This window comes from Mercenaria mercenaria, chromosome 10 (genome assembly GCF_021730395.1).
Source record: "Mercenaria mercenaria strain notata chromosome 10, MADL_Memer_1, whole genome shotgun sequence".
In the NCBI taxonomy this organism is placed as follows: domain Eukaryota; kingdom Metazoa; phylum Mollusca; class Bivalvia; order Venerida; family Veneridae; genus Mercenaria; species Mercenaria mercenaria.
Genome location: NC_069370.1, coordinates 57,099,990 through 57,227,033, shown reverse-complemented (window position 1 = coordinate 57,227,033; position 127,044 = coordinate 57,099,990). Strand labels below are relative to the sequence as shown.

The following is a 127,044-nucleotide window of genomic DNA, read 5'->3' as shown; positions in this document are numbered from 1 at the left end:
AGCAGTCTTTGCAACGAACAGAAGAGCAAGATGCCAATTCGCAACATGTTTCAGAAATTCTATTTTTCAGATATTAAAGGATAAAATAATTCAATTTATCGCTTAATTTGCTCATAGATGTCATTATGCGACACTTTTTAATATAGACACCAATCTTTGAAACAGTCAGTGGAGCCAGTTGCCAGTTCGCGTGCAAATAACCAGCTTTCTACTGGCAGGCAGTTGGTTAATCGACATTTTTCGGATAATCAACTTTTCAGTCGAAATGACAAAATCATTCAACTTAACGCTTGAAGCGTTATGTTATTTTTTTTTAAATCATCGACTACAACCAACTGCATACCAGTAGGCAGTCGGTTATTCGCAGGCGAATCGGCAACTGGCTCTCCTGAATGCTTCGAAGACTGATCTATGTATTGAAAGTGTTGAAGTTGATATCTAAGAACAAACTAAGCATTAAACTGAATGACTTTATCCTTTTCTGTCTGAAAAAAGATTTTCTTAAACATGTTGCGAATTGGCAACAGGATGGTTGAATGCATTTAAAGAGTTTAATGTTAATATTCATGAACAAATCAAGGTATAAATTGAATGATCATTTTCGATTGAAAAATTAATTTTCTTAAAAGTTTCGTATAACCAACTGCCTACCAAAAAAAAAAGTAAACATTTGTATATGAATTACAAGTAATCGGATTCCATTTTATAAATTGCAACACGTATTATGTAGATTAATAATGAACAAATCTTAAAGAAATAAACATACATGGTACATTAGTAAATGGACATGGGCTGCACTATTTAAAATGTAGTAGGTATCATTACTTTAGCCCATATGTTTCAATGTAAGTGGTATCAATTATAGCTATTTCAGTCTTAAAGTCTGTATGCAAATATTTTGGTATTCGTGTATTATATGGTTACTTTTGTGATACTTGAAACGTTACCATTGTGACATGCCATGTTTATACCAAACAAAGTATACTTTTACAAAACTTATATGAAACAAAATGCTGAAGTCAGTTACAAACTAGCAAACCGCCATTTCTTCAAAATTGTCCATATTTCCTAAATTAATTGTATTTTTACAAGCGTCATCGATTTTTATTTTTGGTGCCTTAAAGGTTTTTTTAATGTAATGAGACCATTCTGGGTCCGTTTCACGAAGCCTACTATATGACAAAGTTCAAAGTTTGAACTTACTGGTGTAAACTGTGCAAAAAGCTGTTTCTCGAAACCTATTTTAACTAGGTTCAATTTTAAACAAGTTCTTACTTTAGGGTGAAGTCCGACAATGACTTAGGATAAAACTAACTGTGACGCCCCTATGTTTGAACTTGCTATAGAGAAGTTGCGATTTCATAATATTTTGTACCCTTATTATTACGAAAGTCCGTTTGTATGATTTATAACCTGATTTGACAATTGAGCCGCACCATGAGAAAACCAACATAGTGCATTTGCGACCAGCATGGATCCAGACCAGTGCTGTTCGCTTTCAAACCCTATTGCAATTAGAGAAACCGTTTAGCGGACAGTATGGATCCTGACCAGACTGCGCGGATGCGCAGGCTAGTCTGGATCCATGCCGGTCGCAAGTTCACTATGTTGGTTTTCTCATAAAATCATAAAAAGTAATACCAGGAACGTAGGCGAAATACTTGAACGTAGGTCGTTTTGGCTGTTCTATTTACATACCGGAACAGTTATTTTGAATTTCTGATACTCCAGAAAGCAAACCATTTATTTTTTTAGCAAGCTACCGTAAAAATGTAAATATAAGTTAGAACTGAATGCAAGTCATCTAAGAATCACTGGCGCAATCCATGGATTTGCAAGAGCTCGCAGTGTTGTTTATAATCTTATAAAAATCATAATACGTACAGTTTATGATACAAAAATAGCATTGAACTCTTAAACATTAAACCATTACGAAGGACATGCCAAAGTTAGGTTTGTGAGACAGATTGGGTTATAACTTATGACACTCCTAAGTTATCGTAGGAGTGAACTTAAAGGCCTAGATTTTGGCAGTGGGCCAAGGGATTTCTGTCTTCACCAGCACAGTTGGGGGCTAATGACCACCACAGTATGGTTCCAATAAACAAGGGTCATTGTTTATTGGAGAGTCAGTCTACCTTACAAGTGTATCAATTAGTGAGAAAGGGAAACAATATAATTTATTTCAAATTAATGAATAATTGATAACATTTAAAGTTATACCAGTTTCTTTTTGGCATTTATATGTAAAGAAAAATATTGTTGATCAAACACAATAATAAAATTTAAAAAAAATCATAATAATGAAATAATGAGAGACTTACTTAAAGAAATATGCAAGTTTTTATTTTTTTCAAATTCTGTCTGGAAAATTGTGATATTTCAGAAAAATGTGACTTTCACTCATTTAAAGCTGGCAGAATACTGTAAATAACATTTGTCTAAAATTGAAAACAGTATGTGCATTTCAAAGTTACAAAGCAAAGCATGAAAAAAGTCCCTTTTGGCAACATACTGAAAATGAAAGTCGAGTATAGATGGAACACAATAATTTTATATTATATTTTTTGTCAGCACAAAGAACTCATGAAGTTTTCACTTCACTTGTGTTTTATCATCATTATTATTTTCAATATTATTTCTGTATCTTTTATGATCCTAAATGTAATATAATAATGATAATAATAATGATAATAATAATCATGATTATATTTATAATATATATTATTATTATTATAACATTAAAGTAATAGTTATTATCATCTTTATAATATCAAAATAATAATAATTATTATTATCATTCCACATTCACTGAAGAAAATTTTTTTTTTCAACTCCACTGCACACATCTTCATAGTCTAGTTGGGGTCCCTGCTGTGCTAATTGCCCTCTAATCAGTTACTGTTACATAATCGCTGATAAGCAGCAGATAAGATGGGAGTTGTATATTGGATTGGGGGGGGGGGGGGGGGGGGGGAACACTTATATAGTAGTGAATCTAGGCCTTTAAGACATAACTTATGAATTTCGTTTTCTTAAATATTTTGAACACATATTTTATAAAAATGAGTACTTGCTTAGCCCAACCAGTTCCTCGCATAATTGGCGTTTGTTTCTAAAATCTTAGTACACACATGCATGCAATTTATCCGTTTCATGCAATCATATGCACCCCTTGTTTCTGAGCTATATAGTTAAGCAGGTATTGTCATACTATCTAAAGGCTTTATTCTAGATTGAATATCAAATAGTTCACTTTTCAAACAGAAACAAATGGTTATGAAATGCTGTCAATGCTTGATCAAATAATGCCTTCATTTCTACTTTTAAGTTATTTCTATTTTTAAGTTATCAGTATGTTATATGAAAATTATATATTTACAGTCATTTACCTTATTGTGGATATTTGTTTTACGCTTTGTAATTAGGCACGCCTTATCTAGCCCTATTTATATGAATACGTTGAGATACAATCAACTTGCGCCTATCGGCTATTTATGACCAGATGATTTTACACGAGTTATTGGTTGCTATGCTAACCCGCGGATGTTTTGATTTTAACGCGCATGCGCTCTTTACGTGTGGCAAAAGAACTCTCAACGATAAGAAAACCTACATAAAATTATCATTTTATTACGAATTGTTTTGCCATTATTAAGATAATTTCAGTAAAGTAATTTATTATACAGTATACTTTGATTAAAGACATGCATGGTAATTAATCATATCTTACATGAAAAGCCTGCTTTATTCTTCTTTTCGTCAGAAAAGAACAAGCATTTCCAATCTATTCCACACATCATACAAATATAAAACTTGTTCCTTACATTTAAAAAAAACTTTTTTTTCAGTTACATCTATTTTCCCCACAACTTCAAATAGTTTTTATATATTTCTTTTTCTCCGTCTTGAATGACATCTACATATTTTGGGGTCGCGGCTCCATGAAACTGAAGTTGCTATTTTAAGTGATATACCGGAAATCATTGCGTAACTATTATGTAAATGACATGATAAAACATAGGTCACATGGGTAATCAAGACCGTAACTTAATTTCTAAAGTGTTTCCTAATTAGAGTGGATCATAAAGTTATTGAAGCAAATAAAATGGCTTTGATGTGATATACATTGTACATAAATACCTTGGGTCATTAATACCATTAAAAGAACGCACTCGGGATTAATATATCACGTGGCGGAGCTGTTTTGTGAATCAAAAAATAAACAGTTCACGTGATATCTAGTATTTTAAAATCTATAAGAATATTCGTTGGAACTTTAATGGACATTTCCTTTTAAAACGACGAAAGTGCATTTACAAAAAATCGAAATTCGTAAGATATGAATCAAATCAAGGACTGTTGCTACACACCGAAGGAAAATGCCTGACATAAATCTCTATTTTTTGTTTCTTATGTATACATGCTGGATCATTTTCATATCGAAAATGTATTGCAACAATTTTAAGATGATTATTATTATTATTATTGAATACTGAATGAATTGATCCCCATATGAGTATAATTGGATACAAAATCAAAGTCTGACCTTTGTTAATTGAACATTTTATTTTCAACTTCGACTTTTAATTATATTTTAAGTATCATGTAAACTAATTGCAACATGTAGTAAGTTATGTGAGATCACGTTAGGAAAGAAACAAAGTCTTTGTTATTACCTAATTAATTCATGGAAAATATTATACTTTATTTTTCTTAACCTAAATTTGTCGAGATCAAAATTGTTGAATAAATAGTCTATTAATCTAAAATCATCAATGATAATGCGCATAAGTTAAAGCTGTGGGTTTGCTAAGATCTACATACATTTTCCTTTGTCTTTCGGTGGATATTTACTATAAAACAAACTCTTTATTGATCAAATAGATTAAAATACATTCTTGCATAAAAACTACTTTTTTCACTGGATCCGCCCATGTATAAACGGGAGAAAAATCGTGTGCAAACAAGGCAATTCACGTGCTGTTAATACATGATTTTTATTTTTGAAATGCTTTGCCAGGGGCGTATGTATGTATTTCTGCGCAGACTGATATTTGGCATCTGCATCTTGTTTCTTCCATAATAACCTTTTCTTGTAGCATTGTAGATACAATGTAATCCATAGTATGTTTAGCTGTATCAGTTTCCAACCCCAAACGTACTGCCTCCATCAATGTACGCACTAGCTTCTCTTAGAGTTTACTCCCTTTACAAAGCGTCTGTTCAGTTATTGTAAATAACTGTGAATAAATAAGTATCGCGTATAACTTGTGCTATCGTCCGTTTTTAGGTATTATATTAATGATTTTTGTTAGTATCAGTCGGTTTGTTTTTACCTGATTGTTTGTAGAATTCATATAATAAACCTCGAAAGCTAGTCACTAGCTTCGTACTCATCCGTACTCTGTTTGTTCGTACTCAAAATAATTCGAATGTAAAGTTGTTATTCTTAAAATAATTGTGTTCCTGTTTATCAAATTTTTTAGTTATATGCAAAATTATGTGTAATGTAACGTTTGTAATAACTAAAAAATAAAAATAAGATGCTCAAAAACCTTCAAATCACCCTTTTAGTAGTGTTGTTGTTATGTGTGCCCCGGTTATGGATATTTAAAACATGTTTACGGTTTCCAAGAACAAGAATGGTAAATAAAAAATGTACCGGAATCGTCAAGTCATCACATATGAAAACAATGCATTTAGTCGTCGTGTAATGTTTTTTTATGCAAGAATAGCGACAATACACGTTTGTTTTGTGTATTAACGCCTGCAGAAGCCCTTGGGATATGTTTGTGACCTCGACCTTCGGTCTCGAGTGTATATCAAAATCCCCTTGATCAAAATCCCCTTCACTGAAAAATGACTGGGTGTTACAAAATCCCCTTAACACATTTGCAGGGGGTATCATAATCCCCTCTGTAATTAACATTATAGATATATAGATATCAGTGCTCCAAATTATATTATGTTTGCTAAAGGCTTTGTATTTATGTGCTTTATGCTATCAACTTTTAAGTTGTATATTGTTGTATTTGAACTTGATGAAAGAAGTAAAAATCACAGAGGGGATTATGATACCCCCTGCAAAAGTACGAAGGGGATTTTGTAATACCCTGTCATTTTTCAGTGGAGGGGATTTTGATCAAGGGGATTTTGATTGTCTCCCTCGGTCTCGGTCACAAACAATCCCGCGGGCTTCTGCAGACGTTAATACACAAAAAAACGTGTATTATCCCTACATTTACGGCACTTTTACACTTTTACATAGAACTAACTTAAAGGAAGTTTCGTTTACCAATTATTAAAATTAAAAGTATTAAAAATTACAAAAATAGAGTACTATTATGAAAATAGCAAACTGTTAGGAAAAAATAAATAACCATTTATTGAATATTTCTGCCATGCGCATCTTTAAAGCAAATAAATATTCTCGATTAACTAAATAAAATATTTAACAGATATTGAAGTAATATCAAAAAATATGAAATGTTATTAGTTGACGGCAACTAAATAAATATTCTCGATTAACTAAATTAAGTATTTAACAGATATTGAAGTAATATCAAAAAATATGAAATGTTATTAGTTGACGGCACTTTTACACTTTTACATAGAACTAACTTAAAGGAAGTTTCGTTTACCAATTATTAAAATTAAAAGTATTAAAAATTACAAAAATAGAGTACTATTATGAAAATAGCAAACTGTTAGGAAAAAATAAATAACCATTTATTGAATATTTCCTTTTCCGTCTTCCAGTCTTTCTTCCCCAAGGATACTGGTTTGAATTTTACTTTTCGAGTTTAAAAGCTGCACTCAAGATCACATCTAATTCAGTCGATCAGATAATTATTAAACGGTTATACGAGTATGTGATATCGGCCAGCCTTGGGATACTCGTTTAAGGCCTAGATTCACTACTATATAAGTGTCCCCCTCCCAAATCCAATATACAACTCCCATCTTATCTGCTGCTTATCAGCGATTATGTAACAGTAACTGATTAGAGGGCAATTAGCACAGCAGGGACCCCAACTAGACCATGAAGATGTGTGCAGTGGAGTTGAAAGAAATTAATTTTTCTTCAGTGAATGTAGAATGATATTATATAATAACTATTACTTTAATGTTATAATAGATAATAATAATAATAATAAAATAATCATAATTATTATTATTATTATTATTATATACAGGATGATAAAATATACAGTAATAATATTGAAAATAATAATGATAATAAAACACAAGTATAGTGAAAACTTCATGAGTTCTTTGTGCTGACAAACAATATTTTTACAATTGGAAATTGATTTTCTTGTATTCATGTAATCAACATTATTTAAATATAAAATTATTGTGTTCCATCTATACTCAATTTTCATTTTCAGTACGTTGCCAAAAGAGACTTTTTTATGCTTTGCTTTGTAACTTTGAAATGCACATTCTGTTTTAGACAAATGTTATTTACAGTATTCTGTAAGCTTTAGATGAGTGAAAGTCACATTTTTCTGAAATATCACAATTCTCCAGACAGAATTTGAAAAAATAAAAACTTGCATATTTTCTTTAAGCAAGTTTCTCATTATTTCATTATTGTGGAAATAAGTTTCTGATTTTTTTATTATTGTGTTTGATCATCAAATGTTTTTCTTCACATAGAAATGCAAAAAAAAAAAAAAAAAAAAAAAAAAAAAAAAAAAAAAGAAAAAAACAAGTATAACTTTAAAAGTTATCAATTATTCATTAATTTAAAATAAATTACATTGTTTCCACTTCTCACTAATTGATACACTTGTAAGGTAGACTGACTCTCCAATAAACAATGACCCTTGTTTATTGGAACCATACTGTGATGGTCATTAGCCCCCAACAGTGCAGGTGAAGACAGAAATCCCTTGGCCCACTGCCAAAATCTAGGCCTTTAATGAGCCAGTGCGCGATGATGATATCTCAAGTGAAATGCAAACACTACGGCTTTGTGGGACGTAAATTAAACGACTGTAAATTCTTTGATTCTGGTACAATAAATGTTGCAGTGCGTCAAGATTAACATCGAGGAGAGTTATATATGATTCCACTTTATAAGCACCTTTTGAAGCGAAGATATCTATGTTTTAGTAAATGAAACTTCTATATATTTCGCAGTTGGAGATATTGCAAATTAATATAACTTTAGCAAAATGGAAGGGTATTTTATGCACATTGCCAATCATCTTGAGAGAATCCGTCGGACCGACAGTAATGCACGAAGGCCTAACAATTTCACCGGGAAAATAATTCAAGAATTAAAATCATGGGAATTATGGCGAGCTGTGCTAGCAGAATTTGTTGCTACATTTATGTTTGTGTTTATTGGGACAATGTCAGCCGTCGGTATTGTGCCAGTGGTGGACGACTGGGCTAAAATTGTCAGGGTGAGTTAATTAAAAATATCTTATATCCATCTTTCAGTGAAATATTTTATCATTTGAAAATTACTTCCATGTAGATTATCCTCATCAAATGTATTTATCTTAAGTAATATTCCGACGAATACAGCAGTGCGGTGTGAAGTCAGACATTTTAAATGAATGATGGCGTGCAATGTTACTATAAAAAGTAACAGTGTTTATAATCGATAAAAAAGCGTATTTGCTGTAAACACCGACGATAGCAATAGTGTTCATGTTGATGGACTTTTCACGTAATTTAAGGAAACTCTTTTCATGAAAGCCTGAGAAAAAGGAACAGTATTTCATTGTCTTTTTTCTTTCATACGACATAACCCATTCAAAAGATGCCTTACAAAGTTAGTTTCCTATTCTGAAATTAACCTGTCATTCAAACAAAGTTTTTATTGGCTGTCCAGCGCTTGTCGGCTTCATAGCAAAAACGAGCTTAATACGGCTGCGCCAACAAAAAGTTCGGTATCTCTATCTCCCAATAGAATATTAGCGATATGCTATATATTTCGTTTACACCTCACTTAAAATGTTATATATGTCTCTTACGCTAATGTTATTTCTTAACGCATAAAATAGTAGAATTATAGATAAACTTGCAGATGAGAACAGATTATATACGAATAAAATATATATGGAAACAAACGGACACAAAATAGACATTAATGGCACATTCCACGTACAGAGTGACCACCAGAAATACTTCTGATGAAAGTAATTTGCATTTGTAAACAATATTGTTATTGTAAATTTATGACAACACTTTGTGATTATCCCATAGAATTACAAATATAACGCGATTTAAAGTATATTGGCACAGAATAATGGAAGTTTTGCTCAATTTAACATAGACTCATAAAACCCTGTCTCTATTTTTTTTTCAATTAAATCGTATGAAAACGGAAAAAAAGAAAAGAAATCATTCCATTAACAAACTTCGTTAGTATCTCCTTAACGAACTTACAATATTTGAATATTTACGAATTAAGGCATTTAGAAAGGTTTATTCAACTAAATAGGACGTTTGGGAATGCTACTTAATTTTTCCTTATGCGATTTCGGCATTTCCCGACGAGTATGGGAGTCCGTGTGTTTGTGGCAGCCGGCGAATGCCGAAGTAAGATACGAAGATTACAAAATCGCACGGGAATTGCCGAGCGTCCTTACGGGTCAACTGCCTTAAATTTAAATAAGTCGGAAGTTTTTGATAGCGATAACAGGTTTCAGGACGCAAAATTATTTTTCTTTACCAATCTTAAGAACTCAAAGCATGTAATAGGATTGTACAGTTCGCAAAAATTCTCGACTAGGTTTAGTTTATCGAACTGGAAAATCGAAGGGTTTTTGGGCCATATAATTTCGAAACCTTGCAATATTGATTCCATTTGCCGTTAGTGAAAAATATGTTGTATTTCAGATCGAAAATTCTTAGGTGTATAATAAATATTTAATACCAAAGTCTACTGAACCATTATTATAGTCATCATCTGTAAAAAAATTATTCGACAATAAGAATACACCACTATCAAGACAACTTAAAGACACTGTTTGTCCCACTACTCTATACTAAACTTACTCTGCATTATTTTGAAAAGACAAAAACGTTCACCAACAGCGCGTGCTCACGAGAATCTTGTTTATAAATGTTTTCCCCTGTTTGTGCATGTCCGAAATCGGCAAAAAAACAAAGGCTTTATGCAAGAATGAGTTTTTAAAAAGAGAAAATAGCGACATTTTATAAGAAAAAAAAATATTTTTTCATTTTCATGTATTCCCCTTCCACTGCCGTTTATGCCAATTACGATGGGATCTGACTGTATTGGTCATTACTCTATAATACATGTATACAATATGATAGTCTCATGTAGCCAATCTGCGGTGATGATACGTCAAGTGCAGTGTAAACACTCTAACTATGTCAGTTGTAAAATATAAGATTGTAAATTCTTTGAGTCTGGTACTATAAATGTAACAGGGAGTCCACATTGCGGCGTGTATATTATTTCAATTCGTGAGAAACTAGTTTTATTTTAGAATAAGACCCTTTAGATAGAGATATTCCAACAGTACACCAGAAAATGGAAGGATACTTTTTGCACGTTGCCAACCATCTTGAGAGAATTCGTCGGACTGACGGTAACTTTCTAAGGCCTAATAATTTCACGGTGAAAATAATTTAAGAATTAAAATTTGTCGCTACATTTATGTTTGTGTTTATTGGAACAATGTCAGCCGTCGGTATTGTTCCAGTGGCGGACGACTGGGCCAAAAGTGTCAGAGTGAGTTCATTTTTTGTTGCATACACGTAATTTTGCGGTTTTTTTTTCTTTTCCAGTGTGAGGCCGTTCTTACCCCATAAAATGTATAATTCATGGCAAAATTTAAAAAACGCATTTTGAAAAAAAATGCCCCTGTGACAATGAGCCAAGGTTAAAGTCAGCATTTAGACATATACATTCATGGCTTCCAGGTCCGCATTTTATTTATTTTTTTTTTTAAAGAAAAAATATTTCCTCATCAACGATTGGTCGTCTTTTTGGCAAGTGTATAATCTTCAAAGCACAGTTGCAAACCGTTTACGCACAACAAGCAAGCAACGGCGTTATAAGCGGTTGTTTTCTCTCTATCCTAATAGATCTCGCACATTTTTGGCATCAAAGTCTTCCTCCTAAAAATAAACAAGCAAACCGTGCCAGCTAAAAATAACGTCACAAACGGTCAGAACATGCTAGTTCAATCCTACTTAGTTACTTTGATGCCAAAAATGTGATAGAAAGAAAACCACCGCTTTGTACGCCAGCAACGTACATGTCAGAATGCTGATTTTCGCTTTGCTAATGGCTTATTGTCAAAGAGGCCAAAAAAAATAAAATGAGTTTTTGGCTTTTGTTTTCTCAAAAAAAACTCCCCCAAAAAAACATTATTGTAATACATTTAAGAAGTGTATATGACTCATGGACCCATACTGTACCTTAGGTACGTTACTTCCACCCATGGATATTACTTTCGAAATAATGTATAGACAGAAAAACTGTGTTTTAACGTTATTAATGCACGAAAAGAGGTTAAACATCCGCGGAATACTTTCATGAGAGCGTAGCCCGAGTGAATTATTCTGGCGACGTATAACCGATTTTGAGTGTATTGATTTAAGTAAAACACGATTTTACTGTACCCTTAATCTAAAACAGTAGATACAATATAGTAGCGTTCTTTTTTGGTCGCAACAAAACCATTGACATCAGCGTACGTTAAAGTGACGTCATTTTAGCGTAAGCGTGTTTTAACAGAAACAAGCATAATTATTAGAAATGTTGATACTGCATTGTGCAAAATGTTTCTTTTTAATAATACCGTAATATTGCCCCCGTATTCTAGAAGCTATTTGCAATTACTAAGTGACATCGTGTTGTGTTTATTTCAAAACATAAGTTACACCTCTAGGCCTATTCCCACAATTTTTTGCTAACCAGGTCTATGATATAAAATATCAGAAATAACATCTACAGTAAATATTTAGTCTCAAACATGAAATTATATCAATGATCATATTCAAAAGCATTTTGATACTGATATATCCCAAACAGTATCAATTTCTTCTACACTTCACTTAAAAATAATGCATTATGGAACTTTATCTGTACATTTCGCCAAGACGAGATTATAAGAATGATTCTTTCACTGGTTGTAGGTGCAGATGGGAACTTCCGGTCTCGAGGGAAACTGTTTAGACGGTAACGAGGCTCCTGCCGAGTTACCGCGTAAATAGTTACCCGAGAACCAGATAATCCCATCTGCACCTACAGCCAGTGATTTAATCTTTTTCTTGCATACCATATTCAACAAATGATTTTCTTATAGCACTTTCTTCTTATAGTAGCGTATTAACAAAGCGCGGGAACTTTACGTCCGTAAACAGGAAGTACGCCATGACGTTACAAAGGTGAAAATAACGTAATAGTTCCGGTTTTGTTTAATCATCTGCAGTGAAACGTTATGTTATTTCCATAAAATTGCGTTTTCTGAACAGAGAAATATGTTATAAGGAACAAAGAGAAACTATCAAGGTATTTGATTTTTATCTCGTTTTACGTAAAACATTATTATTATTACAAACATCTTCTGCACATATGTAGTTCGTTACACGTCATTTACAGCACGAGAGTCATCTTACACTGTGTTCCTTTGTTTGTTCGTATTGTCCTCTTGTGTAGGCTTTGTGTGTGTGCGACTGTATGTGTGTGTGTTCCTTTGTTTGTTCGTTTTGTCTTCGTGTGTTGGCTTTGTGTGTGTGCATGTGTATGTGTTTGTGGTGTGCACGTCTGCGTGCTGTAGGTTTCGTTTTGGGGAGGCTGCGATTTTGGTACGAGGCATTCCCTGTTTGATACTTTGTCTTTGTTTTTACACCCCAGGGTGTAAGATGGAGTTTTCCAGCACCGGCGAAATCACCAGAAATCCCAGTCTGGTATGCAAGAAAACTTTTTTTGTGATCAAAACTAAGTAAACTTTCATTTACTTGAGTTTGTGTGTGAGTCGTGTGGATAATACTTAACATCATCAAACAGACAAGAACAAGATAGTGAAAAAGTAAAAATTTTTTTTCCTTTTTTTTTTTGGGGGGAAAGGTATGAGGGGAGATGTAAATCCTATATAAAACCCCACTTGCACATCGTCTTTTTCTGAAAAAATTCTTGTAACGTTTAAATATTTTTTGAGTATTATGTAACACAAACCTTTAGACCACCCTGTGCATATTTTAACAGAGTCAGTGGCCATAACTCTTGTGTAGCAAAATGAAATCCCTAAGAAAACCCAAGGTGTACAACTCCACATGTTTCATAACAGCCTTTTAATGTTTCATGACCCTAGCTCAGATTCCTTCTGAAATAAATGCAACACAAACTTTTAGGCCCAGGCCCTTTATACGTATTTTAAACTAAGACAAGATCATAACCCTGCACATCCTGAGTGAAATCCCAAACAAAATCTCACGTTACAACTACACAGCTAAGAAACAATCCTTGGTATGTATGACCCAGTTCGGACTGCTGGAAGGACGGACGGACAGACATCCAGAAGGGAACAAGTGAAAGACGAATGGGGCAAAAACTGACACTATTTAATAACACATTCCACTTACTGAGCGCACGCCACAAATTTCTTCACGCGGTTGATGGTATTATAAAGTGTCACCAATATTTATGATCAAAGTCATTTGCGTTTGTATTGTAGATTTTTTGCAATACTTGAGTTGCGTACTCAGATTTTAACCTAACTACTAATTTATAAAGATAAGTTCCAACATGTCACGTAAATGATAGAAGTCCAAAGTAGATTGATCTTATTCTCTAAATATTCGTGAAGTACGGGTATAAGACTGCATACGGCATGAAATGTGACGGCTTTCATGTTTATACATCCTCGGTGACAATTTGCAAGTTGAAACGAAAATAGGGGTTTAATATTTGTATACAGCAATTAGGCGTCGTTATAGGGTAGAAGCCAACTAACTATTTACTGGCATTTCTCAAGGAACTAATCAACCCCTATTTTTTTTTCTTCTTTTTCCGTCAATTTGTGATAAGACTTTCTGAAAAGTAGGTGAAGCAAAAGGGTAAAAGTGACGATATATTCTAGCATAAAACTGCCGTTTTGCCATTCTCAGGGGATGTTTTATCAGGACAGTAAACGTGTATTAACAGTGAGATTTTCGCGCTACACTGACATTCCCGCGCATTTCACGAACAGTCAATGACGTATTCATTTTGTAGCTTTTTACACGTTTTGTGTTAGGGTACATAAATGATTTTTTGATCAATGGAAAGGTTATAAAACAAGCAATTTATTGATTACTTTTAATTGTTATTTCGAAATAAAATGGATTAATTATGAACGCTTAACTTACACTGTTTTTCTAAAGGTTGTGAAAATCACTACGCCGCTTTTAAAATTATATGTCATTTAAAACGGTTATTCATTGAAAAAAGATATTTGGATACAAAAATATGAAGATTGTTAGTATTTCAAATCTTTTTGAATTTTGAAAATCCATAAATGAGCAAAAAAGTTATTAAAAATTAAAAATTCTGATTCAATACGCAAACGGTGTTAAAATCATTTGTTTTGCCAACCACCAGATAAACAGATGTTAATGCGTGACGTCACGGCGATCTCTCCTATTAGCCCTCGGGATACCGGGCTTAGGCACCAACCGGTCCTTCGGGATTCTTCAGGAGTTATAACATGAAAAAACATGCGTCAGCACAATGTAAGAATATGTTAATCAGATTTGAAGTGGTAATTCTTCATAGGAAACAATAGAGGTTTAGAGTTATTTACCTTAATCCATAACATAATGTATAGTAGTCGCAACTTGACCGCGATGGTTGACCTTAGGCTGATTATTCATATCGATTATTTCATTGTAGAAATATGGGGTACTTAGAGTAGCCGTCAATTTTAAATTTATGAATGCAAAGAGCCGAAGCGTTTTACGTACACTTCTTTTCAATAATAGGTTGTATCTAATTACATATTATAATACAAAGGCCAACCATCGGGGTCAAGTTGCGTCCACTATAGTATTGTGCATTTTAATCGACCTGGCGGGGCGGGGTTTCGCGACGGTCCACTGCATTATTGTGACGGATATGAAGTATATTCGGCAACCTTATTTCTTTTTCAGTGGCCATCTACCTTACATTGTAACCAATGTAGCGTTGAATTTTAGTCATTGATTAAACAATTATATTGATCTAACGGTTTTGCTCGTTGATATTACCATTATTTGCATAAGCCAGAGATTACAGTCCGTGTATGATAACTTCGGAGTGACGTTTCGGACGAGTCCAATTCAGGAGGGTAATCGATAATTATCACTATCTAAGTGCACACTTTTATATTATACTACTACCTGGAACACTTACTTTGAAGTAGAAGATTAGTACCGGTCGTAGAGCGTTAGCCTTACATGTGCGATTCTTTTATATTTCCATTGTCGCGTTGGTTCGAATCCCACCGTGATTTATACTTTTTTTAAATCTTTGCTTTTTATCTATGTTTTAATTACATTTTTTTCAAAGACAATTGAAAATATTCAAAATGCAGTAAAACAGCACTATGGTATACAATAACGAACTGAAATATGGAAAAATGATGATGCTTGAAATAACCTTCAGAATAGTTTGTAGTATGTATTAAGCATCATTCTTATACTGAACAGTGTTTCTCTTTGTAAAAAAGACGTGGACGCCTCGGACATGTTGACTACACTGATACTGGCAATATACCAGTGATGAATTTAACCTGCACGAATTTTCCGAGTGTTTTCGTGACTATGCATTCATAATACGATGTGTTTACACAGAGCTGATGCCTGGTCCCCTTTAAACAGAAATTAATTCAATAATATTTCTATCTAAATTTATTCCAGGAAAAATGAATGATTATGGTGGTTACCTTGAAAAAGAAACAAACAAACAAACAAAAATCACTTTCCTCGATTCAAACCTACGGCCCGCAAAATTCGATTTTTCAAACACCAATGCTTAACCACTGAGCTATCGGGACTGACAGACGTGTTGCAATAAAATATACCCAATATTATTGTTTATGTAAGCTGCTTTACCTATTTTGTTGGTTTTATAAGTCCAGAAAACATAAACAAATGTGACGTCACTCCGAAGTTATCATACACTGACTGTAACTCCGCCCCGACTTACAATAGTTGTAGTAGTATTGATAGTACTTATAATAGTTGTGTCGGTAATGTGTACTTAGAGTGTACGAGGTTTACTCGAATAGAGACGGACAAAACTGTTTACAAGTGTTTTAATTAGAAAAATAAAAGCGTTTTTATGATAGTAACATTGGTTTTTATAAAAGTAGTAAAGGTAAGAAATGTAATAAAATTCTTCATGAAACAGAATAGTATTATAATTTGCCCCAAATTTATGAAACAGCGTTTCGCTTTCTAACAATTGAAAGTTGAGCTTTTTGAACTGTAAAAAGTCTCGCTTTGCTGTTCGTTAGAGGAAATAAATGCGCATTATCCTCACGACAACTAGCAGTGGCTCGGGTGGAGTTCTGTTACACAAACACATGATTTCAAACAATAAGAAATAATAACACCACTTAGGCCAAGTACAGGCTAACCTGTTACAGCCATCACACTGTCCTTCTAAGGAAAATCGTTTAATTGTCAGTATTCAATTAGTGCGTGTTGGCGGCAATTCTATCTGAAAATGTAAATGTAACTGTTTCACAGAATATTTTTTTTTTTGCGAACAAAAGGATTTTTGAGAAAACAAATCTTTGTCTTAAAACTAATTATTTGTCGCATTGTACGACATGCAGGATGAAAGTTGTCAGTATTCAAGGAAACATCGCATCAAGAAGCCTCTTGTAGTCTTGTTTTTCATTGTCTACGCTGATTGCATTCAGCTTATGAATTTGAAAAAAGCTGTCTGAAAGGTTAAAGCAACCATTCAATATATGACATATTATGATTTTGACCTTCATTTTGTTTTATAGGTACACAGAGACATTTTACATGTCAGAAATATATAAAAAATTATACTGTTTAATTCGTGGAGTTTTAGCGCTGAGTTTGTTTAACTCATTAAATTAACGAATATTCAGCTGACTTGCCAAGGGCTCCATTTCGTTACGGTCAGTCTTTGATATACTATTTTTACTGCTACTCCCATATAAGAACCATATTCATAATTTAAAAAGATGAAGAACAATCTTTTTATTTTCTTAAATATTTTAAGTTTATTTTAAATTTAATTGAACATTTGTTTTATATTTGGAATTTTTGTTCTGTTTAATTTTACAACTATAATGTGCTGTACTCATATGTCAAATCTCTCAAGGAAGTTTTCAACTACTTAATAATAATAATAATAATAACTTTATTTAAAGAGGATAACATATTTGGCTATAGCCAGTCTAACATATGGTCCTCTAACATAATAATGTAAAAAAATCATCCTAATATATACAGTGAATTGAAATAGCCTGGTGATTATTTTATGGCATGAGAAAACGCATATTTTCAAACTGAAATTTACTACAAGACTATGTAAACTGTTTTTACTCTATGATATATGTGGCATGTTTATGATTTATGTTACTGGAAATATAAACAGTAAATAGTTCGGTCTCAATGATTGAATCATATCTCTGATTCCTGATGTCATACCATAAAAATACAAATAAATTATAAATGCATTCTGACATCTACAATTTTATATCTCGCAACATAAAAGAGATAAACGTGTTTCTTTTTCTTCTTTTTTTACTTTTATACGAAACTTTTTATGTGTTACAGAATATTCTAACATGTCTCGATTTGAAGTCAAGCTCTGTATAATTAAGAAATAATCAAGGCCTTCGAGTGGTTTATCGTCCGATTTACCACGGTTCAGAGTTCAGATGCGTAGGAATTGAACCACGAGGGTGTTAGCCCAAGTGGTAAAATACTGAAGCACCTGAACGATGAACCGTGGTAAATTAGACGATAAATCACAAGAAGGCCTTGATAGTTTTCATTCTGACATGCTCATTGAAATATTTTAATAAATATTATGCTGGACTTCATTTACTCGAGGAGTAATGTGTCGGACGTCATGCGACAATTTGACGTCATAATTGACGTTATAATGATCTCTTACCGGTCCGCGCGTCAACCGTTGTTTATCGCAGAATATACAGAGCTTGATTTCCTTCTTTGTTTAACTGGAAATCAAACCGAGTCATGTTAGAATCTACGATACACAACGGTTGACGCGCGAACCCGTAAGAGAGCATTAAGACGTCAATTATGATGTCAAATTGGCGCATGACGTCCGGTTCATTACTACTCGAATAAATGGAGCCCAGAATAATTTTACTAAAATACTTTATTGACTGTAAGAATGAAAACAATCGTTCACATGCTTAGATATTAAACCACTCGGGCTAACGCCCTCGTGCTTGAATTCCTGCACATCTGAACTCTGAACCGTAATAAATTAGACGACAAAACACTCGAAGGCCTTGATTATTTGTTAAGTAAATTATTTAATAATGAACACCTCGCCAAGAATATATACTTATCTATGCGATAAGTGTGTCTTTATATATTCGAATTACAACATTTATTGGCACGTTTCTCTTATCTTATACGACCGTATTAATTTTGGGACGGAGTTTATGGTATCATAAATACGCAAATACCTCTTATCAAAACCGTTTGTGTTTATACTGTAGATTTATTGCAGCACTGAAATTAGAATTGCCTTGCCACCCATCGTAAATTCAGGTTTTATCATAACTGTTGCAATAAGTAGTAGTAGTAGTAGCAGTAGCAGCAACAGCAGCAGCAGCCATGTGGTGGCCGTAAAAATGTATTCCCAAACTTGGACTCAGTTTTGATATAATTTCTGATCCTTTTCGCTCATAGAGTCCATTTAATTTAGTATATGTGTATAACAGAATTCTGCATAATTCATATCTGATCGAAAACGTATATTTTAGAGATATTTGATATGCCATAAGTACAAAAATAAAAGTCTAGTTATCTCTTCATTTAACATGGATGTTTTATATAATCAGAAATACAGAAACATTATAAAGCCAGATAAAACAAAACAAATCCAACTCAAATCGTTTTCCATCAACTTTCAACATCCTTTGATACGTTTTACGGTGACCCATGCGCGTAGCTTGGCATACTCAGTTACTCGGCTGAGTAACATTTAAAATCCAAAAATAAAAAATAAACAAGAGGACCATGATGGTCCTGAATCGCTCACCTCTTCCCACATGACCCAGTTTTGAGTATGACGTCGTTTTTTCTATTATTTTACATAGTGACCTAGTTTTTGAGCTCATGTAACCCAGTTTTTAACTTGACCTAGATATTATCAAGATAAAAATTCTGACCAATTTTCATGAAGATCTATTGAAAAATATGGTCTCTAGAGAGGTCACAAGGTTTTTCTATTATTTGACCTATTGACCTAGTTTTCGAAGATACGTGACCCTGTTTTGAAATTTTCCTAGATATCACCAAGGTGAACATTCTCACTAATTTTCATGAAGATCTCATGAAAAATATGGCCTCTAGAAAGGTCACAAGGTTTTTCTATTTTTATACCTAATGGCCTAGTTTTTGATCGCACGTGATCCAGTTTCAAAAATGACCTAGATATCATCAAGTTGAACATTCAGATCAATTTTCATGAAGATCCATTAAAAAGTATGGCCTCTAGAGAGGTCAAAATATTTTTCTAATTTTAGACCTACTGACCTAGTTTTTAATTGCAGTTGACCCATTTCAAACTTGACCTAGATATCATCAAGATGAACATTCATACCAACTTTCATACAGATCCCATGAAAAGTATGGCCTCTAGAGAGGTCACAAGGTTTTTATATTATTTGACATATTGACCTAGTTTTTTAAGGCACGTAACCCAGTTTCAAACTTGATCTAGATATCACCAAGGTAAACATTCTGACCAACTTTCATAAAGATCCCTTGAAAAATATGGCCTCTAGAGAGGTCACAAGGTTTTTCTATTTTTAGACCTACTGACCTAGTTTTTGACCACATATAACCCTATTTCGAACTTCACCTAAATATCATCAAGATAAACATTCAGACCAACTTTCATACAGATCCCATGAAAATTATGGCCTTTAGAGAGGTCACAAGGTTTTTCTATTATTTGACCTACTGACCTAGTTTTTGATGGCACATGAACCACTTTCGAACTTGGTTTAGATATCATCAAGATGAACATTCAGACAAACTTTCATACAGATCCCATGAAAAATATGACCTCTAGAGAGATCACAAGGTTTTTCTATTATTCGACCTACTGACCTAGTTTTTGATGGCACATAACCCACTTTCGAACCTGACCTAGATTTTATCAAGGTAAACATTCTGACTAATTTTCATGAAGATCTCATGAAATATATGGCCTCTAGAAAGGTCACAAGGTTTTTCTATTTTTAGACCTACTGATCTAGTTTTTGACCGCACGTGACCCAGTTTCAAACTTGGTCTAGATATTATCAAGATAAATATTCAGACCAACTTTCATACAGATCCCATGAAAAATATGGCCTTTAGAGAGGTCACAAGGTTTTTCTATTATTTGACCTACTGACATAGTTTATGGTGGCACGTAACCCAGTTTCAAACTGACCTAGATATCATCAAGATGAACGTTTTGACCAATTTTCATGAAGATCTTGTGAAATATGTGGCCTCTAGAGAGGTCACAAGGTTTTTCTATTTTTAGACCTACTGACCTAGTTTTTGACGGCACGTGATCCAGTTTCAAACTTTACTTAGATATTATCAAAGTGAACATTCTGAACAATTTTCATGAAGATCTTATGAAATATGTGGCCTCTAGAGAGGTCACAAGTTTTTCTCTATTTTTAGACCTACTGACTTAGTTTTTGAGGGCACGTGACCAAGTTTCGAACTTGACCTAGTAATCATCAAGATGAACATTCTGACCAACTTTCATAAAGATCTCACAAAAAATATGACCTCTAGAGTGGTCACAAGCAAAAGTTTACGGACGCACGGACGGACGTTCTAACGAAACGGTATTTATGTGACACCCCCATTGTTCTCTCTATTGTTCTAACAGTCACATAAAAAGAAAAAAGTCACATAAACAGAACGGAATGAATGACATCAAAGAGAAAGCACCCTTATGCAGTCACTTAACCATCATTTCGCGGGCACGGACGCACGTACGCACGGACGACGGACGACGGACACCGCGCGATCACAAAAGCTCACCTTGTCACTTTGTGACAGGTGAGCTAAAAAGGCTAAAAACTTCATAGAAGCAATAAATCAAAGTACTGAGAGGACTGATGGGGGCAATGCTTTGCATTTTCAAGACTTGGTGTAACCCATTCATGTCAGGGAAGTACATGCAGGCATTATGTAATGCACTTGTGTGTGGCAAGAAATGGAGTGGTCACAATTTTTACAGTGCACAACAATAAAACTTATTAACTTTGTTGTCAATACACTTCTATATTTTGTTCTAAAGGTAAAGATAAAAAATCTAGTCTTGTTCAGTAGCAGTTGTTCATTGACAAACAAAAACCTTTCATTTCCAGGTTTGATAAAATGAAAACGATAAAGCTATAAAATGTATTTTAATTTCTTCAATACTTCTGTTTGCACTCTATGTCCTGACATCATGTGTTCTTGACAGTCTAACAAATGTGAAAGTTTAAAGGAACAGGGAACCCTTGAATTGACACTTAAAAAAAACTAGGCTATGTTTTCTAATGTGTACAATACTTATCAATTAAAAAAGTCAGTTTTTGTTACAAATAAGCATCATTTTAATAAGAAGTCGTCATAATTTAACACACAAACACATGTAAAAATATTTTTTATTTTATGCTTATTGGTGAAATACTGGAAAATAGCAGTGAGATATAAATCGATATCACTCACAGTGCCGAACTTTTTTTTTCCAGATAAATTATCTCCCTTGAAATATATATTCTTTAATTACCTCCCTTGCTGCCTTTAAAATTACTGGATTATACTAATACTCAAGCCATACACGAGTCATGAACTGCTAGACAATCCTATATAGAACAGGCTAGCTATATAATTAAATTTGCAAAAGAAATAATGTTACCTTTGTCAGCTTGGTTGCTAGGCCTTGCCATAATTTCATGTAGCTACAGATATATGTGTGTTTCCTCTACTTTTTCGGCGACGCCGTCTAAATTCGTTTTCGTTACCTATGCCACGTGACTTCAAACTGCAAATCAAACTGCTTGTTAACGCATTATAGATAATTTATCAAAATGGAAGATTTATGCAACACTCTGCCTGATTGGACGAGAGTGTCAATTTCTTTCACTCTGTTGATTGTGCTACGCTGAGTGAAATGTAGACAAAGCGTTTATCCTAAACGACGCTGTTCACAGTTTTAAAGCTAACTTTAGCTCAGCATATTTAGCAAGAATATTGATATATCTCAAAATGATAAGTAAGTTTAATAAATATGATAAAAACCTGTTCAAATATCAACATATATCAAATTAAAGAAAGAGCTTAATACGGTCTGCGTATCACATGAATAAGGGTGTGATAAGAGTCTTTTATGTAGAGAAGTGCTTTTTAAAAGATTTTCCTTGTTACAATTGTCGTCTGTATATGAAAAGGTTTCTTGCTTTTGTGACTTATTCAGATTGCATATTAGAATGAGTACTTGTTTGCTTTGACATATTTGTTATAAATTATTTAACTGATTTATTATATATGGATATTTTTCTTTAGTATGGTATGCAAATATTGAACTCAGTTGAAATCTGTTTCATTATATATATGCTATATAATGACTGAATCTCATTACACTGTAATGAAGATACCCTACATACAGTTTATCTATGTGATATGACTACTGTCAATTACAATTGTACGTTCTGCTTGACCTTCACTTTTTTATAGGTGTGACGTCATTGTCCAAAGATTCATGAATAGCGAATATGCATTTGTGAAAGCAGGGATCAGCTGGCCTATTTTAGAATTAAATAAAAATAATAAATAAAAAAATCCTTTAATTGATTTTTTCTCATGTATTCTAATCAAACTTGATTTGTAGCATCTTTATTAGGCCCGCAGCCAACTTTGTTCAGCTGTGACATTTGACCCTTTTTAGGGGCTGCTAGAGCTAAAACTAGAAATGCCTTTATACAGCGTCTCATGGACAGCTTGGTGGATCTTTGTCATACTTGGTCTGGAGCATCATTATAAGGTCCTCTTCCAAATTTATTTATATAGGAACTTGGGCCCTATTAAGGACCACTGTAGCTAAAAGTAGATATGTCTTTCTTCGCATTAACCACTAAAATTTCAATGGATTTTTATCAAACTCGATGTGTAACAATATCGTAAGGTCTTCTGCTATTTTGTTACCAATGGGGACAGGGACCAATTTAGCTAAAAATATATACACGTTTAATGACCTCTTCTCATGCACCGTTTCATGAATCTTCATCAAACTACTGCTGTAATTATTCGTCTAAGGATAAACGAAACAAAATTGCAACCCTACGAAACCTTTGCGAAAAATTAAAAGAGAACCATTTAAATTGTTAAAGTGCGGTGTTTAGTTTTGCAATTTGAAAAATGTTAGATGAAAGATGAATGTTAGATGAAAAAGTCATAAACTTCTTTCCTTATTACAATTCGCCGACCATCATTTTTAAGGATATTTCTTGTTTCCATTGGTTCACTATCGTGTGGTAGATTTTACTGGCGACAGCTCATTTAGTTGGTTGTTGTCTTAGTTGATTATCACAAGACATCAACTCAACCTTACGTAATATGCCAGCATTTACTTTCACACTCCAAGCCCAGCCAGTTGTGTTCCAACTTCCATGCATTTTGTTACGCTATGCATCTCCTAGATCAATATTTCCTAGCTATTTCTGTTGAATCCATGATGATATTTAATTCTGCAGCTTGATTTTCCGTGGACATACGCATATACCACAGTTGTTTAGATTTTTCGTGTTGTTTTTTTTTAATCTGACCTTCAGCGTGTGTTTTGGTAAACAAAGCAAGCTTCCGGTTATTCAACGAACTGACGGATTGACCCGAAAAGATTTAATTATGCTTCTACTTAACTACCGGCATTTGTCAATGTCTCTGTTAGCCGCTGACTGTGTATTTTTACACAAAATATTTAAATGCAGATTTTGTTTGTCGCCTTCTGTTTTTAAAAACAAAATGGCGTCGTGTTGATTTAATGAACCTAATCACCAATATTCGATATTAATGTGCCTAAGTGTCCATGGTAATTTAGCGGATGTATCATATGTAACACGGTAGCTTAAATAAATCCGAATTTCGTCATGAAATATTGGATTTATATGAACATTTATGCACGTAATAAACAGAAAATTCGTTGATCTTCACAAGCTAGCATAAAATAAAAAGAAAACTTGTTTGTTTGCAGTGAGATATCGAAATATATCATCACCGATAAGGGAGACAATTCTGATATTTTCACTCAGGCTCCGCCTTCGTGAAAATATTCAATTGTCTCCCTTATCGGTGATGATATATTTCGATATCTCACTGCAAACAAACAAATATCCTCTATATAGATGTACCTTTTTCCATTCCAACTATTGCTAAAATTCAGTAACTGTTTTCTTAAAAACATACATGACATATGATGATATTATTATTCATATTGTTTGCTATGTTTGTTGATCTAAATAACATTGTCTGTTTCAATTTTAGGTTATTTAATATACACCTGTGTTTCAAACTATCAATATCATAATACAAGAAATACATTAAACACTATGAAAACCGTGATTCGTCATATCAATGAACCTACCGAACTGGCGTATACAGTTAGGTTCGAGTAAATTAGGATACGAAACGCCCGTGGAAAAAGAACAAGATTTCTGGTGGTTCTGCCTTCGAATATCACCATCAGAAACCATTTGCACCCTCAGATAGATGAAATATATTAAACTGGTAATATAAATGTACATCTGCAGGGATAATTACCAAGAAAATGAGGTCAAAATATAACGGGCACCTGCGGCAAGTTATCATCGCGGAATAGCGGATTACCTCCCACAGCAAAAAATACTCGGTCTGAAAAATGATAAAATACGTATATGTACGCGCAATTATAACAGTATTTAGCGCACTCTTTACGTTAAACGATAATTTTCCTGCAGATAAATACCAGTTTGATCAGCGTATATGGCGTTTTTGATGTAAAAATCTGGGAATGAATTTTTTCTTCGGTCCTTTTTCAAGGATTTCCCGAACATTATATGTTAAACACGTCATATACATAATGTTCTGATCTTTAGACTTAAGAATCGGGCACATGTTCAGTTTGGGAAATGCCGTACTTTTCCGGAATAAGCTCGTTTCTATTGGCCCTATAGTGAGGTCGGATTTCTGGAAAAAGTAAAAAAGTATCTCCCCTGATTTGCGGTGGCGTGGTGGTTGCTACTGAAATTACTGCATGCCCGCAAGATTCTGATGCCATAACGTTTGACAACATCTCCATGGATACAAACTTTCCCTAGATGACATGTATATTCAGGATGCTCTCTCCAATTCACAGTGCATATCCATATCGACAGACTCTTCGCGAAATCTACTATATCGGCGGTTTCTTTGCGTCGGCACCGGCTATTCTTTGCTATAAACAGTGCCCAGGTTGGTATGGGAGGCGAAAAATCGAGCTGCCATCCGTGATCATAGGTATGCTGCTCAAAAATAAGTAGAGCACGGAACATTAGAATGTCTTTTCTATATTTTGTAGTGTTTACTTTTTAATTATCAGCGATTTTGCTCGCAACTCGATGTTGATGGTGTACTGACATGGAACACTAGCCCGACTTTTTCCACAGTCTTTAACTAGTCTTTGCTTTGAAATCATACATATCAAGCGCACTATTTGTATTCATTTATCAATATTCTTCCAAATAATAAAGACAAATAGGCCGAAATATAAATGGAATTTTTCAAAACCCCTTACTTTCGGTTTTGTCGGGGCACCGGCGGTCTCTCTGCATACCTGTTGTTTTGTTTTTTGTTTTTTTTTATGCACAAGCAGGCTCTCTGCATTACGCACAGAGAGGCTCTATGCTAATGACAATCTGGAAACATTATAGCCTAATTAATTTGGTGTGTATATCTGACTTTTTATAACTGCCAACCTGTTTATAACAAAGAATCGCCGGTGCCGACGCAAGAAACCGCCGATAAAGCATATTTCGCAAAGAGTCCACCGATATGGATATGCACCGTGCACTTGTGTATTAAATTTTAGTAACTATTTGAAATTCAATTCATTTTTATGCAACTTGTGTGGACAAGACATTTTGATTAACGATTTACAGCTGATTTCGAGATCAAAATATATAATTATACATAATATACAATCACGAATAAGGACGGTCCGACCAAGTACATAAATATGCCTTTAAGCTTTAAAATGTTCTTAATAGTTGGTGTAAAACAGAAGTAATCTGTTCATAGTTGATTTTACGAATTCAAACAATGAGAGAAAAAAAATCTACTGCCGATTATTAGATTAGATAATATGATAATTATAAAAGATCAAATTGTCAAATTAATTTCCCATCCCGAACCAAATAAGTCATAAATTCAAACTGACGAATAAGTAATGAATTGTTTCTACCTATTCTATTTCAAGTAAAACACTGTTTTTTATTTTATTTTTATTATTATTTTTTTTTATATAGTATTAATTTTTATAAATAACATATCTCTTGAAAATATTTTCTTAGACATGCGAAAAGTGTTTCATTTCAGCACTGTATTTTCTGAATTAATATTTTAGAAATAACACCTGCACGGAAAAGATAAAAAGATATTTTAACAGAATGCGAATCGGGATCTATAGGATGTTGCCGCATATTTATAGATTCGCCTACTGATAAACGGTACTGATCGCCGCAAACTGATAAAGTTTCTCCATAATACACATCCACAACGTTGTCGAGGCACGGCAATGAAAAGAATCAATAATCCGTCGGCTTATCAGTGGCGTTGCAAGTCCTTAGTAGTTGCTATTTTCACGCAGAATCAGGAACACATTTTTTTGAGCGTACTGAAACTAGTTATTGGATTTCAGAATAGGTCACATGATCAAAACAAGTGTCGGTTTCAGAATCGATCACGTGATCAAATCAAGCGTCCTTATTATTCTTACGCTTAAGTAGATCTATTATATTTTATATTTACAGTGCAGTTTAGTTTTCCTCAGATACTGTTGTTAATATAAAATGTGTAGATCTATTTAATCATATCTGGATCAAAAATATAATTGCAAAATGCAATATTAAAGTTATGTTTGGTAAATACTTTGGAACTTGTTTTCTTTGTGTTGTCAGGTTGGTCATAAGCTCGACAAGAAAATTGAAAGACGGTTTGTTAAATCTGGGGGCATTGCCCCCAAAAACTGATCAGGAGTGGGTATGGGGGTAGGAACAATGTCATAACATATGAGTATGCTGTTGTCTTGGTCCTTGACTTTGTTATGATTTTTGTGACGGCAGACTGCTGTTGCTCTTTTATCAAAATTTCAATCAAAATTTCTAAATGTTTATTTTTTTCTTGTTCCACTTGCACTTGTTATTGTAAACATATCTAAATCTAAGTACATTTAAAATTCTAAATACATAATGATTTCAGATGCATACATACTAATTGCTGCTATTGACCATAAGAACAATCTTCTTAAAGGCAATTGTCCATCACTAGTAAAAGTTGGAAGGAAAAACAACTGTGTCTGTAACAACTATAAATTCCCAAGCATTATTTCCTAATTCGCTACGCTCAAACAAAAATAAATTATCTATCCATTAATCAAAGATAATAAACGGGAGCAAAAAGAACAGATTCATAAATTAACATTTAGGCTTTGTTATCTGCATTGCCATAGTATAACACTCAACTTCAGTCATATAAACTATCAATTCATTAATTTCTACATGGAAAACATACGATTTCGGGTCATTATGCTGCGAAGCACCTACTCAATCCTACTTCACTCCGTTGTGGGAATGGGTAGTATAAAGAAACCAAGATTCAACACTAGTCACCTTCTTCTTATGCCCGGACACCCATTTCCCAAAATTTATTGCCGAAAAAATACATAAATCAAAATGATTTAACGCACGAAATAATTATACATCCTACACCACAATACCTTTGAAATACGGAAATTCCACGATTACTTTAAACCGATGATACACATATGTAATAAATCCTCATCAACCAGCAAATATTTTATTACTAATGTCGTCTACACATTTCCTTTATAACCGTTTCGTGAATTTAGATTTTATATTTCAGCCTAAACATCTGTCACAAGACTTTTGTCTCTGTATCATTATTTACTTGATTGTTTCCAAGAATGTAGAGATGCATTGCGCGGACATTGCAAGTTTCGAACAGCATTGTACATGGCAAGGAAGATTGTGATATTACAAACATGCAACAGATGGCAAACAATAACTTTTAGTAATTATCTTGGTCTAGAAATCAGTATAATGCTTACAACATTTTCCTTTGACTGCAATATTTAAAAGAGAATTTACCGTAATTTTACATGAAGAATGATATAAGAATCTGTTGAAATAGCTTCATCATTTTGTCGGTTTTAACTGGTCTGTGTGAAGTTAGCAGAATAGCAGAATGGCAGAATAGCAGAATAACTCCAGCAGAATAGCAGAACTGCAGAATAACTACAGCAGAATAACAGAATAGCAGAATAACTCCAACAAAATAGCAAAATAGCAGAACAGCAGAATAACTCCAGCAGAATAGCAAAATAACTCCAACAGAATGGCAGAATAGCAGAATAACCCCAGCAGAATAACAGAATACCAGAACAGCAGAATAAGCAGAATAACAGAATAGCAGATTAACTCCAGCAGAATAGCAGAATCTATCAGAACAGCAGAATAACTCCAGAAGAATAACAGAATAGTAGAGTAACAGAATAGTAGAAAGAAGAATAACTCCAGCAGAATAGCAGAATAACTCCAGCAGAATAGCAGAATAACTCCAGCAGAATGGCAGAATAGCAGAACAGCAGAATAACTCCAGCAGAATAGCAAAATAACTCCAACAGAATAGCAGAATAACCCCAGCAGAATAACAGAATACCAGAACAGCAGAATAACTACAGCAGAATAACAGAATAGCAGATTAACTCCAGCAGAATAGCAGAACATCAGAAACATTCCAGCAGAATAGCAGAATAACTCCAGAAGAATAGCAGAATCTATCAGAACAGCAGAATAACTTCAACAGAATAACAGAATAAAAGAATAACTCCAGCAGAATGGCAGAATAGCAGAATAACTCCAGCAGAATAGCAGAACAACTCCAGCAGAATGGCAGAATAGCAGAATAACTCCAGCAGAACAGCAGAATAACTCCAGCAGAATAGCAGAATAACTCTAGCAGAATAGCAGAATAACTCCAGCAGAATAGCAGAATAACTCTAGCAGAATAGCAGAATAACTCCAGCAGAATAGCAGAATAGCAGAACAACTCCAGCAGAATAGCAGAATAGCAGAACAACATTAAAAAGACAAAAATGCTAAATGATTTTTTTAACTCCAGCAGAATAACTCCAGCAGAATAGCAGAATAACTTTTTTTTTCATTTTACCTCGCATCTGTATGACAATTAAAATTAGCCTAAGACTATTTTTGCAGTAAACATGTTACCATTATATTTTGTTAGAAATACATTTTTGTCAGTTAAAACAACAACTTTAAACATTATACGTCTGGCATATTACCCGGACCCTGCCGGAGGAGGGGATTCCTCCTCCCACACTCTCCCCTTGAGTGACATCCAAATTGATTACGCAACGCCCTACCTATAACATAAGCTATTTTGAATCATATTTTAAAGGCAGGTATGAAATGTTCATTTTTTGTAAAACATTTCTGGAATCAGATTGTTAGTTTGCTTGTATGTTATTTCGTTCTGTAGCAAAAAACAAACAAACAAAAACTTTGTATAAGCATGTTACGAGTATACATGTACCTTGTATCATTTGACAAGATGCAGATACAAAATATTTTTTTACTTAAATTCGAAAGACAACATTAGCTATGTATTAACATTCATTGCAAAAAAGGAATAATTTTGCATGATGCTGTATGACACTAATAAGTTATTTTCTAATATACACAACTTGTTACCAAAACTTTAAAACGAGTGTGTAACAAACATGTCATTTAATACAAACATTTGATATCCAATCTTAGTTACTTGTTAACTTACGAACCATAAACACCAATAATAATCCAAACATTTACCGAGTTACGAAACCTCAGTCTTTTGTCAACACTTTTAAGAAATCAGCACTTGAAGGTTTCATTATGCATACACACACTATTACATTATTTGATAGGATAAAATTATGTTTTAAGTTTAAAGGTCATACATTAAAGTAGTTTTGCATGTTTAGTAAGTTTCATCAAAATGTGTCCACCCGCTTAGCTCAATAAGGAGAGCACATGTCTACGGATCGCGAGGTCTTCAGTTCGATCCTCGGGCGAGGCGTATGTTCTCTGTGACGATTTTATAAGAGACATTGTGTCTGAAATCATTTGTCCTCCACTTCTGTTTCATGTGGGGAAGTTGGCAATTACTTGCGGAGAATATGTTTGTAGAATCCAGGAACACTGGTTAAATTAACTGCCCGCCGTTCCATAACTGAATACTGAAATGGAGTTAAACCTCAAACAAGTTAGCAAAATGTACAGTGCAGAAAATGTTTCGTACCTGAAGGTTCATTAAAATTGTGATTTCCTCATAGATTTCCATTATTGTCTGGATTTTTCTGGCAAAAGCAGTCGAACACACGTTCTAAGGGTTTTGATTTACTTTGATTTTGATTTGTAAAATTTGAAAGATGAGGGTTTAAACAAATTTTACGCTGAAGAAAAAAATCGTTCAATCGAACAGAACTATCTTCAGTATAATGAAATCGCAGAAGGCCTGCGTATCAAGTGCCTGACTTTTTTATTGACAACACCTTCCCCGCAATTTAGAGAAAAACATGACAGAACTTGAATCTAACATAAACACTTAGAAGGTAAATGTAGGTTTTGTCTGTTATCAAAATGGAAGAAACCCACATATTTTGTGAGTTGTTGGAAACTACCCAGACACCTGCACAGAAAGCCGAGGCTATGGTCGCCCTTGCAACTACCATGTGTATAACTGGTGGCACATACAAAAACATGTAAGACATTTTAATGTGTGCATCTTTTCTGTTATGTCTGTATGTAATATTTTGCTGTCAGCTCCTTATACAGTCAAAGCTTTACTGTTGTCAAAATTCGTATTCTTAACAACCTTACTGAATCTTTACTAGTTTTTGAGTAATTTATGTTGTGAATAAAATTAAAATATTACGTACTTGCTTTTTTGGTTTGTTAACCAATTGTTTCTAAGGATAATGCAAATTCCTCACTATCAAAGAATTTGTCTGCAAACTGGGGTTTGAATACTGGTATTTGTAGCATATGTTCTCTCTTCTTGAAGCAAAATCAAATTCGAAATAAAATATCACCAATCAATTATACAGTTACCAATGCACGATACTGTTACAAAACATGAAAATGAATATTTGTCAGTAATAGCTTTAATCATGTAGCTTTGTACAGTTGCATATTAATTAAACTGTGTCCTAGTTTACAATGTACCTAGTAAGGTTTATAGATGCTAAATATTAGCAGTTACAAATGTAGGGGAGACTGGGGCACCTTGGGACAAAAATTATATCTTTTTTCATTTTTCTAAAACACCTTTAATTAACTCTCTGTGATAGTCATACTGTTTTAAAGTACAATTCTTTATGTACATGAGGTGTAGTTAATGGTCATGTTTTGTGCTATCGTTTCTGAGATATGCATCGTAGAAGACTAAAATGTCCTATTGTACCCCGAATTCGGGGCACCACGGGACACATCATGCCAACCATGGGACAATGACAGATATAAACAAATCTATAAACGTTATTTCATCTGAACTGCAATGATAACAATTGCTTAAACATCAACATCAAGAAAAAGACTAATCAAATGTCATTTAATCATAAGGCCGGTTCGTGAGCCGCGAGCTAGTTAAATGAATGGTTACCGACTTCTATCCGCCTTACGCCTGGCATAGCGGTAGGAGTTGGGAGGTAATTGATACGCACAATAAAGGTGTCTCATAAGCCAAATTGGCTGGTCCTTTTAATAGGGGTGACACTATAATAAACAAGACCTTTACCTTTTACAATGGCAGACATACCTTTAACTTGAAACAATCTTAAGGTATAGGTCCATGTTTCGGAGAAAACAGTTCGAACGTCATCAAATCATAGAAAGAAAGCATTGTTTTACATGAAAATTTAACAGCGTATAAAACATTTTTATTATTCTACAAAACCATTGTCAATTTACTGATATATTTATTGAATTCCGGAAAGGGACTGCATGAAGGGGCCACACTTCTGGACAGTTCAGCGCCTTTAAAACTCACCATTTTTTAAAAGCTGTTACATGTCTTCGTTTTGATGCATTTGCAACATCGTGTGAGTGTTTAAATTTTACATAACTAGATAAAACATCGTTTTTGACATTTGTTTACATTTATTTCTTTACAAATGGCATTCTTATTTCAAAGGGGGACAACTCATTTAGAATATTTTAAGTATCCAACTCTGTGGGACAGAACAGTAAAACATGTATTGTGTGTCAAGATGCTGTTCATTTACTAAAAAAAGTCTGTTGTTTTGTGATATACTGCTAAACCTTAACTGTTTCAAAAGGGTAAAATGATACACTCAATTTAAATATAAATAAATCTATGAACTTTAATTCATCTTTACTGCAATGACAATTCTAAAACATCAACATTAAGACATAAACAGATTAAATGTCATTAAATTACAATGACAGACCTACATTTACTTTTAACCTGAAACAACATTTATGCCTTAGGTGAAACAATACAACAGTACTAATGAACACACATATCTGTTTATTAACTTCTCATCTTAAAGTATAAACTGAGTTCTCATAACTGATTCATCCAGTAATAGCATGTCAACAATATTCATGCTTTTACTCAGAAATAGTGAGATATGTCGAGGTCAAACCTCAGCTGTTTTTCAGCTCTTGCAGTGCCTCCATTATTGCTTGGCTGGGGCAATTTCATAACAATGTCATCATATTCCACCTCATCAGTTTCCTTGTTGCCTGGTATAATGAACATTGGAGCCTTATTTTTCATGGGTTGACGTTTAAAAAAAAACTCAACTGATAAGTCAAGTTTTCTACATTTGTATGCATTAATTTACCAATGTAAGTTACAACTTGTGGTTTTCTTCCAGCTGTACTTAACACTGTCCCATGGTGCCCAATTGCATGTGTCCATCGTGCCTTAACCCCACGACCCTTACATTTTCAAATAAATATGTTTCACTGGGATTGAACATTTTGTGAAATTATCAATCAATGTGTGCTTTATAAATAGTGATATAGAAATGATTTCAGAGAGTTCACTGCAGAACTTTACGAGACAATATTTGTGATAAGTTTTTTTTCACTGTTTGGGATATATTATTTCTTAAACATACACTATAGGCTACTACTGATATTAAAAATTATGTAGGCTAAGTTAGAACGAATATGGATTCATATTCTCTAAATTACAATTATACGTTGTTTTTAGAGTCTTTTTTATTTATTTTTTTTTTTTTTTTGCTAGATTATCCACAAAACCGATTTAGATCTAGTTTAGTATTCAAATATTAGTAACAAAATATAGACAAAGAACCACTTGTAGACAATAACTCCAAATATTAGAATTATACGTTCCTTTATTTATTTCATATTCTATGCATATAGTTCTTTAGTGGTCAAGATTGTTGTATACTGAAGTACACGGTATTTATCTATTTACCCAACACTGCTTTATCTTGTACACTGATTAAATTCTGCATTACACTGATATCTCTGGCTGAGCTTACCTTCAAGAACTATTTGTGAAAGGTCCGCTCTGTTTTATTTATCATTCTGTTCCTCTTTGTAACATTGTTCGGACCCGACTCTAGAATAGATAAGTGGTAAATGAAACCGTAATTTAGATAAAAATAAAGGAAAACGAAATGGCTACACACTATATCTATACATATCTCTTCATTTCGTTGTATTAAACTGCAATTTATGACAAAAGAAGAATAAAATTTATGTTCTCCCATATATCAACTTTGAAAAGATCTTCATGGATCTACTATGTGGATGTAGAACAAGAAATAGGACGATTAGGCCTACTTAAGGCAGCAGACCAGAGAACATAACATCTTGACTATGTTTGCCCTGTAAACGTTATTTACACAATGCATTTATCTGTTACGAAATCAGTATTTAATTTATTGTCAATTCTGTTAATAAATTATGTACTTTGTTGCGTTTCTCAAGACCTTGTCTCGCCGCTGTCTGATACACAATACAATCTTGTGCGCACCAGCTCTCCTCATCCCCTTGGCACAATTTAATGAAACTTCACACAAGTGATCAGTAACAACAGTAGTTGTGCATGGTGCACGTTAGGTTCTTTCAGAAAAAAAATTGCAGAGTTACGGGACTTTGATTTTTGTTACTATACTATATACATACAGTCTGCATATGCAATCTTGTGCGCGCATAATCTCCTGAACCCATGCACACAATTTAATGAAACTTAACACAAGTGATCAGTAGTAACCCTAGTTGCGCATGGTGCATGTTAGGTTCTTTCAGAAAAAAAATTCTGCGCAGTTATGGGACTTTGTTTTTTGTTAATATACTATATACATACAGTCTGCATATGCAATCTTGTGCGCACCTAATCTCCCGAACCCTTGTACACAATTTAATGAAACTTCACACAAGTGATCAGTACCAACCCTACTTGTGCATAGTGCATGTTACGTTCTTTTAGATAAATATTCTGCAAAGTTATGGGACTTTGTTTTTTTGTTACTATACTATATACATAGAGTCTTTATACTTACAGTCCACATAATTATGCAGTCTTCTGTGCATCAAATTGCAATGTACTGTGTCAGTACATGCGGGGGGTACATTCATCACCTCCAGTGATAGCTCTAGTTTTATAAGTTTTATAACAGTCTTACACTTCACTTTAATAAAAGCATTGCCTGGCCATAATTTTAGGATTGACTGATTTATAGATACTACCAATTTTATACGAAAATAAAAAACAAAACAATAAATGAGAAACCAGAGAAAAACAAACTTTCACAAAGTATGTAATGCAAACTGAAAAAAAAAATGGTTATCGAACTTCCGACGAAAAGGTATAATACAAATACCGTAACCGCTCGGCCAACGAGGAATCACTGACTAAATCGTAAACTTAGTGTATTGACTTAATTTTATGTTATTGTTTTGTTTTACTTCTAAACGCCACGATACTATGCGCTACCTATAGTTCGGTTTTGCGGTGAGCGATGTTTGTGCACTTTGCTGTCTTCCCTAATCGGTAGACGAGTATATAAATTGACCCATCAAACTACATGCTCACTTTTGGTTTGCTGCCCACGTTATGATAGCGTCTAAAAATACTGTCGCGTCTCGTTCTATATTTATCAATGTTTACCAAATAAAGCGTTGTAACGGTTTATAAAATTCATGAGGAAAACTGCAAAAATTCGAATGTTCCCGTATTTCTGGAAACTATAAACTGGTCAACCATTATGTTTCATGTAAATATATGAGACAGTGGCGGCATTTTGCCTTTCGGTGATAAATTATGTCAAAAATTACAATTCACAATGCGTGGGTTAGTCGCTTTAATGATAAAAATTCAATTACAAAACAAAATTCGCAGTATATCTGCACGGAATTATTGTCATATGCCAAAAGAAACGTTTACATGCAGCTTCTAATGAGCCACGCTATGAGAAAACCAACATAATGCATTTGCGACCAGCATGGATCCAAACCAGACTGCGCAGTCTGGTTAGGACCCATGCTGTTCGCTAAAGGTTTCTCTAATTGCAATAGGCTTTGAAAGCGAACAGCATGAATCCTGAGCTGGATCCATGCTGGTCGCAAAAGCACTATGTTGGTGTTCTCATGGTGCGGCTCAAACAAATTTTGTTTAACTCTGCCTATGTTTCATAATTCAAGCTCTGTTTCGTTTTGCGCATTTGAAATAAACAATTTATTCATTATGTTATGTTGCAATGAATGTAATGTAAACATAATTGCGAGAACATTCTGTATATCTATCTAAAGTAAACTAATTTGTAAACATGATCTAATCAAAGAAAGCTTGGATGTGTTCAAGAGGCTTCAATATTCCATTCAGCAAGATCAGTTTTGATCAGTGGCGAAAGAAACCTAAAAACAGACGCGCGTAAACGAACATGACGTCAGGCGTGTTGTGACGTTAGAAAGACGCACACGACATAAAGTGCCATTTTATATTAATTCTAGCTGCGTAACATTATGAAATTTTCATTAAGGAAAATAATTTGAATCGAGAAGTATACTATAAAGAAATAAGTGCGACCACAATTTTCATTCTGTTTTAAGCAAATGATTTAAAATTTATACACACTGTACAATAGATCGGCAAAGCTATAGGCCTGTCATTAACAGAGAGTGATATGCAGTGAGTGCTATGGATTATATCTCACTGATGAAACACAGTATTTCATCAGTTAGCATAAAATAAATGTCTTTATCTTAAATTTTCATGTTGATATATCAGATACCTGGTTTGTAGAAAGAGGATATATAATTTTTTTATACAATTAGATATGCATAATTTAAAATGAACGAAAGTTAAAATACTTAGTTTACCTTTTAAACATTTCTAAAATTCCAGTTCATTACTAACTGCCGTTGACAAATCAGCTTAAAGATAAAAACTGTGAAAAGAATAAAAAGAACTTCCGAAATTTCAGAAATACTAGGGGCATGTTCTCATGTAAATCTACCGTACGTACTCCTTTACTAAAAATAAAGTTTGCAGACTGATGACGGTTATCCTAGGTGTACGTTCCCCTCCCTATGTAAAGGCATCATTATAGAATGGAACAACTTCGTATGGTTATATTCAATCTACGTCTTATGAAATTTAATGTCAGTAAACCGTCATATTCCGGTCATTTGATTTATCAAACATTTATTTAGGGTGAAGTTTAAATTAGTTTTACCCAATAATTCAAGATTCAGTGTTTTTAAATAAAGACCTAAAACATATTTTCTAAAATTAAATAAATAAACTTTCACACTGACTCGTGATATTTACAATAATGGGTATCTTATGGCTTATTGCTATCAAATTTCATATACATTTTGAAACTGTAATTATTTATCTGGTTCAATTATGGTAACTGAAGCTTTCAGATTTAGAAAGTAAAATTTAAACCAGCATCCATAGGAAAGGAAGGTTGGTTATTCTTTACAGCTACTATTTAATTACAAATCGTCAATTTGCCTTGTATTATGGTATTACGCATGTATCTTTAAACGAGAGTTCGACCTTATTCAAGTTAAGATTATCAGTTCTCAAAGGAGCATATAATGATTTATCAAGTACACAAACAAATAACAATATTGATATTAGTTCAATCTACTTTTTGCCTAAAAGTATTCCATTTAAACAGTGTAAGCTTGTCTGATTAAAAAAAAATCTACGATGTAAGGTCTCTTTGTTATCGCCTTGAATAAGATTTGTGCTTTTGTTAATGACAAGTATTAGCTAACACTGCATGAGATATATAGCTTTGAAACTATTGCTATTAAAATGTAAGTTGATCCAAATATTTTTAATGTGTTTGGGATTAACCCTTACCCTGCTAAATTTCTTTCAATTTTGACAGTACCTTTAACTGTTAAACGAGGTGCATTCCAAAAAAGATACTAGTACTGACTGAATGGGGTAGATCATGATCAGACTGCACGGATTTGCGGGCTGATCATGATCTGCACTGGTCGCACAAAGTCACCATGTCATAAGTGAAGCTCACTAAATGTTACACATACCTAATTTTATATTTCTTTACAATAGCATATAAGTAAATAAATGTTAAGTTTCAGCTCACCCTTACTGCTTAGGTTTTGTAACGGTATAGAGTAATTAGCTACATTCTCAGTAGTGAGAAATATTGTCGACAATTAAGACATTCATCCTTTGCAATGGTTGATATATAATATGAAATGTATATAGAGAATAAATCTCTACTTTAATAATTATTGTATAATTTAGACCAATGTTGGTGTAACATCCAAAAGTCTGTTGGGTATATATCAAATTAATTGGGTCCTGTTAAGTTCAGATAGGCGTTACAAGTAGAGTAAGTTGATGTACAATTAAATGACCACAGTTAGATAATAAGTACATGTGTACTAGTAGTTCATTTCTTCCCCAAAGACACTTGCAGATTAATTTAAAGTATAATGTATGTGGATCTTTTATATAATGTAAGAATGGGAACTATTCACGCGCTTTTTGATGAGTATGTTTTTTGTAGGTCATATTAAACCATAAAAAAATTTAAACATCTTATCTGAAATGGTTATCAATTTTGAAAGGATAACATTGAATACATATTTTACAGTGCCATCTAATCCGTAATATTTAATGTTTTTTTTTGTCCCTGTACTTTTTATATTATAAAGTCTCTCATATTTCTTTTAAAAAGGTTTTCATGAATATTTCATGAATATGGTTGTATTATGTTATGTCATAAAAATTGGGACTTAAAAATATTGTATTGTATTGCATTGTATTAATTGTAATAGTATAATTATAGTCAAAATATGTCATACCTGCTCCACTTGTATGTAATTCATTGTTTGTCATATATTATGTAAATGTTTTCAACCATGGACTTAAAGCCCACTGGAATATATTTGAATAAATTTGAAATTAAAGAAAAGCAGAAAGTAATAAAAAAAAAAGACGAGGGCAACTAGGGTGACGGATATAAGCTTACAAAAACGTATCTGGTTTCTCATTTTTTTAAACTTCTGCAGATTTTTTACATAATTACATTATGTGCAACATGACCCACTATAGTCAATTGTATCATAAAAGTAGGACTGTAAATTCTTCAATGTTGGTACTATATTAAAATGTGATTTCAAATTGAAGGAGATATAAAGCGAAAACAATTAATAAAGAATTAGAAACTTTAACTCTTAATTGTTTTTTTTTTTAAATATTATTGATAGTTGAGATTTAGATATATAACATAGAAAATGGAAGGATATTTTTTGCACATTGCTAACAATCTTGAGAGAATCCGTCGGGCCGACAATAATGCTAGAATACCCAACAATTTAAGAGAGAAAATTATTCAAGAATGTCCAATGTCGTTCTGCATTCCAATGTCCAATGTCGTTCTGCATTCCAATGTCCAATGTCGTTATGGTATCGAATGTCCAATGTCGTTTTGGTTTCGAATGTCCAATGTCGTTCTGGGTTCGAATGTCCAATGTCGTTCTGGGTTCGAATGTCCAATGTCGTTCTCGTTTCGAATGTCCAATGTCGTTCTGGGTTCGATTGTCCAATGTCGTTCTGAGTTCGAATGTCCAATGTCGTTCTGGTATCGAATGTCCAATGTCGTTCTGGGTTCGAATGTCCAATGTCGTTCTGGGTTCGAATGTCTAATGTCGTTATAGTATCTAATGTCCAATGTCGTTCTGGGTTCGAATGTCCAATGTCGTTCTGGGTTTGAATGTCCAATGTCGTTCTGCTTTCGAATGTCCAATGTCGTTCTGGGTTCGAATGTTCAATGTCGTTCTGGGTTCGAATGTCCAATGTCGTTCTGGTTTCGAATTTCCAATGTCGTTCTGGGTTCAAATGTCCAATGTCGTTTTGTTTTCGAATGTCCAATGTCGTTCTGGGTTCGAATGTTCAATGTCGTTCTGGGTTCGAATGTCCAATGTCGTTCTGGTTTCGAATTTCCAATGTCGTTCTGGGTTCAAATGTCCAATGTCGTTTTGTTTTCGAATGTCCAATGTCGTTCTAGGTTCGGATGTTCAATATCGTTCTGAAATAGAATTTCCAATGTCGTTCTGGTATCGAATGTCCAATGTCGTTTTGAATTCAAATGTCCAATGTCGTTCTGGGTTCAAATGTCCGATGTCGTTTTGTTTTCGAATGTCCAATTTCGTTCTAGGTTCGGATGTCCAAAGTCGTTCTGAAATCGAATGTCCAATGTCGTTCTGGTATCGAATGTCCAATTTCGTTTTGAATTCAAATGTCCACTTTCGTTCTGCATTCCAATATCCAATGTCGTTCTGCGTTCCAATGTCCAATGTCGTTCTGGTTTCGAATGTCCAATGTCATTCTGGGTTCGAATGTCCAATGTCGTTCTGCTTCCAATGTCCAATGTCGTTCTTGGTTCGAATGTCCAAAGTCGTTCTGAAATCGAATGTCCAATGTCGAATGTTTAACTTTTCGCCAACTTCACGCTTTAAATGTCCATTGTCGTTCTCTTATCCAATGTTCAATGTCAAATGTCGAACTTCTCGCCAACTTCACACACTCTAAAAGAATTCAGTCTAAAACAGGATACCAAAAAGTGAATTGTACGGAAGTATGGTGGGGACATATTATTTTTGTTAAAAACTGAAGGATTTTTATTTTCAAAAAAAAAAATATTTTTCTCTACTTTCTCTACTATCTAGCGGCCACGAGATAAACCGAAAGAAAATAGTTTTTAATAAATATTTTTGTAAAAATAATTTGCGACAATTTATGTCGTGACCACAATATGAACTGATGCAAACTGTTTCTACAAAATATTTGCTTTCAGGTTATCGCTTGGCCACGAGATAAAATGATAGAAATTATTTTTCAAAAATATTTTCTTTCATTTTATCTCGTAACCACGAGCTAAAGTGGAGAAAAATATTTTTGAAAATAAAAATCCTTCAGTTTTTATCGTGGTCAAAAATAAAAACATATTTGTAGAATTTTATTCACGCCGTGTAAAAGAACTGCAGTAATGTAGAAGTGTAGAATTTTAGCATGTTAGTAAAAACTTGCAGTAATTTGTAGTGTGATAGTATGTAGCAGTCGTAGCAAACTGCCAGGTTACGTTGGCGCGTAGTATAGCAGTGTAGGAAATGCATGTATACAAAAGTGTACGTAGTTTATCGTCGTAGACAGCAGTAACAGTGAGAAAGTGTAGTGTGAGAAGTGAAGAATGCAGTACAGTAAGTGTAAGTCGCGGTCAAAGTAAACTTTGTAGAAGTTAGTATTATGCAGCCGTCGTAGCAACTGCAGTAACTGTAGAAGTGTAGAAGTGTAGCAGTCGTAGCAACTGCAGTAACTGTAGAAGTGTAGTAATGTAGCAGTCGTAGCAACTGCAGTAACAGTAGAAGTGTAGTAGTTAGCAGTCGTAGAACTGCATAACAGTAGTAAGTAGTAGAGTAGCATCGTAGAACTGCAGCAACAGTAGTAAGTGTAGCAGTGAGCATGCAGGTCAGTAACTGTAGAGTGTAGAAGTGTAGCAGTCGTAGCAACTGCAGTAACTGTAGAAGTGTAGTATGTAGCAGTCGTAGCAACTGCGTAACCTAGAATGTATATGTAGCATGTCGTAGCAACTGCAGTAACAGTAGAAGTGTAGTAGTAGCAGCGTCGTAAGCAACTTCAGTAACAGAGAAGTGTAGTAGTGTAGCAGTCGTAGCAACTGCAACAACAGTAGTAATGTAGTAGAGTAGCCATCGTAACAACTGCAGTAACCGTAGTAGTATAGTAGTGTAGCAGTTGTAGCAACTGCAGTAACAATAGTAGTGTAGTAAACAGCCGTCGTAGCAACTTGAGTAACGGTAGAAGTGTAGTAGTGTAGCAGTCGTAGCAACTGCAGTAACTGTGTAGGTATGTGTAGCAGTGTACAACTCAGTAAAAGTAGCGAGGTAGTAGCAGCCGTCGTAGCAACTTCAGTAACAGTAGAGTGTAGTAGTGTGTAGACAGTCGTAACAATTCCAGTAACAGTAGAAGTGTAGTAGTGTAGCAGTGTAGCAACTGCAGTAACTGTTGTAGTGTAGTAGTATAGCAGTCGTAGCAACTTCAGTATCAGTAGAAGTGTAGTAGTGTAGCAGTCGTAGCAACTGCAGTAACTGTTGTAGTGTAGTAGTTAGCAGTCGTAGCAACTTCAGTAACAGTAGCGGGATAGAGGCAGCCGTCGGCAGTATAACATGTGTAGTGTATAGTGTAGCAGTCGTACAACTTCAGTAACAGTAGGAGGTAGAAGTGAAGCGTCGTAGCAACGCAGTAACTAGTAGTGTGTAGTGTTAGCAGTCGTAGACAACTTCAGTATCAGTAGAAGTGTAGTAGTGTAGCAGTCGTAGCAACTGCAGTACTGTTGTAGTGTAGTAGTATGTGTAGCATGTCGTGCAACTGCGTGGTAATGCAACAGTGTAGAATTGTACAGTCGTAGACAGCTCCGTAACAGTAGAAGAGTGTAGTAGGGTAGCAGTCGTAACAACTTCAGTAACAGTAGAAGTGTAGTAGTGTAGCAGTCGTAGCAACTGCAGTTGTATAGGTCAGACTCGGTAGCAAAGTAGATGGCAGTCGTAGCAAGCTAACGTAAGGGTAGCAGTCAGCGTCGTAGCAACTTCAGTAACAGTAGAAGTGTATAGTGTAGCAAGTCGTAGCAACTGCAGTAACTGTTGTAGTGTATAGTGTAGCAGTCGTAGCAACTTCAGTAACAGTAGCGGGATAGCAGTGCAGCCGTCGTAGCAACTTCAGTAACAGTAGCGGGATAGCAGTGCAGCCGTCGTAGCAACTTCAGTAACAGTAGAAGTGTAGTAGTGTAGAAGTCGTAGCAACTGCAGTAACTGTTGTAGTGTAATAGTGTAGCAGTCGTAGCAACTTCAGTAACAGTAGCGGGGTAGAAGTACAGCCGTCGTAGCAACGTCAGTAACAGTAGGAGTGTAGTAGTGTAGCAGTCGTAACAACTTCAGTAACAGTAGAAGTGTAGTAGTGTAGCAGTCGTAGCAACTGCAGTAACTGTTGTAGTGTAGTAGTGTAGCAGTCGTAGCAACTTCAGTAACAGTAGCGGGATAGTAGTGCAGCCGTCGTAGCAACTTCAGTAACAGTAAAAGTGTAGTAGTGTAGAAGTCGTAACATCTGAAGTAAATGTTGTAGTGTAGTAGTGTAACAGTCGTAGCAACTGCAGTAACAGTAGAAGTGTAGTAGTGCAGCAGTCGTAGCAACTTCAGTAACAGTAGAAGTGTAGTAGTGTAACAGTCGTAGCAACTTCAGTAACAGTAGAAGTGTAGTAGTGTAGCAGTCGTAGCAGCTGCAGTAACAGTAGTAGTGTATTAGTGCAACCGTCGTAGCAACTTCAGTAACAGTAGAAGTGTAGTAGTGTAGCAGTCGTAGCAACTGCTGTAACTGTTGTAGTGTAGTAGTATAGCAGTCGTAGCAACTTCAGTAACAGTAGAAGTGCAGTAGTGAAGAAGTCGTAACATCTAAAGTAAATGTTGTAGTGTAGTAGTGTAACAGTCGTAGCATCTGCAGTAACAGTAGAAGTGTAGTAGTGCAGCAGTCGTAGCAACTTCAGTAACAGTAGAAGTGTAGTAGTGTAACAGTCGTAGCAACTTCAGTAACAGTAGAAGTGTAGTAGTGTAACAGTCGTAGCAACTTCAGTAACAGTAGAAGTGTATTAGTGCAACCGTCGTAGCAACTTCAGTAACAGTAGAAGTGTAGTAGTGCAGCAGTCGTAGCAACTTCAGTAACAGTAGAAGTGTAGTAGTGTCGCAGTCGTAGCAACTGCTGTAACAGTAGTAGTGTATTAGTGCAACCGTCGTAGCAACTTCAGTAACAGTAGAAGTGTAGAAGTGTAGCAGTCGTAGCAATTGCAGTAACTGTTGTAGTGTAGTAGTGTAGCAGTCGTAGCAACTGCAGTAACAGTAGGAATGTAGTAGTGCAGCAGTCGCAGCAACTGCGGTAACAGTAGAAGTGTAGTAGTGTAGCAGTCGTAGGAACTGCAGTAACTGTTATAGTGTAGTAATGGAACAGTCGTAGCAATTGCAGTAACTGTAGAAGTGTAATAATGTAGCAGTCGTAGCAACTGCAGTAACAGTAGAAGTGTAGTAGTGTAGTAGTCGTAGCAACTGCAGTAACAGTAGGAATGTAGTAGTGCAGCCATCGTAGCAACTGCAGTAACAGTAGAAGTGTAGTAGTCGTAGTAACTGCAGTAACAGTAAGCATGTAGAAGTGCAGCCGTCGTAGCAACTGCAGTAACAGTAGAAGTGTAGAAGTGTAGTAGTGTAGTAGTGTAGCAGTCGTAGCAACTGCAGTAACAGTTGGAATGTAGTAGTGCAGGGTCGCAGCAAATGCAGTAACAGCAGAAGTGTTGTAGTGTAGCAGTCGTAGCAGTAACAGTAGGAATGTAGTAGTGCAGCGTCGCAGCAACTGCAGTTACAGTAGTAGTGTAGTAGTCGTAGCAACTGCAGTAACAGTAGAAGTGTAGTAGTGTAGTAGTCGTAGCAACTGCAGTAACAGTAGAAGTGTAGTAATGTAGCAGTCTTAGCAACTGCAGTTACAGTAGTAGTGTAGTAGTCGTAGCAACTTCAGTAACAGTAGAAGTGTAGTAGTGCAGCGTCGCAGCAACTGCAGTTACAGTAGTAGTGAAGTAGTCGTAGCAACTGCAATAACAGTAGAAGTGTAGTAGTGCAGCAGTCGCAGCAACTGCGGTAACAGTAGAAGTGTAGTAGTGTAGCAGTCGTAGCAACCGCAGTAACAGTTATCGTGTAGTAGTGGAGCAGTCGTAGCAACTGCCGTAACAGTAGAAGTGTAGTAGTGTAGCAGTCGTAGCAACTACAGTAACTGTAGAAGTATAGTAGTGTAGCAGTCGTAGCAACTGCAGTAACAGTAGAAGTGTAATAGTGTAACAGTCGTAGCAACTACAGTAGCAGTAGAAGTGTAGTAGTCGTAGCAGCTGCAATAACAGTAGGAATGTAGTAGTGCAGCCATCGTAGCAACTGTAGTAACAGTAGAACTGTAGTAGTGTAGCAGTCGGAGCAATTGCAGTAACTGTTGTAGTGTTGTAGTGTAGCAGTCGTAGCAGCTGCAGTAACTGTAGAAGTGTACTAGTGTAGCAATCGTAGCAACTGCAGTAACTGTTGAAGTGTAGTAGTGTAGCAGTCGTAGCAACTGCAGTAACTACAAAAGTGTAGTAGTCTAGCCGTCGCAGCAACTGCAGTAACAGTAGAAGTGTAGTGTAGCAGTCGTAGAAACTGCAGTAACTGTTGTAGTCTAGTAGTGTAGCAGTCGTAGCAACTGCAGTAACTGTAGAAGTGCAGTAGTGTAGCAGTCGTAGCAACTGCAGTAACTGTTGTAGTCTAGTAGTGTAGCAGTCGTAGCAACTGCAGTAACTGTTGTAGTCTAGTAGTGTAGCAGTCGTAGCAACTGCAGTAACTGTAGAAGTGCAGACGTGTAGCAATCGTAGCAACTGCAGTAACTGTTGTAGTGCAGTAGTGTATCAGTCGAAGCAACTGCAATAACTACGAAAGACCCGTGGTGACATTTCAACTTCATTATTTCACGATTTCTGCTTCATGATTTCACGATTTCCACTTCATGAATTCACGAATTCACGATTTCTGCTTCCTGATTTCACGATTTCCACTTCATGAATTCACGATTTCACGAATTCACGATTTCACGAAAAAAAACTTCACGATTTCTTGATTTCACGATTTCATGATTTCACGATTTCTTGATTTCACGATTTCCACTTCATGAATTTACGATTTCTGCTTCCTGAATTCACGATTTCCACTTCATGAATTCACGATTTCACGATTTCACGAAAAAAACTTCACGATTTCTTGATTTCTTGATTTCACGATTTCCACTTCATGAATTCACGATTTCACGATTTCTGCTTCCTGAATTCACGATTTCCACTTCATGAATTCACGATTTTCACTTCACGAATTCACGATTTCCACTTCATGAATTCACGATTTCTCGATTTCCACTTCACGAATTCACGATTTCACAATTTCCACTTCGTGAATTCACGATTTCACCATTGTGAAATACAGTCGTAGGAACTGCAGTAACAGTAGAAGTGTAGTAGTGTAGCAGTCGTAGCAACTTCAGTTACTGTAGTAGTGTAGTAGTTTAGCAGTCGTAGCAACTGCAGTAACTGTAGAAGTGCAGTAGTGTAGCAGTCGTAGCAACTGCAGTAACTGTTGTAGTGTAGTAGTGTAGCAGTCGTAGCAACTGCAGTTACTGTAGGAATGTAGTAGCGCAGGAGTCGTAGCAACTGCAGTAGCTGTAGAAGTACAGTAGTATATCAGTTGTAGCAACTGCAGTAACTGTTGTAGTGTAGTAGTGTAGCAGTCGTAGGAACTGCAGTAACTGTAGTACAATGTATTGTAGTAGTGTGGCAGTCGTAGCAACTGCAGTAATAGTAGAAGTGTAGTAGTGTAGCAGTCGTAGCAACTGCAGTTACTGTAGTAGTGTAGCAGTCGTAGGAACTGCAGTAACAGTAGTAGTGTAGTAGTGTAGCAGTCGTAGCAACTACAATAACAGTAGTGTGATGGAATATTGAGCGAAAGAATAATCTATAGTTGGATATATTGTGATGAACTTATTTTTATGGTCAATTCAATAGATAGATAATTTCATTACTCCATTCTATGCATTGTTGTAATTATAGGCTATGTTTTGGGCAATGTTTGATTTTCCTCGACAACCCGTATTTATTATGATATATTTGAATTTCATATTGTAATTCAAGTATACAATCAAATATTCTCAGATACTTGTGTTCAATATCTCTGTATAAGTTATCTGCCACATGCCAAAATCATGTTTACGATCATGCATCTTTACATGAGCCGCACCATGAGAAAACCAACATAGTGCGTTTGCGACCAGCATGGATCCAGACCAGCCTGTGCATCCGCGCAGTCTGGTCAGGATCCATGCTGTTCGCTAACGGTTTCTCGAGTTGCAATAGGCTTTGACAGCGAACAGCATGGATCCTGATCAGACTGCGCGGATATTGCAGTGAATTTAATGGAAATAATATTTATATCAATGACTTAAGCGCAAGTTTTGTAAACATGTACTAATGTTTACAAAACTAGGAGAACTTCTAGTCAGCAGGATTGTGAACGAAATACCAAAGTCTAGGGATTTAATTGTGTCACTTCAATCTGTTTGAAGCCGTTCATGCGTTCAAAGGAAACCCATTACTAACTGAAAACATTCATACACTACCTGTACGTACAGTCAATATTTCTGTTTTAAATGTAACTGTTTAAGATTTGCTTACAAAAATCGTTAACAAATCCTCTTTACCCCCGGTACAAGTTCTTGATCAGATTGATCAAACATCAGGTACATAGGATTAAAGTTCCTCTGATTAATTCTCTGTTCATTAGATACGATGGAAGTATTTAACTTCTAACTTAGGAAAACGGAAATATAGACTTTACCAACAGGTGTGCGCATCGTCACATCAACACAAGTATAGGTCGAAGAATTTTTGTCAGGCAAAAATATAACATGTCACAAATACACACATTTTCAGAATAATCTAAACATATATTTTGTCATTCAAACTGTTATGACGTGTGTTTGACAAATAGAATTATTGTTCTGTGGCCAAAAAATAAGAAATCCAAACATTCTGTATATGGGTGTCAAAATTCTACATGTACCCCGTACTTGTATGAACATTCAGTTTCTTATATTAACTTGAATGCATGTAACCATGCGAAGAAACAAAAACACCATTTTGTCTGCTTTGATATGTATCATACTATAGTAAACCTCACTTATAAGGAACTCGGATATAAGGAACACTCGATTATAAGGTACAATTTTCAATTCCCCAATCTAACTCCTTCTTTATTCAATGTAAAAATCCTCGGTTATAGGGAACTCGGTTATAAGGAACACTTTTTCCAGTCCCGACGTACGAAATTCAATGGAAAACCCCTCGGTTATAGCGAACAGACATAAAGAATAAAAATTATTGAAAACCGGAAATAAACCGGAGAATCGCTGATGACGTCAGAGTAATATCGGTACTTGCCTAACTAAACTAAAGGAACCAGCGTGGGAGCCATCTGGTCTAGCGTAATGGCTGCCAGGTGTTTGAACACTACTTTTTCACTTTGCATGGCAACAGAGGTCTAAATTGAAGCTAGTTTCTGTTTTTTTCATTGTGGATGTATTTTTGACATTTTGGTAGGAAAAATGGGAGAGCAGGTTGTATTTGGTGAAGTGAAGCTCAATTTTAGTATGAGTAGTACTTCCAGGTCACAGCAGTGTGATTTTGATGTCAGTTTACAGTAAGCAAATGTGACCAGAGAAATCTCTCTTAGAAGATACATGACCCCTACATTTCTCTTCATTTTATATCAGTTTTATCATAACTCTTTAAAATGAGGTAAGGATTTGTTCTCTGAAATGGGTCTAGCTATGTTTGGTAGCTCATTAAAAATGGTCAGTTTTATATAGAATAAATAGGGAAAACTGTTTAGCTAATTGTGACCTATAAGACAAGGCAGTCTGAATGACAGCTAAATCCCCCGCCACTGCTATGGATAGTGAAAGGTTAAAACCTTTGATTTTAGCTGTGACCTTGACCTTGAACTGACATGGCTGACTCATGAATTCTGCACAACGTCTTGATGAGGTGATTATTTGACCAAAGTTTCATGAAAATCCTTCAAGGGGTTTAGGAGATACAGAGCTGAAACCTTTGACCTTCAGTTGTGACCTTGACCTTGAGTTGACATGGCTGACTCATGAGTTCTTGATGAGGTGATCATTTGACCCAAGTTTGATGAAAATCCTTCAAGGGGTTAAGGAGATACAGAGTGGACACCAAATGGAAGGCTCAAACCTTCGACCCTTAGTTGTGACCTTGACCTTGAGCTGGCATGGTTGACTCATAATTTCTGCACATCGTTCTGATGAGGTAATCATTTGACCTAAGTTTTATAAAATTCCTTCAAGGGGTTTAGGAGATATAGAGCGGACACGAAATGGAAGGCTCAAACCTTTGACCTTCAGTTGTGACCTTGACCTTGAGCCGACATGGCTGACTCATGGGTTCTGCACATCGCCTTGATGAGGTGATCGTTTGACCCAAGTTTGATGAAAATCCTTCAAGGGGTTTAGGAGATATAGAGTGGACACAAAATGGCAGGCTCAAACCTTTGACCCTAAGTTGTGACCTTGACCTTGAGCCGGCATGACTAACTCATGGGTTCTGCACATCGTCTTGATGAGGTGATCATTTGACCCAAGTTTTATAAAATTCCTTCAAGGGGTTAAGAGATATAGAGCGGACACAAAATGGAAGGCTCAAACATTTGACCTTGAGTTGTGACCTTGACCTTGAGCCGGCATGGCTGACTTCTGGGTTCTGCACATCGTCTTGATGAGGTGATCATTTGACCCAAGTTTTATAAAATTCCTTCAAGGGGTTTAGGAGATATAGAGCGGACACGAAATGGAAGGCTCAAACCTTTGACCTTGAGTTGTGACCTTGACCTTGAGCCGGCATGGCTGACTCATGGGTTCTGCACATCGCCTTGATGAGGTGATCGTTTGACCCAAGTTTGATGAAAATCTTTCAAGGGGTTTAGGAGATATAGAGCGGACACAAAATGGCAGGCTCAAACCTTTGACCTTGAGTTGTGACCTTGACCTTGAACCGACAAGGCTGACTCATGGGTTCTGCACATCGTCTTGATGAGGTGATAATTTGACCCAAGTTTCATGAAAATCCTTCAAGGGGTTTAGGAGATATGGAACGGACACGATTTTGTTACGACGGAAAGATGGAAGGACGGAAGGAAGGACGGACGGACACAGACCATTCCTATAATCCCTCCCCCACGGCGGGGGATTAAAAATGTGGGCAAAAATTGAGATTTGTCCAGATATTGATATAAATGAACTAGTTTGGTCAGATTTTGGTAAAAATGAGCATTTCATTGAAATTTTGCTGCAAAAATTGATAAAACCCCCAAAAATCACATTTTCAATGTTTTGGGTGTATATTTTTTTTTTTAAATGCACATTTACACTCTAAAATTTGCCCATCTATACCTTTCAGAGGGGACATTTGGTATGTTTCAAAGTGTTAGTGTGTAATTTGCTTGCAAATTATAGTGAAAATTTATGAAATAGGGCAAAAACCAGCTCTGGCTAGAAGAACTGGTTAAAAATTATGTCGCGACATCAATTTTGAAGGAAAATTGGCGCAGGGACCCGCGTTACTGAAAATGCCATTAAACCTGGAAAACAGATATAATCAAGCTGAAACTTGGAATGTTTTCATGCAGATATGTTACTGGTACTATACAAATGAAATTGAGACTATAACAGAAAAACAGTTTTTCTTATAGGCCTAACTAAACTAAAGGAACCAGCGTGGGAGACATCTGGTCTAGCGTAATGGCTGCCAGGTATTTGAACTCTACTTTTTCACTTTGCATGACAACAGAGGTCTAAATTGAAGCTAGTTTCTGTTTAAATTTCATTGTGGATGTATTTTTGACATTTTGGTAGGAAAAATGGGAGAGCAGGTTGTATTTGGTGAAGTGAAGCTCAATTTTAGTATGAGTAATACTTCCAGGTCACAGCAGTGTGATTTTGATGTCAGTTTACAGTAAGCAAATGTGACCAGAGAAATGTCTCTTAGAAGATAAATGATCCCTACTTTTCTCTTCATTTTGTATCAGTTTTATCATAACTCTTTAAAATGAGGTAAGGATTTGTTCTCTGAAATGGGTCTAGCTATGTTTGGTAGCTCTTTAAAAAAGGTCAGTTTTGTATAGAATATATAGGGAAAACTGTTTAGCTAATTGTGACCTACTTCCACGCGCTTTCATGCACAAGAATAAACTCAAATTATTTCATTTCAATTATCTTTAGTTTGTTAATTCACAAATTACCAAATACTAGACGATATCAGACTTGTATTTTCTCAGGATTATGTTCGAGAGCTACCTGTATTAGGTATTTCATGTTAACAATAGTGAACGAAAACCAGTCACGGTCACGGTCATACTTTCCTAAAAAAATTTCAATTACACGTGATTAACAATGGCAAACAGTCCAGTTTACCAAATTTCCAATTATAATTATGTCACTGGTGACGGGGCGCGGGCCCGGTGACAGGCTGGGAGTGCGGCATGACATGGCAATCCATGTGACCATAGAGACTCATGTCGTGCTGGGTATCCCTAGCCGTGGCCTCGGGTGCGTGCTCCCGGAACTTTGGACAGGACCGCGTTATTTCGCACCTATCCTACAACTGTTAATTGCAATTAAGTAATTTAATTCAGACAAAGCACATGCCGACTGAAATGCTATTTTCAAGCACATGTCTGCACTGGCTCTTCGAACTCGGATGTGCCCATTAAGGCCTATGCTATTTTGACAATGCAAAATTCCTATGTAAAACTGAGATTGTCGTAACAACGAGAGAAATGCACGGGGATCAAAAAGAAACTGATTATAATAAAAAAAAATGTATCCCCGAGTAAATTATAAAGTATCAATGACACTCAAAAACATGCCCAAACAGTACACTAGAAGAAAATGCATAGAAATTTTCGGGGTAAGTATTTGGTACCGTAAGTCTCTCATGTATATACAGTATATATATTCTTCAGTCAAGGATATGTCAGTGTAAATCAATCAAGGGTATGTCAGTGTAAATGAGCTGAGCGTTAGTTTTCTAAGAAAACGTCGTTAAACTGTGTTACACGAATCATACGTGCACCGCTCTTTTACAAAAATATGTCTGCCATGTTTTCTTCAGTGAACGAAATAAAAGGAGTATTTTACCTCAGATTTCCTTACTGTAGAGTACGATTGACTTTCTAATCTAAATAAAGCATCACTTTTTTATAACACCCAACTGTCCGATCTTTCTGATCACTTAACGATCACTCACAATTACAAAATAAAACCAACGTGTCATCAAAATTATCACTTTACACGGCTTCATGGACATCACGGCCTACTAACATTAAATTTGTAATCACGCGCCAACCAAACAAATGATGAAAGATCGGGACTTTTTCAAAGATACGTTTTATTTCCTGTAATTTTCTGATATTCTAACCTTTAAACAACCGAATTGTATGTACAGAAATAACGAAGAATTTATGAAATATAGCTTTTAGTTTAAGTTTTGGACCTACCTTTTTTCAGCCCAACAACAGACATGTATATGTCACAAACCCGACCTGTCCTCGAAATCAGTGTCAAAGGTTACTAGAACAAAAGCTCCAAAAAGATCATAATCATAAAAATGGTATTTGTTTTGCGTGTAGGACTGGGATGGGGCTGAAGACACATTCGCAGTACTGTAAAATACTTATTTGCTGTAATGTGGCTGTGCCCTTACCCCCAAAACAGTCCAATCAGTGAAAATGTAATTCTACTTCCTAGCATGTTTTAGAATTGAAATTAATAACACCATGTCACGTATAATTGTATTGTATTTAGAGCAACTGTTCGCACATACATCATGTAATATGATTTGAGATGAAATAAAGTGTTGTCTATGTCTATGTCTATAAAAAATATAGCAGGTGCTAAAATGGACAATAGCAAAAGTATCTTTAATCCGTATGTATGGCGCCGTTGTCTAGTCGTAATACACTGTATGTCATAAACACCCTACTTTTAAATTTCAATGGGTAGTCTAATTTAACTTTTTTGTAATAAAAAATTTAACATTTGTTTTATATTAGTATTGATGCATATTCACATAACATGCAATCAAGCAAGGTAAGGGGAGTAACTGCAACATATCTTATAGTGCATGATCAGGCAGGTGGGGTGACCTGGTGAAGAAGCGAGGTGGGGGGAGGGTACAATTTTGCATGTTGATTAATATTCATGGAAGGTTTAGGGTTAAAAATTAAAACTGAGAAACAAAATGTGGGGTGGGGTGGGGTAGGGAGGGGGAAGGTGTGTGACCAGGGCGGTGGGGGCGATCGGGTGTGGGCACACAACTTCACATGTTGATAATAAATGTTCATGGGGAAAAATGAAAGATGTTTAATGAAATTCTACCAATTGGTTAGTTTGTTATGTACAAATATGTGGATTTTTAAACAATTAATTAAGTTGTAATAACTCTGAAGTTACTCAAGAGATCCTGACTAAATTATGTGTACACTACCACATTATGGTGATCGAAATTCAGTTTAAGTTTCATAGTTCTAGATCAAATATGTCACAAGTTATGAAGCAGAAATTGCCATATCTATAGTACCCTATTAGTTAACACTAGAAACTACTAAGGGCAATCTGACTGAAACTTGACGGGCCGCATTTCCCTATAGTGGTGAACATGTATATGAAAACAAGGATGAATATCCAACAGGGAAAGCCACGTTCTAAAAACGCAGCCTCCCAAACGCAAACCCAGCTAAATTTTATTTAAATATTCCAAACCACTTCCTAGATATGGCTCCGGGCGGACGGACGGAAAGACGGACGGACAACGCATAAACTATATCCCTCCGCCTTCGGCGGAGAATGAAAAGCGGGTTTAATTCGTAATAATCAGGCAGTTGGGATATAATAAAGTAATATTGCGTATATGCTTGTCTAGCAATTCTTCTACATATAAAGGTATATTTTTAGATGTAAGACAGACAGAAGTGCCATAAAAGAGAGATAGCTAGAGATAGGCTTAGGTTACTGTAAAATGAAATAAAATACTGTTTCAGTTATATTTAGTTTAAAACTGTTGAATGAATTTTTATTATGAAAATTAATTATTGATGATACTTTGTTCTTGCATTTTTCTACAGTATACCCATCATCACGTGGTTTACTCGAAGGTAAGGAATATTGTTTGACTATATTCCTATTTATATTGCACTACAGGAGTGTACATTTTCCGTATCCTGTATGTGTCCGAATGTAAATCATCATTATATAGTGAAACAACTTCGAAGGGTTATATTCCATCTACTTTTGATGAAATTAAATGTCAGAAAACCATCATATTCCGGTCATTCGACTTATAAATCATTTATTTAGAGTGAAGTTTAAATTAGTTTTTGACATAATATTTAAGATTCAGTGTTTTAAATAAAAACCTAAAACATGTGTTTTCTGAAATCAAATAAACAAAATTTGATTTAGAATTAAAACTGTAGTTGGTAATGTTGCACATAATGTAATTATGAAAGATATCTGAGTGACAGAAATTTGAAACAAAAAGAGAAAACACTTTTGTAAACTTATATGATACTGACAGATTATATGTTATGGAAACACATAAGGTTTATTGTTTTACTAATTTTTCCATTCAATCTAAAAAGCGTTTGTAACGGCGTACCGGAGGTAAACTGCATTGATTATAAAGCTTTATTTTTAATGACTCCTCCTTGGTGTATTGGTCAAGAACGCAGGAAAATATTTATTGCCGCGGCGTCCCAGATTCCATTCTCGACTCGTCCATGTTTTTTTCTTGTTTTGGCATTTTCAAGATACTTTAGGTTCGAATGACCAAACCAGATCATTTTAGCCAAAACCTAGAGGTAAGTGCCTTTAATTCCAAAAACATTACAAAAAGTTAAACATTCCACAGTGAGTAAACGTTGGACCTACTTACATTTTTAATAGTGATATTCAAAGGCATGTCTCTTGCAGTGTTTGCAAATAGTGGTCATTAACGAAAACAAAACATCTTATTCGAGGCGAGAACAAAGAGAAGACTGTGCGTCGTAGATTTAAAAAAAAACTAAGACAAGCTAAAACTGTTTAAATGGAATACTTGCAGGCAGAAAGCAGGTGGAACTTATCTCAGTTTCATAATTCCGTGCAGTTGATAAATTATTATATACTCCTTTGAGAACTGATAAGCTTAACTTGATTAAGGCTGAACTTTCGTTAAGAATAAATGCATAATACCAGGCAATGATGATTTGTAATGAAATAGTGTTGAGAATAACTAAAGAGACGTGCGTTAAATTATCCAATGTTTCCGTTTCCTGTGGGTGCTGGTTTGATTTTTACTTTCTAAATCTAAAAGCTTCAGTAAGATATCAGATCGTAATTGAACCAGACAGATAATTTATGCCACATGATACTGTTGTAAATATCATGAGCCAGTGGGAAAGTGTATTGGTAAATAAATAAACACTGTATATTTGTCACACATAAAATATAGGACTGTAAATCAGATCAGAACTTTTCACTTGGATTTGTTTTGATAAACGAGATTTAGATATAACATAGAAAATGGAAGGATACTTTTTGCACATTGCTCACAATCTTGAGAGAATCCGTCGGGCCGACAATAATGCTCGAATGCCCAACAATCTAAGAGAGAAAATAGTTAAAGAATTAAAATCATGGGAATTATGGCGAGCTGTGCTGGCAGAATTTATTGCAACGCTTTTATTTGTATTTACTGGGACAATGTCGGCTGTCGGTATTGTGCCAGTGGTGGACGATTGGGCTAAAATTGTCAGGGTAAGTTCGTTTTCTGTAGCATTTACTTTTTCAAGAACGAAATGTTCGTCTATTATGTTCCATTTTTAGTTCTGTGTTTATATACATTTTTCTGCTGTTCAACTTCTTGAATATAAAAAAAAGATATGCTCAAAAACCATTTTTTATATTTTCGTTGGCGTATTTAATAGAATATGATTGCAGATAATTTGGAAATGTTTCTCCGTACCAAAATCATACTTAAAGGGGTATACCCTATATCAAGGGGAGTAGATACAGAGAACCTATATTATTAGCTTATAAATTAACTAACCTAAAATAACAAATAAATTTCACAGAAGAACTTGCATCCAAAAAATGTCATTTTAGGCACGTAAACAGCAATATAGTGACATTTTATAATAAATCGCTATCCACCCTTTTATTGTACAACAGCAACAAAAAATATATCTCATTTGAATTTTACATTAGTAAGACCGATAATCGTTGAAAGTTTTTTTTTTTGAAAGAACAATGAAGCGTTCCAATATCTATGCAACGGCACCCCTGTTAACTCGCTACCTATGCCATTTCGACTGCTACTCCCGAATAAGCGCGTTGTAGGTGTTGCGGTGGCGCAAAACCAAAGTAACAGAAAAACGAGAATTGTGGGCGAACGGTAAGTTCCAGCAAAGAAGTATAAAATACACAGAATGATAACTGGCTGTAATCTCGCGTGATCTCGTGTCAGAGCGTGAATCGGCGTTATCTTAGTAAAAACAAACATCGGCGAGCATGGAGTTACAACTCGTACCTTTAAAACTACATTTAAAATGCATGTTACCTTCTAAAACAACATTAGTTTAATGTGAAATAGTCTTAAGACACAGAGTACGTACACGTTTCTTACCATCAAAAGAAGCGTGGTCATATGGTGTAATTAATTATACCGATTGTAAAATTGCTTTCGATACAACAATGGCGCATGGAGAACGCGCGACTTTACCGGTAACACGAGATACTCATTTAGTTGTCAACGGAATGTTGCGAGATTGTGCTATAGCTTTCAAGTTGCGTATTCATTTATTTTTATAGTTCTTTGGTTCCAGCGGTATGGGATCGTCGTCATTCGATGTAATATTATAAATTGTCTTTAAATAAATCAATTTCGGACAGTTCGGGTGCACCAAGTTATAATGCCTCTTTGCTGAAAGCTCTGATTTGTTTTTAAGACCGCCTTACATTTTGAGATAAAAATCAAACAATACCAAATCATAGAAAGAAATGGTTGTGTCAGAATAATTTGTATATTTAAGATATTGATAACGTAACACATAAGCACAGATAGTGCTTGACTCCCTTTTCAGGTTGTCATTGCTATAATTATTGTTTAATTGCAGTAAATAATAGAATTTGGGTCATTTGTGGCTGATTTGGGTTCATTATGTGGATAGCTGGATCCCAGCATCACACATTATGTCTAAATTTGGACCAATCAGAAACAAGTTCTATAAATAGCACGTCTGCTAGAGTATAAATAGGTAGATGGATGACAGAGGTATCCAACAATCGAAGAAGACACATCGAAGATTCAACTAATGATTTATCCCAGTACCTTGATAAGGAGGTTGTTGCAACTACCCTGTCAGCGCGGAAAAATTATTAAAAAAGAAGACGTATGAAGTTCATAGACTAAAGAAGAGTTGCAGAATTTCAATAAAGGTTTCGAGCTATAGGGCCAGCGCATAGGAGTTTTACCTTTATGGTAGTTGAATGCTATAGACTATAGCAAATATAGGCTGAGCATTGGAAAGCTGAGACAGAGACCCAGAGTTTGGTAATCTACTGACAGTAGGAGAGTTCCAGCTTATAGACGGTTCAACATTAATGGCGAAGTACTGCCAAGGCATCGGGGATATACCTATATGGTAGTTGAATGCTACATATGATAGCATATAGGCGCTGAGCATCCAGGAGTCAGGGCAATCATATAGAGTTGAGAGGACAGAGGCCGAGCATCTATGCGATAGGACACGTATGTTGTTGACATTGTCTGACGGGAACTTCAACAAAAAGACCCGTCAAGTATAGTCTCCAGCCTATAGGAGTTTGAGCTTATCGGTATTAATTGAAGATTAAGTTAGTTTGAAACATTTAGTGATTTGCCTGATCTCTGAAATTATTTAGCTTCATGTAGAAATCATTTACGAATCATTGTTACACGAATCATTTAGGCAAGGTAGCCAGAGGAAAATTCTATATATGAGATATTTGGTCTCACCAGCTCTACGTTTTAACAAAAGACATTCTACATCGTTTGTCAGCCAATCTAAGGCATAGTCACCTTAGAGATTGGACCCATTTCATTGTTCAAGATACGAAAAGCGTAGGCACTTCCGTGGGTCATATAACTCGTATCCTGACAGGTTGTTTCACATGAAAATTGAACAACATATAAAACATGTATATTACATTGTACTCTACACAACAACTGTCAGTTTACTGATAAATACATTGACTTCCGAAAAAGGACTGCATAAAGGGGCCTCACTTTCGGACAGTTCAGCGCCTTTGAAAACTCACCATTTTCAAAGAACTGTTACATATCTTCGTTACGAGGCATTTGCAATAATGTCCCAGTGCTGAATTTCACATAACTAGGTTGAACGTAATTTTCAGCAATTGTTTATATTTATTTCTTTAAAAATGTTATTCAATTTTAATGGCGAACAAGTTTTTGTGAGTATTTTAAGTATCCATCGTACGGGACAGTACGGCAGGACATGCAATGGTCAGGTAGAGTGTTGGTAAAGATTTTATTCGTTTATCAAATATTTCAGTGTTTTGAAGATATGGTAGCAGGGTACACTTCGAATTTTGGCCCCCGTCAATATTTGTAATAATTAGAACTTTGTGATTTTGGATGTCTGTAAATTAAGGTGAGATAATGATTATTAATTCTTCAGAAAATTTATACAGCCGATACATGTAAAATTCTGATGTCAGTTGTAAAACTAACTGCTGGTAGCTTTGTATGAATCAATGAGACACCTTTTCGCGGAAAAATTCAAATCACGGAAGGGTTCTGTGCTTCTTGATTGATACTCAGGAACATTTTCGCTATTTTGTGAAAAAACAAGCTGGATGGGCCCCCATTCCGTTTATATCCTGAAGTTCAGTAAGGACTATTAAATTGAGAAATGCAATAAAATTGGGCATTGTTCTTGCAGCGGGATCATTGCAAGCTGTTCAAAATGTGCAAAATTGATGATTTTGGCATGCTATTTTTCATGAACGGTGTAAACCTTTCGTTTTGATAACTTTCTTTCTTCTTGTATGAGAATCCTGATCTTGCCATTAATTAAAAGCACAAAACATGCACGCAATTTATAAAATGGCCACCCTGATTCTGCTCATAAGGGAAGTGCAATATTGCGACTCGCTACATGTAAGACTGTCCGTGTCCAAAATTTTCGGATCTAAGTGTACCCTGCTATCTATACACCTAAACCTTAAATCTGACGCATGTTTATAGATCACGATACCGGACATAACATAGGATTCAGTTTTAAATAGGATACCCAAAGTGGTTTGCACTTGTGAACATTGTAACTATTGCAGATTTACAAAACGTACTTGAATATAAAATTTTTATTTTAGCTTGTTAAGATTTAATATAAGTTCTGGAGCTACATATATAATAATGATAATAAAGATAAAACAATAATGAAGTAAGCCCTAGTAGTAGGATTGGTTACAATAATAAAAGCAGAAGTAGTAGTCGCTTTTTTTCTGTTGCAGTGTAGTAGTCATAGTGTACTAGTTGTAGTCGCAGTATCAATGTAGTGAGAATAGTCGTAGTTTAGTGGTCGTAGTTGCAGTAGCAATGTAGTAGTCGTAGTCGCAATAGCAGTGTAGTAGTCATAGTCGCAGTAATTGTCATAGTCGTAGTGTAGTGGTCGTAGTCGTAGTATAGTGTTCGTAGTCGCTGTCGTAGTTGTAGACGTAGTTGCAGTGAAGTAGTCGTAGTCGTAGTATAGTGGTCGTAGTCGCAGTAGCAGTGTAGTGGTCGTAGTCGCAGTGGCGGTGTATTAGTCGTAGTCGCAGTAGTAGTCATAGTCGTAGTATTGTAGTGGTCGTAGACGCTGTAGCAGTGTAGTAGTCGTACTTTCAGTAGCAGGGGAGTAGTCTTAGTCATAGTAGCAGTGTAGAGGCAGTGTAGAAATTGTATTCGTAGTGTAGTAGTCGTGGTCGCAGTAGCGGTGTGGTAGTCGTAGTCGCAGCAGCAGTGTCGTAGTCGTAGTTACAGTCGCAGTATAGTAGTCGTGTTCGCAGCAGCGGTGTAGTAGTCTTGGTCGCAGCAGCGGTGTGGTAGTCGTAGTCACAGTTTAGTAGTCAAAGTCGCAGCAGCGGTGTCGTAGTCATAGTCATGGTCGCAGTATAGTAGTCGTGTTCGCAGCAGCGATGTCGTAGTCTTAGTCGTACTCGCAGTGTAGTAGTCGAAGTCGCAGCATCGGTGAAGTAATCGCAGCAGCAGTAGCAATGTAGTACGTATGTAGTCGTAGCAATAGTTGAAGTAGTATAGTAGTCGAAGCAATAGCAGTAGCAGTAGTTATGTAGTGGTCGTAGTTGTAGCAGTAATGCTATCGTAGCAGTCTTAGCAACTGCAGTAACAGTAGTAGCGAGTAATGTAGCAGTCGTAGTAGTAGTGTTGGAATACTGCAATATGTAAATAATTTACTCATTTCTACGATTAATTTGTGATTGCATTGTTGTAATCATAGGTTATATATGTGGCAATATTGTTTATTTTCTACAAACCGGATCTATTATGATATAGTTTAATTTCATATTCTATTTCAAGTATACAATAATAAATTCCCAGATACTTTTGTTAAATGCTTCTGCATTAGTTATCTGCCACTGCCAAAATCATGTTTACAATCATACATCTTTTTATGAATTATAAATACATGTGTTTAAACCCTGTCTGCGTATTATACTTCAAGCTTGAAATAAACAATTTACTCAGCAATGAATTTAATGGAAATAATATTTATATTAATGACGTAAGCGCAAGGCAATGTAAAATGTTTTTGTAAACAACTAGGAGAACTTCTAGTCAGCAGGATTGTCAACGAAAGACCAAAGTCTTCAGGGATTTAAATGTGTCACTTCAATCTGTTTGAAGCCGTTCATGCTTTCAAAGGAAAGCCATTACTAACTGAAAACATTCATACACTACCTGTACGTGCAGTCAATATTTCTGTTTTAGATGTAACTGTTTAAGATTTGCTTACAAACATCTTTAAGAAATCCTCTTTACTCCCGGAACAGTTCTTGGCAAGATTGATCAAACATCGGGTACATCGCATTAAAGTTCCTCTTATTAATTCTCTGTTCATTAGATACGATGGAAGTATTTAAGTTCTAACTTAGGAAAACGGAAATACAGACTTTACCAACAGGTGTGCGCATCGTCACATCAACACAAGTATAGGTGGTTCCTCTAACTGATTCAATGATCTGTTCATTAGATACGATGGAAATATTATCTAACTCAGGAAAACGGAAATATAGACTTTATCACTTGTTCGAATCAACGTCACATCGATCCAAGTATAGGTCGAAGAAGTCTTGTCAGGCAAAAATAAAATGTCACAAATACACACTTTTCAGAATAATCTAAACATACATTTTGTCATTTCAACTGTTATGGCGTGTGTTTGACAAATAAAATTATTGTTCTGTGGCCAAAATTAAGAAATCCAAACATTCTGTATAGGCGTGTCAAAATTCTAAATGTACCCTGTACTAGTATGAACATTCAGTTTCTTATATTAACTTGAGTGTATGTAACCATGCGAAGAAACAAAAAACACTATTTTGTCTGTTTTGATATTCAAATGTTTAGGTGTTTTTTCTCATAATTACACGCGATTAAATTTCTTTATAAAAAGCATAAGATGTGTGTGTAACAAAACGCATTTTATGGAAACTTTTGTATCGTGGCTAATGGAAAAATAACTGCTTATTAAGTGTAAATATCTATAATTAGGAAAATATACACCAAGTCACGAAACATTCTCATAAACCTTAAACAAATGCTCTTCATGTCTTTTTTTCTTGTTTTTTTTTTTCGCCAGCAGCAGTTAACATTTTGTGTCTCATTATGCATCTACACGTAATTTGATTATTCGAAATAAATATCACAACATTTATATCAACCAGCATAAAATAGTTTTTCAACAGTTTAGATAAATTCTGAAGTTGTACACTATACATGCTAAGTCGGGAATCATTGCCTTATGTCTTTTATTCGGATAGCATAGATTAAATCCAGGATCACGTATAAGGAAACAAAAACACGCCTCTACTAAACAACCTCCTGATACTGAAAATTAATAATTGAAGTGTTGCCATGTGAAAAAAATTGTTATTAATTAAGTCATAAATTCAGCTTGTCATTTAAAGATCGTTTTGACAATGAGCAAAAGTAATCACGTGAACGTTTAAATCATATCATCATTATAATAATTTTCTATAAAAACTTGCTAAAGGTCCAAATTTTTTAAAGAAATCAACAGAAAAATCAGTCACATAACCGTTTAGGTATCACACGGTATCATTGCGTTTTGAAACTGTAAACAAACAAAAGAATAACATGTGATATAGTCTATAAACAACGTTTCTGATGAAAGCGCTCGTTCCGTACTTTTTCCCAACCTCCCGGACCCGTATAAATTTTATTTTTAAAATCGTATTTAATGTCTTAGTTTTCAGTAAGGTTCAAAGAAGGCAACTCAAGTTCAATGATTAAGTTCTATTTTTTTCATTAAATGAAATATGTAGTAATTATCACGGAGTTGTGTTTTAATACATTTCACATGGAATATGAATTGAAGTCTTGTATTTCTTTTAAGTACAATGGCTTAGTTATGTGGAATTTATGACGATCTTATACTTCACTTTAAGTAGCATTGCCTGGCTATAATTTCAGTATTATTTTCCAACAAGTCATTTGATTAAATTGGGTAAAGGCAAGTGGTTACGCTGTCAGCGGTTTTAGGGTTCGAGCCCAGATGAAGGATATATGATAGTCTTGTAACATGACTAGCTAAAAACGAGGTCAATCAACTGACACACGTCTTATTACGTGGGTGCATAACTAAACTATATGTAAGAAAAAGCTCTACAATTTTCGTTATTATTTTATTTTAATGCTTGGCATGAAAATTTCCATCATGACTGGTAATTGATTAAGATAAAATGTTAAATATTAAATTTGATTTGCTCCGACGTCGGTCGCAAAAAGGTCAACGTTATGTTAAATTTTCGCCTGTCAAATACAATATACTACACACTGATGTATTAAACTTAATATTAATCAGTCTATCTTTTCGTTTAAGTCATGTCACGTGCACCGACAACGGTTACACGTGCTCAGCTCCTGAGTCTGTATAGTTTGCTACTGCAACCTGCACTTCCTGTGCTACGTATTACATGAGTGTGTTTTCATCTGAATCCTTCGAACTAGATGATCGAACGTTAGCAAAACAGTCACAGTGTATAATTAATTCCTCGTTTGTTCAAGAAGGATCTCATTCCAGCCATGATGAAGCTTTGCGTCATCTTGATTCCTGAAATTATAAATCAAACGCACAAACAACAGAGAGTGGTGGGTTGGGAAATTAATTTTTTAAGGATAATCGTAAAATAATATGTCCTCTACATTCTCTCTGAGTACCACAAACGTAAAAGGCTGGAAAAGTTTCTGCTTATATAGTGCGCTAAAAATAGCTCGCAGACTCAAAAACAACTGACTTGCTAGTGGTAAAAACACAGGTAAAAACATATATTCAACAATATATTCAAAGCGACAGTTACATTTCTTACGCAAATATCTCTGATTAAATTTCTTAAATACGCTAAATAGTATTCAAGTGCAAATATTTAATAAGCAACCTTTTAAAACAAAACACTCAATTTCAATTCGATAAATCTTACTGATTTTTGATCTTTACCAAGTTTTACATCAAGTTCCTGAATTGAAATATATGTTTGCGCTAACGGAAGCGACGTTCAAAACAATAGCAACAGAAAATGATGACGTCGACGTCAATGTTTGGACGTCGCGTAAAAGCACGTTAGAAAAGGCGGTAAAGACGTAAATTCAAATTAGAAAGGTAATACGTTTCTAACACCAGCTATTGATTTAGATCTACCTTCGTGAAACGAAATCGCTACCGATTATTCATTTATATACTTCTAAAAATAAAAACGCCGCAATACTTTGCAATATACTTATACCTAGTGTAGTTATCGTAGTTTCCCAAGTGTTCTGATTTAAAAAAAAATGAAAACGTTTAATCAAATTTTAAATAGAAAAGAAGCGTTTTTGCAAAGTTGTCGTCAAATTCTATAATTGAGAAGTAGTAAAGATAAGTAAGATCCGGATGCCTAGGCACTGCATCGGATTTATATTTACGCATCGTATCTGTAAAGTATTTATCAAACTGTTATACAGTGTTACTTCCCCTTACCAGTGCAGTAAGCATTACCTATCACGTATAAACTTTTTAGAGTTAAATTTTAGCCTTGTTATCAATTTTGGAAGTCTGTTTAGGAAATTATATTATTCAATAGATAATTATTACTTAATTTGCTTGTAAAACGAGCTAAAACTAAAAATGTAATTCAGTAATACTAAATTTAGTTCTTTTTCTTGCATTGTAACGTACCGCTGGTAAAATGTAAACAAAAAAAAGAATTTGATTTTTGGTTGCGGGATAAAGTTAAAGTGTATTTCTGACAATAATAGCATCTTTATTTTATTCCGAATCACATCCAAAGGATATTCATGTGCTACACAAAATAGTCCCGTTCATGAACAGTGCGTCTGAATTATCAATGAACAAGCAGTTCTTATTCAACCTGTATGCACTCGCTCTGACCATTTAGATTATGTAAGATCTATTAAAATAAATGATAAGGTATTCCAGCCCATGGTTACACCACAAGCTAGGTCAGGCAGAGTTCATCTTAGATATGAGGCACATTAAATTTGTATTTGTTTCTCATTCATGTATATTCATAGACTGGGATTTAAACGAAAATAAATCTACCAAAAACCTGCAACCATCAGACATTTCAAGGCTTTGATTGAGCAAAGTCAAAGAGTTTTACGAAACGCTTGCAGACTGAATATTTCATTAATCTCTTTAGGTTTGTAGCATATATGTCATTTTGTATGCAGATTATTGTTCCTTCAAAAGAACACTTAAAAACAAGTCTCACTTGTCTGAGCAACTGACTTCTAGAACTGTTGTCATTACAAGCTGGCCAGTCAAACCCCGTGAGCTTAGAAATAACCTTTGACGTTAGAATTGTTTTCCTGAACGCGCTCCGCGGATTATATATTACCAACCTGCGGATGGAAAAGTGGCGTTGTGGAAACATGCCACACTTCTTTTTGGTCACAAAGTTAACATGCGTTGTTACCTTTGAATGCATTTAGTCAATATACTAGTATTAAAATAAACCCAATTGCGACCCTTTTATTGTGCGCACCAAATGCACGAATCAAAGCCCGGATGTAAAACTCACGAGATTTAGGACAGATACTAAAATTTAGCCAGTGATTACTTCATCGATGACCACTAAGTTTGTTGTGTGCGAGGACGTAGACTGTTATTATCACATCAAATCACTAAATTAGGATGTTAAAAAGAAAATAAAGGGAATATATATCAAAAGAAGGGAATATATATCAATAAGGTAGAATGGTCTTGTCCTTACGTCCAGTCCAAGGGTTCAACACACTGATGACCAATATTTAAAACAGACATTGCAACCAAAACCGCTTTGTTATCACTTAGTATTATAGTGTAACAGGGCAATTTTAGTTTATTTATCAAAGAAGATAAGGTTTTGGGACTATAAATCATTGAACTTTTTTCGATATTAAGTAGTTTTTTATCTTAATTCACTGAATTTCCCACAAGAAACGAGTTTACCTATCAAACATGTCAATAAGGTTTTATCATATTTACGATTCAATTTTATTTAGTGAAGAGAGAGCAGCAGTTAAAGTTTAACAAGCTAATTCGATGAATTGGTATCCCCCGTGATGAGGAATTGCAAAGAAATATATCTGGCAAAAAGTTAAAGGTGTTAACAAGTACATTAGAGCTTAAAAGAACAGATGTCTTAAAGAGAGCGCAATCAAGTAAGAAATCTGGAAAGTGGATGGTGACGGGGAAGGGGGTTACAACTTCACATGTTGATAAATATTCATAGAAGGTTTGAAAAAGGGATTAAACTTGGGAGGGGAGGGGTAGGTGAGTGATTAACTGGGCGATGGTAAAAAACGTCACATGTTGATAATGAAATGTATTAGGGGTGGGGGTGCATGATCTGGGTGGGGGATGTGTGCACTACCACATTGTGGTGATCTAAATTCATAGTTCTGGCCCAAATATGTCACAAGTCATGAAGCAGAAATTGACAGTTCCCTTCATAGCTAACACTAGAAGCTACTTTAACTCTGGCGTTACATATACAATCTGGGCACAGTTGTTTGCAATTTTACCCGGCTGTTAAACTAACCGGCAGTTATAACTTTTGGTTCAAAATATAAGTCTTGGTGGGAAACATTACTTTAATGTTTTAATTCTACTGAAAAGACTTTAAAGTGTTCATGATACTTAACTCATATATATGTTTTACAAAGTCTATTAAATTGTAAATATATAACCCTACAAGTTAATTGACTGCTAGGTAAATCACCTGTTAAAGTTTCGAACAACTTGGCACTGACTGAAACTTGACGGTCCGCATTTCCCTATGGTGGTTAACATGTATATGATGTTTTGTTTAAATATTCCAAACCACTTCCTAGATATGGCTCCGGACGGATTGGCGGACGACGGAAGGATGGACAAAGAGACGGAAGGACGTTCCTACACATGAGTATTTATGTGACTACTTTTGTGTTCTCTCTATTTTTCTTTTAGCCACGTAAACAAAATATATATATAGCCACATAAAAACTGTACAAAATGAATTACATCAACGAAAAAGTACAGTTATCTATTGTTCTTATAGCTGCCTAAGTATGCAAATGTGGGCTCGGATAGACGGACGGACAACGCCAAAACTATACCTAATTCGTAATTATCAGAAAGGTGGGATACAATAAAGTAATATATATGCTTGTCTATGAACGTATATTTTTGATGTAAGACAGAGAGGAGAGGCATAGAAGAGAGATGGCTAGAGATAGGCTTAAAAAAATAAAAAAAATACTCTGTCAACAGTTTATAACTAAATATAGTTATAAACTGTTGAATAAATTTTGTTATGAAAATTAATTATTGTTGAAACTTTTTCTTGCGTTATTCCACAGTATACCCATCGTCATTTTGTTTTTGCTTGGAGATAGAGATGATTGTTTGGCAACATTCCTTTTTTATATTGCACTGCAGGGGTGTACGTTCTCCGTATCCTGTACATGTCAAAATACAAAGCAACAACTTCGAAGATTTAATGTTAGGTCGGTCATTCGATTTATAAAATATTTATTTAAGATGAAGATTAAAATAGTTTTAGACATAATATTTAAATTCTGTGTTAAAAAAAAAATCTAAAACATGTTTTTCTAAAATCAAATTAATAATGCACTTATGAAAAACCTCTGCGTGAAAAAAGTTTGAAAAGAAAGAGTAAACACTTTTTAAGCCGCACAATGAGAAAACCAACATAGTCGTAAATGATTATTACTTAAAAAAAACCTCAGACAAGCCAACACTGTTTAAATGGAATACTTGCAGACAGAACACAGATGAAACTTATCTCAAGTTCATTAGCCCGTGCAGTTGATGAATTAAAAAATACTCCTTTCTTAACTTGATTAAGGCCTAAATTTCATTTAAGAATAAATGCATGATACTATACTAACAAATTGATGGTTTGTAAGTAAATGGTAGCTGTAAAGCACAACAAGACTACCTTCTAGGCTATAATATAGGTTTTTACATTTTTATTCTTTTAAAAATACATTCATTAAATGATTCCTTTTTCAAACATTTCTTTCCTATAGATTCTGGTTTAAATTATACTTTCTAAATCCTAACTGAACCATATAAATAATTTGCAACTACAAATTGTATACGAGATTTGATAGCAAATGCAATAATATACTCCCCGTGGTAAACATCACGAGCCAGCGGGAAAGTGTATCGTAAACACTCTTACAGCTGAGATTTAGATATATAACATAGAAAATGGAAAGATACTTTTTACACGTTGCTAATAATATTGAGAGAATCCGTCGGGCCGACGATAATGCTCGAATACCCAACAATTTTAAAGAGAAAATAATTCAAGAATTTAAATCTTGGGAATCATGGCGAGCTGTTCTGGCAGAATTTATTGCAACGCTTATGTTTGTGTTTATTGGGACAATGTCGGCTGCCGGTATTGTGCCAGTGGTGAACGATTGGGCTAAAATTGTCAGGGTGAGTTCGTTTTCTGTAGCATATACTTTTTAACGAAATGATCGTCTATTATGTTGCAGTTTTAGTTCTGTGTTAATATACAATTTATATACAATTTTCTGTTGTCCAGCTTTATGAATAAAAATATATGCCAAAAACATTTTCATATTCTAGTTGGTGTATCAAATAGAATAAAATTGTAGATAATTTGGAAATGTTTTGAGAGATGTCAATACAGTGTCTGAAATAACAAATAGATGAAATTTCACTGAAGAACTTGCCCCAAAAAAGTCATTTTAGTAAAGTAAACAGCAATATACATGTAGTGACATTTTAGTATAACATATCGCCATCCACCTTTTTATTGTACATCAACAGCAAGAAATATATCTGATATACATTCTACATTAGTAAGACAGACAGTTTACGGGTGCTCTAAGCTATAGGACATGCCTCTTAGCTGAAAGCTTTTATTTGTTTTAAGACTTAGCCTTAGAAAAAATAAACAATTCCAAATCATAGAAAGAAAAGGTTGTTTCACATGAAAATTTATCAACATATAAAACATGTCTATTACTCTACACAAAAACTGTCAGTTTGTTGATATATTTATTGAATTCTGAAAAGGGTTGCATAAAGCGGCCGCACTTTCGGATAGTTCAGCGCCTTTAAAAACTCCGCATTTTCAAAGAATTGTTCCATATCATTTTTGTGGCGATTGTCGTCAGACAATAGCCACAGAGTCGGCACAATCAACAGCAACAACAACAACAACTCTCGAACGAACTGGAAAAAGCCGAAAATAGCCGAAGAAAAGTATAAGGTAGTTTTGACGAGATGAGACTGAGATGCAGAAAACCTAATAACCGCAAATGGCTTCCTAAATAATCATACCGAAAAAATGCAACTGGAGATACTTAATTAGCAGATAAACATTTAAACAACAGAAATACACATTTAAACTGATTATCGTCTGCATGATAACTTATTTCGATTTGGTTTTTACGTGCACTATTTCTTTTCGCTAATTAATCGTACTATTTTTGCGGGAATTTATATAAATACGCGCAGTGACGCCATTGTTGTTTACTATACGCAGGGAAGAAGAGCACATTTACCCAATAAAGTACTGTATACCTCTTAATGAGAAGAGAAGTAAGTATAATTTAATCGAAATGTGAAAAGTCAGTTTTGCTCTTTAAATGTTGATGATCCTGTCACAATATTCTTTGCTGGAAGTGGCTATTCTTACGGTCCCGTAGGAATAGTCTCGCAGGCTATTCTTACGGCTCTCCCGTACGACTAACGAAAAGCCAGGTGGTTATTCCTACGGCAGTTTTTTTATTACAATAAATAGTCCTGAAGTCATTCAACTGATATATTTTCAACCGATTTCGGAAATGACGTGTAACCACACTCGATCATTGTGTATAAAACTAAATTAAAGGGCAATGAACATGTTTAGAGTGGTGAGAGATTCGTACTGTTTTAAAAAATTTACATGCATATAAACGAAACATAGATCAATAATTCTCTAACTGGTTTAGTTGAAAACGGTTGGTAAATATTTTTTAGTGTTTTGATATTTGTAACATGTGTATTTACATCTACATCCGTACAACCAACAACCTTTATCTGACCATTCCACTTAAATAAGTATTTTACACTAACGACAAATTACGAAGACCGTAGGAATAGCCACAGGCGGGCTTTTCACTATTCTTACGGGAGAACCGTAAGAATAGCCTGCGAGGCTATTCCTACGGGACCGTAAGAATAGCCACTTCCTCGAATGTGACCCCAATAAAATTTATTTTTAAGCGCCTGAAAACGCTTTTTTTTAACCTAGCTTATTGTGTTGCATAAAAGGTATCCAAAAAACTGTATGATTTAGGGAAGTATGGAGATTGGAAAGTATGTACTGTTTTCCAAAGTGAAACTGAAAGTACAAAAGTAGATCGACCATGTATTTGAATGGGGCTAAAATTTAATTTTCATTTTTTACTGAAATTATTATGGCTGCATACACTCTCTAAAGAAACATGACATATTTTTTCTTTTTTGCCTGAATTTCAATGACTGCTTTTATCTTGATCACGTTTTTATGATATAATGAGATGTTTACATAAATGCTCATTCATGTTTTGAGTTGTAGTGCATTTCTGAGTAACAAGTAACCTTTTGTGAAATATCCAAGATTGTCTTCTTCAGTCTGACTTGTCTAAATAAGACTACGTTTTGGGACAGCGGTAGGAAATCCCCAATGAAAATCTGTTGGAAACGTTTTCTGGTAGACATGCTTACTGTCGCTGAGTGACTGCTTTTTAATTTCTGACTTGCAGCCGTTACAGTTTGACCGTCACAATATAAAACAAACTGTATATGTCGAATTAGTTCGACTAGTTTTCTGGTAATAATGTACAAAGTATTTGTAATGGTTACATCTCTGATAATGAATTTATGTTGACATGGAAACACAAACTATAGTATCATCGGCAGTTTGCTGTTTAATGAAACTAGTGTCAGAGTTGATACTGTATCTCCTCGTATCTGTTACATCATATTTTCGAAGATTAAAGTCTCTTGTTTAAAAATACGGATTAAATTCAACCCAGATTTAGTTTGTACATGAGTATTAATGTTTTACTTATTAAAGCAAGTTAGTCTGACCAGTATATTGTGACTTTTTTGGATTTTTTAATGTCTTTAGTTTCCTGATACGGGTTAGGCTTAGAATGATGACAACTATAGAATATCAGATCATAAAAAATGTTATAAGTCATCCCGAAAAGCCAAATTAGGAAGATTACAGTCGGACTTGATACCTTCAGTCCGTCGGATAGGTCATCTCAGTTTCCTGAGTTTTTTTCCCAGTGTTTCTTTGCAGTTTTTGTTGTGTAAATAATTTGTTTTAATTAATTGTAGAAAGGTATTGTTGATGACATAAATGCCAATTACTTCACCCACTACTACCACAAAAGCCGGTAATATGGTGTGGCGGGTAATACCGCGCAAATGACGTCACCATTGAAATTACATGTAAAATACATGTTTGTGATGGCAACTTAGCTGAATAAAACACATTTAGGGAGATACAAAACAGCGAAGTGGTCGGCCATAGAAATTTTAAGCAAGTATTTATTTTAAACAAAGCACATCTTTAGACTTTGAAATGAAATCGATCATACGTTTCCTTTACAACAAAGACATGCATACCATTGTATTATACAGTGAATATCGGTTTGGTTAGATTGAAATTATTATAATTTGAACATTGAATACTTTGTAGGATCCAAGTTTTCAGTCAGAAATTTAAAATCTGATAAATAATCCTGATTCTAATAATTTAAGCACTTCAATATTTTTAGCAAATCAAAAAGTCTTAACTGCTCTATATTACTGGCTACGGGCAGGACAGGGACAATTACTTGGTTAACCGGATTCGATTCGATTACTAGGTGAAACCGGTTTCAATTTTGCAAAACTGCTACTTGCTCTCAAACAATAAACGTCATGAATCATTCTTTATCTTTATACATTTCTTTGACCAGCACATAGACCTGCAGTATATTTGTGCTAAAACACATCAACTTTCAGAGCATAATCAATAGTCTCGGCTTTGCCTGTCATGATATATCTAAAATACAATACACCAAAATATGACTTATTAATTATCACACTGCTTCCAAACAATAAAGTCCTTAAGTCCTAATGAAGTCAGCTGCTGGAAGTACCTTTATGCGGTCGTCAGGAAAGAAAACAGCATTTCAAATATGGCGACCTATTAACCGGTTCGATTCGATTTCATACAAATGATTGACCGGTTTCATAATTTTGAAATCGTCCCAGCCCTAGCTACGGGGCTTCATAAGACTTCTATACGATAATCTTTCTTTTCAACTCACAATGAAACAAGACAAAAACAATTTGATTATAAATAAATTCATATGATAGAAAAATCATATACAATGTAGAAACCAGTAGTTTGTCACCTTAATTTCAAAAAGAGAATAAGTCTTTCTTTAAGTCAATGCAGTTATCCACTTCTTGCATTGAGGTGATGAGTTAAGCTTGGCTGCAAATACTACAGTCTATTTGATGCAAATTGTTTAATTATATAATTATGCGATTGTGACGTAACGACGGAATCACACTTTTAAGTACGTTGAAATATCTTCAATGTGGCAATTTCATGTCAGTTAAATTAATGAAATTCTGTGGCTTAAATTATTTCTCAATAATATGGTGTGTAATTTCAAACTGTTTCTAAGAACTTCATTATTTACCCTTTATTGAAAATTAAGTCATGCTTATAGTTGCTCTCGTGTCCGGATGAAGTTGATGACCAGAAGTTCCTGATTCGGCCATTTCTAAACACTATTCTAATCAGGTTCAACTCACTGTTTGCTTTAAAAAATAATAGGCAACATTGGGCAACATGAAGTTATAGTTAACATTCCTTATTAGGAAAAATGATGCTCACATTATCAGGGATGGGGAAACTAGCTTAATAGTTTTTCAGTCATTTGACAGTAAAGTAATTTGAAATTTTTGTAAGATGTTTGATATAAATCGGACTGAAAATTGAAATAGCTGTTACGTAGTAAGTCACTTATTTTCATGGTTAATATTATAGTTGGTTTAATATTTTTAATGAAACTTTGACGTGAAAGGTGAAAAATTGCTTGTTCTGGCCATGGGGGTTTACGATACAAATTCTCTATTTTATTATAATAATGAAATATTTTCAAACAGCTTATTGTAATTGATATGGTATATTAGAGTAATTTAGAACAATGCAACGTGGTGTCTAAAATTACACAAAAATAATACAAAAATTGCTGAAGAAATTGAGAAAAATCAGTAATCTTTCATCACTTTTTGTTATCGTTTCATTTCCCGCAGAGCACAAATCTGTTACATTTAATAGTAATTATATAAAGCCTTACCTTTTTACTAGATGGTAAAATTTCATAAAAATTTGGAGAAAGAGTAAGAAAAGGGTGAAGTTGATGATTTTTATGTTTTGAATTATTCACCATAACATCCCCAGTACCTTAAAGCCCTGCTCCGCGGCTATTCAAATTCTGTTGTGTGTATGCAACCCATGATTACAATAGGTATTGTCCTATTTTATTGAACTGTCAAATGCATATTGATTAAATGGGCGGTGCATAGAATATTTTAATCTTCAGTTGATTTTCGGTACATTCCGTTTAGTATACGGAAAGTAACCAGCAATTAAAATAGTTTATTTTTAAAGCGTGTATACGCAAGTCACGACAGCTCAGTGGTCATTGTCAATAGCTTGAAACCTGGAGTTCGTTAGATCGATACCGTTCAGTATCTCATTTTTTCCCCACAAATTTCAACAAACACTGTACATGTACATTTTTATCCAGTATTTCCTTCGTTGTATTTTCACAAGTATCTTTTTCATATATATAGCGGGGAAAAAGATTGAAGGAAATGCCTTTTTTGATATTACATGGTTTAATTCAGTAAAATATACAAGTGAAAAATCTCAACCGGTTTCAACAGTACATTTTGGATATATATATATATATATATATATATATATATATATATATATATATATATATATATATATATTTCACAGTTCTTTCACGACTATACAAATTTCATAAATATGAATTACAACTAGCTAAATTCATCATTCAGTTTCATTTGCGGTGGCGGTACTGCTGCCATCGAAGTCATATAAATCATATAAATAATTGAAAATGAAAAATAAAAAATGTGCTCGCTAATGGGCTCGAACCAGCGATTTCCCGTCTTCCAGCCAAGTGCTGTAACCACTGAGCCACAGATACGATCGATGAGAGTGTGTTTCACTTACATACTAATAATGATATTCAGACACTTTTTACCAAAATTTCTTTCAGTAACACATACGGATAGCACCGGGTAACAACCACACACCACACCTTAGCACGCAAAACCACAGGTAATTTATATAGAATTTTATATAAAATAGACTATTTTGACAGGCGTCACTGTTCATAATCAGGATTTTCATGCTTTTTCAGTGACAATTTAAGGTTAAAAGGTAGGACTGGAACAGGTATTTAAATAAATTATTTTTAGCTGTACTGTATTTTTAGGACAAAGAGTTATGCCCCTTTTTAATATAGATATTTTTGTTAAAGTTTTTGATAAAGTTAAATATCTCTGTTATTATCAAAGCTATTGACTTGAAACTTAAAATGATTATTTACTATCAAAGTCTACACCAGGAGAAACAAACCCCATAACTTTGATTTGAATTTTGACAGAGTTATGTCTCTGTTTAACTTAGATTTTTTGGTTAAAAGTTTTATAAAGTTTTTACTGGCAAAGCTCTAATTCAGAGTCAAGCACTGAGAAAAGTCGAGCGTGCTGTCTTACGGACAGCTCTTGCTCCAAGGGTGCTCATGTGCATAAATCTTACTCAAAATGTTCACAGATGAGTGACCACAGTGACTCTTGTTTTCAAGGAATACATTCATAGTTGAAGGGGTAAGACTGTAATGCACAGTAATTAACATCTTGTTGATATAGTGTCATACTACAACTAAGAAACATTTAGCAAACCATAAACTCCATTATGAGGCCCTGTTGGTAGTTCTGCAGTTACGATGTGAGGATGAGTTCCTTTATACTTTGAAAATATTTTATTTTCACAATATTTGAATATTTCTGTGGAAAAATGATTTTTGCCACACATATTTGTTTTTCAATATTCCAAAATCATGTTAATGCCTCATTGTTTTAATATTTTATATTCACAGAAGTGTGGTGCGCCTGTTGAGGACAAAAACACACAGGTTGATGCAATCAGATTAGATGGAGATTATGTTGAGCTGTTCTTGATACGGAGGACATTATCATCTGTAACGTCCAAATTTTGAAGGAAGTACCGGCCTGTGATACTGACAGTGCAGATGACATAGATGTAGAAATGGAAACGTTGCGAAAATTGTCCGGCCGCTTCACTTAAATTAAAAAAAAAATGCAGTCAAGTCCTATCAGAAGTGAACTGAGTTTCTCTAAAAAGAAAAAAAAAAACCTGCCTGTTTTAAAGCTGCTTACCAGCATTTTTTGGTGATGAAACATATTTCTAAAAATTACTTAATTGTTTTAAAGGAAGGATGTTAATAAAAAATACGATATTTTGAAGGATTTTAAAGAAACTTTACATAAATGTTCACCACATTGAGAAGACATGCAAAGGTCATGAAAGAAACCCAATTATAAGTAGTCTATGTTGATTATATATGCTAATCATACAGTATTCAAAAAGTTTCAAGGAAAAAAATGTGTCAACTTGTAGTGCTTGTATTCACATTATACTCCAGAAGAACTGGCATGTACTATTTGTTTGGTTTTAACATGTAAAATTTGTATTAGATTATATTTATTTTATTTTGGATTTATCTTCATTTACTTAGTCTGGGGCATCCTTATGAGGTCTTCTCCCAAGTTTGTCGAATATGGGCACTTGGTCCCTTTTAGGCGCCGCTAGAGCTAAAAATAGAAATACCTTTAACAATTTTTTCTCATGAACCGCTTGATGGATCTTCATCGAACTTGATCTGTAGCATTCTAAAAATAGATTAATATATTTAAATGCCTTCTTACCAAGCGTTGCTTGATGGATCTTCATTAAACTGTTGCATCATTAAATGGTGCTTTCCCAAATGTGTTCAAATGAGGGTAATTGACCCCTTTAAGGGGCTGCTAGAGCTATAAATAGAAAAACCGTTTAAACAACTTCTTATGAACTGCTTAATGGATCTTCATCAAACTTTGTCTGTTGCATTATAAATGGTCCTCCCCCAAAATTTGTTCAACTAGGGATACTTTACCCCTTTAAGTGGCTGCTAGAGTTAAAAATAGAAATGTCTTTTAAGCAACTTCCTATTATGAACTGCTTGATAGATCTTCATCAAACTTGGTATGTAGCATAATTATTTGGTCCTCTCCCAGTTTGATTAAATGGGGCACTTGGCTCCTTTTTAGGGGCTGCTAGAACTTAAAAGCTTAGAAACACTTTTAGAAATCTTTTTTATGCCCCCAGCATCTACTGACGCGGGAGGCATATAGTGATTGTCCTGTCCATTTGTCCGTCCTTCCCGTACGAGGTTAACCAAATGGGACCGTTTCGTCTAGCATCTATACACCTTACTAGAATGACTTGATACTAATGCAGATGTAACCTGTGACCATTCCTCATCTTCAGACATCACCTGACCTCAGTTTGACCTTGACCTCATTTTGGACTTTGGTTGCTTTATATGGGCCATCTTTTGGTTAACCAAAAACATTGACCATTGAACGCAGCTCCTTGTTTTTTTTAGTTTAATACTTTGCCACAAGCAAGATCTAATTAGGTCAAAGTCGGCCTTAGGTGAGCGATTTAGGCCAGCTTGGGCCTCTTGTTTAAATCTTCTTGTCTGAAACTGCAAGAAGTAGGTTTTTGATATTTAGTATGTTGCATTGCCTACTAAGTGGTCCTCTACCAAATTTATTCAGAAGCAATATCATTAATCCATTTTATTTTGATATAATGATTTTACGATATTTTTTATATAAGTTGTGTTTTAAGAAAGTTTAGGCTGTTAGAAAAACATCACATTTTACAAAAAAAAAACATGGACGTTCGGCTTCTGCCCACCCAATCAACGTCTAACCAGTTCTTGAAAAACAAAATGCTGCTGTTTTGTATACAAACACGATTTTTCCTATAGAAGACTGTAAACAGAATATGCTAGGAAATTATACAAGTTCGCCCTAATAAAGTCTCAGACACTGTTAATGTTGGATTTATTAGATACATGTCCAATGGGACATTAGTCCTGTTTCAATGTATGGTAAAATGCTGTTCAGTCACCTGTATTGTAATGTTAAGTATTTTTAGATTTTTTAAGCCCTCATTTAAAAAGGGGGGGGGGGCATATATAGTGTTACTCCTGTCCTTGTGGGTGTTTGTGTGGGTGTTCTGGAAAGGGTGGTGTTCTTGTCTGGGCCATATCTTTGACATGCATGATCCGATTTCAAAAATACTTCACACAGATGATAAGCATGGATAGATGATGTGTCATGCGCAGCAACTAGGTCTAAGGTCAAGGTCACAGTCCTTGGTTGAACTTAGCCTATTTCACTACATATATACTGGTAATGTGGTCTTCGTGTCCGGTCCATAACTTTCAAAATAATTTGACACAAATAATAAGCATGCATAGATGATGTGTCATGTGTAACAACCAGGTCCCTAGGTCTAAGGTCAAGGTCACACTTAAAGGCCAAAGGTCACATACAAGAATGACTTTGTCCTAAGCATTTCATCTTCATGCATGTAGGGATTTTAATGTAAGTTGGCTCAATTGTACACCATCACGAGACAGAATGCCATCCGCAAGAACCAGGGCCCTAGTTTAGAATTACTTCCCTTTGTCGTTACTGTAAATAGCTTATGCCTGTAACCTTTCTCATGTTGCGGGGGTATCCATGTCTGTGACACATTTCTAGTTTAGATGTAAAATTTATGTTTTAACTGTTAAATTAGTCTCATTTTTTAGTCTTTTGTTTCATAATTATGTATGTGTGATCAGTTAGCTATTTTACTCAGCCAGATGCCAACTTGTACTCGATACTCTATGATGCATGTAACGATGTACAATGTATTTGTATAGTGTTTTGTAAAAAAAATAATTGTTTGTTATATATTCTACCTTAGTCTATGCAAACATTCAGTTCAGCTGTCTGAACAGACTGACATTATATAAAGAGCTGTAAACAAAAGGAAACAACACAAAGATGGTAACTAACACGAGTATTAATGGCTGCCCTAATTGTTAGTGATGAATGTTTCTACCTTAAAGACTAGAGTAGATCAAAATCAGGTTGCATATCCTTGCAGTCCGATTTTGATTTTACTGTTCACTATTCAGTCTCAGTGAATAACCATCTGACAAATGAACGGTACTGTCTCAGTTGACATTTTAAGCAGTCCATTTTAGCAGGGTAAAAGCTTAACAAAGCATAATGTTCTGCTAAGTCCCTCAGTAGCAAAACAGATCACCAGTTTCTTTAGCTCCCCTTACTTGATGGCTCAAGATGAATTATTGTGATCAGGTGGTGTCTGCCTTTCTGTCCGACCATGTGTAAAGTCTAAAGACCAATAGTTATCAACACGATGGGGAAATTGAGTATGTGACTGTACTAAGCTCACCTAAGTTTGTACATCAAAACTTCTATAATACGTTTGCCACTGAATGTATGCTTTTTGTCTGGAGCCTTTACTGTCACTGTCCACTTCAAAATACAATCGCCACATCAGTACTTTCAGTGCTTTGATTACAATACTCTCCCAGTACTGAAATTTCACATAATTGGGTTGAGCGTATTTCTCAGCAATTATTGTTTATTTTGATTTGGTTACAAATGGTATTTATTTCAAAGGGGGACAATGTTTTGTGAGTATTTTATGTATCCATCCTACGGGACAGTACGGCAGGACATGTAATGGTCAGGTAGATTGTTGGTAAAGATTTTATTCTTTTGTCAAATATTTCTGTGTTTTGAAGAGATACTCCTAAAACTTAAATCTTTATAAATCACGATACCCGGACATAGCATAAAAGGACTCAGTCTTAAATAGGATACTCAAAGTGGTTTGCACTTGTGAACATTGTGACTATTGCAGATTTACTTGAATATAAAAATATTTTGTCATTTTAGCCTGTTTTAAATATTTGATATAAGCTCTAGAGCTACATAAATGATAATGATAAAGATAAAACAATACTAAGCCCTAGTAGTAGAAATGGTTACAATAATAATAGCAGAAGTAGTAGTCCTTTTTGCAGTTGGAGTGCAGTAGACGTAGTGGTAGTATAGTAACTGTAGTCGCAGTAGCAGTGTGGTAGTCGTAGCAGCAGTAGTTGTCGTAGTAGCAGTAGTAGTCGTAGTATAGTAACTGTAGTCGCAGTAGCAGTGTAGTAGTCGTAGTAGCGATGTACTAGTCGAAGTCGAGTGGCCATAGTCGCAGTAGTGGTGTGGTAGTCGTAGCAGCAGTAGTAGTCGTAGTCGTAGTATAGTAACTGTAGTCGCAGTAGTAATGTAGTAGTCGTAGTAGTTGTCGTAGTGTAGTGGTCGTAGTCACAGTAGCAGTGTAGTAGTCGTGTTCGCAGTAGTTGTAGTTGCAATAGCAGTGTAGTAGTCAAAATAGTTGTATAGATGCAGTGTAGAAATCGTAGTCAAAGTGTAGTATTTGTGATCGTAGCAGCGGTGCGGTAGAAATCCTTTTTAATCCTGAAACAAGTTTTTGGCCAGATTCGGTAGCATTTACAGGAATCGTTATCAAAAGTTCAGGAGTTAAAGCAGGTAGTTTATTCATAAAGGTTTAATTTGGCAACGTAGGGTATTTTACACATTCTTTACTTCTTCCTTTTTAGTTCCTCCATTTCTTGTAATTGTTCTTTATACTACCTCGACTTTTTCTGAAGGTCCTAACCAGAAGAAAGTCTTGTACTGCTCTTGTTTGTACCCCTTAAAACTTACACATTGCACACAATTTCATTGTCCTTAGGATATTCTCCTGAATATGGTATATTGATATGATATTTTACTTGTTTATATGCAAATCCATGCTTTATTAAAGTCAATGAATCAACTTGGCTTTGAAACCACGATGTGGGCCAATGATAAGATTACAAACGTAGCATAAACCGGTTTAAATTAAGCAGTTGTGTGTTTGCCACAGATATTTACAAGACGGTGCACGACTGTGTTCCTTCCATTGTTTTATTTTTCCCTGTTTTGTTTATAATTTTTATTTCACTTATATTTTGAAGGTATGTTTGTGTACAAATCAATACATACACTGTTACGGGGTTGTAGTTTGATTGAATTGCGTTCTCGGAACCTGACTTTTTTGTTAGACATTAATCTTTGTGTTTTTCAGATTCCACAGTGAAAATAATGTGCTGTTTGTCTCGATAATTATGTTATCCCAAATGAAGCAAACACCATCTATAGTCTGTAATATCCTTAAACTACCTTCTCAAGTTAATCGAGATGATTCATCACAACAGTACCCTATTCTCGCTTTAGTTTGATATGGAAAAACCAATAATATCTAAGACTTTGCAAACATTTTTCCCGCACAGTTTCGTCAAGTGTTTTATGGTAGCCAGCCTTTCTGTACTTTCAGTACTTTGATTATATAATGAAGTCGATAACAGACATATCTGAGAAAAACGGTAATTATCTGAAAATGTTATATACCCAAAGGTTTTAAAGACAATGGTCGACAACAGAAAAAAGAGAAAAAAATAGATTGCTAGTTATTCCCCTAGAGGGCTTTGAACTTTGATTCCGACAGAATATATGTTATGGAAACGCATAAGGGTTATTGATTTACTAATTTTTTGTTATTTTTAATGGCTCCTCATTGGTGTATTGATCATGGACACAGGAAAAAAATATAGCTGCAGCGTACAGGATTCGATTCCCGAGACTCGTGCATGCTTTTGTGTTTTTTTTGTTTTTGTTTATTTTTTTGTTTTTTGTTTTGTCTTGTTTTCGCATTTTTAAGATGTCTTAGATATAGAAATTCATGTTCGAATGTTCATAATATGACCAAACCGAATCATTTTTGTCAAAAAACCAAGATGTATATGCCTTAAATACCAAAAACTTTACAAAAACATTTCAGCCGGAGTAATCGTGGGACCTACTTGCAGTTTTGATCACGATAAATTCAAAACCATATTTCAGCGGTGTTTGCTAATAGTGGTCATTAATGAAAACAAACTATCTTATTCAAGGCGAGAACAAAGAGAGGACTGTGCGTCGTAGAATATTATTATGTTTTAGAAAACATTGACAAGCTAACACTGTTTAAATGGAATACTTGCATGCAGGTATCTCAATTTCATTAGTCCATGCAGTTGATAAATTGTAATATACACCTTTGACAACTGATAATCTTAACTTGATTAACTATGCATAATACCAGGCAATGATGATTTATGATCAAATAGTATCTGTTGAGAATAACTAAAGAGACGTGCGTATAGTTATTCAATATTTCCGTTTCCTATGGATGCTGATTTGGATTTTACTTTCTAAATCTAAAAGCTTCAGTTAAATATCAGATCTTAATTGAACCAGATTTATTATCATACGAGATTTTAATGGCAATATACCACATGATACTCACTGTTGTAAACATCAAGAGCCACTGGGAAAGTGTATTGGTAAATAAACAGTGAAACATTGTCACACGTAAAGTATAGGACTGTAAATTCTCCAATGTTGGTACTTTAAAACGTTACAGTACCGATGTAGAAATGTGATTGATGTAAAGTGAAAATAATTTTAATGAAGAATCAGAACTTTTAAATTCGATTTGTTTTGATAGACGAGACTTAGATATAACATATAAAACAAATGGAAGGATACTTTTTGCACATTGCTAACAATCTTGAGAGAATCCGCCTGACCGACAATAATGCCCGAATGCCCAACACCTTAAGAGAAAAGATAGTTCAAGAATTTAAATCATGGGAATTATGGCGAGCTTTGCTGTCAGAATTTATTGCAACCTTTTTGTTTGTGTTTATTGGGACAATGTCGGCCGTCGGTATTGTGCCAGTTGTGGACGATTGGGCTAAAATAGTCAGGGTGAGTTCGTTTTCTGTATAATATTCGTCTATAACGGTGCAGTTTTAGTTCTATGTAATACAAGAAATATATCTAATTTAAATTATACATTAGTAAGACCGATAATCTTTGAAAGATTTCTTGTAAGAAAAATAAGTTCCAATATCTATGAAACGGTACATCTGTTAGCTTGCTACCCCATACCGAAGTGAGACAAAAACGAAAATTGTCGGCGAACGATAAGGTCTGGCGTCAATCAATGTAAATGTAAGTAAATCAATTTCTAATTGTTTTCGGGTGCACCAAGTTATAGGGCACGCCTCTTTGCTGAAAGCTCTGATTCTTTTAAAGACTTAGTCTTACATTTTGAGAAAAAAATCAAACAGTATCAAATCACATGAAATACAGCGTATATGTTTGTATTTGCCAGCGTATATATATGTACTTGCCAGCGTATATGTTTGTACTTGCCAAAGTATATGTTTGTACTTGCCGAAGTATATATTTGTACTTGCCAGCGTATATGTTTGTACTTGCCAGCGTATATGTTTGTACTTGCCAAAGTATATATTTGTACTTGCCAGAGTATATGTTTGTACTTGCCAGCGTATATGTTTGTACTTGCCAAAGTAGATATTTGTACTTGGCACTGTATATGTGTGTACTTGCCAGCGTATATGTTTGTACTTGCCAGTATATATTTGTACTTGCCAGCGTATATGTTTGTATTTGCCAGCGTATATATTTGTACTTGCCAGCGTATATGTTTGTTCTTGCCAAAGTATATGTTTGTACTTGCCAAAGTATATATTTGTACTTGCCAGCGTATATGTTTGTACTTGCCAGCGTATATGTTTGTACTTGCCAGCGTATATCTTTGTACTTGCCAAAGTAGACATTTGTACTTGGCACAGTATATGTGTGTACTTGCCAAAGTATATGTTTGTACTTGCCAAATTATATATTTGTACTTGCCAGCGTATATGTTTGTACTTGCCAGCGTATATGTTTGTACTTGCCAAAGTATATATTTGTACTTGCCAGCGTATATGTTTGTACTTGCCAGCGTATATGTTTGTACTTGCCAGCGTATATGTTTGTACTTGCCAAAGTATATATTTGTACTTGCCAGCGTATATATTTGTACTTGGCACAGTATATATTTGAACATGGCACAGTATATGTTTGTACTTGGCACAGTATATGTTTGTACTTGCAAAAGTATATGTTTGTACTTGGCACAGTATATATTTGTACTTGCCAAAGTATATGTTTGTACTTGCCAAAGTATATATTTGTACTTGACAGCGTATATGTTTGTACTTGCCAAAGTATATATTTGCACTTGCCAAAGTATATATTTGTACTTGCCAGCGTATATGTTTGTACTTGCCAGCGTATATGTTTGTACTTGGCACTGTATATGTTTGTACTTTGCACAGTATATATTTGTACTTGCCAGCGTATACCTTTGTACTTGCCAGCGTATATGTTTGTACTTGCCAGCGTATATGTTTGTACTTGCCAAAGTATATATTTTTACTTGCCAAAGTATATATTTGTACTTGCCAGCGTATATATTTGTACTTAGCACAGTATATATTTGAACATGGCACAGTATATGTTTGTACTTGGCACAGTATATGTTTGTACTTGCCAAAGTATATATTTGTACTTGCCAGCGTATATGTTTGTACTTGCCAGCGTATATGTTTTTACTTGCCAAAGTATATATTTGTACTTGCCAGCGTATATGTTTGTACTTGCCAGCGTATATGTTTGTACTTGCCAAAGTATATGTTTTTACTTGCCAAAGTATATATTTGTACTTGCCAGAGTATATATTTGTACTTGCCAGAGTATATGTTTGTACTTGCCTGAGTATATATTTGTACTTGTCATTCATTCTCTTTTTGCATTTAATTTGTTTAAATAGATACTCTATTCTGTTCTGTTCTGTAATTTGTTATTGTATTGTTGTAATTATAGGCAATATATGCGACAATGTTTGTTTATTTTCTATAACCCGAATCTGTAATGATATAGTTCAACATTTTTATTCTATTTTAAGTTTACAATAATAAATTCATAGACACGTTAATTGTTAAATGCTTCTGCATTAGTTATCTGCCACTTCCATAATCATGTTTACAATCATACATCTTTTTATGAATTATAAATACATGTGTTTAAATCCTGTCTTTGCATCATACTTCAAGCTTAAATAAAAAACAATTTACTCATTGTGTGATATTGCAGTGATATAAATGGAAATAATCTTTATATTTATGATGTAAGCGCAAGCAAATGTTAAATATTTCTGTAAACACACTAGAATAAGTTCTAGTCGGAACGATTGTGAACGAAAAACAAAAGAAGTCTACAGGGATTTAAATGCGTCACATCAATCTGGTTGATACCGGTCATGCTTTCAAAGGAAAGCAATTACTTACTGAAAACATTCATACACTACCTGTACGTTCAATCAATAGTTTTGTTTTAAAAACAATTATTCAAAATTTGCGTACAGAATTCTGTTAGAAAACCTCCTTAATCCTGAAACAAGTTCTTGGCCGGATTCGGTAGCATGAACAGGATAAAAATATTGATTAAACATCGGGTACATCGCATTGAAGTTCCTTTCCATCATTTCATACGATGGAAGTATTTAAACCAACAGCTTCGTGCATCTTGTTCGAAGCAGCGTCACACCAACATCAGTATAGACGGAAAAACGTCTTGATTATAAAATGTCAGAAATACAAACATTTAAGAATAATCTAAACATATATTTTGTCATTCAGGCTGTCATGACGCGAATTTGACCAATAAAGTTATTGTTCCGCGGCCAAAAATAAGAAATGCAAACCTTCTGTATATGCGTGTCAAATTCTACATGTACCCCGTCCTTTATGAACATTCAGTCTCTGATATTAACCTGAATGAATGTAACCATGCGAAGAAACAAAAAACACCTGCTGTCTGCTTTGATTTGCATCATGTTATATGCAATTGTTAAAGTGTTTTTATGGTGATCTAAATTCATAGTTATGGGCCAAATATGTCACAAGTTATGAAGCAGAAATTCACATTTACAGTTCTCTTCATAGCTAACACTAGAAGCACCTTTAACTCTGGTGTTACATTGGCAATCTAGGCACAGCTGTTCGAAACCTTACCCTGCTGTTAAATTATCCGGCAGTTAACTTGTGATTCAAAATAAAAGTCTTGGTTGGAACATTACTTTAAAGTTTTAATTCTATTGAAAAGACTTTTAAGTGTTCATGATACTTAACACATATATATGTTTTACAAAGTCTACTAAATTGTTAAATTATAACCCTACAAGTTAATTGACCGTTAGCTAAATCACCTGTTAAAGTTTCGGACAACAGGGCACTGACTGAAACTTGACGGTCCGCATTTCCTTATGGTAGTTAACTTGTATATGATGTTTTATTTAAACATTCCAAACCACTTCCCAGATATGGCTCCGGACGGATGACGGAAGGACGTGCGAACGGACGGACGAACGGACGTTCCTACATATGGGTATTTATGTGACTACTTTTGTGTTCTCTCTATTTTCTTTTAGCTATGTAAAAGAAAAATAGCCACATAAAAGTCTTACGGAATTAATGACATCAAAGAAAAAGTACAGTTTTCTTTTGTTCCTATAGCCATCTTAGTATGCAAATGTGGACTCGGACAGACGGACGACAACGCCAAAGCTATATCCCTCCGTCTTCGATGAGGTTAATTCGTAATAATCAGGAAGGTGGGATATAATAAAGTAATTCTTGTTTTTGCATTTTTAATGGTTAAGAAACAATAACTCATGATAAGACCAAGATATATATTTAAGCCAAAATCTGGCTATCAAAAAAAAATCTTATTCAAGGCGAGAACAAAGAAACGACTGTGCGTCGTAAATAATTATTACTTAAAAAACCTAAGACAAGCTAACACTGTTAAATGGAATACTTGCAGGCAGAAAACAGATCGAACGCATCTCAAGTTCATTAGTCCAATGACATGCAGTTGATGAATTAAGATATACTCCGGTCCTTTCTTAACATGATTATGGCCGAACTTTCATTTAAGAATAAATACATAATACTATACTGCCAGGCAAATTCATGATTTGTGGTTAAATGGTTGCTGTAAAGAACAACTACACTAGCTCCTAGACTATAATGCGTGATTTTACATTTTTATTGTTTTAAAGACATGTGCATTAAATGTTTCCGCTTTCGAACATTTCTTTCCTGTGGATTCTGGTTTAAATTTTTCTTTCTAAATCTAAATTCTTCGATCCTTATTGAACCATATAAATAATTACAACTACAAATTGTATACGAGATTTGATAGCAAAATGCGATAGTATACTCGCCGTGGTAAACATCACGAGCCAGCGGGAAAGTGTATCGTAAACACTGTTACATAGTTGAGATTTAGATATATAACATAGAAAATGGAAAGATACTTTTTGCACATTGCTAATAGTCTTGAGAAAATCCGTCGAGCCGACAATAATGCTCGAAAACCCAACAATTTTAGAGAGAAAATAATTCAAGAATTGAAATCTTGGGAATTATGGCGAGTTGGCTGGCAGAATTTATTGCAACGCTTTTGTTTGTGTTTTTTGGGACAATGTCGGCCGTCGGTATTGTGCCAGTGGTGGACGATTGGGCTAAATTTGTCAGGGTGAGTTCGTTTTCTGTAGCATATACCTTTTCAAGAATGAAATGTTTGTTTATTTTATTGCATTTTAGTTCTGTATTAATATACAATTTTCTGTTGTTCAGCTTTACGAATAAAAGAAATATGCCCAAAAACATTTTTATATTCTAGTTGGTGTATTTAATAGAATATATTTGTAGATAATTTGGAAATGCTTCGAGGGTTGTCAATACAGAGTCAGAAATAACAAATAAATGAAATTTCAAAGAAGAACTTGCTCGAAACAAGAAATATCTTTAAAAATGATGGTCGGCGAATTGTAATAAGGAAAGAAGTTTATGAATTTTTCATCTAACATTCATCTTTCATCTAACATTTTTCAAATTGCAAAACTAAACACCGCACTTTAACAATTTAAATGGTTCTCTTTTAATTTTTCGCAAAGGTTTCTAGGGTTGCAATTTTGTTTCGTTTATCCTTAGACGAATAATTACAGCAGTAGTTTGATGAAGATTCATGAAGCGGTTCATGAGAAGAGGTCATTAAACGTGTTTATAATTTTAGCTAAATTGGTCTCTATCCTCATTTGTAACAAAATAGCAGGAGACCTTACGATATTGTTACACAAAAGTGGTTAATGCGAAGAAAGGCATATCTACTTTTAGCTATAGTGGTCCCTAATAGGGCCCAAGTTCCTATATAAATAAATTTGGAAGAGGACCTTATAATGATGCTCCAGACCAAGTATGACAAAGATCCACCAAGCTGTTCATGAGACGCTGTATAAAGGCATTTCTAGTTTTAGCTCTAGCAGCCCCTAAAAGGGGTTAAATGTCCCAGCTGAACAAAGTTGGCTGCGGGCCTAATAAAGATGCTACAAATCAAGTTTGATTAGAATACATGAGAAAAAATCAATTAAATGATTTATTTATTTATTATTTTTATTTATTTCTAAAATAGGCCAACTGATCCCGCTTTAACAAATGCATATTCGCTATTCATGAATCTTTGGACAATGACGTCACACCTATAAAAAAGTGAAGGTCAAGCAAAACATACAATTGTAATTATTTCAATATTTCTGTTTCATAAACAAAGTTTGACCGTAGTTATATCACATAGATAAACTGTATGCAGAGTACCTTCATTTCAGTGTAATGAGATTCAGTCATTATATAGCATATATATAATAAAACAGATTTCAACTGAGTTCAATATTTGCATACCATACCAAAGAAAAATATTCATATATAATAAATCAGTTAAATAATTTATAACAACTATATCAAAGCAAACAAGTACTCATTTTAATATGCAATCTGAATAAGTCACAAAAGCAAGAAACCTTTTCATATACAGACGACAATTGTAACAAGGAAAATCTTTTAAAAAGCACTTCTCTACATAAAAGATTCTTATCACACCCTTATTCATGTGATACGCAGACCGTATTCAGCTCTTTCTTTAATTTGATATATGTTGGTATTTGAATAGGTTATCATATATATTAAACTTACTAATCATTTTGAGATATATCAATATTCTTGCTAAATATACTGAGCCAAAGTTATCTTTAAAGCTGTGAACAGCGTCGTTTAGGATAAACGCTTTATCTACAGTTCACTCAGCGTAGCACAATCAACAGAGTGAAAGAAATTGACACTCTCGTCCAATCAGGCAGAGTATTGCATAAATCTTCGATTTTGATAAATTATCTATAATGCGTTATCAAGTAGTTTGATTTGCAAACTGAAGTCACGTGGCATAGGTAACGAAAACGAATTTAGACGGCGTCGCCGAAAAATGTCATTTTAGGCACGTTAACAGGAATATACATATAGTGACATTTTATAACGAATCGCCATCCACCCTTCTATTGTACATCAACAACAAGATATGTATCTGATTTACATTTTATATTAGTTAGACCGTAAATCTTTGATAGGTTTTTGTAAGAACAAGTAAGCGTTCCAATATCTATGCAATGGAAGTCCAGTTAGCTTGCTATCCACTTCCGACTACTACGCCTGCATCAGTGCGTTGTATGTGTTGCTGTGGCGCAAAACCAAAGGTGGCAGGGGAGTGCAGATTCGCGAATTCCACATTGACGTGTGGGTACCAGTGTTGAAATATCCATAGAAATCTCGTTTCTGCTTATTTTTCTTTGAAACTACTATGGACTATTGCAGATACTATAGACTACATAAAGACGACTCTCCGGTCCTATGCACCTGTCGCTTTCCATGCCAGATGTAGTGAAAATTGGCCAAATCACCCAAATTTTATAGACCAAAATTAGCCTAACCGGGCCTCACTTTGAACTCTGCCATTCATCCATTTTGTATTTTTAAATCCAATTCCGTAGCATATATGTATAGTGCGAACATAGGTGCATACCCAGGTGGTGTGGAATGTGTCTCCCAACCACCACTTTATTTCCCTAATTTTCACTTGAAAAAAAGTGGCTGGATGACAGCCGAGCGTCTGGCCGACGTTTTGTTCTGATGTTTATGTTTTAGCCTCAACCGGAAGTACGGAGCTAGGAATTTTAAAACACCCGCCGTGTAGAATCATTAACCGTTCCTCATTCCCCAGATATATTAAAGAATTAATAATGATAAATAACCAGTAAGATAGATATGCCTTTATATCTACCCTGTCCTGTTTATACAGAAAATCGACCGGGGCCAAACTACGAAACCGCTCCCCTGCCACCAAAGCAACAGAAAAAAGAGAATTGTGGGCGAACGATCCAGCGATCTGGGATCGGCGACATTCAATGTAAAATTATAATTCTCTGTAAGTAAATGAATTTTAGACAGTTTTCGGGTGATCCAAGCTATAGAATATGCCACTTAGCTGAAAGCTTTGATTTGCTTTTAAGACTTAGCCTTACATTTTGAGAAGAAAAAAAACAATACCAAATCATAGAAAGAAAAGGTTGTTTCACATGAAAATTGCTTAACATATAAAGCATGTATATTACTCTAAACAACAACTGTCAGTTTACTGATGTATATATTGAATTCGGAAAAGGGCTGCATAAAGGGGCCACACTTTCGGACAGTTCAGCGCCTTTAAAACTCAGCATTTTAAAGAAATGTTCCATATCATTTTTTGCAATAATCTCCAAGTGCTGAAATTTCACAGGATTAGGTTGAACGTAGTTTTCAGCAATTATTGTTTATTTTTATTTGGTTACAAATAGTATTCATTTTTAAAGGGGGACAAAGTTTTGTGAGTATTTTAAGTATCCATCGTACGGGAGAGTACGGCAGGACATGTAATGGTCAGGTTGATTGTTGGTAAAGATTTTATTCGTTTGTCAAATATTTCTGTGTTTTGAAGATATACTCGTAAACCTTAAATCTGATGTTTATAAATCACGATACCGGACTTAACATAAAAGGATTCAGTCTTCAACAGGATACCCAAAGTGGTTTGCACTTGTGAACATTGTGATTATTGCAGATTTACTTGAATATATAAGTTTTTTTTTTATTTTAGCTTGTTTTAAATATTCTGGAGCTACATATATGATAATGATAATAAAGGTAAAACAATAATAAGCCCCAGTAGTAGGAATGGTTACAATAATGAAAGTAGAAGTAGTAGTCGTTTTTGCAGAAGTAGTGCAATACACGTAGTCGTAGTATAGTAACTGTAGTCGCAGTAGCAGTGTAGTAGTCGTAATAGCAGTGTAGTAGTCGCAGTAGCTGTGTAGTAGTCGTAGTAGCAGTAGTAGTCGTAGTCGTAGAATAGTAACTGTAGTCGCAGTAGCAATGTAATAGTGGCAGTAGCGGCGTGGTAGTCGTAGTAGCAGTAGTAGTCGTATTGATCTTAGTCGCAGTAGCAGTGTAGTTGCCGTAGTCACAGTAGCAGTGTAGTTGCCGTAGTCACAGTAGCAGTGTAGTTGCCGTAGTCACAGTAGCAGTGTAGTTGCCGTAGTCACAGTAGCAGTGTAGTTGCCGTAGTCACAGTAGCAGTGTAGTTGCCGTAGTCGCAGTAGCAATATAGTAGTCGCAGTTGCTGTGTAGTAGTCGTAGTAGCAGTAGTAGTCGTAGTGTAGTAACTGTAGTCGCAGTAGCAATGTAGTAGTAGCAGTAGCTGTATAGTAGTCGTAGTAGCAGTAGTAGTCGTAGTCGTAGTATAGTAACTGTAGTCGCAGTAGCTGTGTAGTAGTCGCAGTAGCAGTGTGGTAGTCCAAGTCGAGTGGCCGTAGTCGCAGTAGTGGTGTGGTAGTCCAAGTCGAGTGGCCGTAGTCGCAGTAGTGGTGTGGTAGTCCAAGTCGAGTGGCCGTAGTCGCAGTAGTGGTGTGGTAGTCCAAGTCGAGTGGCCGTAGTCGCAGTAGTGGTGTGGTAGTCCAAGTCGAGTGGCCGTAGTCGCAGTATGTGTGGTAGTCCAAGTCAGTGGCCGTAGTCGCAGTAGTGGTGTGGTAGTCCAAGTCGAGTGGCGTAGTCGCAGTAGTGTGTGGTAGTCCAAGTCGAGTGTCGTAGTCGCAGTAGTGTGTGGTAGTCCAAGTCATGCGTAGTGCAGTAGTGGTCGTGGTAGTCCATAGTCGAGTGCCGTAGATCGCAATAGTGGTGTGGTAGTCCAAGTCGCAGTGGCGTCAGTAGCAGTAGTGTGTGTAGTCCAAGTTTGAGTGGCAGTAGTCGCAGTAGTGGTGTGGTAGTCCAAGTACGTAGTAGGTCGTAGTGCAGTACTGTGTCGAGTAGCAAGTCGTAGTGCCGTAGTCGCAGTAGTGGTAGTGCGTAGTCCAGAGTCGAGTGGCCGTAGTCGCAGTAGTGTGTGTAGTCCAGTCGAGTGCCGTAGTCGCAGTAGTGGTGTGGTAGTCCAAGTCGAGTGGCCGTAGTCGCAGTAGTGGTGTGGTAGTCGTAGTAGCAGTAGTAGTCGTTGTCGTAGTGTAGTGGTCGTAGTCGCAGTAGCAGTGTTGTTGTCGTAGTCACAGTAGTAGTCGTTGTCGTAGTGTAGTGGTCGTAGTCACAGTAGCAGTGTAGTAGTCGTGTTCGCAGTAGTAGTCGTAGTTGCAATAGCAGTGTAGTAGTCGTAGTCATAGTAGCAGTATATATGCAGTGTAGAAATCGTAGTGGAAGTGTAGTAGTTGTAATCGCCGCAGCGGTGCTGTAGTCATAGTTGCAGTGTCATACACTACCTGTACTGTACATAGTTCTGTAACAGTTGTACATGTAACTGTTTAAGATTTGCGTACAAAAATCTGTAAGAAATCCTCTTTAATCCTGAAACAAGTTCTTGGTCAGATTCGGTAGCATTTACAGGATATATTGATCAGACATTAGGCAGATCGCATTAAGTTCTTAACTGATTCAGACTCTAGTACGATGAAATATTTTAACTCAGAACGAAATGATTACAACATGTCATCGTACTCACAAGTATAGGAGGTTCTCTAACTGATTCATGATTGTCATAGATACGATGGAATATTATCTAACTCAGGAAAACGGAAATACAGACTTTACCACTTGTTCGGATCAACGTCACATCGATCCAAGTATAGGTCGAAGAAGTCTTGTCAGGCAAATATAAAATGTCACAAATACACACTTTTCAGAATAATCTAAACATACATTTTGTCATTCTAACTGTTATGACGTGTGTTTGACAAATAAAATTATTGTTCTTTGGCCAAAATTAAGAAATCCAAACATTCTGTATAGGCGTGTCAAAATTCTACCTGTACCCCGTACTAGTATGAACATTCAATCTCTTGTATTAACTTGAGTGTATGTAATTATGCGAAGAACAAAAACACCATTTTGTCTGCTTTGATATGCAAATATTTACGTGTGTTTATTTCTCATAATTACACATCATTAAATTTATTAAAAAAAATATAAGATGTGTGTGCGTAACAAAAAGCAACTGTATATCAAATGTAAATATTTATGATTTGGAAAATTTATATAAAGTCACGAAACGTTCACATAAACCTTAAATAAATGCTCTTCCTGTTTCATTTCTAACATTTTGTGTCTCATTATGCATCTACATGTAATTTGATTATTCAAAACAAATATCTCAACATTTATATTGACCAGCGTAAAATAAATTTTCAACTGTTAAAATAAATGCTAAAGTTGTTCTATATATTTGTTATAAAACCTTGCTGAAGTTCCAAATTTTTCAAAGAAATCTAGCGAAAAATCATTCACATAACCGTTTAGGCACCACCTTCACAGTATTATGGCGTTTTAAAATGTAAAAGAACAACAAAAAATAACATTAGATAAAGTCAATACTCAACATTTCTGACGAAGACACTGATTCCTCGTTAACCGAGCAGCTTCCCGGACTCGTATAATTTTTATTTTAACATTTTATTTAATTTCTTATTTTTTAATAACGGAGACAACTATAGTTTAATGATTTAGTTCTAACATGTTCACTCAATGTAATATGTCCAAACGGTTATTAACACTTAATTATTTTTAATTGTAATATGCTTTTCTCTTACGCTAGAATGACGTCACGTTAACGTGCGATGACGTCAAAGATTTTGTTCCGACCAAGAAAGGGCGCTTCTATATCTTATCTACTGTTTTAGATTATTCTAGCATAAAACTGCTATTGTCCACTTGTTGAGGGTGTTTTAACAGGAGAGAAAACGTGTGTTAACAAAGAGATTCTCGCGCTCACGTGCTGTTATAACACCTTTTTATATATGCGCGTTCCGTGGCAAAGCGTAAACGTATTACGGTCCCAAAACGGATAACTCAAAAGGAAATGACGTCAACGTGAAAAAACAACGTAGACTTTACCGCGCATTTCATGGAAATTTAATGACGTTGAGGGACAATATACTCATTTACTTGGTTTTTACGCGTTTTATGCTAGAATAGTGTTAGCGCATGTTCTTTTCGTGTTATAACATCTTCAAAATCCCTCGGGTACCAACAAATCCCTCGGGATTCTGCAGATGTTATAACATGAAGAAACATGCGTTATCCCTACAAAGGCATATTAGAATCAAAATAATTTCTTGCAAAACCATGCTTTAACACTATTTATACACTCGGGCGGTAATAAGTCTTGCAAATAACTTCACTATGGCTTCGCCCTCGTGAAATATTACGCCCGACGTATAACCGCTCATCGTGCATAGTGTTAAAACACCCTTTTGCTACAAATTATTTCTTAAATACATTTCACCTAAAATATATGGAATATTTTTTTTGACGCTGTCCTGTATTTTAAAGCACAACGGCTTAGTTCTATGAATTATACGACAATCCAAACTTCACTTAAAATAGCATTGCCCGGCTATAATTTCAGTATTAATTAATTTAAAAATAGTGTCGATTTGTACGAAGTTCAGACCAAAACAACGAACTAGAAACCGGAGAAAAGCAAATCTACAAAAAGTACGTAATGCAAAATAAGAATAAAAAAAAAATGAACGGAATGCAATATTCGAACTGCAAAATGACCACATTTACATCCACTCATCACCTGCATCAACTAGCCAGCTATTGATATAACTTCGTGAAACGAAAATGCTGCTGATTATCATTTACATACTACAAATAATCAAAGCCCTGAAAGGACTGATAGCCAATGCTTATTGAGATACACCTGCAGAATCAACATTTCATTGTGCATAGACCGGTCATGATTTGAACAATGTTGGTAGAGGTCCACTAGACAAAGCTACATGCCAAATATCTAAGCTCTGTGGATCGTGGTTCAAGACAAGATTTTTAATAGTTTTCCATACACAACTCTATGTAAAACTAAGTTTGCCCCAGGGTTGGGACACTATCAACCGTAACCTTAAACCCTTACCCTAAACCCTAACCCTAAACCCTAACTCTAGCCCTAGGGCAGAGTGATTTAGAATATTTCGAATGTGAATATAAAGTTCATAATTATTCTAGAATCCGTTGCTGCTTATTTTCGTTGTTTAAAACAGAATTCCTCAGTTGCTCACACACTCGTACAATACCAAGATTATAAAAATAAATATGGGGCTATTTTTAAACGTCCAGAATATTTGTATGATGCGGTAACATAGAAATAGAATGAAAATTCAAACGACGCGAGGTTGAAACTTTGTAGTTGATTTAGAGCTATAGCCAGTTTTCCCAATGTGGTTTTCCCAGCTGGGTACGAGTCCAAATATATCTCGTATTGTGCAGTTCAATGTTAAATAACCTTTTTATTCTATATCTGTTTTATTTTAGTTTAAACTAAAAATGATTCATACGGTACAAACCCGATATTTTTGTATTTGGCAACACGCACGACTAGCACTCTGGGCAACTGATTTACCGTTACATTTAAATCAAGGTTTTCATGCAGTACCACTCATAAATAAGTGTATCTATCTACTATAGTCAATTGATTATTACCACACATAAACTCCACATTAGTACATGTCTGAGAACTCGATCGAAAGTGTACAATATTACTTTTTGTAGAATTAATAGTTATATCATTTATTAAACACCAACCATTTTTAAAAATGCATTTAACAATCTTTGCATATCATGTGTAGACTCTGCTTTCGAAACAACATCATCTGCATACAGCATAATGCAAACCTTTTCATTTCCAACAGAAAAACCGATGTCAAGAGATTCGATATACAATGCCAAAGCATTAATAAACAGATTAAACAATAGAGGAGATAATATACATCCCTGTCTCAAGCCAGAGTTAACATCGAACCACTCAATGTTAAATGAATTAACCTTTACATGACTTTACTGACATATATAACGATTTCACAGCATATAACATTTTACCAGAGATTCCAATATCTGTCAGGCGCTTCAATAAAATATTTCTATTAATAGTATCATATGCTTTCTTAAAATCAATGAAAGCACAATAAGTTGACTTCTTAACCTTCTTCCTTGTATCTATTAAACTTGTTAATGATAACATGTGGTCCATAGTGCTTCTACCTTTTCGAAATCCATTCTGTTCATCAGCTATTTTGTTGTATCTTTCCGACCACTCATTAAGACGACAATTTAAAGTTGAACAATATAATTTGTGCATTGCTGGTGTTAAAAAATACCTCTATAATACATTGGATCTCTCTTATCTAAAGTCGAAGATTTTGGAATTGGATTAATCATACATTTACTTCATAACGATGGCATTTTACCTTCATCAAAACAGATGTTAAACAATATATGCATAAAAATAGACATATTATTATTCAAAACTTCAATTGGTATATTGTCTATCCCACATAATTTGCCCCTGTTAACATTATTCATAGCCTTACATTCCTCCAATACAGATATATGTTCATTAAAGCTTAAACTATCGTGTTCCATCGTATTATTATTAATACTACTGCCATTATCAATATCTGAATGGCTGACCGTCTGAAACAACGAGCTAAAATCGTTTTTCCATTTGTTTAAAACAACACTTATTTCATGTAAAGTCGATCCGTTATCAAGCTCTTCTTTGATTGGAATTCTATTACTGTTTGAACAATTTACTCCAATTTTTCTAATAGACTTCCAGAATTTAGAACTGTCAGCATTACATTCTCCCAAAAGCTGGTATTGTAAAGAACACCAATGGAAACGTTTAGCTCGTTGCACCGCGCGGTCAAACATCTTACGTGTCTGTACATATATGGATTTTAAACGAATTATATCATTTCTATCGCTACACGACAACCAAGATTTTTCAGCAGTGCAAACATTATTCCAAATATCAGTTAAATGATCGGACCACCACGTTTACCTGGTTTTATTATTTTTGCCCTTTAACATACACATGTTCACATTTATCAAAACATATGTCTCCATACCTATTAACAGTAAAATAAATTACCGCACGATCAAAGATATCATCAAATCCTCTAATAAAATCATCATTATCTCCACAGCGACTATTGAAATCGCAACATATATAATAAACCATCATCATTATACTGATAAATAATATACAATAAGGTATCATAGAAATTATTCACATCAACAAAACTTGACGAATTTTCTGAGGGGAAGATAGCAGACACATGGTAGTAGAGACATATTACTAAACTTATGAGACAGTTTAAGTAATAAAATACCTTCACATGAATTATCAACAATGGACACGTTAAAATCTATAAGCAAAGAATTACGAATAAAAACTCAAACACCATCGAGCCAGCTCGAGCATTTCTGCGAATGTTAGTTCGGTTATGGCCAAACCAAGAATATCTGTCTAAGTGCAAGACATCGTCGTTTAGAGATTACTTTCGGCAACGCCTAAAATGTCTAATGTCTGTAACGACCATAACCGCGAGATTGGCTACCACGCGCCGAACCTCTATCACCACAGCGACCGGAACCACACCAAGTGCCACCTGTGCGGGATCTCGGGTTGGGTCGGCTATCATTCTCCGAGGATAAGCTAGATCTAATGTCTTGACCTCGCGATTTTCCCCGGGATCCACGGTCATGCAAATCGCGGGCGTCAGAGTTTCCGGTTCAACGCTGAGATCCGGATTGGTTATGTGCGTTCTCACTGTCCCTGTGGCATACCACATGAGAGCCTCTCATGGAAAGCCCGTCAGTGTTTGTCTTTAGTGGCGCATCGAGTCTGGGAGCAAAGTTTTTATTCATGGATCGTTCAGATGGAACTTGATCTGGATGGTTGAACACCTTTTAATATTGATTACTATGTCTCAGCTGAGATTCGGCCTTCATGATGGTTTGCTTGTCGTCTTTACACCTCACAGTGGCGATCACGACGCCAGGCTTAGAGTCATTATAAGAACGTTTACCCTCAGCTTTAGACACAGTGAGACTGGATAGCTTAAGTCCGTCCTTTGATAACGCATTTACCTTGTTCTGCGTACTTTCAGAAGCACTTTCTGGAAGGTTTCGGATAACAATGTTCAAAGATCGGTCCTGCACTGTTTGGGATTGAGATGCATTGTTACTAGATATAGAGGATGCTGTTGAAGAATTCATTTCACCACGATTATCGGCTAGATCAGCGGTGAGCTCAGCCTTAAGATCTTGTTTAAATGCTTCCACTCGCGAGTCTACATCTTTTCTCACTTTGTTCAGTTCTGAGTTCACACGTTTATCTAACATTTGAGAAACCTTGTTGGCAATTCGATTTTCCAGTCCAGATTCAAACTTGTCAAAACGTTCCTCCATTACCATATACATCATACTGACGTCAGTGGAGAGTTTATCGAACATCTGCTGCAACGTGGGCGTTGCGCTAACATGTACAACTGCTTGCGCAACAACGACTTTGCGTGGGGTGGGATCAGGTGCGTAATTTGATAAGTTACGCCTGGCTTTCACATTTGGACGTTCACGTTGCTCTGATAGATCTATTGTCTCAAATGGGGATCCAGAGACATCACCAGTATCACATGTACCCGACACTAAACGATATCGTTTCCGATCGAGTCCTCATACCCGGTGTTTGCACTTTGGAGATGAGCTGGCTAGGACGACATTATAGTCAACGTATTCCGCAACTTCATTATCAACAACAGATGCTGAATTATTCTGTGACATACTTGCTGTATAGTCGAGCTCAACTGCAAGAGCGAAGTGGCCCCAACTATATATCTTGTTTCCCAGAGCGCGTCAATCGGCCGTGATAAATATGTACACAATACTGACTATCTATACATATACTGTAACAATTATACGGATTCAACAAAGTTCTATTGTACGTGTCCAGTCAAGCGTGACGGACTTTTGGCCATAAACCGTCTTCGCAATAACATTCAATCTACCCAACTATCAAAGTTCAGTATTGATACTATATATAGTAACACTTGATACACACTATATATATAATTCACTAATTCTGTATCACAAAGTCTCAAATCTCGTGTTAAATGTCACTAGAGGATATTTGTTTGTTTTGATTGAATATGGAATATATCTCACTGAGAAGTGACAAAATTTTCTCACTTTGAGGTGAGATATTCTATGTTCACGAAAAACAAACAAATTTTCTTTTTATTTTCTGCTTAATTGCGCAATTTGCAACAATTTTTACTTTCAGCGCGGGAAGCAGACGTGCGTAAACGAACATGACGTCAGACGTGTTATGACGTTAGAAAGACTCACACGACATAAAGTTCCATTTTATTTTATTTCTTGCTGCATAACGTTATGAAATTCTCATTAAGTAAAATAATTTGAATCGAGAAATATACTATAAAGAACAAAGTGCGACTACAATTTTCATCCTGTTTTACGTAAGTAATTTAAAATTTATACACAATGTACAAGTAGATCGGCAAAGCTGTATCATTTATAGTGAATGATATGCAGTGAGTGATACGGATTATATTTCACTGATAACACAGAGTACTTCATCAGTTAGCATAAAACAAATAAGGTTATCTATTTAGTGAAAGAGAACAGTATTTTAAGTTCAACAAGCAAATTCGATAAATTGGTAATCCCCGCCGAATGGGTTTGTGGTGAGGAATGGCAAAGACATATATCCGGCAAAATGTTAAGGATGTTAAGGTCACAAACAGGTAAATAGTTTTCCCTATATATCCTATATAAAACTGAAATTTTTAAAGAGTTACCAAACATAGCTAGACTCATTTCAGAGAACAAATCCAAACCTCATTTTAAAGAGTTATGATAAAACTGATATAAAATGAAGAGAAAAGTACCGTAGGGGTCATGTACCGTCTAAGAGAGATTACTCTTGTCCAATTTGCTTACTGTAAAATCACATCAAAATCACACTGCTGTGATCTGGAAGTACTACTCGTACTAAAATTGAGCTTAACTTCAAAAAATACAACCTGCTCTTCCACTTTTTCTACCAAAATGTCAAAAATACATCCACAATGAAATTTAAACAGAAACTAGCTTTAATTTAGACCTCTGTTGCCATGCCAAGTGAAAAATTAGTGTTCAAAAACCTGTCCGCTATTACGCGACTTGACCAGATGGCTCCCACGCTGGTTCCTTTACTATAATTAGGCCTTAACAAGTACATGAAAGGGTGGGATGGTTACAACTTCACAATTTATAAATTCATGGAATGTTTGAAAATTTAAATCAAAAAGGACTGAAAAATATTTTGGGATGAGAGGGGAGGGTGGGGGAGGTCTTGACTCGGTGAGAGTACAAAACCTCAAATGTTGATAATAATATTAATGGAAAATAAAAAAAATGGAAAAATGTGTTAGTGGGTGCATGATCGGGGTGGTGGGGTGACTGGGTGGAGGACTGAGATGGTGGAGGATACAACTTTGCATGTTGATAAATATTCATGGAAGGTTTAAGGTTAAAAAAAAGACAAAAATGTGTGACCAGGGCGGTGGGGGTAACCGTGTGTGGGTACACGTCTTCACATGTTAATAATAAATGTTCATGAAAAAAATGAAAAAGTGAAATAAAATTCTACCAGTTGGTTAGTTTGTTACATGCAAGTATGTGAATTTTTAAACACTTTAAGGGTAATAACTCTGAAGTAACTGAAGAGATCTTTTGGAAATTATTTGTGCACTACCACATTATAGTGATCTAAATTTAGTTTAAGTTTCATAGTTCTAGGTCAAATATGTCATAAGTTATAAAGCAGAAATTGCTCTGTTTATAGTACCTTATGTATGGTTAGCACTAGAAACTACATGTACTAAGAACTTGACGGGTCGCATTTCCTTATTGCGGTAAACATTTATATGAAGTTTTATTTAAATATTCCAAACCACTTCCTAGAAACACTCATAGACTCGTATATGATTTCCATATATTCCGTTAAGACTACGCTGAAAATAAAAGAATATGGTATACCACGCATGGTCGATTTAAGCCATTTTAATGGAAAATTACCCTTCTGAATAAATAGCATATGGAAACAAAGGTGATCGAAAAAAAGTTCAGTAGTATCCAAGTTTCTGCAATTACAAAACTGACAGATTATAAAAGTATACGAGTGTATGGCTCAGAACGGACGGATTCCTACATATGCGTATTTATGTGGCTATCTTTTGTTCTCTCTATTGTTCTTTTAGCCTCGTAAAAGAAAATTAGCCACATAAAAGCCTTACTAAATGAATGCCATCAAAGAAAAAGAACTGTTACCTATTGTTCCCATAGCCACCTAAGTATGCAAATGTGGCTCGGACATCTAGCAATTCTTCTATATATAAACGTATATTTTTAGATGTAAAACAAAGAGATGAAGCTTAGGTTACTATAAAAATGAATAAAATAAAATACTCCGTCAGTTAATATATTTAGTTAAAAACTGTTAAATGAATTTTTATTATGAAAATTAATTAATGTTGAAACTTTGTTCTTGCGTTATTCATCGGTATCCTGTATAAAGCATTATTATAGAGTGGAACAACTTCTCGGTATCCTGTATATAACATTATTATAGAGTGGAACAACTTCTCGGTATCCTGTATATAGCATTATTATAGAGTGGAACAACTTCTCGGTATCCTGTATATAACATTATTATAGAGTGGAACAACTTCTCGGTATCCTGTATATAGCATTATTATAGAGTGGAACAACTTCTCGGTATCCTGTATATAACATTATTATAGAGTGGAACAACTTCTCGGTATCCTGTATATAGCATTATTATAGAGTGGAACAACTTCTCGGTATCCTGTATATAACATTATTATAGAGTGGAACAACTTCTCGGTATCCTGTATATAGCATTATTATAGAGTGGAACAACTTTCGTATCGTATATCCTTATTATGATGAACATTCTCGGTATTTATATAATTATTATGAGTGGAACAACTTCTCGGTATCCTGTATATAACATTATTATAGAGTGGAACAACTTCTCGGTATCCTGTATATAACATTATTATAGAGTGGAACAACTTCTCGGTATCCTGTATATAGCATTATTATAGAGTGGAACAACTTCGAACGGTTATATTCCGTCTACTTTTGACAGAATTTTATTTTCCGAAGGAAGTTATTTTTCAAAAGTATATATGGAGGGCTTTATTTACTATAAACTTGACCGCGCTTTAAGTCATAAAAATGCACGAAGGGATAGTGAAAGCATTATTATACATAATAAAGACCAACAAAAAATGTTGAATTTCTGAAAAGGACAGATGACTGCATGATATGGATCAAATTAGATAAACATTTGTTAAATCATACTTCAGATATTATATGTTGTTTATGTTACAATGTACCGAAATGCAGTTCTAGAGAGGTACTTAATGATAAATGTATTTTCGATTTTATAGCAGAAGATATGTTAAATTCTATAAGCATATATGGCGGAAATTTCTAGTTTTTGGTTACAGGTGACCTAAATAGTAGAGTAGGGCACTTAAGTGATTTTGTTGAAAATGAGTATCTTTTTTGATTTTGACATAATACCAGAAGAATATACAGAGGTTTTAGTTTTGCCTCGAAATTATCAGGACACGGTTGTTAACGAAAATGAAAGATTATTGATAGATTTTTGTAAAATGAAAGGTCTAAGAATTATGAACGGAAGGGTGGGGTAACGACAAATATACGGGCAAATTCACTTGTGTTAAGAAGGCGGGCAGTAGCACTGTAGATTATGTTCTTTGTAAACCAGATATTATGTCAATATTAACTACTTTTGAGGTTGAGGGTCCAAATATTTTGTCGGATCATGCACAATATTTTTTTTTATGCGAGGTAATAACGTAAGTAAACAAAACAATGATGAAGATCTGGTTGATGGGAATATGGAATATGTAAATTATAAATATATATGGAATCAAGACAGAAAACAAGAATTTTAAGAGTCGTTAAATAAAAATGCATATGAAAAACTAGAACCTTTAATTTTAGAGCTAGAATCTATTACAGATGAACAGGACATTGAGGAAAATTTACAACAATTTAACGACTTTTTGACAGGCGTCTGTGACCCACTTTACAAAAGAAAAACACACAAAAGATTTATGAACAAATTTGAATATATACAGAGAAGATAAAAGCACAGAAAACAGAAAAAAAATATGGTCCAGTCTAGAACTGAATATAAAACAACTTTGAGTAAAAAGAAAACAGATTATGATGGTAAGCAAACTAAAAAGTTAGAAGATCTACGGTACAAAAACGCTTTAAGAATACTGGACATTGTTAAAATATACAAGTATACGTGATCAAAAACAGAACGTATCGAATAAAACTTTTGCCTAGTATTTTAAAGCCATTAACAATCCGGATGCAGTATTTTTTCAACCAGATGTAGATGCAATTTATTTTAACGAGCGGTTTGTAAAAGGGGGCTTTCAAAGCATGTTTGAGGAACTACATCTAGAAATAAGCGAAAGCGAAATTTTGCGCGCGTGTAAAGAGCTGAATAACAGGAAATCCGGAGGGCCAGCTTTGTGTTGTGGGCTTTAAAGAATCAAAAGAAGTTAGAAAATATTCATTTGCAGTTTTGCAAAAATCTATTAGGCGCACGGTTACAAACACAAAATTCGTTTATATCATGATGGAGAGTTAGGAAGAGAACCTTTAATAAACCATAGACTGTATCAGATAATAAAGTTTTGGCTTAAAATATTGAAGTCGGAAAGAAACCGATATATTAGAAAAGTTTATGACATGATGAAATATCAGATGGAAATTAAACCAAATAAAAATTGTTGGGCAAAATCAGTCAGATCATTATTAGAGCAATTAGGATTTCATTATGTTTTTTTAAATCAAGGACTAGGTTTTACTTAGCTTCAAACAATGAACAAGAGATAATTTCATGCAACACTGGAATGAATCTTTAGAGAATTCTTCAAGAGCTTCTTCTTACAAACTGTTTTCAACCTTCGGTTTTAAGTCTTATTTAGATAATGTTTATATAATGAAATTTAGAAAAGCATTCACACGACTGAGATTGTCAGTGCATAAGTTATTAATAGAAACAGGCAGATGGCACAAGCCGAACAAAATTCCAAGAAATGATAGGAAATGTGTTATATGTAATACCCTAGAGGCCGAATTTCACTTTTTACTAGAATGTAAATTATATAAAGACCTCAGAGCGAAGTATATCCATAAATATTACTAGAAAAAACAAACATACCGAAATTTACAGAACTGTTGTCAACTGAAAACATTTCCACCTTGAAAAAAACAGTCCACCTTTGTATACAGGGCTTTGGAAATTCGTAAAACTATTTATTACCCTTAACACTTTTCTCCTCTCTGACATTTTTTGAGGCCCCGTGTCGGGTAACCCCGTTTATTATCCCCGTAACTGGTATGATAGGGGTCGGAGAACCATCCGCCTATTAACCTTACAATATCCAGAAACATTTATATATTTAGATATATAATAAAAGTTACTACATGCATACACAGTACCATACAAAATATCATATTTACAAACAGTTGATGATATTCACTAATTGTATAGACATGTACATTTATGCACTTTCAGACAATTCTGGTTTATGTAGGTAGAGTTATTTTTCCAACTACGCTTGATATTATATATGTAAATATCTTTTCTGGCACATAAAATCAATTTTGTGATGAATGTATGATGCTTTTGATGTAAAAAAAGGAAATAAATTATAAAAAGAAAACAGTTAATGATATTTCTAATTTTAAGATAATAAACGGACCTCAAGAAAGACAAAGGAAGAAAAAAAACTGACAAAAATACAAGCGAAAACAAACTGAAAAAAAGTGCTTCCCTTTTCCTACTATCACTGGATTTTACATCTAACTTTTTGTCAATAATGGATATTGTAATTTCCTCTCTGACATTTAATCCAGATAATTACATGCTTATAAAGGTTCCCATTTAATAATAACGAGTTTAATATGTAGTTGTTATGTTCAGTGAGTTATATATTAACTGACAAAACTATTTATGATCAAGATAAATGTTTAAAAATATGTCAAATTGCATAGATATACATCTGAGTTTTTGTGTATATGTAAAATCACTTACTTTTTACACCGCCATTGACATTGAATTACTATTTAAATGTTATATAATTATATGTTATATGTGAACTCATGGGTTTGTAACTGTTTTGTCTATCTATCTATATATCTATCTATCTGTCTGCCTGTTTGTCTGTCTGTCTGTCTATCTATTCTATTCTATTCTATTCTATTCTATTCTTTTCTATTCTTCTAATCTAATCTAAGCATATCTAATCTAATCTAATCCATCCATCCATCCATCCATCCATCCACCCACATCCATCCATCCATCCATCCATCCATCTATCTATGTATCTTCACATATCGTTATATCTAAAGAAGAATAGAAAGAGGATATTAAGGATAAAGATCATATAATACATTTTCGTCTTCTTCTCAGAACAGAAATTCACAATTTAGTAATTAAGTAAGGTATTTGAAGTAATCTTAATTTATGAAACGAATTACATAAAATTGGCAGGTCTATAAAATCGTGTCACAGTTTTGTAATTAACTAACCCATTCTTGAAATATATCACTTTTAATTCAGTGAGGAAGGAATCAGAGAATATACATGCCGATGTTAACAAATAATCAAGGCCTTCGAGTGGTTTATCGTTTGATTTACCACGGTTCAGAGTTTAGATGCGTAGGAATTGAACCACGAGGGCGTCAGTCCGAGTGGTTAACGATGAACATTGGTAAATTAGACGATGAATCACAAGAAGGCCTGGATTGTTTTCATTTTGAATGTTTATTGATATATTTTAATAAATATTATGCTGGACTTCATAATTGACTTCATAATGCTCTCTTAACGGTCTGCGCGTCAACCGTTGTTTATCTCAAATTCTAACATGGCTCGATTTGATTTCCAGTTAAACAAAGAAGGACATCAAGCTCTGTATATTCTGCGATAAACAACGGTTGACGCGCGGACCGGTAAGAGTGCATTATGACGTCAATTATGACGTCAAAATGCCGCATGACGTCCGACACATTACTCCTCGGGTAAATGAAGTCCAGCATAATATTTATTAAAATATGTCAATGAGCATGTCAGAATGAAAACAATCAAGGCCTTCTTGTGATTTATCGTCTAATTTACCACGGTTCATCGTTCAGATGCTTCAGTATTTAACCACTCGGGCTAACGCCCTCGTGGTTCAATTCCTACGCATCTGAACTCTGAACAGTGGTAAATTAGACGATAAACCACCCGAAGGCCTTGATTATTTGTTAAATATACAGAGCTTGATTGCCTTTTTTGTTTAGCTTGAAATCAGATCGAGCCATGTTAGAATTTGCTATTGAAGCTCGGACTGGTAAGAGAACATAATTATATTAATTCTCACTATGAGTAATTGTTTTCAAGGGTTTGGATTTACTTAGTAAAAATAATTATTGAATTAAACTTCCTCTGATAGTAAACGATATGTAGATTATTGAAAATAGTGCCTTTTCTATAACCATAGCATGTTTGGATGGTTGCTTAATATAATATGAAATTAGGCTCTACCTCAATCGGGTAATAGAATGCCTTCAGTTCATCTAACATCTGCATATTTATGAAAGATATGGTTTTAATTCAGTTTTCCTTGAACATTTGAAACATATGAATTTTATGAAAGGTACTATTTATGTCATGACGCTTTTCACCTATCTTAGTCGTTATGACGTACGTGGCTTTTCCCACCTAATGGGCCCTGCCATTATTCCCCCAGAACTAAATAAAGTACTGAGTACTCGTGATTCTGATTTTCTGAAATAACAGTAGTAAACCATTGCACACAGAGAAATAATTTTTCAAACGCTATTTAGGTTCAGTTGATGGCGGTAAATCACGTTTTTTATGTTTGAAATTTCTTTTGCAGATAGCGTTTACCTTTGGCTTGATGATAGCTGTCTGTATCCAAATGTTTGGTCACGTGTCTGGAGGTCACATGAATCCGGCTGTTTCCTTAGCGATGGCGGTTGCCATGGAGATAACACCTTCCCGTGCTGTCCTGTACATAGTTGCTCAGTGTGTTGGCGGTATTTTGGGCTCTCTGCTATTAAAAGGGTAAACTTAGTCACTATATTTTGAAAACACGTCTTTTCAAATATTTGTATGCAGCCACTCACTAAGTTAGATCAATCTTCACATACACATAGTTACATAGATTATTCATTCTAGATTTAGGCCACTTTAAACAGATACATATGTTGCCAGTTTTAGTATAACGGAAAATGTCGCAACCACCGTTAAATGTCGCAAGGTTGACGTTAAACGTCACAACCACCGCTAAATGTCGCAACAGCATCTGCCGCTAAATGTCGCACCATTAATGTTAAATGTCTCAAAAGTTTGCCCACCATTATATGTCGCAACACCAACGCTAAATGTCGCACTTCCTATTTGACAATATGACATATATAAACAATTTCTTGTGTATATTTCAAAATTTTATTTTACATAATTAACGTGACTTTTCAATAATAAAATAATGTGGTGTTAGCTTTAAGCCCGACGGAAGTCACACTCATACATTCTTGTATACTTTTCCGAGGGAAGAAGAATTAACAGTTTTATGTTATACCAATAAATATTTTAATAACAAGTGAAGTGCTGTAACGTATAGAAACGAGAAGGCCTTGGTGGCCCTACATCGCTCACTTGAGTTCCACACCTTGCTTGGACAATCGCGCAAGAAAAATATCTGTGAAATTATTTTGTAATAGGGCCAGTGTTTTAGCACAAAAATATTTTGAGTTTCTACTAACTAAATACGATTTGATAATGGCGTTGTGTGTTTGCCGGGGTTGGGTATGGATTGGGAACGGGGTGAATGATGACTCAGAAATATAAGACACAAATACCAAGGCAATTAATAGAAAATATTTTACATTTTTAGCTCACCTGAGCAATGCTCAGGTGAGTTTTTCTGATCGCTCGATGTCCGGCGTCTGTCGTCTGTCTGTCGTCTGTCTGTCAACATTTAGCTTGTGTATGCGATAGAGGCTGTATTTTTCAATTAATCTTCATGAATATTGATCAGAATGATTGCCTTGATGAAATCTAGGCCGAGTTCGAAAATGGGTCATCTCGGGTCAAAAACTAGGTCACTAGGTCAAATCAAAGAAAAACATTGTGTATGCGATAGAGGCTGTATTTTTCAATTGATCTTCATGAATATTGATCAGAATGATTGCCTTGATAAAATCTAGGCCGAGTTTGAAAATGGGTCATCTAGGATCAAAAACTAGGTCACCAGGTCAAATCAAAGAAAAACCTTGTGTATGCGATGGAGGCTGTATTTTTCAATTATTCTTCATGAAAATTGGTCAGAATAATAACCTTGATGAAATTTAGGCCGAGTTTGAAAGTGGGTCATCTCAGATCAAAAACTAGGTCACTAGGTCAAATCAAGGAAAAACCTTGTGTATGCGATAGAGGCTGTATTTTTCAATTGATCTTCAAGAATATTGGTCAGAATGATAACCTTGATGAAATTTAGGCCGAGTTTGAAAATGGGTCATCTCAGGTCAAAAACTAGGTCACTAGGTCAAATCAAAGAAAAACCTTGTGTATGCGATGGATGCTGTATTTTTTAGTTATTCTTCATGAATATTGGTCAGAATGAAAACCTTGATGAAATCTAGGCCGAATTCGAAAATGGGTCATCTCGGGTCAAAAACTAGGTCACTAGGTCAAATCAAAGAAAAACATTGTGTATGCGATAGAGGCGGTATTTTTCAATTGATCTTCATGAATTTGAGTCAGAATGATAACTTTGATAAAGTCTAGGCAGAATTCGAAAATGGATCATCTGGGGTCAAAAACTAGGTCATTAGGTCAAATCAAGGAAAAACCTTGTGTATGCGATAGAGGCTGTATTTTTCAATTGATCTTCATGAATTTTAGTCAGAATGATAACCTTGATAAAATCTAGGCAGAGTTCGAAAATGGGTTATCTGGGATCAAAAACTAGGTCACTAGGTCAAATCGAAGAAAAACATTGTGTATGCAATAGAGGATGTATTTTTCAATTGATCTTCATGAAATTTGGTCAGAGTGATTGCCTTGATGAAATCTAGGTCGAGTTTGAATATGGGTTATCTGAGGTCAAAAACTAGGTCACTAGATCAAATTAAAGAAAAATCTTGTGCATGCGATAGAGACTGTTTTTTTCAATTGATTTTTATGAAATTTGGTCAGGATGATTGCCTTAATGAAATCTAGGTTGAATTTGAATATGGGTCATCTGAGGTCAAAAACTAGGTCACTAGGTCAAATCAAAGAAAAAACTTGTGTATGTGATAGAGGCTGTATTTTTCAGTTGATCTTCATGAATTTTGGTCAGAATGATTGCCTTGATGAAATCTAGGTCGAGTTTGAACATGGGTCATCTAGGGTCGAAAACTAGGTCATATCTAACAAAATGCTTGTTTTATCGCAAGAGACCAATTTTTTGGTCCAATCTTAATGAAAATTGGTCAGAATATTTGTTTCCATGAAATCACTAGGTCAAACATGTTTTACACTGTTATGGTGTGTTTATTAGGTGAGCGACCTAGGGCCATCTTGGACCTCTTGTTTGAAGAGGGAGAGGGGGAGTTTATGAGTGGGGTGGGGTGGCGGAGAAAGGCGGATGATGTGGGCAGGGAGAATGAGACTAAGCCAGACAATTATATGAAACTAAAATTAAAAAAGACAATTAAAATACCCTCTTTTACCTGAAATAATGTACAGAGGGACACAAAGGATATTTCTGGATAGTCGCCTTAAGACTTTAAATGTAGACCTCCAACAAAGAAATATGAGCCGTGCCATGAGAAAATCAACATAATGGGTTTGCGACCAGCATGGATCCAGACCAGCCTGCGCATCCGCGCAGTCTGGTCAGGATCCATGCTGTTCGCTAATAGTTTCTCCAATTCCAATAGGCTTTAAAAGCGAACAGCATGGAGCCTGACCAGACTGCGCGGATGCGCAGGCTGGTCTGGATCCATGCTGGTCGCATTACCACTATGTTGGTTTTCTCATGGCACGGCTCATATAACATATGACTGATTAATAGAAAATTTTCATTTTCTACAGCTACACTCAAACACAGTAACACTGTTTAGGTTAACTGGTTGCGGGTATATAATAAGTGACACGGACAAGTTTAAGTCTCTCTTGTGCACCCCTTTATATGATCTGCGGCATAACAAGATCGGTGCAGCTCACATTACTCGAAAATTGCGAATTACACCTGTGCGTACAATTAAATTCGACACCGCGAAAATGAAAAAGTGTAAAAAAAATGCAATGAAATGCAAAGCTTAAAGGGAGTTAGGCGGCTATTTCAAGTTCTTTGTTTAACAATATCATCTGCATAAAATTTATCAAATTCGTTTTTGAAATAGATTTATTTGTTCCTGTAATTATCTTGGAAAAGGTAAGGGTATATTCTTTGCAACACAACAAATACAGCCAGAGCCACACTTTGCCAAAAAGGCCCGCCTTAAATAGAAACACAGACGCACGCACGCAAACAGACAGTGATGACAGTGAGAACACTGTTCATTCTAAATTATATAAGGAAACAATTTTATTGATGAAAGCTGGTCCTAGTTCTAGAACAGGATACCGGAACACAAAAGCAAATTACGCAGTTTGGATTTTTGTTTGCCAAAATTAGGTCTGATTTACATTTTATTGGAAAAGATTACTTTCGTGTGAAAAAGATATATCAATGGTTTTTGATAAAACCGGATACATTCGCAATTTATGGGTAGACGCATTTATAAAAACAAAATGCGGATGCAGAAGTCATGCATGAAAATGAAACATGATTTCAATTTTACAAGGCGGACAAAACCCCTTTCGCGCTTTTTACAAGGAGGACAAAACCCCCTTTGCGTTTTCATTTTTGTCCCCCTCGTTTCGGAAAGTATCAACATAATGTATATTTTATGTATATCTGATTAATATGTATTTAGATAACTTCTTCCGGGTCCAGTAATGATTAAAGGCACTAACTGTACTCCACCCTTTCCCCTTTTTATAACCAGGCTGGAATTAATTTTAATTATATTAATTTGTATTTTCTCTGTTAGTAGTAATTACCTATATATATAATTTGGTCCTTTGTATTTAATTCAATATTGAACGTTTCCAAAGATTTGATACCGATATACATGTTATATAAAGTTGTTTTTCTGTCCCTTTTGTGTTCGTTTACCTACATTATATATTTATAATTGTTATGTCATCATTGCTGCCTTCATATGCTGTTACTGTATTAACTTTACAGAAATGAAATACTGTTTGAATTGTAAAATGCTAAAGGTCAATAAGATGTTACATAACGATGCTAATCTTTGTCCAGCAATCATTATATGAGCCGTGCCATGGTAAAACCAATATAGTGGTTTTGCGACCAACATGGATCCAGACCAGCCTGCGCATCCGCGCAGTCTGGTCAGGATCCATGCTGTTCGCTAATGGTTTCTATAATTGCTATAGGAAGCGAACAGCATGGACCCTGACCAGACTGCGCGGATGCGCAGTCTGGTCTGGATCCATGCTGGTCGCACAGCCACTATGTTGGTTTTCTCATGGCGCGGCTCATATATATATATCAAGTACCCATTACTGCCGCCATATATGTATATGTATGTATTTGCTACATGGGTCGATGACCTACTGGTGTTTATAAATAAAATCTTGAAAATCTTGAAATCATTTAATCTATACGTCGAGGTAAGGTCACCGACGATTAAATGAAAACAATGTCGGCTTACCTGCCTGTTATTTATAAGTTCCTTATATTGTCCTGACCTTTTATTGGAACCTAATTCGTAATGTGGTCAATCAAACTGATCCTTTCATCTCCAGTAATGGACACATTCTTATAATATATTTCATACCTGTTTATTGGAATTGATTGATTTCCACTTGATGCAAACGAAATATAAGGTCCATATTCGGTCAGCTAATAACCATTTATACAGAAATGAAAGCTGCTCAAAGTATTAATGTGATTGGCGCATTAAACTTTAATAAATGCATAATAATAAAATATCAAAAATATCAGCATTAATGAAGCTGTTCTTGTAAATATTACTATGAAAACAAAACAAGTTCTGGTTTCTGGCATTTTAGAAGTCAGTCATCATCGATCTTATAAAACTAAATTAAACTAAAAATAAAGACATAAATTTCTCCTTAAAGATGTGGTAGAATATAATACGACTGAACCTATAATTTGTATTCTATATCTGATTCCAGCTAGGAAATTGCCGGTTACTTATACAGATAAAATACTGTAAAATAATTGAATTTCGTGGGCATGAAATTTCATGGTTTTGGTCAAAACGGCAATTTCTCGGTGACATGAATTCGTGGATTTCAATTTTTGAACATAAAATGAATGGGATTAAATTTCGTGGATTGACTCAACCACGAAATCTACGAAAATTATTTCCCCGCGAATATTAATGATTTCATTGTAATGGGATAAAATGAATGGGAATTTTACTTGTTCATCTGGATTAAATTACGTGGATTGACTCAACCACGAAATCCACGAAAATAAGTTCACCACAAATATTAATGATTTCACAATAATAAGATACAGTTGGGACATTGGTAAACTTAGGTGACTGTTGTTGCATGACCGAATTAAACAAACTCCAGACAAATAAAATAAACACACATCCCAATACGAAATCAACCCGTTTTATATCTATTTAGGACATTTGTTTGAAGTCCTGCCTTATCATTAAGATATCAGATGTTCTAACATTGTATTTATTATTACTGACACTCAAAGATAAACTGATTAATAATGAACTAAACGAAAGTTTGTTTTTTTTGCTAAAGCTTATCAGTTTGTTTTTGTTTTTTGTTTTTTTTTAGTTTTTGACTACGGATTTATGTCAATTTGTTTCAAATTCAGAAATGTATTTAATTTGATGGTAACTGTAGATACAGTATAAATACAAAACAAAAACAGGATATAGTGCGTGTGTTCTGTGTCGTTTTTTTATGTATAAAACAAATGGTAGTCTGTATAAGACACCTAGGAAAAGTTATCTACTGTTTAAGTAATGACGTCACATTTTATGACCTCACAACGTTATCACGTTACGACGTTATGACGTAACTACTACAGGCCAATGTGTTTTGGTTATTCCCTCGAGTTATTGCGACTATTTATCAGTGACCATTTGTCTTACCACTGGCCATTTGTCAGTCATAAGGTCAACGGAAAAGACTATATATCTAATGCTATATCATATGATAGCTAACTTTGAGTAAGGTGATACTGTTTTATGCCTCTATAAATGTAGATATCTATTCTTTATGATACTGTCTAACTGATTCATATGATTTTGATAAGTATATACATTTTAATGATTCTGTATTAAAAATGTGAAAATGAAGCGCCTGGTAAAACTGATCAACATTTTTTCTGTAAAAATATATCACCATTTGGTATGGGATTGGAAATAAAAGTTACTTATCTATACGTCGTTTTTTCTTCCACAAGACGTATTTTCACAGAATGTATAACTATTGATATGATGGATTAATTACAGGGTGACTCCATCAGCGTTACACGGTAATCTTGGCTTGACATCGGTGAACAGCGAACTTACAGAGGGTCAAGGTTTTATGTGCGAGTTTGTATTTACCTTCATCCTTGTAATGTCAATATTTGGTACAACAGATTCCAACAGAGCCCTACTTGGGAGCCCCGCCCTTGGTATTGGGCTCACAGTGGGCGTTGTGCATTTAGCAGCAGTAAGTAAATTTCTGTGGGTTTGATATAATTAGAAGCAGTAAATAGAATGTTTGGATGGAAGTGATACAATAAGAAGCAGTAATATAATGTTTGGATGGAAGTGATACATTAAGAAGCAGTAATATAATGTTTGGATGGAAGTGATACAATAAGAAGCAGTAATATAATGTTTGTATGGAAGTGATACAATAAGAAGCAGTAAAATGATGTTTGGATGGAAGTGATACAATAAGAAGCAGTAATATAATGTTTGAATGGAAGTGATACAATAAGAAGCAGTAATATAATGTTTGGATGGAAGTGGTACATTAAGAAGCAGTAAATATAATGTTTGGATGGAAGTGATACATTAAGAAGCAGAAAATATGATATTTTAAGGGTTTGGTACATTTAGAAGCAATAAATACATTGTTTTGATGGGCTTGGTACATTTAGAAGCAATAAATACATTGTTTTGATGGGCTTGGTACATTTAGAAGCAATAAATGCATTGTTTTGATGGGCTTGGTACATTTAGAAGCAATAAATGCATTGTTTTGATGGGTTTGGTACATTTAGAAGCAGTAAATATAATGCTTGATAGGCATGGTACATTTAGAAGCAGTAATATAATGATTTGATGAATGAGGTACATTTAGCGACAATAAATGCATTGTTTAAGTGGACTTGGTACATTTAGAGGCAGTAAATATAATGCTTGACAGGCGTGGTACATTTAGCGGCAAGAAATGCATTGTTTAAGTGGACTTGGTACATTTAGAGGCAGTAAATACAATGCTTTATAGGCGTGGTACGTTTAGTAGCAGTAATATAATGTTTTGATGGGTGTGGTACATTTAGCGGCAATTCAAAAAAAGATTCTAAATACTCACAAAATGAATGCCTCAAATTGAATAAGATAATCTTTATTATCAACCTGATTTTTATCACAGAGAGAGAGAGAGAGAGAGAGAGAGAGAGAGAGAGAGATTTTAATGAATTATATTGCAATTAGGTATTCACCTGTCTTATAGAAGGTTTGGTCTCGTGTGCAAAATATATAGTACTCGGACCAACATCCCTTTTCATCAGTATTTGACGTCAAGCTATTTAATTTAATATGAATATTGCCCCTGGAATTTTAAATTTTGCTAAACTTTTGTCCGCTGTAAAATTCCTGTCTATATTGTGATGTTTTTTTGCCAAATAAATATATTTCTCTTCTTGTTTTGTCAATTTCAGATTCCGTTTACTGGAGCAAGCATGAACCCAGCTCGTTCACTGGCTTCGTCTGCGATTTCGACTGCTGATGATTCATTCGATAAACACTGGGTAAATCTTTGTGAAAACTATCAAATTTTCTTCCTATGAAATAAATTAAGCGCAATTAGAATGCAAGGTACTTTAATTAGTTATTATTAAGTGATTTAATGTTCAAGTCTAACAGTCTATTTTTATAATACTGATGCTAAGATCGAAGAAAAAAAACATTGATATTTAGCGATTTTATTTAGTCACAAACTGGCAGATAACATTAATTGAAATTTCTCTGTATGGCATTATAAAGTTTTGTAAATGACATTATGTAGCTGCCAAAGCAATTTTAAAATATATCAAAAACTTTTTATACTAGCACGCGAGATAAAATAAAACAATAAATGTGACATGTTTATCAGATACTTTGTATAAAACAATGATGGGTCCAGTTTTCTGCACAATAGTCGTATTTATGGTTCGCGTTTCTTTAATACACGTCTATCTATTTGACTTTATTAGTCATGATATGCCTTTAAAAATAATAAAAACATAAATGGGACAGACTCTTGTAATCAATTCCAGATACATGTAGCATGAATAATAACAAACCGTTTGTAAAGTTCCAACAACGAAATTGTTAAACGACATGACGTAATTTATGCCCAAAGACACGCCATAAGCATTTAGTAACAGTACGCAGATGGGAGTAAACATGTTACAAACAAAAAGGCAACATTGGCCGTGACAATATAAAGTTCTAGATTGTGAAAGCTACCTTCGACATAAGAACGAATTTTTAAATTTGTGTTTGAAACTCTTGTCAAATTAATCTTTTGTATCAGTAATAGCAAATTTTTATATCTATAAACGTCAGTGATTCTTATTGATACGTTAAACACATTTGAACAAGTGTATTATGGCAAACAAGTTATATAAATCTGGTATAACACATATGATATTATTGCAAAGTTTGTATATATCTTTTAGGTATACTGGGTAGGACCATTACTTGGAGGAGTTATAGCAGCCGTTGTTTACAAGTATTTGTTTAGCCCATACAGAGGAAAAATGACTGTAGCCGAAGCCACAAACAAAATGAGTATGCATAATACTTCAGTAACAACATATGAGCCGCGCCATGAGAAAACCACCAACATAATGCGTTTGCAACCAGCATGGATCCAGAGCAGCCTGCGCAGTCTAGTCAGGATCCATGCTGTTCGCTAATTGTTTCTCTAATTGCAACAGACTTTAAAAGCGAACAGCATGGATCCTGACCGGTTAGGATCCATGCTGGTCGCTAACGCACTATGTTGGTTTTCTCATGGCGCGGCTCATATAAATATATTTAGTTAATTTTACCAGATTAACTGTAAATTTATGAATTTTGATTCGTTAGATGAACCCCCAGGGGATTTCCAAGGACAGGTTATCCGCAATTAGATTTTCTATACACGTTTTTTTCTAATTTTTGAAGCGAAATGTATTTTGTATATGCATTCTTTAATTGTGTAATGAGCATGTTTTTTGTTGTTGTTGTTGCTTTTTAATTCCTAAGACCAAACCAGAAATCATTACATAATAATTAACAATTAGCGATAGTGTTATATTTCTACATTACAGTGGAATCACATGACATGATTGTTATTCCACGAACTTACTTCAAGGACGACAAAAGCATGAACACTGGCAATGATGAAAAGTCACTACAAGTTCACCTGTAATACATAAACCCTGCACAAGTGCATTCGTGGCTGAGGGCACAACTCACTAATAATGTATATGTTGTTTAAAGTGCTTTTAGCATCATTTGTGTTGGAAAACATAATTGAGCCGCACCATGAGAAAACCAACATAGTGCGTTTGCGACCAACATCCACGCAGTCTGGTCAGGATCCATGCTGTTCGCTAAAGGTCTCTCTAATTGCAATAGGCTTTGAAAGCGAACAGCATGGATCCTGACCAGACTGCGCGGATGCGCAGGCTGGTCTTGATCTATGCTGGTCGCAAACGTACTATGTTGGTTTCTCATGACGCGGCTTATATGTAGACGTTTTGCATATTTGTGCCTTTCGTCAATCTATAAATAACCTTGCACTGTAATAATTCGCAAACGTAAAAGAAAATATACTCGGTAGCTTTTTATCAGAAAAAGCCTGTAGATAGCATGTTAAAACAAAGTAAGCGCGTGTGTATCTATACACCTCGATGTCCTGCAATTCCTATACTACTGATGTATCTACAAAGCTATATTTTTTCTCAGTATCAGATTTTTGGGGTTATTATTAGACGTTTTCCTTTTTCACTTTAAAGAAAAAAACATATTATTTTACGTCGACAAAAGAAAATATTACTCTAGTTAAAGTACTTAACCTTGTACCGGACTGATTGTATTATATGTTTACATTGTTATTTTATCCCCATATTGTAGTTTAAATACATGGGTAAAGAAAATGTTGTTGTTGTTGTAAAATATCGATATATCGATACATTTGTATAAAATGAGTAAAGTTATATACATATGTTGCTTTGTCTATTTTTCTATTGTATTCAAATTTGGTCACACAAACATTCACACTACGGGGAATCACATGATCAAAATAATCTCTAAACCAAAATAAATATATGAATAATATGGGATAATTATGATACAGCTTTTGCTGTAAATCTAAAATACAGCCTATCATATGGCAACACATATGTATCATAACACTACATATATTTCAATCACAATCACCTTCTGACTATCTGGACCACTTCAAGAAACTGATACTTCTTATTTTCCTTAGTGTTTGTAATTACAGGATATCTATCATTATTGTCAACAACATGATAATTTAACAATTTTCATTAGTCATATGACAGGCTATGTTTAAATTTCGTATCTCATCATGATAAGAAATTTATTCATTTTCTTCAAAATGTAACTTTGGTTTGAGATTATTTGGATCATGTGATTCCCCACAGTGATTCACATCATTTCCTACTCGGCAGGTGTTATCATACGAACGTGTGTTTATATCATCAATATGCTAATGACCGGATCCATTAAATTTGTATTGTTTACCGCTAAATAAAGCAAATGACTGAATTCTAACAAGATTGGTTTATTTCATTTGCATAACATTGATAACGAAACGTTTTAAGCTCAGGGGCGATGTAGAGTCACGATAGATGTTTTGCTAAATTGTTTGTTTATTGAGTATTCATGTACTTTAGTCCATGATTTCGAGGTCAGCGATGTTATTTTTTTTTTGTACTTTTAAGAATGAAAGGTCCGTTATTTAGGTAGAGTTATTCAGTACGACAGAGATTCTTACCTAAATAAGGCAAGGCAAATCATGCTGATTTCCCTAATCAGCAGACAAGAATATAAATAATTAATAGACTAGTGTAGTTTGCAGTACTTTCTCTTTAAAACTCTTGTTTTTCGCATAATATTTATTTTTTTATTTCGTTAAATAGATTAAAAAATGAAGCTTCACTCATTTGATAGTATCTACGTCATTATCTTGTGATATTTTGGATTGGTGATATAGATTTAGAAGTTTACCATGGTGATTTGTTAAACGTTTCGAATTCTCGTATAATGACTTGTACACATTTTATTTCTTCCAGTTGTTTTAACTATTAAGAATGGTGGCTTTATCTTAAACATATATTAGATATAAGTATTAGATATAATTAGTTGCTTTAATAACTTTTACTTTAAAGGCTTTTTTCTCCTTTTTACGCTTTCCAGTAGCCTTTATTACATAGCTATAAAAATAGTCCCGTATTTTGTCTCAACGGCTTTTATTTAAGAAATAATAAGTTCCCAAACGTGGTTTATCGTAGAAAACCCGAGTTTTGAGTTCTGAGTGATATATTGTTTCGCATAAGAACGAAAAACTCGGGTTATTCTATGATAAATCACACTTGGGAACTTATTATTTCGATTCTAACACGACATACTAGTATCAACAGTGTTAGAAAAAAATAGTAACTACTTTTTACGACCGCGCTACGCACCTGGATCGGATGATGTCATTGCACGCGAGTGGTATATTGCAGAATAACCCGAGATAGATTTTGCTCTACATGTATGTAGGTTATTTGCTGGTCGTGTTAGAATTATAATTAAGTTCTGCGTATAGTGTTAGGGAGCGAGACGAGTATTTTGCAATTAGCTCAGTCTCATCGAGGTTGCTGTTATTGTAGTGTCTGGTCGTATTGTACGTTCTTACATATTTTCTTTTCATGTCTAGTATGTTGGTGTTAGTGAACATTACACTATGATGACTAATGATTTTTGTTTTTATATCATATGTTATATGAAATGATATATTTGTTGCTTTTCCCTACTGGTTGAAAACCGTATTAGAACTACTAGTCTGCTGTAGCTTTGTCGTGTGTCCGTTTGCTCATCAGTTTTCAAATATATATGAAAAGATAATATGTGCCTAAGATCAAAGCACCGCGTGGCTTAAATGCCAGTGACGTAACAGAAAATCAAAGAAATTTTGATGATTTTTGTGCCTGGTTTATACCTGATTTTATGGTATAGAAAACGTGTCTGACTCCAACTGCTAGTTGTGTGTCACAAATGAAATTCAAAAGTATTAGAATCAAAATGTATTTTATGTTGTTTTTTTTTCGTATAACTTGCTTTCTTTTCACGACACAAATTAGTTTACTATTATAGATCTATTTTTTTTTCGTAATCACCGTGTCCAGCGTATACGTTGCATTTACGGCGAGTACGCTACATACATGGTATATTGTACGCTCCATTACCGGCATTTCCTGTTGATTTTGTCAACATCCTATGTGGTGCGGTAAGAAAAACTACTCATTTTCATCGAAATTCAACATATTCAAAGAAGCGATATATTCAGTACGAGCTGCAGATCATTCAACCTCCCCATGGTAATGTGATTTTGGTCAGTCATTCTCTAGTTTCATCAAACATTCGAGTAAACTGACGTGTGAAGTCGGTTTCGAACTCGGACGTTCACTTCCAGGTTCATTTTCTGTCTCTTAAAATCATTCTGTTGATTTTTCATCTGTTTAACGCAAGAACAGTATAACAAGTTACAAATAAAAATATATATCATGGCGTAAATTCATGTTTTAGGGGAGCTTTATGCCAAAATTAGTGATGTACGCCCCATAAAACAACACGTCTACAGAAGTACGCCACATAAAAAGGCCGTTATATTTATAGCAACTGATTACGTATGTCTTCACTTGCATCTATTCTTTCATTTTAATTACACTTTTTAACAATTATAAACGGTTTTGGAATTGCATAATGTAATAACAGTAATATTGATTATTCGAAAGATAAAATAAACATGCTTGTTTTGTATAAACAATCCGGTATAGAATTGCCCATTAAAGTTTTTACTTGGGAATCATGAACATTCCATAAATTTTCGTAAAGTAATCTTCGGTGTCGGAACCTAAAACGAATTAAAAACTGAAAATGTATTTCACAAGTAACATAATGTCGTATTTTCAGGTAGAGTGCGGACAAAACGAATACTGCTAGTGTGAACATGGCCTGTAACTTCACATCATGCCCCGCGTCTGGGGTAGGTTGTGACAGTATGCGGGGTACACTGTGCGGGGTACACCCTTACCTTTCAGTATGGTATAGCAGTATGAAAGTACATGGCATTTAACCTTAGTGAAATGCTGAATTTCATAATATATCTTATGTTGATATATCTACATGATAACGAACTGTCAGAACACAAATGTGTAATACGTCAAAAATTACTTATAGCGGTCAAAACCGGTATTTCAAACACAGTTTCGTTGTCCTTTTGTTAACAATGCTTGTGCTTTCCAAGAAGAGTATTTGAAAAAATGGCGTTTTTAAGATTTTTGCAAATGACGACTAAGCTCTTCAATAAATATTATAAGTCACGTGTGACACAACCAACCCGTGGTTCAACAGCGTTCTCCCCTACTTATCTGATCAAACTAATAATCATCATTTCTTGTTCATTTCCTGAATGTAAAACATTTGTTTCCAAGATAACAGTGGAAGAAATTGTCGATTTTTCTTTTAAAGTATCTAAGAAGAAAGAAAGACATATTTCCTGTTGTAAGTGATTCCAGAAAGTAAAAATGAGCCTCGCTATGAGAAAACCAACATATTGGCTTTCAGCATGGATTCAGAACAGCTTGCATATCCGCGCAGTCTGGTCAGAATCCATGCTGTTCGCTTTCAAAGCCTATTGCAATTAGAGAAACCATAAGCGAATAGCATGGATCCTGACCAGAATGCGCGCATGCGCAGGCTGTCTGTATGTCGCAAAGCCACTGCATGTTTGTTTTCTGATGTTGCGGCTCAAATCTACAAATGAAAATTAAAATTCGTAAAATATGTTACATGCACGTGAAATAATATAAGAATAAAATCAATGCCAATAGCATTGCGTAACCACTACGCCATCGTGTAATGAGTTTTCTACATATGTAATTATTTTCAGGATACGATTCTTTCGTAAGCTAACGTAAACGCCCGAAAATATTGGCGAAGATTAATGAGTGCCAGGTAAATGCTTATGGACAACTGACTGAATATTATTATACATGATATCTAATAGTGAATGTAACTCTACAAACACAGCTATTTCATATATTTAGTCAAGTTTATTTGATAACATTCGGCATTAAAATTAATATTTTAAAGAGACTTTTTTGCTAGGAATTTATCATAGTACGCAGAGGTGGGGTTTAGTTATCCTCCCCGGAAATTCCTTACAATAATGATAGTAACTGTTGCATTTTAGATAAAGATAACGGCCTTTTTATGTGGCGTACTTCTGTAGACGCGCCGTTTTATAGGGCGTACATCGCTAATTTTGGCATAAAGCTCCCTTTAAACATGAATTTACGCCATGATATATATTTCAAATTGTAGCTTGTGATACTATTCTCGCGGTAAACCAATGAAAAGTCAACAGAATGATTTTAAGAGACAGAAAATGAACCCGAAAGTGAACATCCGAGTTCAAAACCGACTTCACACGTCGGTTTACTCGAATGTTTGAAGAAACTAGAGAATTACTGACCAAAATCACATTACCATGGGGAGCTTGAATGATCTGCAGCTCGTACTGAATATATCGCTTCTTTGAACATGGGCGTAGGAGCGAGTTTAACTTTGGGGGGGCCAAACCTTTTTGACCGGCGGGTGGGGGTGGGGGGGTGGGCGGCAAGGTATCCCCGGTACATTATTCATGACAAGGCCTCAAAGCCTTGTACAGGGGCCAAATGGGCCATAGGCTCCCTCAAGCCTCTATGTTTAAGCAATCATTGAGTTATTCTGATGATATACATACGCCTAGGCACTGAACTGTCTTAATCAGTCATATTATCTATTGCTCTAATTAAGTGTGCCATTTTTTTACATTCTTCTGTTGAAGCCCTGGACATACAATCAATTAGCGCATTTGTCTAATTGTGATATAAAGTTGTGGAAATATCATTTCCCTTGAATGGACAATGAAAACCAAAAAATTACATAACGTTTACATGGGTAAACAGGCTTAATAGTTAGGCCTACATAGATTTTGCAGACGTTCAGTACTCACACTACGGAAAAAGACAAATCAGAATACATACAACAAGGGAAGGCCAAATGCAAATCAGAAACCGGGTTGAAAAGAATTATATGATGCTAAGTAAATGTTATATTAGACTACAAGTTATATCTCTTTTCCAAAATATTGGGGGGGGGGGGGGGGCAAACTATAGTTTGCCCCCCCCCCTCTCCTAGCTTTGGGGGGGGGGGGCCTGGCATACATAAACAAAGTAAAACATATAGACATCAACAACAATAACAAATACTTTTATCGTACATCATCATTCACATGGCTTTGGCAACGAACATTACAAACAAAATAAACATTTGTCATAGACAACGTGGTCACATACTCCTAAGCATTATGTATTTAATATAAGCATTTATATGTATAAATAGGCATCATGATCTTTAAAAAAAAGGTTTACTATACAATTTAATGTTAAACAGAATCAAGTTTTATTCTAATAACCTATGCAAATTTACATGTTTACATATATATAACTATATACTAGAACATTCAGGATGTATGGATATCAAACATGTTCGAAACGAAATGACATGTGAACATGCATATAATAGCAATATTTCTTGCTGTTGTCTATCTTGTGCGAAAGTAAAATACAAGATAGACGCGCAGATATATACCTGTCATAACTAGAACGTTGTGAACGTATTACCAGAACAGAAGAACATAAGATTTATTACTTATTCATATGTATTATTTCTAAGCTTATATGCAGCTTTCAAAGTTTTTCCAAACTTGACAATGATTCTCTGATCAAGGACAAACAAATGAAAGAACACAGTCTGGTCTGACTGAGAACGGTCAGTGGCAGAACATCAATAGCGAATTAGAATCGATTACTGATGCGCATCTAGCCTCACCCTTACCCCTAGCACTTTTTAAAGCTGCAATGCAGTGTAAAAAGTTTATGCCCGCCAACTGAATCCCTCAAATACAATCTGTAAAACAGAGAAATGAATCGATACAATTATAAAAATGCAAAACTGAACCATATACGCATGCACTCAGTGCCTATGTAGAATGCTTTGCAAAAGAAAAACGTATGAGAGGCCCGAAGAAACAATGCAGAAGACAAATATCCAAAGATTTCAGTCCCATTGAACTTTGAAAAATGCCAGTTACGGGATCATATGACACAATCAAAAAGGAAAGTGTAGCGTTCGATTGTAAAAGGGCTTATCACCATACATTTTACAGTAGCATTTGTTACTTCCTTTTCTTGCCTTAGTCATATTAATGTTATACATGTATCAGAACTTCTATGGCTTGCTGCATAAACAGAATTTTAAAAAATCAGAATAAATAAACAGTGTCACGTACAGGACAAAGACACAGTATCATTACATAACTTGAAACTTCTCTGCGATGTGGTCTTTTCTTCTTTTTCATATTTGTGTTGTGTTTACTTGTAAAACGATCAATGCGAGCTAATGCTCTTAATGAAATTTATTGATGTAATGTTTTAAAGGAAAAATATACATAATACTGAGCCGCACCGTGAGAAAACCAACATAGTTCATTTGCGACTAGCATGGATCCAGACCAACCTGCACATCCACGCAGTCTGGCCAGGATGCTGTTCGCTTTCAAACCCTATTGCAATTATAGAAACCGTTACCTGACCAGACTGGACGGATGCGCAGGTTAGACTGGATCCATGCTGGTCGCAAACGCCACTATGTCGGTTTTCTCACGGTACGGCTCATATGTCGTTGAATGTTTTGCGTTATGTTCATACAATGAAAAAGTGATCTGAAGAGAAAACACTTCTTAAGAACATATTACAAATTGTGTAAAGGTATGATATATGATTTCTAAAAGTATAACTCATTGTTATGCAGAGAATATTATTCCAGTCTTGACTGTAAAGCATGTTGTTAATTCACTTGCATATATACATAGCAACAATATAGTGTATAAATTCTTGATATAGAATATTAATTCTTGTTAAGAAGTAAAACTTATTAAACAACCTCTTTGTTCGTTGTTTCTCACACTAATGCTTGGCGTTTTGAAAAAGGGATTTTGGAACCCCTACATGCTCTTATTTTGACTTGAGAATTATATATTATCATATACAGTGTTTGTTTGATGTTTTGTTGTAGCTACAATTCAGAAAATATTGCGACTTTTAATGATAGACGATATTTCTCCAAGCAATACCCTTTTTGTATTAGCGGTTAAGTACTCTGAGAGCCTTTTAAATCTGTAAGAAGCGATCTACACTATCTGAAAGTCTTCAGTTTTAAAATGGCCTTCTCATGATTCCGCTCAGTATTTGAAAAGAAATGTTATATACAATAATCTAAAGCAAAGGGTCCCTCACACGTCTAAAAAACAAAAACAAAAAATGCCAAAACTTACACTTCTGTAAACAACATAGTTATTATAAATCCTTTGTTCACACCAAATATTGAAATCCCATATGAATCTAAGACACTTCAAAAAAAACAAAAACAAAAAAAAGTAACAGATTTTCTCTGCCATGTTTACATGTTCTATATATTTTGCGAATTTAGCATCTTTTCCTTGTTTATAGCGAGCTCGAAGAGCAGGCCCAAAGGGCCTGCTCGAGAATCGAGCTTTACGGTAACGCAAGTATACTTGCACACTTGGTGATGGATTTGAAAAGTTTCTTCGGAAGTTTTTAAAAAGCGCACCCTAGCGGATAGGTGCTCACAGGAAGTACTTCTTTCCGGAGTGAATACAGAACTTCATTCAGTTGCTAAAAAATATTCATCACTCAACCATAATGAAAGAATGATTTCAAGTTGTTTGAAAAAAATATTGTTTTCATTTAAAAGATCAAGCATCGGCCAGAAAATGGAAAAAATGTCATTAATAAGCAGAAAGAAACGGGAACGCGGTAATGACGTCACCGTGACACCGGCTTCCCATAAATTTTGCAACGTATGATATTCACTGTTACAGGTATGGTGACACTAAATGTAGACTTTTTCAAGTGAATAGGTTCTCCTGAATTCTTGTGACTAGTGAATAGTTTCTTTGTGACAAATAAATGATGCATAATATTTTTAGCTAAATCCGATTTGTTTGAGCTCGCTTTGAGGCTTTGACTTATTTCATATTAATTATTTTCAAAAAATAAATAAACAAGTTTACACTTAGTATTAAAACTGTAACAATAATACGTTTACTCTCATAAAAGTTAATCGGTCTCGTGACCTATAAACTCTGTCAAACAGCCGAAATCTCGTGAATTTTCGTGAGTAACGTTTCTAAAAATAGTAGACAAATTTCCAATATTGAACATATATACAGTGTCATGTTACTAAATATAGAGCTAAAATTTACAGATTTGACAAAATTATTTGCGGTAACTATAAATAGCGTTTTGTCGCTTGCTTTATTCAGGCACAGACAAGTCAATGCTTTACACATGTATAAACGATGCAGACGTTCTTTGACAGGATATTAATTATATTTGTATTTTTGTACGTCTGGCCTCAAGCCATTTATAAAATTAATGCATATGTAGAGCTATATGTGCATATATGTATGTATATATTTGTGAACACATGTCTATATTTCTCTTAATAGTCTGTTATATCTCTCCGTAACTATTTCTAAATAATTGATATTTACATGCTTTGTAATACAATAACTTTTGGTCATTTTTATCTACATCTACATCTTTCACCCAACCGTCGATTTCCGACTATCACTGGGCGGCGCTGTCAGAGAAACAGTTGTTAAAGAAATGATATGTTACAATGTTAAAATAATAAAAGCTAAAAAAGACAGTATGCTACAGTTAAAATGGGGCAGAGGCAATAGAATTACATACTGACCACCGCCAGCCTCTCTCTAAAGATACCGAGACTGGGGCTAGATTTAACATAAGTTGGTAGGGAGTTCCAGAGACGGATGGTCCTTGGGAAGTAGGAGTTAGAAAAGTACTGAGTGTGAGACATGGGGATTAAGTAATTTAGGTTTCTAGTTGGAATAAGATGAGATTGATCGACTGCAACTGTCTGGGTCCTTATTTTATAAAACATTACTAATGAGTTGTGTAACCTTCTATATTGGAGTGTATTCCATTCTAAAGTTTTCAGCATTTGTGTAACACTACTGGTGTAACTGTAGTCGTACATGACGTACCTAGCAGCTGACCTTTGGACATTTTCGACTTTGCTAGTGAGGGTTTTTTGCCAAGGATGCCAGACGCTTGAACAGTACTCAAGTTGAGGGCGGACATAGGTGTTATAGGCAGCAATTTTGACCTTTTTATTGTCAGTTTTCACATTCCGTTGTATGAAGCGAAGAGTGGAAGTTGCTTTGGAAGTGATATTGTCAATATGTTTGTACCAGTTTAGATCTTTGGAAATGGTTATGCCTAGGTATTTAGCTGCCTCACAAGTTTTTAACTCTATGTTGTGAAGTTTATAGGGGTAGACCACGGGATTTTTCTTTCTAAAGATTCTAAGGACTTCACACTTGTCCGGGTTGAACTCCATGGACCATGTCTTCTCCCAGGTTTCTAAGTTAATGAGGTCTTGTTGCAGAGATACACTATCTGAAATGGAGTTGATGGTAAGGTATATTATGGTGTCATCTGCAAACATTCTTGCGTTACATTTGACCGAGTCTGGTAAGTCATTGATATATACCAGGAAGAGACATGGCCCAAGAACAGACCCCTGGGGAACTCCAGACAGTACAGGAAGTTCACTGGAAAAATGACCATCAACAGCGACTTTCTGGGATCGGTTGGACAGGAAAGATTTGACCCAATTGGTAATTTGTGGGTTGACACCAAGGCTTTGTAGTTTATAAATTAGTCTTATGTGATCGACCTTGTCAAGCGCCTTGGAGAAGTCCATGACAATAACATCTGTTTGTTGACCCTGTTCAGTGTTATTGTAAAGTTCCTGAGTGAAATTAATGAGCTGAGTCTCACAACTGTGACTATATAAATACATATATGAATGTGTATACATGTATGTAAATATTTGTGTACCTGGTCTATATTTATCGTAACAGGCTGTTATATTTCCGTGACTTTCTTTAAATAGTTGATATTAACACGTTAGGTAAATCAAAGTCATAATATCTTTTAATCATTTGTAGAGCTATATGTGTATATATGTATGTAAATAGTTGTGTACACATGCATGTCTCTATTTCCCTTTATAGGCTGTTATATCTCCGT

At 34.9% G+C, this 127,044-nt stretch overlaps 1 protein-coding gene and 1 long non-coding RNA gene across 6 annotated transcripts; both read left to right on the top strand.

Moving 5' to 3' along the window:
- Positions 1–8,006: 8,006 nt before the first annotated feature.
- On the top strand, positions 8,007–123,843 carry LOC123560705 (aquaporin AQPAe.a-like). Of its 5 annotated transcripts, none has more exons than XM_053553152.1 (6): positions 8,007–8,420; positions 106,126–106,313; positions 112,823–113,027; positions 114,250–114,339; positions 115,252–115,363; positions 115,888–123,843. In XM_053553152.1, the coding sequence occupies exons 1-6, from the start codon at positions 8,187–8,189 to the stop codon at positions 115,986–115,988; spliced, it is 930 nt and encodes a 309-aa protein (XP_053409127.1). In that variant the 5' UTR covers positions 8,007–8,186; the 3' UTR covers positions 115,989–123,843. The 5 variants fall into 5 exon arrangements, with proteins under 5 accessions (XP_053409127.1, XP_053409126.1, XP_053409128.1 ...); XM_053553151.1 differs by lacking the exon at positions 8,007–8,420 and adding an exon at positions 55,044–55,554; XM_053553153.1 differs by lacking the exon at positions 8,007–8,420 and adding an exon at positions 67,782–68,030.
- On the top strand, positions 68,059–75,439 carry LOC123561477 (uncharacterized). Its single transcript, XR_008372803.1, has 3 exons — positions 68,059–69,164; positions 73,916–73,977; positions 74,801–75,439. It is a non-coding gene; the product is annotated as an uncharacterized LOC123561477 (long non-coding RNA).
- Positions 123,844–127,044: the final 3,201 nt, after the last annotated feature.

Bases quoted from the DNA above. Each gene is read 5' to 3' on its own strand.
- LOC123560705 (XM_053553152.1), top strand. From the start codon at position 8,187: ATGGAAGGGTATTTTATGCACATTGCCAATCATCTTGAGAGAATCCGT. The intron at 106,314-112,822 runs GTAAACTTAGTC...GATTAATTACAG, and splicing joins GGCTCTCTGCTATTAAAAGG to GGTGACTCCATCAGCGTTAC. The intron at 113,028-114,249 runs GTAAGTAAATTT...TGTCAATTTCAG, and splicing joins GCGTTGTGCATTTAGCAGCA to ATTCCGTTTACTGGAGCAAG.